Genomic DNA, 139,602 nt, shown 5'->3' with positions numbered 1-139,602 from the left:
AATTTGGCCCAAAGAAGCATTGTGGAGGAGTCTTCAGGTCAGTTTGGATGGTTTCTCACCTCCCCTGGAAAACCAGCTTTAGGACAAGTGGCTGAGGAGTGCCCAGCCATGAAGGTATAAAAGGTACGAAGTGACCAAGTTAGCAGCAGAGGTAGAGGTAGGACTCAGGGGCTCAGGGTTTCCTGGGGCTTTGGGCATGGGCTGCACACCTCACTTGTACCCCTGGCTATTGCATATGCCTTCTGTATGCAACAGCTTTGTCTTCATAGGGACAACCTATGGCTCCTTCTACCACTGCAGAGGGGATGAGGCCGGGGAGGGAGCTCTGAGCTGCCAGCCAGGAGAAGGAGGTTTGGTGAGGGTGCACTGCCCAGCAGAGCACACAGAGAGCCCCTTGCAGGCATGTGTGGACAGAAAAGCACTGAAGCTGCTGCAGGCTCCTACAGGGCTAAATAGGTATTAGAAAAACATCAGTAACCATCTATTAGAAACCATCCAGAGCCTGTTTTCCCCTTTACACCTTGTTCTTAAAATCTGTGGTTATTTTCCAGTTGCAAGAGTTTTATTATGTAATGCTGGAGGGGACAAAAAAACAAGTGCAGCTAGGGAACACATCTGTAATTCAGGCAGTTAAGAAAATCACCTTGTGACTTGTGTATGCGGCACCTTTGATCTGCTACCATCAAATGCTACAATATCAGATTTATAGAGGTATTGTACTCAGGAGATAGCCATATCAGCTCTTCCTTTACTGTGTATTTGATAGCAATAAATAAATAAAAGTTACACCGACGCTAGAGTGAGTTCCTGTGTTCTTGATACACTGTTCCTGAACTGATATTAAATTTTCCCAGCAGGAGTCAAGAGAAATTGTTGTGACAAGCTCGGTTCCTGCCTGTGCACTTGTTTGGCTTCGCTCAGTGGTGGTTGTGTTATGTGCTGAACATCACCTCTGAAAGGACAGTATGGGAAGTGTTTCCACTCTTGCTGCCCGCATCCAATTACTTTGATTTACTATACCAACTCTATTTCTACTTTTAAAATGTGTATAAATGTGTAAATACTTGGAAGGGAATGAGAACTCCCTGTCTGCAGGAGAATTGCCTAAATTGTTCCACTATGTTCCAGGATGACAGATGACAGGATGGTTTGCACCTCTAGGAGATTACTCCTTAGAAATTGCAGAAGGAATAGGTTCTGGAAAGCCTGTGGCCCTTCTCCCAGTGTCTGCATCTTCTGGCTGGCAGCAAGGAGCTTTTGGCTCTCCGGAGACTTTCCTGGTTGTCCTCTTCAGAGATGCCTTAAAACATTGTTTCCTTTGCAAATGCAGCCTAATGTGGATCCTGCTGATTCTCTTCTGTTTTCCTGCCGGCTTTTCCACAGTGTGAACAGTGGCTCCCCTGAGGTTTATTTCAAAGGTTAATTTTGGTCTCAGCACAAGACGCGTGAAGCCCCTGGGCTGCTTCTCCCCACAGTGCAGAAGAGCAGCTCTGGCCTCGTGCGTGCGCTTTGGCAGCTCTGGCGCTGGCTCCCCCAAGGCCTTGCTGTTGCCTGGAAGTAAATGACAGCGAGAAGCAGGCAGCACCATCCCAGCTGCTGCTTCTGAGTGGAGAAAGTGAAGAAATGGAAACTGCCCTCGGGGTCAGAAGTCAGTAATAAAGGATAAATCACTGGTATGTGCTCTGTTGCTGTGCATGACACAAAACGGGCTGGTAGCAATTTTCAGCTCCACAGCATGGCTTTTTTTAGCTCAAGATGGTAGGCAATCAGCCTTTCGGCTTAGGAAGTTAGTGTGTCAGTCTTCAGTGTCAGATAAGATTATAGCTTTTTACAGGAACAGTCTGTTTTAAATGCTTTTCCATGCAGTTGCTTGCTGTAGTTGCTGGAGGGACAGGCGATGGCTCATGTTGTTTTCAGGAGGTAAAAGTTTCCTGGGAAAGTGGTTGTACTCCAAAAGCTTCAGACAGCTACTGCAGCTTACAGGGAAAGTCCATGTCCTGTTGTGCCAGTGTGACAGCCGAGGATGCTGTTCCTTTTAGCATCTTCTAGCCTTGACACAAGGATGATGCTGCAATGTTAGCCCTAGTCCATATTTGTTATCCCTCTAGTTATCTGCCGTCTACAGGCTACAGCCACATCTGTGAGAGTGGCTGTGAATGGGAGAAGTGACTGAGCTAGAGGAACAGGCTGTCCTGGGTTGCCCGAGACCGGCGGTGCAGGGTCAAGCCGAGGTACGGCAGGCCCCGAGGGCCGGGCCAGGCTCGGCGAGCCCGTGGGGTCTGTCCATGCGGCGTTCTGCCAGCTGTTTGCGGGTCGGGGCTTTCCTCGCTAGGTGTTCGAGCAGCCCGCGGTGGCTTTCTGCGACATCTCCTCTTATGTATGAGGTAACTCAGTTACTTCTGGCTTTGGGCTTAACTCTAGAGACAAAACGGGGAAAGGCCCAGCTGAGGGTTCATTCAACTCTGAATCTTTTCTACTCTTTTTGCCTTCGGTTGGAAATATGAGACTTAGAGGTAGTGCTGGAACTGACATTTCTCTTTCAGTAAGGGTAGTTCTGGCACTTCAGAGGGAGAAAAAATAGGAAGGCCATTTTGTGGGAGAAGCAGAGGCCCCCTTTGCTAGGTCAGAGGTGTTGCAGTAAATAGCAGGATTGAGTGTTTTCTGCTATAGTATGAAAAGTATTAAGTTTGAAATGTCTAAAATAAAAAGTAAACTCTGCTTGCCTTGAGTTCTTCCTGAATGCATCCCTGCCTCGAATCTGTCCATGGAAAGCACCAAAGAGCAGAAGAGCCAGCAGCAGGCTCATTCCTAGATCTTTTCCTGCTTGCTATTGGTTTCTATGCTATTAACCCTGGTGTCAGGAGAAAGCCCTGTTTTCTCCATACATCAGCTGCTGCCTGGGGGAGATGCCAAACCTTGTACTTCTGGCATGAGGAAAGCAGGTTCTCTGCTTTGTTTTAAGCTCTGCAAATCAGGAATAAATAGTTTTAACATCTCCACTTTAACAGGAGGGCTTGCAAGCAAACGGTGGTGCCAGGCTTGCACTGGCAGTGCCTGGGAGACGCGGGGGCTTTCTGACGCTTCCTTTAGAGGTGGCAGCGCTTCTGTAGCGACTGCCTGGGGACATGAAATGGGCCCTTCCCTACCGCTGCCTTGAGGTGGCTTCTCTGGGGAAAAGGAGTGAAGCTTGTCCCTATGCTCCTGCTCTCCCCTCGGCTTCCACTCCCAAATTTCTCCCTTGTTGATGTTCCTCCCCACGCACATGTATGGAGCTGGTGCAGTTTAACATGGAATTTATTTTAGATGAGGAGAGACAGCAGGAAAGAGCTCCCTGTGCAAGCAGAGCTGGCTTTGTTCCCTATGCAGGGGTGACATGGGCTCCAAACTGAGGGTAAAAAATCCACAGTCCTTTAAAGGTACCACAGATGGGTAAAATAAGCGTGTTCATCATACATGGCAAGCCTGGTGAGGAGGAGTAGCTGGATACACTGCATTTGGCTTCTGAAGCCAGGTTGCAGTGAGTGAAAATGATTTTACTGAGAGAAAGAGCCAGGATGGAGAATGGCCTGATAATCTTCTTTTAATTGTCTTGTTTGAGGGGAAGGCAAGAACCCCCAAAAGATGTTTCTGGGCTGCAATTCTAGTGTGTTCCCTGCCCTGGAAATTTGGACCCTAACCACACTGTGAGAGGGATCTAAAGCTAGCGAAAAAAAAAATCCCAGCTGAGTCCCTCTAGGAAGCAGGGGTATGTGCGTTGCTCCCTGCCCTGGGGAGAGCAGCTGGCCCCAGCAGCTTTGGGGCGTTTTCAGGACCTCTTTATGAGCACCAGGAAGGAGAAAAAAAAAAAAAAAAACTATTTCCAGTTTTAAAGGCTAGCAAGCATTAAGGTGATGCTGGTGGGATCTTTTGCAGCTCAGCATGTTCAGTACTACTACATATATTCAGTGACATTCACACCAGCTTTCCAACCTGGTTCCTCTAAGGCCATGGCAGTGGAAGTGGAGGGGGAGTTACAGCGGATTTATTCTCTCAGGGAACACACTGAATAATTGCAAAGAGACAAGTTGCTAAGATAGAAAGATAGTGTGTGTTTATTCTTATGGTTGCATGTGAATGATAGCAGCCCATGTCTCTTACACATGCTGCCATGAGGAGCTTTTCATGCAAGCAGATGAGGACTGTGAAAAACATTATTTTCTTGAGAATGTCAGGTATTACAGATGCTTTTTGAATAGCAACTTGAGAGCTTGTATTTATTTTCTTACTCACTCAAGCACATACTCATCTCTGCATAGAATGGAGAGGGCACTTTTCTTTCTAGCTGGAGGCGGTGGATGAGGGAAGAACTGCTAGTGCTGTCTGAACAAGCACAGGGCAGGTTCCCTCTCCTCCTCCTGGGTGAATGGTGATACTGATGAATCCGAGACTTGCTGCTGCAGCAGGACTGAGGTTTGAGAGCCCATCCTCTCTCTCTCCGAGCCCTGCGCACACTGCAACTGATGTGAGGAACAACTAATGGGAGTGGGCATGGTGTCCAAGGGCAGGCTACAGGAAGGTCCAGCCTTCGGTGTCTGGACCCTTCCCATCCAATATTACCAGAAAAAAAAGGCTGTTTTCTGCTCTTGAGTTTGTTTGCACGGAGGCCGTATCATGACTTGCTGCTCTGGGCGTGTTGCTGTCCTCCCCATATAGTAACGTTTGTGTTTCTGTCATGCCTTGTGCTCTCAGACTGTTTCTCCAGGCTCTGAGGGGCAGTGTGCTTATTCCTGCCTGCAATTAAATTGATTGCTACTGCCTAAACCCCTAACAGCTGCAGTCAGTTGGTGAGCAGTCACTGGAGGGCTGGCACTCGCAGGTGTGGTGGTCTTTCCCATCACAGGGAGCACCTGCGACCAGTTCAGCCTCCCAGGAAACCTCTTTGGGGGACAGAGGATTTACCTCTGACAGGGTTAGGGATGTGACTGGACAGGGAGGTAGTGACTTGGAGGGGAATTTAGGGCAAATTCTGCCTGTTTTCCCTCCTCTGGGCACAAGGTCAGATGTTGAGCCCGCTGTGGGGTTAGATCAGTCCATGCCAACTGGCTACACAGGGGCTGCAAAGCCCAAGCTGGCCTCTCTCTGCCTCTCTGCCCTCCCGCCTGAGGGAGAGCTGCCCTCTCCCTCAACTTTGTACTGGCTCTCCCTTTGCTAATTGTGACTATCTCCCTGAGGTTGAAATTAACATCACCTTGGCATGTTTTGCTGCCTATAGGAAATCGCAATGGACGTGAGTGCACAGGGCTATGTTTAGACAGGAGGGGGAAGTCTCTCTGCCTTTTGTAGAGTTCAAGAGCTGCTCGGCCTGCGAGGTGCAAAGGAGGTAAGGCATGGCCTGTAGAAAACTGTACATAGCCGATCACGTGTCTTTTGCAACACTGGATTTCTGTCTGAAAATATTATTCATACAACTCAAAGTCTTTCCATTTTGAGTGTTTCATGCAGAAATACCTAGTGAGCATCCTGGGGTATTAACTGGGCACTATTAACTATCTCGTAGCTCATCTCATATGAGACCTTGCTCAGGTCCTGCTGATGTTTGAATATTGGGAGCTGCCTGGCAGGGGCCCTTTTAGAGGTCTGAATGACAGCTTGGATTCTGAGCATGTTTTGTAGGTTGCCAGGCTAAAGAACAAGTAATTCTTGGAAAACTCCAGGTCTTTGCTCGAGGAGACTCAAAATGGATTGTAGTTTAGTGAGTCAGCAGGCTTCCTGGTTCCCTTTCAAACTGCTAAGAAGCACTGAGTCTGACTCAGCGCTCTGCCTCCCTGCACCATATATATGTGTGCATATATATATTTAGAGAGAGGAAGGCATGTATATGTAGGGAATGGTGTATATTAAATAGTTATATATAGCAATATATATTATCTCTCAAATGAAATAGTTCATTAGGAGTTTATATATTTTTATTGTTTTGCTTTTACTTTTCTACCCCAAAAATAGCTGATTTTTTTTTCCCCAAATGCCAGGCAGAAAGCAGGCTAGAGGGTATCAGTAGTCTCAGGTGAAACCCAGTGTGATATTTACCACCGAAGGTCATCCTGGAGGCTGCAACAGTATTGCAGCTCTTGATGTGCTTGTGACAAATAAAAGGTCAAGCCCAGTTTGAGAGCAGCGCTTGGGCAAAGAGCCCTGGGGATGGCAACGGCCAATTAATTCTGCTTATAGAGTCCTTTTTCTGCTCTTCCTTGCAGCAATCTTTGGCCGTGCCCTCTGTTTTTTTCCAGTCTTTCAGTGACCTGCTTAAAATGCACAGCCAAGTGTCTTTCTGTCGCCGAGGGATGGTGGCGGCAGCTCCCTGGTGGAGTGGTGCTGGTGAGGCCAGGGCAAACTGCAGAGTTCCTGCAGCAGCAATGCAGTGAGGAAGAGGCTGGTCTTGTAAAGGAAGAATGAAGACAGAGTGAACGTGAAGTGTTTTGAAATATAAGTGGCTCGTGTCCATTATTGCTGTAATAAGAGATAGCGAGTGAAGAAGAGGCTGTGGCCCTTTCTGCAGTGGGGGACATCAATTATGGAGGAGGAGAGATGTGCTGTGTAAGTCAGCAGGCTACAGGACCCGCAGGACCGTAGGCTGCTTTTTCTTCTGCCTGTCCAGGTGGTGTTTGCCTCAGTAGACTCAGAGTTCACAAGGTTACCTGTTCCACCTCCTTTTTAAGAATTAGAGTGGTATTTGCCAACCCTACTGTCATCGTTAAATGGGCTGCCACGCTACAGATGCGAGTTATAGTGGTAGGTCGAAGTGTTAGCGCTTGCTCTCATCTGATTCACCTGAAACAAGAGTTATGCAGGTTGGGGGCGAAAGGGCCATTCAGCTCTTTAGAGACAGCGGATTCAAAGTCAAATCACACGTTATTTTATGAAATTCCCTCTCTTAATCTCTTCGGACATTTAGGAAAAAGCTTAAGGTTAGGAAAGACCACTTACACCTCCAATCTGATCACCTGTGTGCCACAGACCAGCACAGTTCACCTGCTTACTGTTCTGTGAACTAAAGGATTGTTCTGATTTAGGGCAATTCAGCCTGGGAAGCGGATCTGGGCCATGTTGCCTCGTTGGGGATCTCCCCCACTTACATGAATGACAAGCAGAGCAGCACACAGCACCACAAGGGCTGGCTGTGTATGGGGAGGCTGCAAGGCCTAGTCCCACGTGGGGAACCTTGCTCTGAGTCGTCAGCTGCAGGGTAATGGGAAAGGAAGAAACTGATGCTGGATGGGGAAGCCCATTTGATACAGCAGGAAAGGTCTGTGGAACACACCAGTTTTTGAGGTGTTATGGAGGAAGGAAGGGAAGTGCTGACTGGACTAGGCTCTTCATCCGTGCTCCGAAAGAATTGTATTTAATTACATAAATTTGCCAAGGGCTCTTTATATCTGAACATACATGGGCGATTTTTTTAGGAAAGAGTATTGTTACCCAGGTTGTTCGCTGAAACTTTTTGGCATTGGGTGAATGCTGAAGCCCCTGAAGGAAACAATCCTAAGGAAGCTGTTTGTGGTGGCTGTGTTGTTATGTGGAGCATAGCAGAGGCATTGAGAGTCATGAGTAAAATCTGCTGGCAGATTTTGTGAAAGGGTTCTTCAGTAGGGCCAAAGTGACTTTGAGGTTTGTCTTGCGGTGGCTGCAGATCCTGCGTCGCAAGGCCGGTGGCCAGGAGGGTTCACTGAGTTGGGGACCTTGGCAGGCTGCAAGGCAGACAGCTGTCTAGCATGAGATTCCCCCCGCTCCGTCTCTGCCTCTGAGGTTCACTTAATGGAGAGAGTGATTTCTTTTTTACCTTAATTAAGAACAATATAGGAGTACACGTAATGTCGGGTTTCCCCGAAGGCAGAGAGAAATGCAGGTGGGACAGGGAGAAGAGCTCAGAGGGACCAGCCAAGTGGAAAATCTGAAGATTTATTAGTGCTCTATTTTCTGCATAGAGCATTTGTCTTCTTTGCCTGAGATAAGAGTGGAAAAAGTACCTTTGTTTGCAACTAGCTCATCCGTGCTGCTTGCAGGATAGGCGGCTCGTCCATCCCGTCAGTGATGCCTGTAATTTGTTTAAATACCTCCATCTCTTTGCCGTACATTAGCTGTTGGGCTGTAGCTGTTGGAGTGTGTATGGAAAAGGCCCCAATTTCTTGTGCCCCCTCAAGGAGGATTAACAGCACAAACAGCCTCACTGGGCCCCTGTTTGGGGGATGATGTGCTCTTTGGACACAATATTGCCAGCCCCAAAAGTTTCAACTTACCTACCTGCTTTTCCTCCAACCCAGGTCATGCCTGGGCTAGGGACTTTTACTCTTGCATTGTTATTGCTCCAAAGCTTTCTGCAGGAATTTGCCAAGGTTTTATAAGTAAAACTGTTAATCACCACATGCTTATAAACTAATTTTGTAAGGACCCTGTTACTTTTTCCAGGAGTTTGGAAGCAACAAAAACACCTTTATTTTCATTAATGTTGAAATTTGTCAAGCAAGCTCTGTGCAAAGCTTGTACCTTGATGTGGGAGCTGCTTCTCCTGAGTCCTATATCAGTGCTGTAGAGAGGTGGAAGCATCTCCTGATAGGAAGATTTGGAGACCGGTGCGTGTGGCTGCAAGGTCACCCTTGCTACTCAAAGGTAGGGCACTAAGTGTTGAGTGGTGTGGGAATTTCACAGACAGACAGGTGACAATAACCATCTTCTTTGGGGAGCAGCTGGACTGAAAAGGGTGAGACATTATGTCTAGTGAGGTATGAAAATGCTCTTTGTTTTAATCTGCTTTAACAGAAAAAATACAAAAGATTTACAATACGTATGATTTCTGCTGGGGAGTCTTAGGGCCTGAGCTCTGGGCTGATATGGAGAGATGGGGAACTCCTCATCTGCTGTTAGTGCCATAAGCGTGGACTTGAATAAAGCTGGGGGGTTGATGCCCCACATTGTTTCTTGGTAAGAACCTGCTTTCCTTGCTGCGCAGGTGCCACCTGCTCTCCTCAGCTGCATCCCAAGTTATTCACTCTGAAATCCCCGAAGAAGGTTTTGTTCTCTGAGCAACCTCTAGGAACCTAGTATGACCTCCCTTGTGTGCCCTGGCCTTCGAGGCTGGCAGGCTGCAGCTCTGCCCAGGCGGTTTGGCTTTCATGGAAGCATGAATTTTCACTTTCTGCTGAGGCTAAAGCATATTTAAGCATAATTCACCTTTGCTCTCTGAAGGTGTTTCTAGAAATATGTGTTTCCCCGAGGCCGTGGTATCGTTTCTTCTCTGACCCAGAAGCTGCACTTGCTTAGTGTTTTGCAGTCTATTAAATGGTCTTCCTGCCTAATGTTCTCTCATATGCAGCTATCAAATCCTCTTGCTATCAGGGGGACAGATTTGGCATGGGGGGTGTTTTGTGGTGGGGAGCATGTATGTGAAAGGCTGAATTTCCTTTTTCTTCAGTGTTTATCTTCCCCTGCCATCAAGAGGGCTCTGAGGGCAGCTGGGGAAAGTCAGAGCGTGCTTCCAGGGCATCTTAGTGACATGATAAGCCCGTTGCTGCGGGCTGACAATGGCAGGCTGGCTTTTCATTGGCCTCCCATGTACTGGCCACGTTCTCCCTTGGGTACGTAATTCCCTGACCTCGCGGTCAGGGGATGAGCGCTTTGCTTAGAGATTAAGCCACTGCACTGGATAACGCCAGGTTTAATCCCTTTGGTAGCCGCTCCCTCTGCGGGGGGGTGGTCACAAAAATACAGCGGCTTGCGACAGGTCTGGAGGCTGCAGAGGCTGCGGGGACGGTACAGAAAGCGCGGCCGTACGTGCCCGTCCTCCCAGGGTAATTTGGTGGCAGGCTGGAAAACAACCAGCATATCTAGGGCAGTGTTTTATCAAGTGAGGTGGCCATATGGTGGACAAAATACAGGCCTCTGAGGGCTTAGACGTGTCAGAAGTCAAGCGTTGCATGCTGACCGTGCCTGTATAAGCTATCTAAGAAAGGTAGCTTCTAATTAATTTTCTACCCTACTGCTGATGTGGGAAGGGACTCCTGAATAATTAATCTTGCCGACTTGAGCCAGGGAGGGATGAACAAAGGCTGCTTTTCCTGAACCCAAATCCTGAGGTATTATCATTCATACACAAGGCCCTGAGGCTCCTTCCATGCCAAACATTCCCAAGGCTGTGCTGTGGGCACAGAACTGCCCCACTGCTGGCAATATCCCACCCCATGCCTGAGCCTGCACATGACTCCAGGACTCCCTGGAACAAAATCCCAGCACTATTCTCCATTTCCATGGCTCCTTTGCACACTGTGCATTACCATGCATACCAGAGCCTTGCGTTGTTCAGCCCGTAAAAAACTACTGCTCTTTCCTCCATTATACCCTGCATTTTTGCTGTTGTGGTCCCCTTCTCTTTACCAGGCTGCCAACAGCTCACGAACCTGAAAAAGCAGCCTTTTCTGCTGCTCCAAGGCTGAGGCTGGGACACCGCTCTGACACATCCAACTGATGTGCTTGAATGCCACAGGAGCCTGTATTAATGTTCAAGAAAGTGCACAAATGCATTAGGGTCAGATGCAAACCCAGGTCTCGAGGTCATGGAAGGCATCTGGGGACCAAACCCTGTTCCCTGGTAACATTCAGTGCCTGTGAGTGAAATCAATGTGAGAGCTTTGACAAGCTCTGATTTAGGATGTTTCAGCTGTCCATCCCTGCTGTCTGCTCAGAGTGTTTCCTTCTCCCTGGAGAAGGAGATGATGGGAGCTGTGCCTGCATCTAGCCTGCCAGCGGTAATACCATGTCTTTTTGCGGAGAGTCCTGGTTTTCTGAGCATCCTCCTCTTCCCATGCTGTTACTGGGTATTGGAGGATTAAAATACCCCTTGGATCTGTATTTTCCCTCTCGCAAGGGCCTTGCTCCCGCTGGAGATAGCCCCGGCCTCAGGGTTCCTCTAGCCATGGCATCTCCTCTGTTTCTGGTACAGAAATGTTGTCACCATGTGCTCATTTTTGGCTGGCTGCCCTTACCAGGAATGACCGCATCTCTGAGGTCTGGAGACTAAATCCAAATGGCTGCTTATTCCAGCCAGTGCTATGGAGCTATTGCCACCACTCCTTCAAAGCATGTTTCTTTGCTGTACTGGTGTGAGAGCTGTGCTCTCTGCAGAAGAATAGCTTCCCCACGTTACTCGCTTTCCAGTTTCCCAGATACTCACAAATCCTATTGGAAAATTTTATCTGTCCTTACCTGTGATTCTTAGGATCTTCCACCTGATCTTTATCCTGTGACTTTATCCAAATTGTTATGTTGAAGGAGCTGTTGCATGAGACTATTAACTGCACCACCTATGATGTGAGGGTTATTCTCCTTAGTGCTCAGCAATTCTTTTCCTTCCTCCTGGGAAACATTTTGTCCTTTTACATTTGCACTTAGAACTCCTGCCATAGGAGTAGCTTGTACAAAACTTATATCTATGCACTGACATAGTGACTCCTTGGAGAGCCATCCCTGCTTACAGGGTGCCTTTTCGTACCAGAGGACATTGCAGCGTGTTGTCATGGAGAGGATTCAAAAAAGTATTGCTACATCAGCAGGTCCTCCACCACATCTGAGCTTATAAAGTGCTGCTGTTGGGATGCGTGGAAAAGGGCCCTGTGGGTTTCAGGAGATTCTGCAGAAAATCTCCTTGTAGCTGCATTACAGTAAAATATCCATGCAGGTGAGAGCTTGCAGTCTATGCTTGAATCACATGGCTTCTGCATCACAGTACAGTGTCTTTGTGGGGAAGGATCTGCAGATTCCCAGGGACTTTGGGAACTACAGGAAATCCATAGAGCATTAGGAGGAAAGGCAGCTCTATGAAGCAGGAAAGTCACTGCATCTGGGAGTCTCTGCTTCCACATTTCTTGCTGAAACCACTGAGAAAATACATTGTAATATCTGCCCTGAGCAGGGGGATGTGCAAATTCTTTGAGGTGTTGCAGGTATCACAGAAAACTTCTGTTCCAAGACAGAGTCCCTTTTGCCTAGAAATTACTGCCACGTGCAGCACCCAAGAGAAGTGAGCTGACGCGACAGCTACCATGCAGAGAGAGAGATGTGGAGTGTATCTGCAGCAAACCCAGCACCTCAGTGCTCGAGCTAGTGTTGCACAAAGCTCTGAAGGTTCCTCCTTTGCTCACCTGCCTAGCATGTCCTGAGAGCAGAGAGGTCAGCTCCGTCTTTTGTGAAATGATCCTCCCTGGCTTTACACCCTCCTGTGCAGCAGTGGGAGTCTGTGCTGAAACTCTGCAGTGTACTAGCAGAAAAGGCAATGTCAGGACTCGGAGCTCTGAAGATATATCTAAAATTCCAATCTATCATGACAGGTCACGTAGACCTATACGAGCTAACTGACAGACTGAGGAGCTGGGCCTGTTCAGCCTGGAGAAGAGAAGGCTGAGAGGGGACCTGATCAGTGTCTGTAAGTACCTCGAGGGAGTGAGGAGGATGGTGCTGGCCTCTTTTCAGTGGGGGCCACTGACAGAACTAGAGGTAATGGCCACAAACTGAAGCACCAAAAGTTCCACATGAACTTAAGGAAAAATATCTTAACAGTGAGGGTGACAGAGCACTGGAACAGGCTGCCCAGAGAGGTTGTGGAGTCTCCTTCTCTGGAGATCTTCAAAACCCGCTTGGATGAGTCCTGTGCCACGTGCTCTAGGTGACCCTGCGTGTGACCTCTAGAGGTCCCTTCCAACTTTAAGCATTCTATGATTCTATGATAACTATAAACTTATTAGCTGAGCTCAGGACAGGTTGCAAAGCCTGTAAGGAGAAGCTGGTGAACACTGGAGCAGTTAGCAAGTCCTAGGCTCTGTGCTGCTGCTATTAAATAGTGATGATTGCTGCTAGTGGTGATTGCAAAAAGGAAATATTCCCTCTTGTGCAAGAAGGGGCACTACTTCCCCTGTGAGGTGCGGTCTAAGCATTCAGGCTACTCTTGAGCTCACTGACTGCCAAAAGAAAAAACTCCTCCTGACTTGAATGGGCTTTTCAGTGTCCCCTTCCTCAGGCCAGTGGACTCTGTGAGGTTGTTCCACTTGCAAAGACTCGCCTTTCCACTGGTTTTTAGCACTATAGCTTCCTGGGTATGTGTTTCGGGAAATGGTTTCTGGTGCTTCCAGTTTTCTCCTTATTTATGATATACTGACTGGGAAAACAGTTAATGCAAAGGAATAAAATTAGCACTGGTGCCGCTGCTTAAAAAGAAAACAGTGTCACTTCACTACTCTGCAGCATCCCAGTTCTTTTGCCAGTTCCCCTTCTATTTCAGGCAAAGGCCCGGAGTTGCTTCCTGGAGCTGCTGGTTCCCAGGCAGGTCTCAGTTTAGGGAAGAGCAGAGCAGTGTGGTTGGCTTGGAGCCCTTGCAGATGGGCAAGGTCGTGGTGAGAGCCCAGTGCCGCCCGTCTGCGGGGCTGGCCGAGCCTTGGGGCCGACGTGGCGGGAGCTCGGCCACGACGGCTGCGCTGTTTTCCCTCCACAGGGGAAATTTTGCCTTTCTGGCCGTGGATCTAATTCTGTGTTTCTTTAGTCTGACTTTTTCCTTGAATTCTGAGGAGATGGCTGGTTCTGTGTGGTGTGTACAGGTTTCAAAGCCTGGGAACAGAGTGGAGCCCCCCTTCTAGAGTCCAACAAAACACATGCAACCTGGAACGTGACAAAATTCCCAGCTGCTGGCTTAATGTTCAGGATTTCTTTAGCAGGGAAAGGAAAATACTTTTCTGTTTTATCTACACATCTGTGTTTTGACCTACCTTCCTCACCCATTTTTCCATCTCTCACAAATCATTACATACAAGAAAAAAATAGCAGAGCTGATTTTGGAGGTGGCTAAAAATGACGAGAAATTACCCCATCACCTTCTCACCAACCAAAACATATATCCCGCAAGGTCTGCCGGAGCCCGAGCCCGGTCTCCTGCTCCCCGCTCTTAGCTCGCTGCCTGCCGAGGCGCTTCCACGCCAGCCCCCTTCCCCTCGGCCGTGCCGCGCTGCGCGGGCAGGTGCAGTTCCCTCCTACCAGCACCCAGGAGCACAGTGCAGGCTACTGACAAACACAGCACTGCGCCTAAAAATACCCGCCACGTGTGACCCTGTCATCCCGCTGCCCGGGCACAGTCTGGGCAGGGGGAAATTTCCACCAGGCTCTTGGAAGCAGAGCCTGTCCCAAGCCGCTGTGATTTACAGCAGTAACGTTAAGGCCAATGTACCTACGCTGGCTCCAGCGTGGCAGCTGAAGGGGAGAACCGATCACCATCACGCTGCTTTGCTGAAAGAAAGAACAGTGTTGCTGTAGGCTGTCACATAGAGAGAAATACCTGTCCCTAGCCCAGCAGAGACTATAAGGATTCTCAGTCCGCACCTGCTCTATCCTTTACCATTTTCCTCTGCGGCCACTGCCCAACTCTGTCAATGCACCTTCCTCCTGCCCCTGCCTGCCTGTGTAGCCTTAGCAGCGGCATTAACCCCTGAGTCCTGTTTGAAAGCCTAAAAATAAATTGTAGAAGTCCTTCATGTGCTTCAAGTTTGGGGGATAAGCAGTGGGGGGTGGCAGCTTTGTTCCCCAGCAAAAGCCAGCAGGACAGCAGGAGTGAGAGGAGCTGCCACAGCGGGGTGCAGGGATATCCTCTCCCTGCAGTCAGGAGAGATTAACTAGAGCTCTGCTCTGGGAACAAGGAGGACGGGAGCGAGCTCCAGCTACACCAGTGAATCTAGCGTGGCCCGGGGCAAGTCACATCAGTTTGTTCTGCTTCAGTTTTCTTGCACTGAAGTTAGGGGCCATAACTAGTTTACCTCACAGTAGGATCCTGAGATTGGATGTAGGGAGCAGTGTAAAGCACAGAAGAGCGAAATAGCACTGGTAGTGTGATTTTATAATGTAGGATATTCCTTATTGAGTGGCAGAGAGGCACAAGAGGAGCGCAAAATTACAGAATGTTGGGTCCTTTTGGACTAGAGAGTTACAATAACACAGTTTGTTTCACAGCAAAGAGCTCTGCTGCAGGGAAGGGTCTCAGGACAGAGAAATCAGACCTAGAACTGCTTTTCTTTTTTTTTTTATATGCCTTAAGAGGCACTTGGGATATAGGGCTTATCCTATTAAAAAGGCTCTAAGCAGGAAGTCCTTACTCAGAGAGTGCTGGTTGCTCTCAAAAATCCATTTCTCAAAATCCATTTCTAAGCATCTTGTACAGAAAAGCTTTGCAATTTTCCTCTTCCCAGTGTGTTTTCCCTTCAAAGCCTCATCTAGTAACACTGTCCTACTCAAGAGGGGCAGAGCTGCTTCTTGCCTCAATGGTAACAGAAGCATTTTGGTTTTCTCACCATGCCCCAGCTTTGCTTCTCCATTTGGGTGGGATTTGCAAAGGGTTCGCAACGGGCTGCGCTCCCACAAGGAGCTGTGTTAGGGCCCTATCAGCATACGTTAAAACCAACATGCCTGTACTATATGGTGCAAAGTAAATGTCATGGGACTCATTGCCAGAGGTACTGAGATAAGCCAGAATCTTCCCATCCCTTTCCTATGACCATCTTCTCTCACAATACTATGACAGCTAAGCCTGTTTCTAACAAACTTAATTCCCTAGGACCTTGACTCAGCAAAGCAGTAAATGAGCTTAAACTTGAATACTCTGAAGGGGGCCTGTGACCTGCGAGCGGGCAGGTCTGTCCCAAGACCTCTCTGCTCCAGGAGGGAAGAGCACCAGCCCAAGACTGCAAAGCAGGACCGCGAGCAGAGCGCCGCAGTTGTCAGCCACCGTGTGCCAGGTCTAAGCAGTTTTGTGTGTTGTCCTTGCACCTCCTTACACCTGCTTTAAGAAAAAAAAGTAAAAAACAGAAAACAAAATTTCAGCAAAATGGCAACCTAACCATTACACTTTGCCTTAACTGACAGGAGTAAGATGACTGAGTCTGAAAGCGAACTTCTTATTTTGGTGGGTAACTGGTGGTGACCCCCTTCCTCAGAAAGCAATCTGTCTGAGGTCAGTAGGGGAGGAAGACATGTCACTCCTCTGAGGCATCCACTTCCCTGCTAACTGCTAGTGGGACATCTTTGAGAACTTTTTTTTTAGAGGAACCTCTGGAAAACTGGTGGTTGACAGACTCTGTATTGCAAATTCCATAATCCCCAAGCCCCCCTATCCAGGCTGGACTTGGCAAAGACATGCACACTGAAAAAGGCATCCTCCTGATGGGTGAGATTCCCCATTTCCTTCTTGCTTGTTATTATGTGCTTGATCATGTTGCCTCTCTATGATGGTTGGAATTACCTAAATATGTATCTTGGGACTTGAACCTGTAATTCTTCTCTGAATATGTAAATGTTCATGGACTCTTCCTACAGAGGGTTTTAATATCTAACTTCAGAAACCCTTTAAACAGAGTGCTTTCTAGAAGGACAAGGCAGGAGCGTTCTAGACAATTAGCAGTAGTAGTCAGTAAAATGCTTTTCAAGGCGGGGTTGCAGGTGTGTCCATATCAAGGTTTGAATTTGAGAGTTTAGTGTCATTTGGATTGACATTTTGGACTGTCTCATTAGATATATAAAGTCAGTGTGAAGTCTGTAACTAGACTTTCCAAATGTTTAGGAAGCAAAAAGTGGGAATTTGATCCCAGGAGTATCTAAGATGTGCTATTGGTCATAGCAACTTCCTGGTAATTGTCCTTTGGTTGTTGGTGCTTTTAAAATTTCAGTTTCAAGTGATTGTTCTGCAGCATGAAAGCGGCCTAGAAGCAAAGTCTTTATTAGACTAGGATTATAGGCCCTGAGACTATACTAGAATATACATTCTATATGTATTTTCCACATACAGGATGTGGAAAAAAGGACAGGCCCCCTGGGAGAAATACAGGACTGTTGTCAGGGAATGCAGAGATGCGACAAGGAAAGCTAAGGCACGTTTGGAACACAATCTGGCAAGGGATGCTACAAATAACAAGAAAAACTTCTTCAAATATATTAACAGCAAAAGGAAGATCAGGGAAAACGTGGGTCCGCTGGCAGACGAGATGGGCACCCTGGTGCACCCTCAGAAAAAACAGAGTTGCTGAATGCCTTCTTTGCTTCGGTGTTTACCAAGGGCAGCCCTTTAGAGCCCCAGGCCCTAGGGACAAGAGAAGAAGCCTGGAGAGAGGAAGACTTGCCCTGGGAAGAAGAAGATTGGGTCAGAGAGCACCTAAGGAACCTCGATACCCACAAATCCATGGGTCCTGATGGGATGCACCCCAGAGTGCTGCGGGAGCTGGTGGATGTCATAGCTAAGCTGCTGTCCATCGTCTTTGAAAGATCCTGGAGAACGGGGGAGCTGCCAGAGGACCGGAAGAAAGTCAATGTCACGCCAGTCTTCAAGAAAGGCAAGAAGGAGGACCCAGGCAACTACAGGCCAGTCAGCCTCACCTCCGTCCCCGGAAAAGTGATGGAACGGCTCATACTGGCTGTTGTCTCCAGGCACGTGGAGGACAAGAAGGTGCTCAAGAGTAGTCAGCATGGATTCACCAAGGGGAAATCTTGCCTGACTAACCTGATAGCCTTCTATGATGGAATGACCAGCTGGATAGATGGGGGGAGAGCGGTGGATGTCGTCTATCTCGACTTCACCAAGGCTTTTGACACCGTCCCTCACAACATCCTCCTGGGCAAGCTCCAGAAATGTGGGATAGATGAGTGGACAGTGAGGTGGATTAGGAACTGGCTGGATGGCAGAGCTCAGAGGGTGGTTGATCAGTGGCACAGAGTCCAGTTGGAGGCCTGTAACTAGCGGTGTCCCCCAGGGGTCAGTCCTCGGTCCAGTCCTCTTCAATTTATTCATCAATGCCCTGCATGAAGACACAGAGCTCCCTCAGCAAGTTTGTTGATGATATGAAACTGGGAGGAGTAGCTGATACCCCAGAGGGCTGCGCTGCCATCCAGAGGGACCTGGACAGACTGGACAACTGGGCAGTGAGAAACCTCATGAAGTTCAACAAGGGCAAGTGCAAGGTCCTGCACCTGGGAAGCAATGACCCCAGACACCAGTACAGGCTGGGGACTGACCTTCTGGGGAGCAGCTCTGTAGAGAAGGGACCTGGGTGTCATGGTGGATGACAAGTTGACCATGAGGCAGCAGTGTGCCCTCGTGGCCAAGAAGGCCAATGGGATCCTGGGGTGCGTTAAGAAGAACGTCTCCAGCAGGTTGAGGGAGGTGATCCTGCCCCTCTACTCAGCCCTGGTGAGGCCGCATCTGGAGTATTGTGTTCAGTTCTGGGCTCCACAGTACAAGAGGGATGTGGAGCTGCTGGAGAGAGTCCAGCGCAGGGCTACAAGGATGATCAGGGGCCTGGAACATCTGCCCTATGAGGAGAGACTGAGGGAGCTGGGCCTGTTCAGCCTGGAGAAGAGAAGGCTGAGAAGGGACCTGATAAGTGTCTATAAGCACCTCAAGGGAGGCAGTGAGGAGGATGGGGCCAGCCTCTTTTCAGTGGTGGCCAGCAACAGGACAAGAGGAAACGGCCACAAACTGAAGCATCAAAAGTTCCACAGGAACTTAAGGAAGAACTTCTTTCCTGTGAGGGTGACGGAGCACTGGAACAGGCTGCCCAGAGAGGTTGTGGAGTCTCCTTCCCTGGAGATCTTCAAAACCCGCTTGGATGCAGTCCTGTGCCACATGCTCTAGGTGACCCTGCGTGTGCAGGGGGGTTGGACTAGATGACCTCTAGAGGTCCCTTCCAACCTTAAGCATTCTATGATTCTATGAACAATAGCCTAAAATGTGTTTTCCAATTTTGAGAGAGAACCAGCAGAAGTCTGCAGGACATTCTCTGCTCTACGTAAGATGTATTTGGGTTCTGAGCAGCACGGTGCTGGCTTTGACTTTTAGCTCTCTGCCCTGCAGCTTGGTAGCAGAAATACCAAATAAGTCTTATCTAAAAAGAGGATACTTTTTACAGGTGTCCGACGGTTTAAGTTCTGCCCCCACCAAAATCCAGAAGTAAAACCTCCTCTCAAGTAAACAGATGTAAAAGCATATCCGAGAAATCCCTCCCATACTTCCACCCAACGTGCTGATTTGGCTTTCGGTGATACAGGTTTAAACAACTTATAAACTCTGATTTTCATAAGCTTTGGATTGGAATGACCACAGAATAAAAAAAAATCCATACGCAGTTAAGCATTTTGAAAAAAAATATTATTTTCTCAGATTGCACATTCAAAACTTGAGCTACACACTGCACAGTATAGGAACAGCACTTAGCCAATCCAATTATCACCACGTAGGTGTGTTTTGATTAGTTTGCCTGTAGTCCCTTTCAAACTCGGTCAGTGGCAAGAGAAGGACTCAAAATTTAACTAGTCAGTGGCCACGATATTATTCTTGGTCTGTAAAATGTCCTCAGTCTGCACAGCACACTCTTTTTGATATCTTTGTGGCTACAAGGACACACGCCCTAACATGGACAACAGGACTGAGTCCAACCTTGGTATCACTGTTCAAAGTGACTTGTTCTGAGGACAAGGGTGAGGGGACAGGCTCCCAGATTAGGAGCCTGAACTCTTTCCACAGGAATGAATATTTCTAGATTTCTTATGTTAATTAGTGCTCTTCTCCAACAGATATGTTTTACTTTAATAATCACTCACCCAAATAAATAAACAAACACACACAACAGTACTTTGCTAGCTTCTTTTGTCCAAAGTCTTTGAAGCATTTTACCAAGTTGGGTGTTGTTATTTCCTGGGCCTCTCAGCAATCTCAAGAGCCCAACTCTGCTTCCTTTTATATCATTGGAAGCAGGCACAGCCCTCAAGGACTTACCAGGTGTCACACAAGGAGCCAATGACTGCCAGTGAGAACATAACTCAGGTGCCCTAATTCCTACTTTCTTGCTGGCTGTTCTCAATAGCACCAATTAGCTAATCTCTAATGCAAAGGAAGTACATTCCATCAAAACTTATTTCTTCATATCCAACACTGATTTTGTAATGTTTTCAGGCTTGCAGGCCGCCAGGGTACTTTGGTCTACAATTACCATCACTGTTAATGTAAGGAATCTTCTTTAAAACCTTCTAAGAGGTTTTAAACCTGCTGTCGCCTCCTGTGAAAATTTGGTAAGCAGTCTGCACAGAAAGGCCCATGTGCCTATGGCCTTATGTCGTCTTCTGGTTTTATCTTCCGTGTTGCATGTTAGAAACATCTGCAAGAAGCAGGATTTTGGCTGCTGCCACTTCTGCCCTGTGCGCTGGGTCCGGTGCCATGGCCACAGTGATGTGTCCCCACGCGGCGTCATGCGTGGAACACAGCAGAAAGGGCCTGCTTGCAGACAGCTGTTCTTTGCTACAACCCAGCAGACAGCAAATGTGGAAAAACGCAGCAGAACACTGTCTTATTTAACTGCTTTCCACAGGGTGTAGGCAGGCGTTTTCACATTTCCAGTGCATTAGCGGTAGAAGGACTCATTTCCCTCTACACAGTATTGAGTTAGAGTTAAAAAATGCTGTGATCCTTGTTAAGAGAATCTATAACATAGCTTATTTTGTGCATCCACTTTCTTGTGCCCTAAAGTGAGAATACAACTGTTAGTACCAGTGGGCAAATAAATCCTGCCCTGCTTCGTAGACAATGATAAGAGCTGGGTGAGCTTGATATGGCAAGCAATTCAAAGAATCACAGAATAATTTACGTTCCAGTCTCCTGCCCAAAGCAGGATTAGGTTGTTCAGGGCCTTGTTATGCCAAGTTGTGAGTATTTCCAAGAGTGGAGACTCCACAGACTCTCTAAGGAGGGAGCAAATAATCTGCAAGTCTGTGACAAAGGCTAGTTTCCGCAAGTGCATTTTCGTAATTTACTGAATAAATGGGTCACATAGATGCCTTTCAGTTTGTGGACTTCTGTTTTCCCTTCTCCAAAAGAAGAGAATTCTGCAGACATTTATAACAGAAACGTGGAAAGGAAGAGTGCTAAGGGCACCAGGGAGAAAAAACTGCCACAAACTGTAGTTTTTGTGAACAATTTTAACAGGTTCTGCCCAGCTCTGATCATAGTATCTACTTGCCTGGTGTTATGAAATCTTGGTCTGTGCTTTTCTCCCCCTACATGTGACCAGCAGTGGGTAAGGTGCACCCAAAGGCCCGAATACAGTGTCCTCATCATTATCATGGAAGAGACAACAGCTTTGAGAATGCAGCCCTGTAACTTAAACCAAGCCGAACTGCGCTCAAATCAGAACGAGGTGAGTTGGTGTTGGTTCTTTTTTTAGGCCTGTCATCTCTACTGCCTGCATTGCCACACTAAAAGAAGAGTGCGGCTGCAGTCAGCCCCAGCTCAGGCAAACAACGGGTAACTCACAGCTTTCAAGCAAATCTCTGCAGTCCTCTCTGAGAAAATGTGTGTGCTTGTGGGGTGGAGGAAAAAAAGGCTCACTTCCCCTCTCTGAAGATGATTGAGGTCAGTCGTTAAAACATGCCCCAAAACAAAAGCATATTTTAAAAAGTACGTGAAATAGCTGCCACGGTTTTTGTGCGGTACCCTGCTCCTCCTGTCAAAATAATAAATTAGGGTGATTGTTGTTTGTTGTTGCTTTTAAATGTTCTAATGCAGAGGAGCTTTCTGATGCTTTATGATGGACATCCTTAGGTGAAGTATCCCCACTTATCCATGAAAAGACCTTTCATTTCTTATCCAGGTTGGCATGCAGTTCTGCTTCCAAAGCCATCTTGTCAAAGGTGCGCATGTTGGTCTCCTCCCGTACCTTTTCCCGGACATGGAAGGATGCGCGAGCGACAGATCTGGCATTTTCTAAGACTGTCTTCTTCTCCTTGAAGATTTGCTCGCTCCTCTCCAGCTTCCTCTCTATAGAGAGGAGGATCTCTCTGCGTCGTAAGTCCTCGTACTGCTCTACCTTTTGCTTGTTCATCTTTTGCACCTTCTCCTTTTCCAGGCGGCTCATGACCACTTTGCGAGCTTTCTCCTGGACCACCTCTTCGGCCACCTGGGCAGCATGCTGGAGCTTTCTCTCTGTCTCTTTAGCCAGGGCTGCAAGGTGCTCCTTTTGCTCTCTTTCCTTCCTTTCCGCTGCCAGTTTTGCCCTCTGAATCTGCATCTCCTCCCGCCTGGCCTTTTCCCTCAGCTCCTGGTTCCTCTTCTCCATTAGCTGCTCGTAGTTCTCTTGAGCTTTTGTTAAACTCATCTCCAGGGAGGCCTTCAGCATCTCCTTCTCTTCTGCCTCTTGCTTGGCCAGTTCCTTGAGCAAGGCCTCGTGCTTCAACTTCTCTGTTTGGTTGAGCAGTTTCTTCTCCTTCTGCAGCTGCACCTCCTTCCTCAGCCTCTTCTGTGCAGCTGTGGACAGCTTCTCTTGGAGAAGCTGCTCCTCTCGCTCTCGGTGCTCCCTTTTGACGTCCTCCTTTGCCTTCAAGTTGTGCTCTTGGTGGAGCTTCTTCTGCTTGTCCTCCTGGATGGCCCTCTCCAGCTTCTCCCTCCGCAGCCGCTCCTGCTTTTCCGCCTGCTCGCGCCACCTCTCCTCGCACACCAGGCGCTGCTTCTGCTTCAGCAGGGCGGCCTCGTGCTGCTCCTGGCTCAGCCTGCCTCGCCGCTTCTCCACCTGGCACTCCCACATGCGCTGGCCCTGCGCGAGCGCCCTCTGCTTCTCCTTCTCCTCCTGCTCCTTCCGCTGCTCCGCCAGGCGCCGCTGGCTGTCCCACTGCAGGTGGGCCGCCTGCCGCTGCTCCCGCAGGAGGCTGGCCTCCTGGTGCTTGGCGAGCATCAGCGCCGCGATCTTCTTGTCCCTCTCGGGCACCTCCTTGAGGCCCTTCTTCCTCTTCACCTCCCTGACGATCCTCTCCACGCGCTGTGCCGTCTGCGGCGAGTGGCTGAGGTCGCCGAGGCTGAAGCTGCGGCCCAGCAGGGAGTTGGCGGCTGCCCGCTCGCGGGGGCGGCCCTTACCGCGCTCCCGCAGGCTCTCCCCGCTGTAGGAGGACGAGGCCCCCGACTCCGAGGATGTCTTGCCCCAGGCGCCTTCCCGCCGCTTCTGCAGCGAGTCCAGCGAGTGGCTCTTGGTCTTGGCCCTGGCTCCTGATGCCGCCCTGGCCTCACCAGTGGGCTGGGGCGCCGTGGCTGCCGGGGTGGCCCTGGGGGCCAGGCGGGTGGCAGGAGAGGGCGGCAGGCTGCCGAGGGGCCCAAGGATCCTCCTCTTCTCCTCGCGGATGATCCTGTCGCGCTCATCGCGGCACTGCTGCAGCTTTCGCCGCCGCTCCCGCTCGTAGGCCTCGTACAGACCAGCGGCCACGCGCATGGAGCGCCCGGGCGCCTCACGCAGCAGCTCCCCGAGGGCGCGCGGCAGCAGCTCCACGGGCCGCACGGCGCAGCGGGCACAGGCCTCCAGCGAGCGCGGGCTCGTCAGCACGTAGCGGCTGCCTTCCGCCTCGGCGCAGTCAAAGTTGTACAGGTCCAGGTGCAGCAGCGGCGACTGCTCGCCGGGACGCGCCGGTTCTCCTGGCACGGCTGCGGCCGCCGCGCCGCCGGGCACCACTGCATTGGGCTGCGGCGGCGGCTCCGCCGACGGCTCCACCATGGCTGGGCCTGCGAGGGAGAGAGCGGCGCTGGAGTGAGTGGGACACCCAGGTGCGCAGCCTTGCTGGGTCTCCGTGCAAAGGCGCTTGGGGCACAGACACCCTGGGGCAGGGCCTGGGGTGTCTGGGCTGCACATAGAATCATGTTAGAGTTTGGGGTGCTGGGGGTGGTGCGGGAGGGGTGCTGGGGTGGTGGGTGCGCTGTGGGGTGCATGTGTTCAGGCTGTTGTGGGGCCCTGCGGCAGCACGTGAGAGCCACTGTGGTGGGGCAGGTCTGCCAGGCTGGGGTGGTGCTTGTGTTGGAGGGGAGTGGGGTTTGGGTAGCGGACACCGCTGTTTCAGTGGAGGAGGGTATTCGTGGTGCTCAGGGTCCAGGGGCTCTGCATGGGGCTGGGATGTAAGGGGGTAGGGGCTATGCATGGGCTGGGGGATGCTCAGGATGCAAGCACTGGTTTTGGGGTGGGAGATTCTCAGGGCGCAGGGATGGGGGAGGGATGGAGGATGGTTGGGATGCAGTGGCAGTGCTTGAAGGGGGATGCTCAGGGTAGGGGCTGTATTTGGCTGGGAGTGTGCAGGTGCAGGGGCAGTGTTTGGGTGCGGGTGCACAAGGTGCAGGGGCACTGTTTGGCAGGGGGAATGCTCAGGGTGCAGGGGCACTGTTTGGATGGGAGGGCGCAGGGGCAGCATTTGGGTGGGGGATGTTTGGGGTGCAGGGGCAGTGTTTGGGGGAGTGCACAGAGCACAGGGGCAGGGTGTGGGTGCTGAGGGGTGCAGGGGCAGTGTGCGGGTGCTCATGATGCAGGGTAGTGTTTGAGTGCGGGTGCTCACAGTGCAGGGCAGTGTTTGGGTGCAGGTGCTGGGGGTGCAGGGCAGTGTGCGAGTAGGAGATGCTCGCGGTGCAGGGCAGTGTTTGGGTGTGGGTGCTGAGGGGTGCAGGGCAGTGTGCAGGTGTGGGGCTGTGTGCGGGTGCTCACGGTGCAGGGCAGTGTTTGGGTGCAGGTGCTGGGGATGCAGGGCAGTGTTTGGGTGGGGGATGCTCGCGGTGCAGGGCAGTGTGTGGGTGGGGGATGCTCGCGGTGCAGGGCAGTGTTTGGGTGGGGGATGCTCGCGGTGCGGGGCTGTGTTTGGGTGCGGGTGCTCGGCGCTGCTCGCGCCGCCCCGCCGCGGTGTCCGGGCTGTCCGCGCACTCACCGGCGGGGGCGGCGCTTTGTCTGCGGCGGCGGCGCGGGGATCAGGCGGGCGGCGGCTCCTCCATGGCTGCCCGGGTGGCCCCTCCACGGCTGCCCGGGGCCCGCGCGGCCCCTCCGGCGGCTGCGGCGCCCGCGCTCCCCGCTGCGGGCGGGAGCGGAGCGGGGCGGAGCGGGGCGGGCCCGGGCAGCGCCGCCCCCAGCGCCGCCGCCGCACGCCGCGCTCCCCGCGCTCCTCGCGTCGCCTCCCGGGCGCTGCCGGGCGCCGCTCCCCGCGCACGCGGCGCTGCGGGCGCATCCCGCTCCCGCTGCGCGGCCCTTCCCAGCGCTTTGCCCCGCGCTGCGCTGGGGTGGCGCGCGGCCCGGCCCGGCCCGGCCCGCCCCGCTGCAGCCCCGCGGGCGGGCAGGCGCCTCCAGGAAAGCGCCGCTGGCCTCGCTCGCTCCCCATCATCAGGGCCTGCGCTACCGCGCTTGGGAACGGACAAGCCCCCAGGCCGGGCAGCAGCTTTGTGCTGCCGCAGAGCCCCCGTCACGGCTGGCAGCGCTGGGGCCGCGTTCCTGCCCCAAGGGAAGCGGGGAGGCAGTCCCGGGAGACGTGTGCGATGCTGTAGCCACGGGACGAGTTTCTGTTTCAGCCTGCAGGGCCGCTCTGTGTGGGCCTTGATCTTCCAGGTTTCCTTGTGGAGCTTTAGGACACCCATAAGTGATCTCCCAGTTGCAGCTGGAAGGGGATTTAGCAGGAGATTTTCAAAGCAGTTGGATATGTTCTTAGGAGCCATTAGCACACATGGAGTTGGATCTTTATCTTACTAAACGAGATTTGGGATGGAGGCAGGTGAGGAGGTCTCTGGAGATGCTAAGGGGCTCATTTGCTTCAGCAAGTCACTTTCCCACCTGTGATTATAAACCTAGTTCTCTGTTGTCATATACTTTCTGTGGAGACATATACACTTGAGCAGAGCGGTACATTAAGGTTGCTCTCCTGCTTTAATACACAGTTTCCAATGTAAAACTTTGTCTTCCTGTCAGCGATAGCATGAAATGCAGTGCAGGGGTCATCGAAGTTACGGGTTTTGGTGGTGGAAATATTTCTATCTTGTCAACAAGTTCATCTGCCTAATCTTAATTGCACACTTGTTAATTAATCGTTTCAAACCCAGCTTTAAAACTGCTCATACCTGGATTTTCCCCCACTCATCTCGAGAGAGCTACTTCACGACCTATCAGACTGCGATGGTAAAACATTATTAGTTACATTCAGCTTCAGGTTTTCCTCGCTCAGTTTTGTCTTCTGTAAGAAGATACCCCCTCTTTTTGCTAACCACCTGCTTGGGTTTACGCCTTACGGGTGTTTGTGAGCTGTTGCCATGCCCCTGAGAGCCAAGCAAAGCATTTCATAGTTATTTCCTGCTGAGGAATGGCTTTGGTTTTCCTCAGTAAGTTCTGTTCTCTTTCTCACGCAGTGGCTGCACCACTGCAGGGAGGACCCAGGCTCTTGCACAGCTCCTGCTGCTCTCACCCTGCTCTCTCCTATTCCCACTTTTCCTGGCCCGGCACATTCCTGCCCCTTCCCAGGCTCCTGGGGGCTGGAGGGAAGGTGACAGCCCTGGGGGGAAGAGCACAGGGAGTCCCCTGCCAGCATTTCCCAAGTGCAGAGCTGCTGGCAGCCCCAGCCACAGGGTCCTTGTCCCTCTGCCTGCCCAAGGTCTCCCCAGGACAGGGCTGGGCAAATCATCGCCAGGCTCCACGTCAGGACCCACCAGCACCTCCAGCCACAGAGTCTAAGTACTAGTTTAAAACAAGGATGAGGTGCTGAGTGCAAGGTCATAGGGATCCCCATGGCACCCGTGATCCCTTGGCTGGGCCAGGCCCTCGCCACGCGCCGCAATCCTTTGTCTGCAGCCGTGCAGCTGAGCGATGCCGCAGCCGAGCTCCACTGGGCACAAACCCCATGAGGCTCCAAACACAGGGCCTGGGCAGCCGCCAAGGGCTGAAACCCAACACGCCGCAAAGGCGGTGTCACCGTTTGACAAAAGCCAAGGTCCTGCTCCGGGAGGTTTCGGTGGTGGCAGATGCAGAGGACAGGGAAGTGGAGGAGAGAGCCGAGCCCGAGGAGTTAGCCCGGGACAGCGACATATGGCGAGGGACAATGCAGAGAGCTACCGCCAGGAGCAAAATACATGACAGCCACTGGGGACAGGCTCACGCTACAAATACTACATCCTTCTCTGTAATGTGAAGCAGGAGTTTTAAGGACAGATATGGCAGTGGCTTCAGTTTACACGAGCTGACATGTGTTATAACTGTTCATCTTACCCCGGCACTCTGCAGCGTGCGCAGACATTTGGCCTTCAGTGAAGAAAAGGGATTTCTGGTCCCTGACTGAAACGCTCACGGAGCCCCTGGCTCTGCCTGCACTGAGGACAACCAGTGTGGCTGCTGCCCTGATGGACCCTCCTTGGGGTCCTGCTGAATGGCCGTCTGCTTTGAGCAAGTCTGGCGCATCTGCAATTCTGTGTTCTGCAGCAGTCTTTGTGTTGGGTCCAAGCTAGACAATTCCCAGGACTGGCTGAAAAATGTGGTGAGATGGCAGAGAAAATTTGAAAATGAAGGAGAAATACCTTGGCATTGCATGTTTCCATGGAAACAGCTAGGGGCGTAAGAGTGTGGTGTATTTACTTTGAGGATATTCTGTTACTGGCGGTTATTTCTTGTAGAAATGAGAATACTGACATATTTTGGCCCCAACCAAACCAGGGATGTTGCTGCTGAGCCTCTTGTCCTCAGTGCATGAGTTTTCCCAGGCACGCTTGGCTCATTACGGAGAGCTCGCAGGACTGCGAGGGTGTTACAGAGCCTCTGGACGTGGTGAGTGGTGGAGGACAGGTATGGCCCCAAGGCTCTAAGGCAAACTTAGAGTAAAGATATGAGGTAAGATATGACAGTAAAGTTAATACATGAAATGGCCAGAATTTAGTATGAGGAAGTCTTACGGTCTTTGCAATAAAGAGAGGTGAGACGGCACCATTGGAGTGGTTCTTCCAGGCTTTATAATTTAGGATTACGAGCTACATCTTCCATGAATGGCATATCTATGCAGTAATAATGTTGTTTGCTTTCTTCATGAAAGAAAAATAAAACTTTTCTGTTCTGTAAAAACACTTTTTACTATTTACAATGATTAGCAAGGCCTAGCTGGGGTGCAGAAGTGTCCCTAATGTGGAGAGGGCTGTAGTCAGGCAGTGTGGCAGGAAATGCCTCTGTGACAGTTGTGTCCAACACCCCACACAATGCAGTTTGGATTCCTTGTCAGGGCCTCAGCCACTGTTCCCCCCCACCATTATTATTAGGATGAGCAGAAACAGTAAATCCTGACCCAAAATCTTCGGTGTAAACTAAGTAGCAAGTGCTATTGAGTGTAAAACTTGGTAAGGCTAACCCGGGCTACATTTGCAAATTGAGCTGAGATGTGATTAAGTACCATTCATTCAACTGAAACTGTTGCTTTTGAGCAAATGACGGGCCTCCCATGCCGTTCTCAGTTTTTGAGCTGCACTATTTATCCTGTTGCAGCCGGGAAATCACAATGGGAGATTTGAAGAACTGTGGAAACTCAAATGACACGTCTGGCAACACTCTTCAAAGTGGGTAAAAAGCAAAATGTAATCAAACGGAATAACCCATCAGACTAGGACTAGAGATTTTAAACTATTTTAGTTTTAGGCAGAATTAACAGAACCGTAAGGAATTCTTCCTGTATGCTTCCTGACCTGATCCGGGATATTATCAGTTAGGTATACGGCACTAATATTTTCAGGGGAATTGCAAAAACCTCCCACCCTCCCTTCTCCCTGTCAGAAACGTAATTTCCCAGCGCGGCGTATTTGATGTTCCCGCCCAAGCAGGAGCTGCTTTAGCATTCCCAGCTCGTAGGCGCGCTTGCCCGGCGCTGCCGCGGCAGCGAGGCGCGCGCGGACGGCGCCCGTCAGCGGCTCGCGCCTGCCCTCCTCGCGGGAGCCCCTCGGGCCGCCCCGGAGATCCACGCTCGCTCCGCGTTCACGCGAGCTGCTACTGAGGAGGCTCTGCCTTGCCCAGGGTCGCCCCTGCTCCTTAACCCCGGTTGGAAATGTCCTGCGGTGCCGGCTCTGCCCTGACGCAGTGCAGCCAACATCCGGGGACAAATGCCATTATGAATAATTCCGCTTAATTACAGGCTAATGTTTGGATGCCTACTATGCATAAGGATAGGATTACAGTTAAATTCCCAAGGCTGCTGCTGGGATTGGCATATCATAATGCTGCTTCTTGGAGGATCATGGAGCAGATGAATTTTCAATGAGTGGTAGGTGCTGGGTAAGTCTGGAGCATGAGTAGCCAAGCTGATCATTAGCAAAGGGCAGGGTGGGGGGAGAAAAACAGATTAAATTCATTTAAAAAGCCGTGTTATATCATCAATTTTAGATGAGTTTAAACTCCACTTAATTGGATGCATTAATTTTCTGAAAATTAAATCTATACCTGTGTGTTTAGACTTTGGAGGGGATCACAAAATCACAGAATGGTTGAGGTTGGAAGGGACCTCTACAGATCATCTAGTCCAACTCCCCTACTCCAGCAGGGACATCTAGAGCACATGGCACAGGGTGGCATCCAGGTGGGTTTTGAAGATCTCCAGAGAAGGAGACTCCACAGCCTCTCTGGTCAGCCTGTTCCAGCGCTCTGTCACCCTCACAGCAAGGAAGTTCTTCCTCATATGGAGGCAGAACTTCGTGTGTTTCAGCTTACACCATTACCCCTCGTCTTGTCACTGGCCACCCCAGAGAAGAGCCTGGCCTCATCCTCCCTACAATCACATTGCTGCCTCCTGGTTAGCTTGTTGTCAACCAAGACTCCCAAATCCCTCTCTGTGGAGCTGCTTTCCACCAGGCCAACCCCTAATCTGTACTGGTGCCTGGGGTTATTCCTCTCCAGGTGCAGGACCCTGCAGGACTTCCCCAGGTGCAGGACCCAATTGCAGGATGAGCTCTGTGATTCATCTGCAGTAAGAACTGGATCCCCCCTCTCCCCGTGCTGTTCTCTGGACATCTCAGCACATCTGTCCTGACCTCTGGAGCTGCGCCAGGCCCAGCGCAACTCGGGCTCTGCCACCCTTTGTGCCGTCCCGACCTCTCTGGGAAGGAAAACTCTTCTACCACCGTGGTGAAAGCTCACAACTGAACATGGTGCCAAATGGGTATTTCTGTTCTTTTGCATTGGTACCAGGGAGCAAAGCCAGCTGGAAGACTGTTGGCAGGAAATCTTCCCAACTCTGATCGTATTTGATCAGAGTGATTTATCTGGCACAAATCAGTGTTTATGCCAGATGTTGCCTCGGAAAATACAAAAGTCAGTGGACAGTTGTTTTAATATTAAGCTTGGCAAAGTGTTGAGTTTTTATTGAAAGAAAAGAAAATCAGGATTTACTGTTTCATCAAGGTGTATGGAGTCGTTGCAGGTAGCCAAGTAATCCAACTTCATCTAGAAAGCACAGATGGGAATCCAAGAAGTTAATGAATGTCCCATAACAAATACCTAATATGTGATTGAAAGGTTTTTACAGCTGTCTTTCATTAGGAAGAAGAGTAAGTCAGATGCCTGACTTCTTAAATTTAATTTTTAAAGTTGATAATTAAAGAAGAAGCTGAGAGTAAATCAGACTGTTTATTCTAGGAGAACCAGGAACACAAAACTGCCATTGGAAAGAAAGACATAGTTTAGGACGGTAGGTGTTAAACAGGAACTAGTTTAGTTCTCTGCTTTGTCACTGTTTACCTAAATAAAGGCTATGACTGAGTGTCTATGGGGATCTGGCCCTTCTCCAGCTGTAAATAGGACTAATAGCTCTTCCCTAAGAGGTGCTTAGCCAGAGTGATAATGAGGCCATATATTAAGTATAATAGATGCATTTGGCTGCAGGAGGATCTCAAGATGGTTGGAAGGTAATTTAAATTAATCACAGGAGTTTATAACGAAGGAGATTTTGTCCTTCAACCTCTTTCAAAGAGAGTCCCCCAGACAAGCAGAAGTAGGGTCATTTATAGCTCTTTATTCTAGTACACAGGCAGTGACAAAGCTAGAAATGAGCTGCCTCCCCTGCTGGAAACAGCAGCATTGTAGGCTAGACAGCAGAATACAGATGGCTCTTTTCCAATGACAGCACTCTCGAACTGGCATTGCATATAGTTGTGTATGTAGTTCTGGTTCTGCAGTGTCCCCAGTTACACTCAGTTTCATTGGACTCAGTAACTGGCGTTTGTCACACCTTTTTTGTCCAACTCTTACACTTTATTAGCAAGGTGTTTTAGCACAGGTGGATGCGGAGGTGCTGAACGAGCTGGGACAGGTCTGTGGCACTGCAGAACGCGATGCCAAGGTGCCAGCGCCCAGTGAAACTGTGCCCAGTGAAACTCTGTGCTCAGGTCTGGGCGCACCTCTCGGAAACGGGTGAGGTGGAGGGAGGTCTGAGTCCTGCGACGAATTGCAGGGCAACACCAAGCTGTCCATGTGATGCAAATGCTCAGAAGGCCAATGTCATCCCGTAGTTTATTTGGCAAAGTGCATCTGGCAGAGAGGAGGGGTAGAAACACCAGTTTGCTAGGTAATGAGACCCTGTCCGGAGGCTGTGTGAGGTTAATTCTAGTGTTAGGAAAGATTAAATGAAGTCTGAGACAGCAGAGCTAGTAATGATGATAGGAGAATCAGAAAACTGATGTCAGGAGAGGACACTAAAAGAGCTTAGATCTTTGAGCCTGTAAAAATGAAATCTGAGTTAGGATGTGGTATATATATAAAAATATCCAATGGAAGAGACAAACTGCTCAGCCAACGCCTTTGATGTGTCCTGCCTCTTGCTGTGCTAGCCCAGAGGCATGTCCCAGGCGGCCTCAGAGATGCAGGCCCTGAAGAAGCTGCTCCTGTGAAACCCAGCGGTGGTTTGGTTGCTGACTTCAACGTGAGCAAGTTGTACGTGAGGCTCCCTTTTTATTGCTCTGAACATTTAGCACTGAAGTGAAGCTGAATTAATACCATTGTGCTGTGCGGCTTGCATCTAGCACAACTGGAGCAGAAGTCAATTTGCTGTATTCGAGAGAAAATTAATTAAGGCTTCATTTGCTTTCCTCAGAGGGAGAAGCTCTGGGTAGTTTCCAGGAGACGGTGAATTCTTCTTTGAGCTCCTTTGGAGCAGGCCTAGCCGCACAAACCAAATGTGGTCCCCCTTCGAGGCTCAAATTCTGTAAGCTCCCACATCACGAGCTGGGCCCTGTGGCACTGCAGCCGTGTGACAGTCCCTCTGGCTGCACCACAACTGGGTGCTGCGTTTTGAACCACAGAAGGGGAAATTATCTCAGCGCAGTGAATGCTGGCTGCAGTCTGCGAGGGAAATGTCATGGCAGGGTGGTTCCGCAAGGTATAAAGAGGGAAGGTGTGCCAAGTTTTTGTTTTGCTGTCGTTTCTCTGTGTTGCTTCATTGGCCATTTAGGAGATGAGTTTTTCTATTTTGAGCCTTCCTGAATATTAATTATGGAATAATAGCCTGCTAAAAATGAAAAACATCTCTAGGTTCCAGTGAACAATCCTGGGGTGTAACAGAGGGCTGAGAGGACCAGAGATGTGTGCAGAAGATAATGGGAGGAAACAGGGCAAAACAGGGGAGGGAAATGGTACAGGTGGCTTATGGGCACAGAAGACTCTGCATTGTCATGGAAGGAAAAGTAAAGAAGGTGCCTGCTTGGCTTGTAGAGGATGGCTAAGGCATCAGAATATGACGTCAAAAACATTGTAAATGATGGACTCTGAAAGGCACCTGCCTGCAAACAGAAGGGCACTACTAGAGGTAACCTTCACTAAGCCAGTGGGCTTACCCAACATGAGATTGAGTCTTGTTGTGCTGTTGGAGTATAAAGGTCTGGTGTTGGACCTAGTGACTCTTCCTCAGCTCTGATGACTTCCAGACAGGTGTTATAAGTAACGACATTGAATGCACAAAAGAAATGGTCAGTTTTCTGGCAGGAAATCAAGCCAGGTTAAAAACATTGACATGCTCAAGTGGAGCTATTCTCACCGAAGAAAAGTCGCACTAAGGTTATAGTAGGTTTTACGCTTTGAACAATTTCTGTGGTGCTCTTGGTTCTGTTGCCCTTTGGTCATTGCTGCCCTATAGAAAGCTCTCTAAAAAAACTGTCAAAACTGCTGTGGAGGTGGGCAATGTTGCAAGGGTCACAGTGTCAAGTAGCAGAGGCAGGTCCTTATCTCTCGCTTAAAAATCAAGTGGGGACTTCTGCGTTTTTGGGAGTTCTTAAGAGACTGGCTTATGGCATTGTATTTTGGGCTAGAATCACAGCTGCCACATGAATCCCATTTCAAACAAGTTGCTAGGGAGTACATCCCATAGATGTCATCCGCAAAGAGGCAACGGAGCAAGAACGTGCATGGCTGTTGCGTATTCCCGAGTGGGCGACGCTGTTTGCTAGAGCATCCTTGGCATGCTCCTGGTCTGGGGAACAACAGGCATCGCCAGTGTGATGCCATCTGCTTGCTTTCCTGCTGCAGTGTGACCTGGAAGGATCCATGGAAGCGGCCAAAGGGGAGTAGCCCTGCCGCCTCTTAATATTAAGAGTTTCACTTTGGCCCTGTCTTGGCCCTGTTCAGTCTTTTGACTCTTTGGGTGGACAGCGCTGCAGAGGAGAGAGCGGAGGGCGTAAGGGAAGGCTTAGCATTCACTGCCTCTCTGCACGAGCACGTGGCACTGGGGAGGAGGATGTAACACAGGACAGTAACATTATCAGGGGCTCAAGGGCAAAGATGGGTTTGTATCACAGCATGAGGTAGCATTATCTCTTAGGCTATTTTTTCTCCTCTGATAGTGCTTAAACTGTCATGAGACCTTTTCCAGCTGAGCACTACCTTCAGGACTCATATTTTATCAATTGCTTCTTCCTCAGGAGGGAGATTAACTTGAAATTGAGGTCATGTTAGACATACAGAGCCTGGACAGACACTGATAATCTGTGTAGTCTAGCTTGGCATGGCAAGGCTGGCAGCAGTGTGTATAATGGCGAAAGGTGTCATTCACAGGGATGTGAAGGGCTCTCAGCAGCTTGAAGGAGACAATAAGAACTCCATGACTGGGATTTGGAAGGGTTTTCTTTCATCAGAATGATCCAGCGGCAGATCTGGAGGGCAGCAGCTCTCCCTGTGGGGCTTCTCGCCGCTCCCAGGACTCCTGCGAGCGGTGCCGCAGGCAGAGGGTGCAGGGAAGGAGCTCGCTGGGCAGCCAGGGTGGCAGGAACGCGGCCGAGCCGGGCCGCGCTGCCCGGGCGCTGCCGGCGGAGGGCACTGCGGGATGAGCGATGTTCGTACGTGCGCCGAGGAACGGCAGGGATCCGCACGCGCTGGGGTAGAAACGGGCCCTTGGGTTCGTTGGGACTGTGCGGGATCGATGAGCTTCGACCGCGCCCCGGTGTTCGGCTGCTTTGAGTTTCAGCTGCTCAAAGGGATGTGTTTCAGCGAGGTGAATCGTTTGAGTCAGAGTGAGCTAGGAGCTTTTGAACAGTTTCACATACTGGGGAAAAAAAAAAAGAGAGAAAAAAGGGGGAAGGGCGGGGGGGAAGGACAAGAAAAATTGCACCAAAATACATGCTTGAGACAAAAAAAAAAAACTTGTTGGTTTTGGAGAGGTATTCTGATACTGCATTGGCAGAGTGTGTCCTTGTCTTTGTCCTACGTCCTGAGAGGGGAAAGGGAGAGTTTTTCCATTCCGTACTTTCCTTCCTGCTCCTCATAAAATCACTAGGCCTTTACAAAAGAGCCTTGCGAAAGAACACGCTTCTGCAAAGAGCAGCCACAGTGATTCAGAGCAGCTGCAGATCTTACTTTATTACCACACTTTTTTTTCGGAGGGAGAGTATTTTACCTTCCTGTTCATAACTGGAAGCCCGGAGAAGAAGAAGGAACCGGGAGGTCATGGCCACTGAGCTGAAGAGGGGAAGCATCGACGTGGCATCATCCGCTGTCTTGCAGCACCCTGTACGTTGTGTTTCTGAGCCTGCTGGGTGACACTGGGGCTGGGTGTATATCTGATGGTACCTTGGCTGCATGGGACAGGGACGGTACTGCCCGAGACGGTCATACCCAGATATCAAGCCGTGGGTATAAACAACGTGCCGGGTAGGAGGGCTGCAAACAGCACATTGGGGTAGGCAGACCGATGGTCCGGCGTCGTGCAGCAAACCCTGCGCATAAAAGGTGCCAGTTGACATCTGTGCGGCACTTTGAACATACCCAGCAAAGCACAAATGCTGACTCCTTTTATTTCATGATAAACAAGGCAAAAAATAAGTACAGCCACGCAACTGTGCCTGAGGCACCGCAGGAAGGGTGTTGCAATTTTTATTATGGCTTAACATGGTTACAGAAAGAAGGACGTATTAATGGGAATTTAGGAAATGAGAAGGTATCCCCACACATTTAAAAATGTTAACTGACTGAATGCTAGTTGAGCTAGTTGAAGGTGAAGCAGAGCAGACGGTGGCCACTTCAGACTCCTTGGAGAGCAGATTTGACAGGAAATGTACTTTTAAGAGAGCAATGTGATAGTCTTCTTACAACTTTTTCCAGCGGGGTGCAGGTTTCTGGCCTTTTTCTCCTGATTTAGGGGAGCTCTTCGAGTAGGAGTTAGGGGAGCTTCTTTCCAGTTTTCAGAATATGAATGTGGAGGGGCCGTGGCTAAAAAAGAAAAAAGAAAAAAGAAAAAAAAAAAAGGTGCAAGATCTCACAACAGAGCAGCTGTGTAAATATACAGGCTTTTTGTGTGTGTCCCGGGCTCCCACTTTCTTCCTTCCTGCCTGAAGGCATGTTTTCCGGACAACCACAGAGCTTTTTCCTGCTTTGGGGTTTTAAAGTGCTTACAAGGGGACTATTATTTATGGGGGATGATTTAGCACGTATGGGATTCCTCAAGTGATGGCAAGCTGTTTCTGTAGCCTATTATGGGCTTTTAGCAGGAAGGAGCTGTATACTGCTGCAGCAAAACAGGAGTAGGGTAATTGCCCTACAGGAAGGCTTTTCCACCGCCAGGTGAGAGAGAGAGAGCTCATTCGAAGAGCTCATTCTGCACGGCAAAGTTAGCAGATTAAAATAATAATAATAAATAAAGTAGCAGATCGCCAGAAGACAGGCGTCAATCCAAGGAAGGGGTACCGGGCCCTCAGCACCAGCGGGAGGGATGGAAGCGGCAGGCAGGGGCTGACCTTCCCTGCGGCCCTGCCCGCCGCGCTCACGCGCTCTCCTCTGCTGCGGCGGGGCCGGCGGCACCCCCAGGCCGTGAGGAGGGAGGGAGGGAGGGAGGGCTGCGGCGCGGCAGTAACGGTCGGTAACGGCCGCCAACGGTGGGTAACGGCCGCGCGGGCGGGCGCGGGGGAGGAGAGACCGGCGCCGCTGGGCGCCTTTAAGGGTCGCCCCGCCCCGCGCGCCGCGTGTCGCGGCGTGGGCCGGGCCGGGACGCGCTGGCGGCGGCGGCGAGGCCGGGGCGTTGGGGCGGCGAGACGCTGGGGCGGCCGGGGCCGCCGCCGACGTGCGAGCCCCCGCGCTGCGGCTCTGCGGCCCCCGCACCGGCCCGGCCTGGCTCCCCGGGCTGCGCTGCAGCGCCCGTCCTGCTCAGAGGCCCGCGGCCGCCGTCGCCCTGCGGACCTGCTGCCGGTGAGTGCGCGGCGGGGGAGGGGAAGGGGGCGGTGTCGGTACCGGTACCGCCGCGGCGGGGAGCGGCACCGGCTTCTGTACGTGCCGAGGGAAGGTGTATAGTTATGGGCATGTCTGTAATGGCAGGCGGCCCTGGAGCTCTGCCCCTGGCTCTCAGAGCCTGCCTCTGGCTTCCTCCCGTGCTCCGTTGCGTAATGCCGGGGTAGCCGCACAGCCGCCTCACCTAAAGGCTGCGAGCGGTAGCGGTAGCTGAGGAGGCTCTTCCTGGGCGGGCGCCCGGCTTGCCCGACCCGCGGGTTTCTGCTGACGCTCCCGCAGCAGCCACCGAGATCTCTCTCTCTCTCTCTCTCTCTCTTTTTTTTTTTTTTTTTTCTCCCCTTTCCTCTTTTCCCTTTTGTAGAGATTATAGGTGCAGATAGAGAGATAGCCATGGAAAAAAGCATCGTGTGATGAAGATATTAGCAAAGACGTTGCTGCGCAGTGATTTCAAACTTATGTGTTTGTTGGGGAGGGTCCTTCGGTTTCTCACTCGTGCTTCTGTGATAGTGCCCAGAGGTCAGGGCTTCTCTGGCCACTGAGCCTGGAACAAGTTGCTCATAAGCCGTGTGACCGAAGATCTTCTGCAGGGACTCGAATAAAACATCCCTGTGCTTCTGAGAACTGAGCAGTCAGAGCTGGGGTAAGCCTGCCTAAGGCTGAGTGGGCAATAACCTGGTAAATAGTTTGCATTTCTGCTAATTTTCTTAATGCAAGTAGTGGCTCTCCTTAAGAAGCTGGTAGTGCTCTTTTAAAGCAGACCTATGCAAATACAGTAGTTCTGAGCGGGCTTGCTCCCAAGGGGTTTGTGTTATTACTGCCCATGTACTGGGTCTCTGTAGCTGCTGGAATGTGGGTTTTGCTGCACGGTGGAAGGATGTGGGAGGAGGTAAACTTGTAAATTAAAAATATCTTCAAGTTGTCTCTAGAATAGTCAACAGCTAAACTGAGCTGACGTGCAGCGAGGATTTGCGCTTGTCTGGTTGCGCTTCCTAGTGGCTTTTTGTGCGCGTTCCCATAAATGCTATTATGTAATGGTGCTCCTCCTGGCAGGAGCCTCTGTCGCTGTAATTCCTGAGGCTTCTGGAGAGGCGCGGTCCGTTCAGGAGAGTCGCAGTAAGAGCAAGGGGAAGAAAAGATCTTGGGAGATTTTAACCTCTTTAATAAGCCTGAAACATCTAAATCTCTTCCAAAATATCTTTATTGTCATCTTCTCAGCCTTTTCCTTCTAGGCTGCACTGTAGCTATTGGATACTGACTTGTCACTTGTATCCTGTGTCAGGTTGCCTCTTATTTAATAATAGTCATTTTTACACTTCTATTTTTTTCCTGCTTTCTCTCTCAAAAAAAGCAGAAGTGAGATAAGTGCTCTGAAAAATAACTAACTTTTGCTCGGAAATCGGAGATAATGAGGAAAGGGGACTCTCCCCAGTCTGCACCTCTAGCTAAGACTTGTCTGCGTACATTAAAGGGAGGCAAAATACCTAAGCAGAGAATTTGCACGTTCCAACATCAGTGCTGTAGTATCAGTGGTGTTTTTTTTTTTTTTTTTTTTTTTTTTTTTTTTGTCTGCAATATATAGTCTGATAAATTGCCTCCCCCCCATGGGTCTGTTTTGAATCTGCTTGCATATTTGTTGCCTTTTCTTCCATTTCCTTCCATGTGCCACTGTGCTTCTCTCTGTATTTCTATACAGAGTTAACACTTTTTACAGTAGTCTGGCTAGTTGTGATACTAGAAGTTTTACTGATCCCACATCTGTCTTTGTATAACTCTCATACTCTTCCTGGTAGTGATCTGGAAACAGAAATTTAAAGAAGTAACTTTTTTTTTTTTTTTAGCTTGGACATTCACTTGTCCTCTTAAATCAGTCTGTCTTGTGTTTTAGATTGGTGTTAAAGGGAGATCAATAGAGAAGAGACCACCATTTGAGTATAGGAAGGTTTGTTTCTTTATGGCAGAACTGCAGTGAGGGAGCATGCCTAGAAGCCCCACAGTCTAATCTAGCTTGCTTTTAGGATTGGAGGGATTGTCACTGCTTGACGGTATTGCACTGAACTGTGGAGCAAAGCAGCACGTGACAAGGAAGCTATAACCTGCTATTGGAAAAGTCACTGCCAAACCCCACAGTCCTGCTTTCAGAAGAAGTGTTCTTATATGCAGATGCTTCAGTGAAGTCTTCTGGGTCTGGGCAAGTACTGAGCTGGAGGTTGAGATTTCCCAAGCATGGTGATGCTACCCAGACCTGGGTTCTGTCACCTTTCTCTGCTCGAGATGCAAAGTGGCCACCTGCGGCCTTTGAGGATAGCCCCATGTCCTTGAGCTGTCGTGTGCACTGTCTCTCTGGAAACTGCTTCAGTTTCCAGGCAGCTATCAGCAGGGTTTATATTTAGTGCAGCATGTGGAGGTGCACTGAAATGGCTGCCTCAGCTCACATGAGTGGCTTGGGGTGCCAGCAAGCAGGAGTTGCTAAAGTGACCAAGTGTGCTGCCTTTGGTGGCTCTGGCAGGATTAGCTCTGTCTTGTGATTGGGCTTGTATTCAGCTGTTTTATTCTTGCCTGCAGAGCTGCTTCAGCCGCTGGAGCATATGCAGTGGTCTTGAAAACCTCAGTTCCCCAGCTGTGCAACCTCTTAGATGCAGACTTGCGTGCGTGTGTCTTCCTGTTGCATCACTTCTCCATTTTATCAGTGCACACATCGCATGTACCTATTGCCGTACCACCCCAGCGTGTTTCTGAGTTGCTGTGTGCCCGTCACAAAACAAATGTAAGCTCTGCCAGAGCAGGAAAGTCTGACACTGCACCCAGTGCCTGTTTCTGTTTTCCCCTTTCACAAGTTGTCCGTCTTCCTGCAAAGCTCTGAGAGAAGCCTGTGAGTGCAGACGTCCATAGAAAAGGTGAGTGCCTTGGAAGTCTTGTCTTGGTATTTGCCAGTCTGCATCCTGTAGCTGGCCCTGGCGCCCCCCTGCCTGCTGAGCCCCTTGCAGGCTGCTCTAGCCAGCTGATCCCGGCTGAGCAGGCTTAGGCAGGGGAGATGATCTTTCACTAGCAGAGCTGGGCTTACTCTCTTTAAAGACCAAGGAGTCAGAGGGGATTGAATCCTATTTTAGGAGTATGTAAATAGAAATATACATAGGTATTTCCTAGAACCAGAAGAGGGAAAACTTAACCAATATGTAGCAAAGTCCTTCGCTTATAATATGGTCCCAATCACAGAACATGCTTTTTCTTACTAGAAATACATTAGTCTAATCATATTTCTCCAGTCATCTTCTCAAGTGCTGTGTCTTTAGAAGTGGCATTATATATCTTAATCTCAGTTGTGAAGCTGTTCTGGGTGTAGGCAGAATTGCTCCAGGTCTCTTGAATTAGTCCTCAACAGGGAGGAACTAGTTAGGGACAGGTAGGCGCCTCTGAAATGCTCTGTATCTCCGAGTCCCTTTGTGTAGTTCACCAGATTTTGCTTTTCATTTCTTACGCAGAATTTTCTGATTCTGGCAGTCTTTTTTGCTGAGGAGCTGAAAGAATTGGTCTTAAGTTTAACCAGTGGAAATGCTTTTTATAAACTTTAGGAAGTGAGCTTTTATACGTACTAAAAAAAAATATATATTTTTACCCAGCATTTGGATGCTGGGTTTTGGTACTGACTAGTAGAAGCCAGTGTTGTTGGTCTCTCAGGAAGTGTGGTGTTCTCTCATGTGGGTTACGTTGTGTTGCAGCCTGCAAATAGGCTGTTTTTTGGATTGAGCCTAATGATCCTAATAAAGGGAATCTCTCATGTAGCAATGCACCAAGCATTCCTTGTGCTTGAGGCTTCCAGGCTGACCCACACATGCATTTTTTGGAAGCACCCTTTTTCCCTCTGCCCAGAGACTAGTGGAAGCCTGTCCTGTTCATCTTTGTTTTTGATTTGTTTTGCTGTTTTATCTGTTTGTCACTCTAACTGATGGTATTTGTGTGTGATAGTTCAGGACCATTTAACGAAGAGGATCACACTATTAAAGAGGTGCAGGACCAGAAGCTAGATATAGAAACGCCTGCCCTGTCCCTTCTGCTTCAGTTGCCCCCTTCCCTCAATTTGTGGCTTTTTTCTGCCTGCGCACTGAGCAGTGGGCTGGCTTTGGGAGCAGAGTGGGCACCGAGTGCTTTCTGCACAGCAAAAAGGATCAATGTGGCTCATGTCACCCTGGTAATTCCCCAAGGGGAACTGCTGTCCTGGCAACCAGCCTGCCCAGCAGGAAATTGGCCTCCCCAATGTCATGGTGGTCATCACCTCTACAGACTAACCTTGTAGATGAGGCAAAATGCAGCTCTTTGCGTCGGGAGAGCCCCAGATGAGCTTCTGGAAGCACTTGTATGCGGGAAACCAATGCTGCATTGTGCTATGTTTCCTGTTCCTAGGAAAGCTCTCAGGCCAGCAATGTAAACTCGCTTTCTATGAGACTAACTTTGATTTGTTCTGGCTACTTGAACTTGCTGGGGTGAAATATGCACCATTTTAACCTTATTTTCAGCAGTGAACCAGTTCCACTATCCCGTGTCTCCATCCCAGTTTAGACTTTAGAAGTTCCAGAAATATCCTGCAAACCTCATAAACATTTTCGCTCAAGTAATTTTGCTCTTGGAATTAAATGTCTGTGTGGTTTGCTGCTGATCCTGGGTTTCTCCTGTATTTGTTTAATGGGTTTTCATACCAGAAGAGAAAGGGAAGTTATTTCTGGTCACAACAAAGCTTTCATCTGGCTCCTTTGGGGACAGGTAGCTGTGCAAAGAAAGTTAAAGTGGAGTATCAGCTCTCTTTCTGCAGAACTGTAAAGAAGCATTAGTTTTAAGAAGGAAATCCTTTTGATATGAGTCTTGGTTTAAAAAAAAAAAAGCTGCACAGATTTCTGTATGTAAGAGTGATGTTCTTACGATGTAAAAACAGATCTTTCAATGGCTAAATTTGCAACTGACTTTCAACAATATCTGTTATGGCAGCTTGCCTTGAAAGGAGTTGTAATTTGTATTTAAAACTCTAAATGTTAATTAAATGCTCGAATGTCCCTCACGTGTTGGGTATGTGTGTGGTTTTTCTTTCCCCCCCCCCCCCCCCCCCCGATCTCTCTTTCCTTGGGGGTAAATAACTCTTCAGAAGAGTTTTCAAGGAAATTTGAAACGGCCTGCACAAATACAATTATAATGTGGAATCTCCATTGGCTTTTGAAGCCTGTTTGTGCCAATCATTCTCAAAAGACATTTTATTTTTCTGACCTGGAAAGGTGCACTAATTAAAATTCCTTCAGATGGAAAAAAAAGTGTGTGGGGGGGGAAGTGACTCCCTAACAAAGCTCCAAAATGCAAAAGAAAATTCATATGCAGTGAAAGACTTACCCTCTGCTGTGTGAGGCTTCAGTCTAAGACAAACTGCCCCAAAATAGCCTGTACAGCTTGTTCCAAGGAGATTCCCTTCCTCACAGTAACCCCAGCCTGGACAGGTGATTGATATCCCTGCTTTTCAGGAAAGTTGTCAAAATTGCAGAACATGGCTGTACAGATATAAAACCTGCCCTTCTCTTAGCTGCTGCTACCTGTGCCATTGATGTCCCACTGGCTGCATGTGGGACACCTGGAAAGGTTTGAACCCAGCTCCACTCAAAGGGCCCCTCAGCGCTTTTTGAAGAGTTTAAAGGACACTCTGCTTGCTTCAGGGCATAAAAGCTCCTGTCTTTGTTTTACAAAAAAACTGGTGGTGGTACCCTTAGGTACCCTGCAAAGGGCTATGTGAACCTGAAATGCCGAAAACTAATTTCTATTTAATATGCAATAAAAATTCTGGAAGCTTATCATAGGCTTTGCCTTGGCTTTCTCAGCAGAAGCTATAAAATCATACAAGCCTCATAAGAGATCCATTATAAGTCTCTCCATGGGTGTGGAAAGCAAGGCTGTATGATCCAGGGTTGTGTGTTTAGGTAGGCATGCAATTGCTTAATTTGAGTAAGAGACTCAAGAGGAGCTTGTTAGTGTGGTGTTTTTAAGTTTTAGTAGCTGTGAAGGCTTCCATCTCAAGTCTGTTTTTGCTGGATGGCTGACTTGCAAGGCTTGCATGCTTTAGTCTCAAAAAATGACATTTAAATATGATAAGGAAAAGTTTAACATGGAGATCTTTAAGTAGGTTAGACAAAAATTTCTTACTTTGGCTGCACAGCTTTTACTTTCATTTTTTGCTGTCCCAATTTGCCTAGTCCTCAATTGATTGACTTGTTTTCAAAAAAAGGTTGCTATTATTGGCAGTCTTATCTTATTTTTAATTCTTTGGACTTTTAGCGTTAATGCTGAATAACGTGGGAAATGGGGTAGGGAAAGAGATTAAAACGTGTGTGGGGGGGTTTTTTTGTTTTGTTTTTGTTTGTTTGTTGTTTGTTTGTTTTTTGTTTTGTTTTTTTTTCCTCTAGTCCCATGGAAATAAATGTGTATTCTCCCTGTGCTTGTTTTGAAAAGCATAAAATGCCTATGCTTTATTTAAAAAAAAAAAAAAAAAAAAAAAAAAAAAAAAAAAACTTTTTTAAAATTTGTAAAAGTGTACCTGCCTGTCTGGTTGCTGGACTTGATGCTTATCTATACTGTTTTTCAAGTGTCTTTTTCAGAAGTCTCTTGAGTACTGCTAGAAAGTTTCCTAGTAATGCTTGAAACTGCAGTTCTTGTGCTTGAGATTTTTAAATGGGATATGTGAGGATAATTCTGAACCCCTTGGGCTCTATGATTAACTTGTGCAGTGGGCTTTGAATGCAGATAAGAGTTCTGCAAGCAAGGCCTGCATGTGAACTGTGTGCGTGTGTCTGCATCCTAACAGCAAAGCAGATAGGCTTCTACCTTCAGAGCAGGAACAGGGACATTTCCCTTGTGTGTTCACAGCTGATACCTGCTTTTTTGTATATACCCAGGTGTGTTAATCAACCTCTTGTCACTGAATCATCACTTCCATCTGACGAACTTGAAAACTTCTGAGTGTCACCTTGTTAGTCTCAATACCAGGTAAGATAAAAACTAAGGTAGTTACCTTGTTTTCCCTGATTCTTGTTTTTTTTTTTAACTTTTTTTTTTTTTTTAACTTTTTTGTCCAAATAGTCTAAAACTTTTTAGTCTTTTTTTTTTGTATTTTCTCCTGAATGTCAGTGACTTTGCTGTAGACTAAAATCAGAATGTGCTGCTTTCTTCTCCAGGAAGAAGATCAGCAGTGACTGTTAGCACTCCTTCCAGTGTCAAAATCTAATACTTTAAAATCTTACTTAAGTTCTGACTGCTCTATAATCCTGCCTCAGCCTTTTTTCCTGATATTTCTCTGAAACTTTTTTTCTTTTGTGGTCTTCAGATAACGCAAGCTATTTTTTTGCATTCTTCAAACTCTTATTACCTCTGTGTTTATTACACAAACTGTTAGAATTCCTCTGCCTTCCAAAGTGGTGTTTTGGCACATCCCTATGCTTCTAAAAACAAGTCTCCCCAGATAGCCGCTCAGTGTATGACAGGAGGCTCTCTGGGTATGAGCTCGTGGCAGCCCTTGGTGGATAATCTGTCCTGAGCTATGCTGAGCTGGCCTTCCTGTGAATTTGGATGAGAGGCTGCAGGGTGGCTTGACCCTCAGTAGTATCTGTCAATGGAGGGACAGGAGGGATTTAGGCTGAAGAGCTTCCCTGTAAGACAGGGTTTGAGTGTACCTACTCAACTAGCTTCTCTGTTTCAGTGTGATCCTCTGCTTATGTTTAGTTTTTGTTGGATAGCGAGGTGTTTTTCCACTAGCAGAACTGCAAAAGCTTGAAGTGGCAGTATCAAACTTTTTTTGAAACTGCACGATTTTTGTCTATGCAGATGTTATATCTATATAAGCTGAGCTCAAAACATATCAAAAGGTATTGTGGAGAGGAGAGAGGCCCCATCAGGTGGGGTAAGTTTGCTTGAGGTAAGGAAACCAGACCTGAAACTTATTTTTCTTGGCTGTATAACACAATTAGTCTTACGAAGACAGTCCAGCAGTCCAGTGTCTTATATGAACCTACATGGAGCACAAGCTGTGGGAAAGGGTTTTATGAGTACTTCTAAAAAAGAGTTTCTTTTGGTAGCTGCTTCTGTGAATCTGTTAACTTATCCTGAAGGGACATCAGTATTAACTGCAGTGTGAAGCATTTTATGGGAGTTAGATTATAGGCTGGGCATAACTACCTATGCCTGCCATCATTAACCCTACAGTTGTTAGATCCCAGAAATTGCTCCTGATTGCGAAACTCTTTTTATGACCTGACAATAAAAACTGAAATACATGAGTGTTGTTGGCTTTTCTTTTTTAAACTCATTGTCAGTTAGAGGGCATTTCCTTAGAACAAGTGTCCTGTGCTTAGAGATGTTCATTCATATACTGTCACGTCTTAGCACTCTGTTTATCTTCTGTTATTTGAAACAGTTATCCTAAAATGGTGTGCGTGTGTGTGTGTGTGTGTATATTTGTGTGTGAGAGAGGGAAATTTCAGAAGTTGCAGAAAATGGGATTCCTCTCCTCCATTAGTTTTATCCTGGGAATAAAAAAGAAGAAGAACAGGAGGACTGCAGAAGTATTTCTGAACAGGTTCAAAGTTTTCCTTTAGACCTTGAATGCTCTCTGAACTGGGCTTTCACCTATAAATATTTACATTTGTTTCCTACTTGTCTGCTTGAGCAGTTTGGAATTTGGAAAGCCTAATAGCTGAGTGTTTGTTACACTGTGTCTGCTCTGGTGTGAGTCAATGCTCACTGGGTCTCTTCATAGATAGCTGGGATTCTCTTGTGGCTGGGGTGTGTGTGGTTTTATTTGTTTATTTATTTATTTGGGTCAGCACACAATTTGAAAGGGAAGAGATAACTATAGCATGGAACTCCAGGGCGTGTGTCTGAAACCAATATGCAGTATTCAAACTGGTCTGTTTATGTCCCCCAATACTTTTTTCTTGCACTAGTGGGAGGCCAAAGGAGACTATTTTGCCTGTTGATACATGAACTGAGGGTTTGGATTCTAGATGGGGTTGGCTTTTTTTTTTTTTTCTTCCAGTATATATTTTTAATCTAACTTTAAGGTAATAGGACTAGCTAATAGGTAAAGGGAACTAGCTAATGACTGTCTCTCTACCTTACTAGGCTCTGATGCAGAGAAAGGCAGATGGGGTTTTAGTGGCTGCCATACCCTGGATAGAGCATACTGTTCAATTTGAAACAGTATGTGATCACTCTGTCTTGTTTCCCTATGATCTCATGGAACAGACTCAATTTAGTTTTTCTTTTTTTAATCACTCATTGTGCCAGAGCTTCAGATTAGTATTGCTTAGTCATTAACTAATAGATTATCGCAGGAGTGCAGTTGGACTTTTCCTGTGACACACAATGTGCAGCATGTTAACATGCCCGTGTTACTGTTTCTGATCACCTTTTGTTCCTTGGCTCATGCTTCCTGCTCTCCTCTGTGAAAGCCAGCTGTGTTTTTCTGTAAAGCTTGGTGTCCCAGGGAGTGCCTCGGTAGGGATATTTAATAACTGGGCATCTTGCCCAACCTTTGGGCTGCAGGTTGGGATTCAGCATCACCTGGAGGGGATACTTCCCCGCTGACTGTAGCTGCAAGTCCATAGCGGGGCAGGCTGCCAGCCCGATGCTCCATGAGTGAAGGTTGCAGCCATGTGAGCAGGGATGCATCCTCTGGACAAGAAGGAAGGCTTGCCTAGGAAAATAGGTATCACTAGCATCCTTGCCATGCCAGCCCAAGGAAATTACCAGTGTAGCTAGCCTGCCCTTGCACATAGCTTGCTTGCATCCTCACTTCTCTGCTTTTCTGGCTGGAAGGGTTCTGCTGCTTTAGAAAGCAGCCTTGGATTTCTGCAGTCTCTAGCACAGCAAAGCTGTCCTAAGAAAAGACAGCTATTTGTTTATTGGCAGAGTAGCTGTTTATGTGCAGCTTAGAGCTTTTGGGGGCAGGGGCTCCTTCTGTGTGGGTAGAATGGCCTGCTTATGGCAGGGTGATTCAGCGATGAGCTCATCAGCAAAAATACTCATCTGAAGAAAACATTTGCTACAGAAATATGTCTTTGTAGATCTTCCACTTGAGAGGTGTGTCACCTGAAGATAAGCTTGCTGCAGAATAGGTTGAAATCTATCAGTGCCTCTGGCTTTGTTTGAAAGGAGTTGCAGGAAACAGCTAGGTTCTCCAGAAGAAGTTGAGATTTGGAGCTCAAAACAGTTTCTTTACCACCTCACACTAGTGGGAACCGCAGGTGGGGAACTTTACAGAATGGATGCTGTAATGAGTTTTTCATCTTTGAAGATGAATATTACCTGTGAAATCAGTACATTTCAGGTAGAAATTTCTCTAGGATTTGGAATTATCTTTGACTTTCTTGTTGTCTTTTGAGTTCTCTGTCTCCTCTTTGAATATGGAGCCAAAGATGATATATGCAATAGTGGTGGAATTTGCTGCAGGTGTTACAGACAGCCTGTCTTTCAAGTTGAAGCAACTTTTTCTACAGATAGGTGAGTCTAAGGAGGAGCTAGCGAGATATTTTAAGTAGGCCTTCTGAAGCTGGCTTAATCCATTAGTTATGCTGGGCTAAGCCCATGCATTCAGAGTTGCTCCACGCTTGGGCTGTGAGGCTGGTCACTGCTAAGCTCTCAGTGCCTGGAGAATTGCTGGGGGGTCATTTATGAGTGTGCGCTCTGGAGTGCTCACGCACCAGCGGCGGTGGTGCTGCAGGATCCCAGGAATCTACCCAGGAATCCGGCACTAACCACAGTGTGTGAGCTGCAGGGCCTGTGAAGATACAGATTGACAGCCCTGGAGGCTGAGGTCACCTGTTAACCTTGCAAAAAGGGGGGAAAAGCATTGGCAGGGGGAGGGATGAGGAGGGAGTTGGGGATAGTGAAGGTGAAGACAGTAGTAATGCAAGCTTTGTACAGCCTCATGGATATTGTGTGGTTGTCGTCTGGCCTTTTCTCCATCCTTCCTGCTTCTTAAAGCTTCTAGCATCTGCAGGAAGTGCACAAGTGGACTAGGCAAGCTTGTTTTGATCAAATACATCAGAATTGCCACAGGTGTTTATCAGAAGACTAGGAGCATAGGGACTTCTGTAAAGCTGTCCCCTTCTGTAAAGCCCTGCATTTGTGAGGTATGAGCTGACTTGGCTTGTCTAGCATAGGCAAGTTTTCAGCAGTCTTCTAAAAGTGATTGAATGGAACGCGAGTATGTGGAGTAGCAAACTCTCATCAAGCAACATTTTTTTGGGTTGTGATAGTTCAACAGGTGAAATAGGAATCTTAGGTGAACCTTGAAGAAATGTATTTTTCGCTCTGTTCTGCACTATTTTTTTTTTCTTTGAAAAAAATACGCATTATCATGCTAGAAATTGAGAGCATCACTGCTGGTGGAGTTTGACCTGGAGTTTGACCCATCAAACGATGGAATCCTCATTGTGAGAGGCAGTAGTTTCAGTCATGAAAAGTCTGAGAAACTTGCACTGGAAGGAGTCTCTGGACATTCTCTTGTCCCTACATCCTGTTCAGAGCAGGTACTTAGCTTAGGTTACACGGGATGCAAGAGGTGAATGTGGGTGACTTGTGTAAAGGTTTGAGTGCTGATAATGGGTGAGTGACCCTAGGAGACCTCCCCTTAGGAGAAATGCCAGGTTTGGTGCCCAACTAGCCAAATTGTTGTTATTGGCTAGAGAGCAGCAGGAGTCCAGGAGGATTGGAGTCATTTCTCTGTTCAAATCCATGTGTTTTGAGGTGAAGAGCAACTATTCCAGGGCACACATGCCTTTTAGCAGTTAAAACATCTCCATTTATATGAATGTGATGTTTCCAAACCCTACTGCAGTCTGTCATCTTTTCAAGTATAAGGCTTGATGTGGAAGTAGGCTTATTGTTTAGCAGTAGGCTTTTGTCTTTAGGATGTGTTCAGCAAAAGAAATTTCAAGTGAGTTCAATAGTACTGCAACTGGGGAAGAGCTTAAATCCATATTCCCCCACACCTAGTATTTCTGTATAGAGATGTTACTGTGGTGAGACTTGCACATGGTTAACCTAGCTGGATTTTACAAGTAATCCTTTTGTAGCACAGGATGAGATTCCTGAATTTCTCTGTCTTCTGGCATGAAAACAGCTGAGAATAACTGGCTCATTTCTTTAGGTATTTATTTTACTGGTAGTGTTAGTACCCATGCCTAGCACAGTAAGGTGTAACGAGTGGCTGCTGCGTGCCTTGCGCTGTGGCATGCAGCTCCGTCTGGGAGCTGCTGTGTCTGGGGCTCAGGCACTGACACTAGTGTAACTGGGCACAGCGCTCTCCTCATCGAGCCTTCCCGCCTTAGCTGAGTGCCAAACCGGGAATGTGGGGTGGCTACCTGACTTGGAAAGAGAAATAAACTTTGCCCACCAGGCATTCAGAAGTCTTAGGGCAGTGACTCCTTCAAGGATTTTGCACATCTGGGAAATGCTGCCTTTGGCTGAAAAACATCTCCACATCTGTTAATATGAGTGTGTGGAAAGTTGGGAAGGTAAAATGCTACTTTTTTCCTTTCAATTCATAGTGTACCCATTGGCCTGGGTACTCTGATATCCCACAGAATAAATCCACTCCGTAGATTTGGATGGAGGCTTGACAGGGCTTCTGTCTGGCTTCTTCACGTTGCATGATGTACGTGAGTAACGGAGTTACCATGGGTCTAAAATGCAGATTGTGGCAGAGCAGCTTGGCTGTGTCCAGTTAAAACCTGAAACTCTTAATCTATGGAAAAAAAAACCTAACTAAACTATCCCTAGCTACATACTGATAGATGACCAAAATGGAAATGGGGATGCAAGTGAGACTGAGGTGAAGTTTAATGTCCTTCAAGCAGGAAATAGTTGTGGCTGTCCATGCCGATAAAGCTTCATGTTGGGTCTGCAGAGTTGAGAAAGAAGGCTTGTGGAGGGGGAAGGTTAAGGCTCATTTTTCAACTCTCTTGTGAAAGACAAGGCCTTTCTTTGTCCCCTTACCTCTGCCAGGGGACCTGTCATGCTTCGGCCCCTGCCACTTTGCGCAGCCGCGTGCGTATGTTTGAAGGTCACCTGTAAAAGTGCCAGTTCGCTCCACCTTTCTTGGTTCTAAGGCTTCCTTTGCTGCACAGCCCGGGAGGGAGATGGGACAGCCTGTGCTGCACTGGATTGAGCTAATACGAGAGCAGCTTGTGTGTCCCAAGTTCCACGTAATATAAAAATGGATTGTTTTTATTTTTCTCTGAAAAATCCTCCTGCTCTGAGGAAAAGCAACAACATTGCTGACATTTGGATCACTGTTTGCTGCGAGCAGAATTAATGATCCTAGATGGGAGAGGGACTGTAGACAAGCTTGTTGTAGACTTCTCTAATCCTTCCTGGTAGTTAAAGCAGAGCTATAGCCATTTTGGTTTCTAAGACTATCAATTTTGCCTCCCTGTGAATTGAAAACTGTTTTAATTGTGTTGCTCTTGCAAGCATAAGTATTCCTGTTCACATGGAAAAAAAATCTAGACAGAGGATGTGAGTGGAAGTTGCCTTTGGACCACCCTCTGGTGCTGTGGAGAAGGTCATATAAGGATAACTTAAGCTCTCTGTGATTCCTTGTTGGGAAAGCCTTAGAGTCAGAAGTCTGCATCCAGTTTGCAGTCCCTATAACAGGTTCCTGCACCTTGCACAGTTAGAGAGCTAATGCTGGGCGAAAGGGGCCTTTCTGCAAATCTGTCCTGAATGGAGGGAGCCTGTATGTGGCCATCAGTGTGGTGAAAGAATATACCTGGCCTCAGCCTGGGCTGTTTGACAGGGAGGTGGAGGAGAGACAGGGCCAGTTGTGACCTGAGTGCTTTGGGGAGCTGTGCTGGCCCTGGCTAACCTGGCCTGTCATCTTCTGTTTTGGTTATTCCCAGCACTCACGTGTCAGAGCGGCGCTTGTGCGGAGCTGCTCCCTTTGGGGCTTAGGCTGTGCAGTAGCAGCCCAACCCAGCTAAGCCTTTGTGCCATCGTCTGCTGCAGGGCAAACTCACTTGACAAATGGCACTTGGATTTCAGGGAGCAACTGGGGATTCAGGTTTGGGAGAATAAAGAACTGGCAAATATGACAGGACCGTGTTAGAGCTGAAGGAGCCTTATAATAGGTGAAATAACTTGCCTGTTATTTCTTGACAGCTATTGAGGGACCCTGCTAGTACCAAGGGCCTTACTGCCTTGCAAGTGACTCGCACATCCAAATGATAACTGCTGACGGGGGCCCAAATGAAAAAGACCTATTTTTGTGTTTTTAAGAGGGAATGAGGATGTGCTGAGATTGCTTTGTTTGACCTCCATGTCCTATTTTAGAGCTTCTCTATGTGGTAGACCTGTATTGGCTAACATGAGTGAAATAGGAACACTCACAGTTGGTATGGCTCTGTTCTACAAGACAGTAGAAAATGTTGCTGCGCTATGTCTAGTATCACCTTTTTTGTGGCAAGTTGGATACTTTGGTGCTCAGATCTGAACCAACAGCCTTGGCTACAGCTCTGGGCAATCCTTTAAGGAATTGAAAATGGACTTGGTTAGCACCAGCTCAGCTGCTGCCCTATCCCTGCTGCTGCCAAATGCCTCACAGCTCCAGAGTATTGCTGTAATCTGCTATGGACAAAACTAGGCTTTCAGTGCTGCTGCTCTGGCTGTGCTGGGAATGAAGCAGGCTTGTGTTAGAGCTAAACAAAAATGCTAAAGGAGTGTTTGTGTCCTGCTTGTTCTGGCATCCTGTCATGAAAAGTGCTCTGAGCCTGACTGCTCAGGTCAGAGCACTGGCAGCACTGGCAACTGGTCTTCAGAAAACCAAAACTGAGCTGGGAATGATAGTGGAACAGTAATCGGCATTTTCCTTATCTTGGAAAGAATGCCCTATTACTCTTGCTTTTAAAAATGAATGAACTCATTCTTTGTACCTCAGATCCAGACCATATGGCTTTCCCGGTAGAAGTAGCAGATGTTCTTCTCTTGCTCTGTTCTGCTGATTGCACAAACTTTTTTTTTTCTTTCTAGCCTGTTTGCCTGTTTGCATACAGCTCCAGTGTATGAGATTATTGCCCTGAAACTGTTAATTTATTTAAAAAAAACAAACAAAAAAACAAAAAAACTAAAAAACAAACCAGCTGAAGTGCCACTTGGATTGTGGACCTAAAGCCCAAGTGGCAAGTGAACCCTGCGTTCTGGGTCAGCATGCTCAGTTGAATAGTTCCTCCCTCTGTTTCATGATTACTTCTGGCCTCTGAACTTTGTTCTTGCACATGAAACAGAATGTTCTGCTCTACCTTTGTGCTGGGGGTTGCTTTTGTGCTGGCTTTGCTGGTGAATGCAATTTCTTTGCAAGTCCCTATTGCTCTGTATTCCAGAGCGGCAGTGTTTTAGTGAGAGAATGGAGACTTTTGTACACGAGTGCTTGGGTTTTTTATGTTCTCCCTGACAGTGTAGTAGTTCTTACATACACATCAGCTGCTCTTCCCATTCAGAAAGGCAGTGTAGGTCTAGGGTGCTGGGCAGCAATGGACAAACACCTGAGTGCCAGCCAGGCTCCAGCATCTCCGGTCTGGTGCAGGAAATAAATGATTGCACCCAGAAAGAGTTGTTCTCCCTGTCCCTGCTTACATGAGGAGGCATTTGGGTAAAGCATTTGACACAACAGTAGGAGAAACTGTGTAGGAGGAGTGCTTACTGAGGAGAACAACTCAGTTCTTCAAAAATCAAATGTTGGGTATTGGCGCCAATAGCCATGCGGAGAGGGGCAGCTTTCTCGGTCCCAGCATGTCGGAGGAGCCAGTGCTGCACGTGCCACTCTGGTGTGTCCTGCCGTGCAGCGGCGATGAGGCAGGGCTGTGAACTGGTGCGGGCTTGTGCTCTGGCTGTGCACAAAGACGGCTCCGTCCTTTTTACATGTAGATCTAGCCCTGGCCAGAGTGTTTCTCTCGCCCTTTCCGGGAGTGCTGCCTGCTCGTCTTGTGTGTAGAGACAAGGGTTTACCACTGCTGAGGTACTGGGGGGGAAGAGTGTCAGACGAAGAAGGATGTGATGGTAGGTTTTTTTTTTTTTTAAAGGTTCCTGGTATTAGATGTGTGTGGGAGCATGTTAATGTCAAAGAGGCTACTGTGACTTGAGAAGAAAAAACTTTCTCATGAGTCAATGAGTTGTAGCATGGTGGCACCGTTTCAAGTGAATCAGGAATTTAATAAGTAGGGTCGTCTTCTTTTTAGGCAGAGAGAGAGGGTGAAAGATGTTGTGCTTTAACCATAGGCCTCTAGAGAAAGGATTCCTTTTGTGCTGCTAGGGAAGGAAATAGGGGCAGGAAGTAGCTGATTATCCTGGGATTTCCGCAGAGCACCTTCCAAAGAAAGCTGCAGTACAAGCAGCCCTTCCTGTCTGTGCTCAAAAGCCATCCTGTAGAGACTAGGTGGTCCTGCCGAACGGCAAAGTAGCGTAATGGGCAGGTAGCCCCAAGCTTGGTGGGGCTGCTTGGCACAGCCAGACAAGTATCTGGTCATGTAGGAGACTGCACATTAGAGGAGTGGTCACGGTAGGGAAGGGAGGTATGTTTGGGGGCATCGGGATTGACAGTATGGAGTGATTCGGTTATCTTAGATTGCTCTAGAACTTTAATGCTCTCCTCAGTAGAGAAGAAAGCCTACTGATAGCTGAGATTTAAAGGAGACTTGGGTTGCCCTGAGGATTCCCCTGGGGACAGTTACAGAAATGTGAGGAAGGAGCATTTCATCCTTGTCCTTGATCCAAACAGGCCCACGCTGCTGGTGATGCAGTGCAAGTGGAGGCCAGAGAAAGGATAGAGATCAAGAAGAGATGCAGAGGTCGCCTATTAATGTTCTTGTTTGCATTACAAAAGTTCTCACAGTCTTTGAGGCGCTGTCAAAATGTACATGAGTAGAAGCTCTTTCCCAAACCAGCTTGAACTCTGACTAAATGATGGAGGAGAGCAGTGTGCAAGATGTCCGGAGGGAGCTGCTGTGCAGTGACCCTGCTCTGCCCAGCTGCTCTCGATAGCTTGCTCCCCACTGCCGCTGCAGTGCCCTGCTGTCCCTGCTGCACAGCCTCTGGCTTCATGCCAAGCCTTGAAAGATACGGTCAGCAGCAGCTCTTCGCAGGATCCCAGGCAAGGAGAAGGGTGCAGGTTTGGGGATGGGTTTTGCCTAAATCGGGGAGCAGATTCCAAAAAAGAAAAATCACTTTTTAGAAAGCACTGGAGGGAAGCCAGTCGGTTCCTTTCCCCCTGGAGCAGGAGATTCGTGTGTTCCCGGTTGTGAAGGTTTTGGAAAACCTCATGCAGAGATCGATACAGTGGTGCTAACCCCTTGCACAAAGGGATTCAGCCTCCGTTCAGAGCATGCTGTTCCCCTCTGCAGGAGGCGTCCAAGGGAAGAGCCTAGATCACACAAACCTCACTAGGTATAACTTCCTAATGCAGCAGCCACAGAACCTGCAAAATGCACAGAGTAACTGCCCTCAAAACCTTCCTACCTCATTGCTACGTGCCCTGGGGCGTTTCAGACATGGGAAGTCTTGGAGAACAATGTTAATAAGTTCAGCTGAGAAAATGGCACAAGGAACTGTGGGACAGGCAAGGTTCATTCCTGTGTGTGAAGCGTGGACTTTGCTTGTGCAGAGAGGCCAAGAAGGAGTGGTAGTTCCTGGAGAAGGGATGCAAGAGAAATGAAAGCAGAAGTTAGGTTGCGTAAGCTTGGAAAATGAGGGAAAAGAATTGGAAACTGCGGTGGGAGAGAGGAAATGGCAAGGGGAGTAATGAATACACAGCCTTCATCTGTGCCACTTTTGTAAATCTAGCTTTAAAAATTTAACAAGTATCAAGTCAATGTCAGTGCAACTATTAAAAAAAGAAAAAAAAAAAAAGAGTTAAATATTTACTGATAAGAATGTGTTTTTCTTAACCTGTTTCCAAACAGTCTAGTCTGATTTTTTTGTTGTTTGTTTCTGAGCCAAATTATTGGTATACTCTGAGTGAAATAGCTCACAAATCTCCAACCTTTTAATTTCCTTTTGAACTCTCTGATTCCACTGTAATGAACAAAGTAAGCGCTAACGCAGGTGTGGTGCAGCTCCTTACAGCATGCTTGCAGTTCATCAAGCAGCTCTGCATTTCACTGAGTGCAAGAACTGGCTGAGAACAAGATCCCAGGGTCGTGGTTCAGACGGAAGAGGCAGTTTCTCCCAGTCCTGATGTTGTGGCACCTTAACGTGCCTTTGTTTGCTCTGTTCCTAGAGCAGCCAGCACAGTGTGGTCTGTTCCTGGCCCCAGCCTGCTACCTCCTGTGGCCCTGCGAGCGCTCACAAAGTGCAAGTCTGGGAGGTTCTGCTTGCCCCGGCATGTGCTTCTCTGATGGAAAAGTTTATCCTCTGGCATGTGCCCCAGGCTGCTGGTGTGCATCTCCTCCATTGCACAGGCTTCCACGGCGAGTCAGAACAATTAGCTCGAATGGATCAAAAATTAAGATGCACGTGCCAGAGAATGGGATAAGAAATGACATTTTGGCCAAAGGCCTTTGTGGAGGGGAGCAAAGAGGGGAGTGTACATGGAGGAAAAAAGGAAAGGCAATGAGAGATCTGTGGGGTTTTTATTGCACAGCAGGAAAAGGTCTTACAGCTAAAGTGCCGCCTTAGCCTCTTTCTTTTCCTATGCTTGACAGCCAGCCAGTGTGCCTTACAATGAGCACGGTCCTTGCAGGATGAAGGAGGAGATCCTGCTTTTAGAAAGCATGTGGGTTTCCCTTTAAGTGAATGTTCCTCAGTATTCAAACATAGGAAAACTGACTTGATAGGACCTGTGATAGCTTAGGTCTTTACTGCTAGTATTTGTGAAATATCAGGCTTGCCTGAAGTCTAATGGCTACTTACAGGTGAGGAGAGCAAGTCTTTTGCTGTTCAGAGGCCACTATGGTGGGAGCCCCTACTGAATACTCCTGTCTAGCTCAAACAACAAAGCAACTTTAGGTGAGCCAGGATGTATATCTTCTAAAGAGGACTTCAGGCCTTTGACAAAATGAAGCTTGCTAAGGTGTCTTTTAGAAGATGCTGACAGTTTCTGCTGCACGTGACATTTGCAATCTTTCCAAGGATGCTAAACTGCACAGAGGCTAAACTAGAGTTATAAAGGGTAGTTCTTGTGCATTTAGTGACGAGATGAGGTTAGCTAAACCAGAAATGTGTGTTAATAGTTCCTATATAGGGGTGCTTTATGGAAACTCTATATAATTTCATTTCTTTCTGTAGAATAATAAAGAAATTGGATAAGTTCTCTTTGTTAGGCTTGCTTTAGCATGGATTAAATGAACATGGAAATGTGCTGCTGTTGCAAGACATTTAAAATCTCTATCTCTAGTTTTGTATATTTTTGCCTGTTAATTTTGCTATTCTGTAGGCTTTTGTAGCTGATCCTCATGTGCCAACCAGGAGCACAGTGTTACAGGCCAAAAAAAAAAAATCCTTTTAAACTAGATTGCTGTATTCTGGTTTTAATAACCTTTATTTAGTCTGTTCACTCCGAGGGAACCTTGACTCCAGAGACAGGAAATTGCTTGAGGATTATTGTCTGTGCTGGGGCCTCCATATTTGTCTGCAAAATTCCGACTGTAGTTATTTCTGTCTCCCTTTAAAAGGGATTGGAGCTACTGCTCGTTTCCCACGGAGCTGAGCAGAGCTGCCACAGACATCCCTGTGTGGAGGGAGGTGGCCAGCATGGGTGAGCCTGCGCGGGTGCTCGGGGACGTGTCCCAGTCCCAGGCGGAGCAGGGGTTCCTGGTCATGGAGCTGCACGGGGTCTGGTGGGGCTCCCCGTGCTGCTCATGGCTCAGCCTACGTGGGCCTGCTCTAAGCTGCTCCTTGGAGGTCTGGGCTTTATGTTATGGTGCACTGGCACTTGGGGTGCCTGTTCTTAACACTGCCACTTTGGAAGTGTCTTGGATCAGGTGGAGAAGTCTGAGTATCAAACTGCCTTCCTATGGAAGTGCAAATTACAGGGTTTGTATATGGCTTTACCCTGCAATCCCTTCCTCCTCTTCTCTTCCTTCTGGCATCTTTCCCCAACTGAGCCCCAACTTAGTGGTGAGAACCTTCAATGTGCACTGGCTGCATCCCAGCTATAGGGTGCAAGAGGCCATTTTGGCACCTTAGTAGAAATTGCCCTCTGTGGGGTATTAGCTTCGGTCGCATGTGCTCATGCGAGATGCAGGGGGTATGTGGAAACATTTGGCTAATCTTCTTAGAGTCTTAGTTACTAGTGGTTTGAATGACAATGCAAAATTGTGTGTGTGTGTTTATTTTTTTTTTTTCCCCACTTTCTAAATTGTATGCTGACAAAACAGTAACTTGGCTGGCTTCTGCAGACTCAAATGTATCCCATATTACTGCAATCCGTCTCTGTCACAGTGAGGGTTTATAGCAATTTCATGTCTACCTGTGACACTAGAACAATGCAGCCTAAATAGGAAAAAAGGAAACTCTTATAGTAGCAGCAAAAGTGTTAAAAAGACACAGTGGACTGATAGAGACAGGAGTGTGAGCTCAGGTCTTTGAAGGTCTGCTTCTTTCCTCATTAAGATGTATTGAAACAGTTTTGCATGTTAAAACCCCAAGTTTAGAACCAGAATTTGAAACTCTTTGACTTTCTCAACTTAGCCAATAGTACTAGAGTGTAGGAAGGTGCCCTTCTCAGAATGCCGAGGCTGTAGTTCTGTTTCTCAGTGTGGTTTGTGTGTGTTTATCCTTGAAAGGAACTTTGTGCTCGCATTTAATTCCCATGGGTTTGTTAGCCTGGGAAGGCCTGGTATTAGAGTGTGTCTAGTGTGAGAACTTTCTACATGAGTTCTGATAGAGATGTTAAGCACTACGCAGAAGTGTCATCACCTCTTAGAAGTGGGTAACTGGGTACTTTCATATCCGGCAATAAATAGCAGCTTGTAAGCTCCTTGTGTGCTGTCTTACAGCTGTGCCTTTAGGAATAGATGCAATAGTGTCTTCATCTTCTTGTATAATTCCTTATTGAAGTGGCAGACCAATTCGCTGAGCTGTATGGAGGGTTTTGCTAGGAAAAAGGCTTCCCTGGGTGTTCCCTTCAGAAGGCTGTGGTGCTCGGAGGAGCTGCAGCTGCGTGTGCAGCTGCCTCCTTCCAGCCACATCAGTCGAAACGGAAGCACAATGAGTGGTAAGGGTGGGCAGAAGCACATTCTGGTAGCAAGGGAATAGAAAATAAGCCTTTGCTCTACATGGGCCTTGTGGTGTACTCCTTGCAGCAGATCAACACAGCTGTATACATTTAAGAAGCATCCTGGATACAAAAGTGATGCTGCCAAGCCAGTGCTGCTTTGAGAATCCTGTTCTTGCTAGAAGCATTGTTTTAAACTTGTATATGTTTTTAAGATGGTTTGCCTTTACACTGCTTTTCATTATTCCACTTCCCCGAAGCCATTTTGGTTTACTGTGAGTTTTCTTTTTTAGGATTTATTATCTTTGGAAACTGTTCTGGAACATTGTGTGCATATGGTCTAACTGTGCTGTTGTACTGATTAAAGCTGAAAATATGAAACCTAGCTCTCTGATGCAGCACAGCAGGAGAAAAGTGCTGAAACGATAGTTTCCAAGGGGAATGCTCTTCCAAATAAAAGCATATAAAAAAATCGGCTGGGAAAGATTATATGGGAACATGTTCTCCATTCCTCCCCAGGGTCTCATTTAACCCATTTCCACACTTGCTTTTCAGATGTGTGTAGTTGCCTGTATGCTTAAAAAAAAAAAATCCAGTAAAGCAGACCCCGTATTCTTTTCTTACTTGCTTCTCTTCATTAAGTAACCTGAGCACTATGATTACATACTTACAATAGCCCTGCAACCTGTGCTGAATATTGGAGGTGCTGAATATATGAACTTGTCCAATTCTCTGCCCCTACCCATCCTTGATACTGCTCTTCCTTTCTGCTGATACTCAGAAGTTGATAGCAACCGAGCTGGCTCAAAGTAGGTTCTCCTTCCTTACTTGGAAGACCTTTATTTCTTGGGAATATGTTAGCCTAATCTCAAGACGACTTCTTGGTGATCAGTCTGAGTGTGATAAGGTGGCAAGTGAGGGAGAGTGTAAAAGCTTCTCTTAAAGAGAAGGAGTTTGGCCTGTGGTAGGAAGGAGTGAAGAGGAAGAGGCTGAGGAATGAGCTGCACAGCCTGATCATGAAAGTCTATTCACTATGAGCAGTAGTGGTGGCGTGAACTTCCCAACTGTAAAGGGCTGGACATCCAACAGTGAAACAAAACATTTGCTTGGCTAGGGCTTGAGTGTGCCTTAATGGGGCTGTGTGTGTTTTTTGTTTGCCCTTTATCAGAGGCAAAGTGGAGTTTCTGAACTTGTCCTGTCTCGAGCTTGCTCGTTGATGTCTCGTTTGAAAAGGGGACTTCCGCAGTGCCATGTGTGTGGGGGGGTGTTTCAGAAGCCACGGTGAGAGAGGAGGTGAAGGCTAAAACGAAGATGCACATAAGAGAAACAGCTGGGTGTGCAGGCCATGGGCCTCCTCTTCTGCCTCTCCTGATGATCCTGTTTAGCTAGGAGGGGACTGGGCTGAGGAATTGAAGCTCCCTCCTGGGAGCTTTGAGCACTCGTGTGCATCTAGTTTAACCGGACAGTTCAAACGAGCTATCACAAAATTTAACAAACAATTCTCTTTCTAAAAGCTTTCAATTAAATTGTTTTAATTACAGAAAGTTAAGTGGAATTAAGGACTCCTTTCCTCTGCCAGCTCCAGGGCTTTTCTGGTGAAGAAGCTGAGGGTAATGACTGCTTCCACCACATCCAGCTTTTGCCTGTTCTCAACGAGTAGCCAAGTTGTAAAAGGGAGGCGCGGGGGGGACGTAACCGTGTGTGAAAGTCGAGCCGTGAGCACGTTGCTGCTGGCACAAGGCTCTCTTGCTGTGTGACCGTGAGACCAGAGCGGTCCTTGTGCTCCCCCGGACCTGGCCCTGCTGCCCCAGCCTCTGCTGTGGAGGGGCAGCTGCAGAGTTAAAGTAGAGGTTCCTGAGATGCTTGAAGGTAACCGCTTTTCTTTGGCGAGTTTGGAGTGTGGTATTTAAAAGCAAGCTAGTAGCATTCCGGGCATGCTTCCCTAAACAAATACTTCCCTAAACAAATGCTAAAGAATGTAGGTTAAAGACCTGCTTCCCAGCAGCAGTGACACAGGATACATCCTTGCCAGGCATCTCAAGCAAAGTGTCTCAGACTGTCTCCCTCCCCATCCCATGATGTCCCCTTGGGACAGCGGAGCTGGTTCTTTCCATATGTCCTGAGCATAGGGCTTTTCAAAGAACACTTTTCCCCAGGCACCTAGCAGTGCTGCTGTGCCAAAATGAGATCGGGAAGTTAATAGTAGTCCCTGGAAAATGCATACTTTCTTACTGAGGAAGATGACCGTTTTGGAGTGAGTAGCAGGAATTGGCAGCTCCCAAAAGCCTAGAAGAGGATTAAAAGGCAGAGGTCGCCAAACAGCCTAGCTTAGGAAAGCTTCTGTCATACATGCGTGCGTCATCTCTGGAAAGGGCCAATTTAGCTGAAGAGTGGGAAGTCTGGCCCACGTGGCTTCCGTGGAAGCTGCTGCCTGCTCCGGGGAGTCCATTTCGGAGTGAACGGCCGCTCTGTCGGAGCGGCCGGGCTGGAGGCGCAGGGGGCTGTGGTGCTGAGGCGCTGCGGGATGCTCTGCGCTGGGCTCACAGCCTCAGGTCCGGTCCTTGCTCCGCGACGTGACGGTAACCGGGAAGCCGAGGGCATTTTCCCCTGTTCGCAGCAGCCTCCGGGAGAGTGTGTTGCTGTTGACTTTGTGGCTGCAGAGGACGGTTTATTTTTCTTGTTCATTTTTAGTAGGCGTTTCTCAGGGAGCATTTAAAAAAAAAAAAAAAAAAGAAAAACTCTTGGTTGACGCACTGTAACCTCTGTTCTTCCCTCTTCTGTGTTTATGGGAACCACTGGCTGTAGCGAGTATTATCTCTCCAAACATCTCTGCTGAAACTTCATTCTCCCATAGCCTCTCCGCCTGGGCTGCGGTATATGAGGTAGGTCTGAAGGCTCCTAGCCCTGTACGCTCACTGATGCCTTGCAGTTGCTGGGATCCATTAAAGAAACCAGCCTGTTCCTTAGTGCTGTGGATAAACAGGGAGAACGTTCTGATTTACATTAATTTTTGATTCATTAAGTTATCTCCCTGAGAGTGTGTCTGTGTTGATATATGCGTGTATTCCACACTGTATGTTGGCAAAGCTAAGAAAAATAAAAATAAAGGCAAACTTTTTTCTTTTTTTCTCCTTATTAGTGTTTGCTTTCTCCCAGAAGCACACCAGGCTGTCCTGAGATAAGGCTCACCAGCCTAGTCAGTTCTAGCTCTTTGTTTCTGCTGCAGTGGTGAGACCAGATAGCAAGATTTCCTCCACGCTGTGGTTCAGACATCCAGGGGTAGGTCGTAGGGGCAAGAGAGGAGATAATTTTCCAGCATGCAGCCTGTATCTGAGTAGCCATGTCTGTGTGAAGTGGGTTGCTACTGTTTTAGGGAGGAAAGTGGCTACCCTGCAGTGCTGCAGATCCTCGGCTAATTATTTGGGTGTTGCAAGTCCTCCTCTGGAGGCAGAGGCTTGAGAAGTTGTTTGGAAAGCTGTTTCTCCCTGAGCTGTAGGTAGAAGGAATGTGCTAAAACAACAGGCAGCTTCCAGGGAAGTGAATGTCTGTCTAAAAAGCTTCCCAACCAGCAGCTCCCCTCTGGGCAGAGAGGAGGATACCTTTCTTATCTAGCCAGAATCTCTTTGATCTGCTCCTTTTGCCAATAGGAAGGCAAGGCTGGAAACTAGTTTTGTAGCTTGGCCACAGCCTGCGGGAGAATCTCCCCGGGGCAGTACCTGGGCCCATTGTACTTTAGCAGTTCTGAAGGGTTCATCAGGGCAATTTTCAGCGTTCCTCTCCTCCCGATCCCTCAGTGAAGCTAATCAGCTTGCTGGGATGTTGCTGTAGCAAAGCAGCATCACCCTGCAGCATTCCTGGAGAGGCAGCCCTGCGTGGGGGCCAAGATGGTTTCCCGTAACCTCCGTGGTAGAAGGGCAACACGGCAGCCCTGCCTGGCCCTGGAAGAGAGCCAGCCAGCCCTGTGCTTTGAAGCAACCCATTAATTGGATCAGAAACGGTCAATAATTGATTTCCCCAGAGGATATCCTTGCCCTGGGTGCCTCTGACATGACTGCAGTTCATATACCAAAATTAGACTACAAACTTCCACGTACAGTCTCTGGGAGAGGAAAATACCTTGAGGGCTACATAGTACACCCCAGTGTGACTGCAAATTCTGCAATACTCACGCTTCATCTTCCCTACCTCTCCTGTCCACTAATGCATTTCATCCAGCAAATGCTGGTCCCAAGGGCAGGGCTGGCCACCTTTAAAATAAACATTTGCAGGACCTGCAGAGTGTGTTATGCTAATAAGGTCCCATTAAAGGGGGATGGGGAGGGCAGGCCTGTCTTTGTACAATCAGAAGGGTCTTTTGCTTCAGATGTATCCTGCCTTGCCTTGGGAGTGTAATTCTGCATAGAGCTGCAGAAAGGGGCTAGCCGTTGGCTCAGAGATGCTGACCTTTTCCAACCGAATATGAACGTGAAATCCATGCAGGAGATCTGACTACAGGAGGCAAATAAGCAGACTGGGTGAGTCTTTATATCTGTGTTCTTCAATGAGAAATAATTTTTGTTCCTGAAGGAATTGTTGCTGAAGAATTTGTGGTGGCATCTTTAATCCTTCCTGCATGGTAGGATCACTGGGTTTGAACAAAGTGTTGTATCCTCATCCCTGGAACACATGAAATCTATCTCCTGTGCTCCAGGTATGGAGCAGGGCAGCCTTGGTTCCCTCCCTACCTCTCCAAATTAAGCAAGAACCGAAAGGGGAAGCCACAGACTGGGTTTCTTCTTGTGTCGGGCTTGTCACGTGTCTATTTAAATGTCATCTTGAACTGCCTGGCTCAAAGTTTGCTGGCTCTGCTAGCAGATTTTTTTTTTAAGTGATAAGAGCTTTGATTTCATTCTCACAGTCTATTTTATTCTTTGTTTCTATGCTATTTCTATAGAAGAAAAAAATAGCCATGACATTCAGTTCCAAGCAAGGTTTCCTGCATTTTTTCTGCACACATTGTAATCTAGTAGATACTACAGACCACAAACTGAGTTACTGGTGTGTCTCTGTGCTCAGGTCACGCGCACACACAAAGACAAAATGATTTTTTTTAACAGAGACTAGTTGAATTGACAGATCTAAATTTTAAATATCAGTGCTCTTTTGAGCTCGATGCTTGAGCTCAAAATGCTGGTGTGCCGACTTATCTCGGGAGTGGCTGCGTGTCTGGATGTTGTGGCCTCTTCTCTCATAGGGGCATCAATGCAGGGCTTAAATCGCATCTCTCGTGCCTGGAAGAGCACGGGACCTGTCTCTGCATCTCCCCCGGATGATTCTGAGACTGTCCCTCGGTTTTGAATTTCCCTAGGAAACCAGCAGAAATATCCGTTTAATTGAAGAAGTAAATTGAACGGGGTTCTCTCAAATTGAAAGTGTTCCTGTGGACAAGTGTAAGAAAACATTTTTCCTCAAATTATTTTTTTCCCTGAAAATTTAACATGTTTGTTTAAGGAAGAGCATGGTAAAAGGAGTGTTGATATGTCTACTCAAATATTTTTTGACTGTATCGCTGAACACTTTTATCTGTTTTCTTCTTTGTAATACAGAAACCCGCAGATCCTTAGTTCTGAATTTCTTTTATTTGCCATTATAGGTCTTGCAGGCTAAAATCGTTCAAAGTCAGGGGGACTTGTATTCTGTCCAGGCTTTTTTCCCCTCAGAAGAAGAGGGGTTCAGCCTGTGCTTTCATGATTTCCCGAGTGCCTTTTGCTGCTAGAGCTGTGTTCATTTACTAATGTGCTTTCAATGTGACCATGCCTGATAGGCTGTGGCTGAATCTCTCAATGCTCAGGTATGAATAGTGTCACATCCTGCAATTTTAATTGCCATGCTCTGCACTGTCAGAACATTATACCTGAGGTTTGCAAGCTGTTTTTGCATTCCTCCTCTTCAGCGTGTGTATGCCTGCTGCCGGCTGCCTGTCAGATTTGCTGTGTCTCTCCGGGTGGCTGAGAAGCGTTTGATTTATTTATCAGAGTTGTCTGGTAGCCTTCTGTGTCTCAGAGACCTTCTGAGAGGTGGTGGGTGAGTAGCAAGACTGGTTCTCTTGAAAATATTTGAAGCGAATTATCCAGACGCCACATTCTCTGAGGTTTTCTAAAAGGAAGATATACAATTAATTGTAAGCTACTCAGTTTTCAAACTTGACATATTAAAGGGCAAGTAAAACATTCTGGTCACTTTTAAGTTTTCCTATGCAGAAAATCACCTTTTCTGCTCCTATTTTCTTTGCAAACTAAGAATACTTGCTTAGTAAGACTTCAGAATTCTTGAACACTGGTTTTGATGATTTCTGGATTTTCCCTTTCCTTCCTCTGGATATAGTAGATTTCTGACTTAATACTTACTATTTTCTTCTATGTCTTTTTTTTTTTTTTTCCTTTTCTTTTTGTAGGCCGAGGTGCTCCTACTTGACCTGATCTTTCTGGGATTTTTTTAAAAGAAACTTTAGTGGGTAAAAGATGTGCCATGGAATGGTAGCACCAAAGAGCAACACAGGATCATCTCGTGTCTCAGCTAGCCATGGATTATTTCTTCTGCTAGCTATCCTTGGTACCTGTATTGTGGAAGCAGAGGCCACAGGTAAGTGACACCCTTGCCTAGGCTGTAGGGAGGGGGAGATGTTTGAGGAAAATGGAAATGGCTGATGTATTTGAACACATCCTCCAGAACCCACAGGAGAGCAGTCTCAATGCTACGGTTTAGTAAATCTTAGAACTAAAATATTCCTTACACTAACAATATAAGAGTGCCTGTTCTTTACCCTGACATTCTGATTCCTGCAGCCTTTTCTTCCCCCGTATATCTTCACTGCAGCTGGGGGCATTGGGACCGTCTCAGGTATATGGACATAAGGACTACACTTTGTTTGAGTTGAGATTCTCGTGTAGAGACACTTATCTGTACACTTTGCAGCAATTGCTCACATGAAGTGCTGTTAGAAGCACTAACTGCCTTCAACTCTTTGCACAGCTGATGAGTCTGTTCAATGTTTCCTTTTGTGCTATCTTGACACCTCAGCACCCACTAACTGTACTCCCCTAAATGCTCTTTGCAGCTTGGGTCTTCCCTTTTGCGTCTCTTTTTTTTTTTTTTCTCCTCTATAATGGACAAGCATGATGAGTAATGTAAACAGTGTAATGGGATGGTGTGTAAAGCATTAAGTTACAGTAGAGGTCAGAAGATCTGCCTGTTAGAAACGAGTGGAAGAACAAAACCTGCCCGATTAGTCCCAAGGGAGTTCATTATGTACATGTTTACCCAGTATACATTGGAAAGTGGTCTCTCCTCTCAACTTGTCATGATGTAGTTCTTGTGTCCACAGAGATGTGTGACATAGCTTTAAAAAGCCCTGTTTATTGAAGCATAGTGGCACCTGAAAATGTGAAGTGGCTGGCACTCCTCTGCTGCAGTGAAGCTTGAATTGGCCTCTCTGTGGTGGAGGAGTATAAATATTAGTTGCCAGATGCCCACTGCTTAAAGTAGAAATGATCATGTATGGAAAAGGCTGATGCTGGAAGCTGCTGGAGGACTTCATTTGCTTTTAGTACTTCTGGTTCTTCGAGCTGGAAGGGAGAGGCTCCTCGAGTCACATGGCCTGGACTTGCATGGCCTGTCTTTGGCCTCGTAAGTATTGCATGGCTGAGGAGCTGCAAGAAGGGCTGACAGATTGGCATGAACAGCTAGTAAGAATGGAAGAAGGAGAAGGTCTCTCTGAATTTGGTCTATCCTTGTGTTTTTCTTCCAGCCTGTGCCTGGCAGTAATGCCCCATTGCTACTTGCGATGCAGGTCTGAGGTCTGTGCCTTGCAGCCTGGTGCTGCAGTGACCCGATGCATGTGCTGCAGCAGCTGCAAGTGCCTGGAGCGGCAGCCGGCCGTGCGCTGCGGGCAGGCAGCCACGCAGCTGGCGGGTCTTCCTGCAGCCTCTCCGAGGCACCCGCTCCCAGTGCCAAAGGCACTAGCTGAGCTTATCAGCAGACCCCAGGGCAGTTCTGCATTGCCTCCCTCTTTGTGCTGCTCCACGCCTTGCCAGCAGCAGTGGTGACCTGGCTGATGGAGACAGCTTGTCACCTAAATAGGATTACAGTGGCTAGGCATGGAATACTTCCTGCAGAGGAAGGGAACCCAAGGGAACTTAAGGGAACCCAAGACTATCACAGACAGCAAGACATCTGGGGAGAAAATCCTGGGTTGGGGGGGACTGGGTGCAGAGTGCTCCCATGGATGGGCTCTCCGAGGCTGCAGGCAGGAGCTGCCGCTTGCTGGGAGGGACGGGGGTGCTTGTGGTGTGACACGGGCCCTGAGAGCTGCACCTGCAGCAGCACGGCAGCCCTGAGTGATGCTCGCAAGCAAGTCGGCCGGGAGCATGGAGCCAGATGGGTAAACAAAGAACATGAGCGAGGCACTTGGAAAATCATCTTTTACTCGCCTTTTTTCGCCTCCCCCCTGCCCCCATCACCCTCCCATCATCATTTTATTAATTTACACAGCAAAAAAAAAAAAAGCCCACATTCAGAGCAGGCAGGACAAAGAGATGTTAACACAAAGCAAGAGATTATATTAAACCTCCCGATGGTAACACTTATGTTGAACGCAGGGCCGATGTGACACATTCACAATCGCTACAAAAGCTAAAGAATGTCCTCATAAAAAGCCAGACAAGCATGGAAACAATAGGCTGGCTCTGCTCAGAGTGAGAAAGCAGAGCGCTTGTGATTCATATGTTAAGACTATATAATATATATTGTATTGCAGTCGTTTTGCTGCTTGGAAATGCTGTTGCCTCAGTTCCTGCAGGTTTAGGTACATATTCACGGTGTGGGCAGGAACATGTTCTGCTTGCCACATGGTAAATGCACAGGGCAGGCTCATTTCCAGTCAGTGAGCATCTGGTCCTGCTGTGTTTTTAAATTTATTTCACTTTTGCATGGATTTTTTTTTAAGAAAAAAAAATCAGCATTTTGTCTCAGCCAGTTTCTCTAAGTATCCTGGAGTGCCACGAAATGAGCATGATAAGTTGCTTGGTCACTAAACATGTTGCAGAGTTTCTGGGAAAACGGCTCCCTCTTCCCAGGAGGGGCAGTCACAAATACAGTTTGGTGATGGGCAAACAATAAATTTGCAGGAGCACGTTGAAGCTATGCTGGAAGAGAAAGATTTAGGGAGATTTCACTCCTGTTCAGTAGTATTTATTGAGCATTAATCACTGTATAGTATACCTGTGTTAAAATTTAAGATGTATTGTCCAAAATATTAGAAAGCTTCCTATCAAATATGTTTTAAGTCATGCAGTCTCTTGCATTCATAATCAGCTCTATAGGAAAGCTATCAAAAGATAGGTTGGACCTTTTGTTATTGATAATACTGTCATTTGATCTTGGGAAATGCAGGCGAAAAGTGTTAGTAAAAGTAGTCTTTTAAACTTTCAGAATTAAGCAAATATCAATATTCATAAAGCAAAGAGTTGAAATATTAAACATAAAAGCTAATAATGCAGGCCTGATGAATCCAAGTCTGCTTTGATTTAAACACGATGTACTTTTTGACTGAACACAGGTAGAATGCTATAAAACTAGCTCTTTAAATTTTAGCATTTCCATTAAAGTGATAGAGTTAAATAAACTAAAACGACTCCATTCCTGTGTGTCATCTCTGACATGCATGTGACCAATCTGCTACTTGCTGTTCTAAGGTTTCTTCGTACCAAGGTTACTGTGCACAGAAGCTCTTGGCTACTGCTCTTTGTTTGCATTACGCAGAGCAGCTTGTAGGAGCGTGCTCTAGCCGCTGAGCAGATGCAGACTTGCTCCTATTCTTTGTGGATCTGTACAAAGCAGTGGTTCTCTTTGTCTCCAATTACGTGGTTGAAAGGAGGGAGTTCTACGGTTAGGAATGAATTCCATGAAAACAAGGACAATAGGCCGCTCAAATATGGGTAGGTGTCATGCATGAACAGACCACCTTGATTATAACCCTCTTGTTTCATATAAGTCTGGATTTGAAGAGATCAGCAAGTCGGTCCAAAGTGTGTAGTTCTCTGTGGACATAAAGAAGCTGTTTGGGTGGTAATTCCTCTTTCTAGTCCCTGTGGAGAGTTTAGTAAAAGCTGGGTGGTTCAGAGGAGCATGCTGGAGAGCAACAGAATAATGGCCAGACAGCAAAGCTGGCTAAGAAGTAGATGCTCAAATAACATAATGTTATTGCTGTTCCAGGCAGCTGGAACAAAGAAAATAATAGAAATCTCAGCCAGCCACACAACTTGTTTAATTTTAACTAGTTTTAGTGGGGAAGAAGGGAAAGATTAAAGCATACCCAATAGTAATCCTAAATTTGCCTTTTGTTTGTCCTTTTAGGTTGGCTCAGCAAATCCAAAGGACCTACATGTAAGTAGATTCATCTTCACTTCAGTACTACGAGAAATGAGTGAGGGGGGTTGCTGGTTAATAAAAGTGGCTGTGAACCAGGATTCCTAGTTTTTAGCTGTGTTTGGGAGGCTTAAACGCATCTCTCTGCTGCATCTTATCTGCATTTTGTCTGCTGTTTGTCCTCCTTCCATTTGAGGGAGAGAGGAAGATCAACTTTTGTTTTACTGTGCTTGAAGGGATTTTTATACCTTTTGTAGTGGTAACCTTCCAAGTGACTCAAGGAAAACCAAACAGAATAAATACTACATTAAAATAGAGAGAAAGGAGCTACTTTTGAAAGTTTTGAGAGACTGCCTGAGAAAAAACAAAAACTTGTTTCCTTTAATCAGGAAAGGCAGAAGAGTGTGATCTCATCAGAAGAGTGTGCTGGGTTAAGTAGCATGACTGGATATATTGTGCTGTATGCTCTGCTTTTCACTTCCTGTGCGCAGAAAGTCTTAAGCCTTTCCTGTCTGTATGTTAGAGGTGTGCAGTCTTGGGAAGTGGGAAGCGTATTTGCCTTTCTGTAGTATATATTAAAAAAAGTTTAAGTCTTTACTGAATGCTGAAATTTGACCTGCTTAATCTGAGCTTTTCTTCCCTTTTTGTGGTGGAGAGGCGCAGGAGCAGTGCTGATGAGGAATGGGTTTGTAATGAAGCGTTTGAAGGGGTGGAGGGCAGAATACTGCCTGCCACATTTGGCCCTACAGAGCGGCAGAGGAAAAGCCTTGATGGAATCCTCTGATTTAGAAATACATCTAAAGTCTGAGTTTTACTCTTAATAAGATTTTAATGACCCAGATGCCTAGTATTAAAATGTATTCCATGCTTGGCTACTGTTGCTAGCAGGAAAATGTGCTGCTCCGTAATTCAGTGGTTTTGTTAGGCTGGAATATGGAAGATGGAAACTGGTAGGAGATTAATTGTAGGAGGGGGAAAAAAAAAAGGCAGGAAGGGAGTAAATAGCACAGTTCAGTCCTCTTTAGCAGGCAGAGTTTATGTGCATCAGTTCAGGTTCTGATACATCACCTCATTGGCATCTCTTGATGCCTGCTGTCCTCTACACTGAAGACAGACTTGTCTGTCTTTGCTTCTCATGCGGCTTACTCCTGTCACTGAGGCCTTTCTTTCTCGCTTGAGCCCATTATTTGGGGAGGCTTTCAACGTTTGGGTTTGTTCCCAGTCTGATGGGAAACGTTCTGCCAGCAAGAGAGATGAAAGCTTGCTCTGTTACTACCTTGTACCACTTGACCATTCCCTCCCTGCTTCTGTTCCCTTTTGTGTCCTAAATTGCTTACCATAGCAGCTGAATCATCCTGCTTTCAGGACGTGTTGAATATTTGAGTTTTTCCCCACTTACTAGATTTATTCCTCTTCATCTGTGTAATTCTTTCCCTGATTGCTTCTCCAAGCTGTTAGTTTAACTGCAGCAGCACAGGCAGTTACCACCTCCTGTCTGTGCTGCCAGCTGTTCGTGACCCTGCAGAACAAGTGTGTTGGCTCCTGAGCCGTGGCAAACTTATCCCTGGGCTGTTACTGCAGTAGTGCTGCAATAGGTGGTGTGCAGTGTGTAAAGCTGTGGAGCTGATTCATCTCCTCAGTGTGATCACATGGCGGATGGGGGTGACCTGGTCTATGGAAAGGTGGGTGATGTAGACAAGTCAAGTTTGCAGCTTTTGCTGTTTGGGTCTCCATGCTCTTCCCAGCTGCAGTCTGTCTAGGTGAGGATTGCTGAAAACACTGCTGATAGTCAGGACTGAGGGTGGGACACAGGGAGGTACCTCAACAAGTTTAGAAGTGCTTATACGTTCAGTAGGAATGTTGGAGGCCCCTATTGGGATTATGGCATTATCTCAAGGTTCCCTGAGGTAAGCAATGTATTCTGTTGGAGCTGGATGACTTGTGAACTGGCTGCTTCCAGGTTCGAAGTCCTTGAAGGGATTTGAAATACTCCCTTAGGTAAGGGACCACTTGGATGAATTGCAAGGTGTGTGCTAGGTGAGTTGGGTTAGAGGGGTTTGTTTTGTTACTAAACTATTGAAAAATAAAATGAGCCTATTGGTCCTGCCTGCTGCAGAGATCCTTTTTTTGAGGGAAGGGACAAGTGAATTTGTGTGGTCCAGTGCTGAGGAAAGACTGCTGCTCCTTAAGAGGTCATAGAGGTGTCTGCTTGCAGCTTGCTAGATGGAGGTGCTTCTGCGTTGGTGTGGCCTTCTTTATGGGGCCAGTGCCTCGGATGTGGAAATAGAAGCACTTACCTGCTAGGTGGGGTAGGAAATACATTCCAGCTGGGAGCAGGCCCCAAGGAATTGATCAGTAAGGTAACAAAAAAAAAATCCTGCAGGCTCAGAATCCCATGTCTACCAGTCATCCTAGTTCATAGGGAGGGTCTTTGTTTCTTATTTGAGAGTAAAACAAAACATTGCTACAATTTTTGATGTATATATTTTCTAATGTATTGAAAAGGAGACGCCATTACTAGTTTGAAGAATGTTGCCTTTCTGCAAAGTGAGATAACCATCTCTGTTGGATGTCTTGGGTTTTCAACCAAAGAACAGTCAAGAAACATAGTAATACATGCAGAGAGCCATAACTAGACAGCCAGGAGCTGCTGCTGCTGCTCTTCTAGCTTATTGGAACATGTCCTGAGGAAAAGATCTACGTGGTGTGTGGCACATCTCATGTCAGACATCTGTAGGCATTCAAAACTATGCACCCAAATAGAAAATTGTGTTTTATGGTTTTGAAGAATTTATTCTTTAAGCAACTTTACATATAGTTCTGTTTCCATTTCCATAGAGAAATGCCTACCAGTCAAGCAACAGATGAAGCTTTCCTGCTTTAGACAGAAGTATTTTGAGGGAGCTAGTGCAGAGCTCTCTAGAGACTCTTCAAGCGTACAAAAGGACTAGGAACAGGTTGGTATGTGTAGAAAAGCAGTAGAGTAGGCTGAGGCTCCATGAGGTGTCTGGGGAGAATAAGACTTTAGAATGGAGAGGAGGGGCAGAGGGGAATGCAGCAAAGCAGGAAGGTGAAGGTTTCCACGGGTGGAGTTGTGAAAAAGATCCCAGTGGTTTAAGAAGCCAATTAGTGGCTTAGTGGTTAAGTAGTGTATGTCCTGAGAGAAGGTGGTGCTTTAGTTATGCAAGCAGATTAGAATGGTTGAGAATAGTATGGCCTTGGGAGGAAGAACTCAGCACAAATATAAGCATGTGTTTATTTTTTAATGATTAGGCAAGAGTGCTTTAATGCAGAGGGATGCAAGATGTGTTTTAAATGTCAGGCTTGTGAGGCTTTTGTATATGCAACAACACTGACTAAACAGACTCTGGCAGAGTATTTTTAAGAACTGGAGGCAAGGGCCTCCGGCTACCAAGTGTGCATCTCCTCCAGGGCCTGAAGCTTTGAGACAGAAACCTCCTCGAGGCAGGAGCAGAGCAGGGTGAAGGTGCTGGTGCCTGGAGCCCTGGCTGTTTGCCCACAAGTGCTCTGATGAGATGGCTGGGGAGCTGGTGGGGAGAGAAACTGGAAGACCAGATAGCAACTGTGTGTGAATGGAGAAACGGAGATAGGGGTTCTGAGTGAAAGTTGATGCCTTATTTAGAGAAATGCCCCTGGCTTTCTGAGAACGTTCTGCTCCTATCCAAAACACAGCTGTGGATTTATCCTTAGGTGAGTGGGAGGCTCCTGGGGAATCTGGCCCACTGGTCATCCACTTTGCCTTGCATGACAAGTTAGTCTCATGGCAAATGTTATTGCCCATAGCCCAAAGCAGAACTGAAACTTGCTGTGATGGGGAGATATGGTATCCGTGAGCTGTCACTGTTGTAACATGCAAGTTTAACCACTTTGGACCTCTTCATTTACATTTACTACTTAAATACTCGGAGATCATTTTTAGGTTGACAGTTTTGTGCTTTGATTTGTTTTTGCTTTTTTTTTTTTTTTTTTTTTCCCCTCTATGGCATTTAGTAAGTTAGACTCCACTTGCCGAAGGAAATGTCCAGTGCAGGGAGAGCTGAGCTGTCCGCAGGATCCTTGTTCCGTTCTTGTGCCATTTAAGTACAGCAAAACAAGTAGCTGAAAGTTTGAACCGAAGCAGAGCCCAGGACTTGGAAATCTCTCAGCAATGCTGTAATAGCCATGCCTTCACCCTTTTCTTGGGTCACTGCTTTTAACCCTACCTGTAGGAGAAAGTAAGCTCTCTCCTGCAGTGGTTTGGCTGCTGGCTGGTCCCTGGGCAGCTGTTTTGTTGTGCAGTTTGCACGTCTTGAGGAGTTTTGCTTAGCTGTCTCTGCACAGTATCTGTACAGGGCATGGGCACCTCTTGTGAAGTGCTGGGAAGTGACCTGTGCAGTTAGAAATTGTCCTCTCAGTCTTCTGTGTGGATTTTTTTGAGGGTGGCTCAAGTGATATGTTGCTCTTTCTATATGATGAAATAAACTTTCTTAATTCTGCTGTGTGCGCCCCTCTACTAAGCCCCAGTTGTTCCTCCTGTGGTTTGTCTGGGTGCAAAGAGCCGAAAGCCAAAGAATCTAGAGATTTGCCCATGGGTAGGTTTATTTCAAGTCAGTACTCAAGTGACAGGGAAGCTGACATTTTGAACTTGGAGTTCTGAGCTGGTGCTTTGCATAGAGTGCCTGGGTCCCTAGGTCACATTTTTCTGAGAAAATGACTATCCCTGTTTCTTGTTTCCTTTTTCCACAGGCTTCAAACATCCTGGCTGGATCTGATTATTACACATTCAGGTAGCATCCCAGCCTACACTACTTCTGATCTTTGAGAAGAAACTAATTAAAAAATTGACCCCAGCTCTGAATGTTGTAACTTGACCGATAGGTTTGTAGGCCTGCTTGTGTCTCTGAGCACTTTCCAGACTCATGACACCTGTTCTTTAGGGCTTGGAGGGCATCGTTGCCCCTCTCGAGGAGATGCCTGACTCTGGTAATCCAGACTATGCAAGGTGCATTAGAGCAGGCCAGGATGTTTCTTTTGACTGAAAGCAGGGAGCAGGGGCTCTCTGAGAAGTTGCTGTAGAGTTGAAGGGCAGAATTGTTGGCTGTGGGCTCTTCCTTCCTGAAACACTGTGTATTTATCAGCTTTCTCGATGGCTTAGGCCCGGGTGCTGAAAAGGTGGATGGAGCTGCTGATTTTGGCTCGTGTGGGGAGCTAGGCAGTAAGGGGCAAACCAGGGATGTTCAGAGGCCCAGAGCTCAGGCTCATGCTCTGTGTGAGTGGGAGCTGATGGCAGCCAGTTCTGCTAGTGCCCTCTGCCATGGGAAAGGGAAGGGCTTCTGGTGTCCAGATCCTTGTTTGCTGCACACAGCAGTTCCCCTGCTGCATGAACACCCTGTGTGGTGCTGAGGGGCTTCCTTCCATTCAGCCAGTGCTTTTGTAGTCATGAGCTGATACAGTGTGAGAACTGAGCTCTCAAGGGGCAGCTGTGTGACTGCCGCAGGAAGAAACGGAGGTAGCATCTTGCCATCTGGTGTGCAAGTGGGGCTGGCATGCTGGGTCCCCAGTGTCATTAAGAGTGAGGCAGCCTGACGGGGGCTGCTGATCGAGGGTGCCCTGGTGAAGTTCATTCTCCGACTACAGTCTGGTGAGCAAAGATCCAAAACTGCTTCAGCGCAGGCCTCTGGCCCCCTGGCACGTGTCTGAGGCAGGTCAGGAGGGTTTCATGGCTGGCTGGGCCAGGCGCCGCAGAGCGATTTGAGAGAGTGATTTGAGCAGATAAAAATGGATGTCTGCCCTGCATCCTCTGCCAGCAGGGAAGCAGCTAGCGCTCCATCTGCTACCCCTGCTGAACTCTTTATTAAATCAGGTATATTAAGTGGAGGGGATTTCCCTCCTGACACTGGTTAGTGCGTTATGCTGAGGCAGGGTGCCTGAAGAACTGGAACTTTTGTAGTTCTCATTTTAAAATGTTTTGGGCTTGGTGACAGCGGTTCAGAGCTGCTTGCCGGTGTGCTGTGTGTGACTCCACCAAACGCACGGCCCTTTCCCAAGCTGTCTGTCACCTTTCCTCTTTCTGCAGGAGTGAAGGTTGGCTGCCTCATTGCAGTGTACACAGCTGCTCTGTAGGTAGCAGCTCAGATACCATATGCACTTTCAGAGGAGAAAAGATTCTTTTCTGGCAGAAAGGTTTGGGACTTCTATTTTCAGAGTATCTATATACTAGCTTCATCTAGTCTCATAGTGTGGTGGGAACCACTGTAAACCCTTTGCAGATGGCAAATGTCTCAGTTCTTCCAGTTAATCTCTATTTCACTTGGTGCAAAACCTTAACTTGATTTGACTTCTCAGCTGTTGTGATGACTGTCCCCCTTTTCCGCTTTGGTGGGAAGCTCTTTGATGTAATGAGAGAGGATGAGCTCTTCTCCCCTGGAGTCATTACATGAAATTCTTACTGCTGATTCTCTTATTGGTATCAGAGAGACAAAAGCTCAACAATAAACTAGAAAAATAAAAGAACCCCAAAAGCCCTCTGGTAATCGCTTGATGCCAGTTGGTACCAGGCAAGGCATTGCCTGGTAGGCATTGGTGCCTTGCCTGGTCTCGGATCTCCCTGTAGCCACTAGTCCACGGTGCTCTGCCATGAACATTGACAGCTCCATGTCCCTGTGGGGACCACTCCATGGGTGGCATTTCCCTGAACCCAGGCTGATTTCTGGAGGTGTGATGACAGATACATTTCTTTGAGCTCTACTCTACCAGATACCTGTTGTAGTGATTATAATGCCCGGCTCCCATGCAACCCTGCAGCAGTGAAAGAGGAATTGGGGAGCCTTTTGTTCTGCTTTTCTCCGTGTTCCCCAGGTTGTCTTTAGAAGCAAGTCCCCAGTGCCGTCACTGCCACTGCCCCCAGGCCCTCACCCCACACGCACAGATTCAGCGTATGGCTCTTCCCACCCCCCCTTGTCAGGGGAGCAGCTGCAGCTCCTGTCATGAGTGATGCTGGGCAAGGAGCTTTGGAGGGGAGAATTACAAAAGACCCAGCTTAAATCATCTGTGTAAGGGCACAGCAGACGCTCTGTCCCCCCAGGCCTCCCCGCTTGTCTTCTGCTGCTATGGTTGTAATGACATTAGCATTTCAAAAAGGGGATTACCACAGCCCGCAACTTCTGAGGGGTGGGTATTTTGGCTATTAATTGAAAAGCTGCTTTGTGGCCATGTCTGCTTGCTTGCTTTTTTTTTTTTTTTTTTTTTTTTTCCCCCTTCTTTCCTTGTGTGTGAACCCTGAAGGGTTGGTGGAGATGGCCACATCGTGTTAAAAGTGGATTGCCGCAGTTGTGAAGAGGCTGGTTAATTATTGGTCTAAATGTGAGCTGCTAGATGTCAAGCTGCTGTTGTTGTTTGCTACCTCTCTTGCTAAATTGGAGTGACTGGCTGAGAATTTCCTATTGGAAAAGTTCAATTAAAGGGACTGTTGGTATCACAACCCTATCCTAGAGAAGCATTCTTACATTCCTCTTGTAAGCACAATTTAACGTAACTGTGCTGCTTTTTGTCTCATAATTCAAACAAAGGACCCAGACAGTACCTATGTGCTATTTATAGTCTGCCTTTCGGGACTCTTGGGATATTGAAATCACATTTTGTGTTCAGACACAGTATTTTGGGACAATTTGTTGAAGAAAAAGCAGCCTTTTGTATTTTATTTGTTTTTGTGTTTGTTCAGTTGGTTTGCATATGCCAGAGAGAGGCAGGATTACTCTGTGCATCCTCTTGAACCAGGCATGGGTCTTAAAATCAGTAGCCGATCCAGCAGTGTCCAAGCAGTGTTTCTGCTGGCACACAGAAAATGCTGGTGTCCCCTGGAGCCTTGTCCTTAGCAGGATTGCTACTGCCACGCATACCAAACTGCTGAACATAGAGGAAAGGGTTTGTTTTGGTTAGGAATACTTCAGCCAGCGTGTGTGATACGGTATCCATGGGTTTTAGTCATAGCTCGTGCCCACATAGCCTTTTCTCCCCGAGCGTTTTCACTTCGGGTGTAGTTCAGATGTCTCCACCAGACAAGTGCAAGAAGTGCCTGGCTCTTCCTGACCAGGCGACCGCGCTGGGGGCGCGGATAAGCTGCCCCTCAGCTCCCCGAGGGGAAGCAGAAGTGTCCTTTCCTCTGCAAACCCAACCCAGGGTATGTGGTGTTTCCAAGGCAGGAAAGCGCTCAGCTTTGCTGTGTGAAAACAGGAACCGTGGCAGGCTTTGCTGCGGGAGCGTGGTGGCTGTGTGCACTTAGGCAGTGTGTTTCTAACTCCAGCAAGCCCCGGGCCTTTTTTTGTGTCCTTTCGGTAGAGCACGAGCCTACCTAATCTTTAACAAGGTTGCAGTACCTTAAATTATTGGGTTGCTCATTGGAACGGCACTGAGCAAAGATGGAGCTTTGGGGAACTAAAGAATGCAAGAAATAGGTTGGTTTCATGAGGAATGGATCAAATTCTGGGTTTATATGAAAAAGGAAAAGAAACTTCTGACTTTTAGCAGTTTCCAGGGCGCTCATTATTTTAAGGCTTGCAAGAGAAAGATAGGACATTAAAAACAGAGAGAATAACTGCTGGTCATAAAGGTTAGTGAAATAAGAACATCTATCTTCATTATGGAGTCAGAGGGAAGGAAAAAAGCATGAAGAAGAAAGTAATTTTATTTCCCTTGCTCCTTGTTTAGATTAATGAATTTAATTACTTGGAGATAGCTGGTAGCAAACTTGTGGGTTTTTTCAAATGTACTTTAATGAGACTGTAAGTTTGAGAAAAGACTCAATTTGGTTAAAAACAACTGTCAATACAAATAAGAACTTAACTGCTGTATCCCTTATTGCTAATGTTTTGTGTCCATAGATGTTAAGAGAACTGAATTAATGACTCTGTCATGGGAAGAGATGGGGAAACCAGGGAAGTAAGGCTGCAATTCTAAACACAGGAAAGCAACCAAGATACCAGCTTTCAAGTAGATTCTGGTAATAAAACTTTAGTTCCTGTCAGTACCATAAAATAGGAAGAAAGAGAAAGGAAACTGCAGAACAGGGTAATGAGATCCCACATAACAAGACACAAGAGTAGATAAAGTGGGAAAGAGAAGATGCAGAACTCAGAAACTAAGATCTTTGTACTATAAACTTTTGCTGGAGTCCTTCTTCTTGATAGTATAATTTCCACTGGCTTATTTTTTTTAAATAAAATGATACAGTAGCTAAATAAATTAAAAAGCAAAATATAGTATATTTAAATTAGGGAAGATAGCTAACAGGGTGGTTATGACATCAGATTCACTTAACATCAAATTATACTTTCTAAAGTGCTTTGTCTTGCTGAAAATTGATGAGAGAGTGTCTCAAGTTCTGCAAACACTACTGAAAAATTGCCTAGGGTGTAATAATTTGAAAGAAGTTAGCATTCTGCTAGTTAAATTTGCTGGCAGTACGGTTCTGAATTGGGAGTTGTAAAGGAAAGTTGTAAAATTGCAAAATTCCCATAAAGACTGAGTAATGTAAAGCAAAGCAATCGGGAGATTAAGAAATGAAATGAAATTATTTTTCTCTGAAATTGTGTTGATTGAGAGTACTGGAAAGAAAATTCTTGGAAGAGCTGAATGAGATGTAACAGCTCAGTAGGGGTTAGAAGTGCCAATTTGTCCAATGTGATGAATCTATAGAAAAGGCTACATCAGTATTGACTTGGAACACACTAGAAGTGCTATATCATGGGAAACACCAACGAAAGAGGAGAAGCTTCTCAAAATGCTTGCTAGGTTCAGAGAACTCCTCATGCCAATGGAAACGGGCCCTCTGTGAGGGGATTTCCCCATCTCCCACATCCTCTTTAGTAGGAAAGGCTTCTGCTCCAAAATCACCAGAAGTTGCTCTTTGGAATAAGCAGTTAAAGCTGAAGGGCAGACTAGAAATGGAGAAGCATCTTCTGCCTCCAGCTAGAATTGCACCTAAAGAGTTAAACTTCATTGCGTGAGCCTGCAGTGCCCAGCCAGTCTGGCAGCCCGTCCGTCCTTATCCTGGCATCGGATGTGCTTTTGGACACCTGAACCTCTCTTGCACTACCGATGATGAACTGTTACTGCTCAGCACTAGCACTGTCTGGGATAGCTGCAGTTATGTGCCATCCTCTCAGAACGGAGCACTTCTGAAAAACTATGTGTGTATTTTTTTCCCCGCAGTGTAGATTGTAAATCTGTTTCCAGTAAATGTGCTAGACTGTGATTAGAAGTTTCCAGGCTGTGGTCTTTAAAACACTTCAGAGACCATGCAGCCTGGTCTGCTGCATGGTCACAGCTTCTTAATTTTAAGCTGTGTTAATTGCATTAAGAGAGCTTTGAATATGCTTTTGCTTTCCAGTGCAAACAATTCCTGTAATTAGCAGATGTTTAATATAGGTGAGACGAGGAGATAAGGGTTGTCCCTTCGTAACCCCAACTAGAAGATGTGATCCCAAGCTCCTTCTCCATTATGGAGGAATGCCATTATTCCAGCTGCATTAATGGTGTGGGTGAGGCCCTTGTTGATTAGGAGTTCAAGGAGGAAAGTATAATTTCAAAAAATACAGCTGCTAAGGGAAAGAGCCTAAGTACAGCGGAGTTACTCGCTCCACTGTGCAGGATGAATGCTCGACCTGGCTGTTGAACCTTTTGCGTGGAACCGCAGGGAATGTTTTTCTGGAGCAGAAGAGGAGATATAATGACTTGGTTTCTATTTACTTTAAGAGCTAAACGGTAAATGTCAGCTACCTGATCACCTCTTCTACCATGAGAAGAGATGGTGATGGCTTTGATGAGCAGCAGCCGGGTTGCAGTGATTGTATTCAAGACTTTGTTCTGCTGCTGTGCGTGTGCAGGGAGGTGAGAAAGCAGCGCATGGCCTTTAATGCAAGGCAAACACCTCTGCCCACCTAGTGAATGAAGAACTTCCCTTTTCTATTCGGCAGTACTGACCAAAAAGGGAAGCAGGGAGGGGGGAAATTTAAGTCCAGTGTCATAATCCAGGTGACACTTCTACTGCTTGAGAGGGCTTTGCCCTCTTCATCCCATGGCAGAAGAAAGGAGGGTAGAGGAGAGCTGTGGGTCTGCCCTTTGAGGAGCAGGTAGGTTTGCCTGCAGATTTTGTTAAAAGCTTAAATATATTGTTTTTCTGTGAAGAGTAAATAGCTTTGCCTTTTTTTTTTTTTTTTTTAATCTAGAATTTGAATGAGAAGGGGAAGGGAAAACAAGCTTATTTGATTAAACTGCATTCTGCTTTCTTGGTTTGTTGCGTGAAAGGATAGAAACTGTTCACTTGTTTTCCCTGAACTAATGTCCCAGGTGTTGTGACAATGGAAAATTAGTTGGCAAGGTGCCATGTAAGTTCTGCTTTTATCCGAGAGACTTGGTAGGGATGCCCCATCCTCTCTTTTAGTTCAGACCCAAAGTTGCCTCTGGGAGGATGCAGCACGTGTGTTAATTCCTGCTTTGGTTTTCTTCTCTGTCCTTTAAAGGATTGCTGCATTGTCAGCAAACTGGGCTCTTTTCCCCTGCAGCTCCTGGCTTGAATTCAGCAATAACAAATCACATCATGCCCCCCAACACACCTTCTTTTTAATGGGTTTTCCAGACATTAAATTCAGCTTCCACTTCTTGACCTCCTCTCCTGTTGGAAGGTGCTGTAGTACAACAGAAGCAGTAGCCACAAAATGGCCCCTCGCAGTCGCAGCACTGGTTTAAGAGCTGAGCACCCTTGTAAGGCTTGTCACAGGCTCACTGTTTGGGAGAATGAAAATGCACTTATTTCTTGGTGATGCTAGGTCTTGAACATGTATTTCGGAAACAATAACTTTGTAATCCCCAGGTAGTTGGTAACAAAAACTAATTCAGGGGTTTTGGCAAAGAGCCTCTTTGTTTTACTTTTTCTTGCATAACATCCCCATGTGAGACCTAAAAAGGTTCCTGCATGTACAGATGGAGGGAATGTGATACTAGCTTGAGGATGAGTGGTCAAAGTGCAGCTGAGTGCCCTAATCAGCAAGCAGTGATTTGTGAGGGGGGGACAAAGTGGGAATTCTGCTGAGTTTAGATTAGCCCACTTTGATATTTTATTAAAAGCTTGATGAGACATCCAAGTTGTTATGAGGAAGCCCAGGTGGGAAACAGATGGCTAACCCTCCTGCCTTCCCTCCCAGGCCTGCGCTGCTTTCCACTCGAGGAGCTGAGGCCAAGTTGTCTCCTGGATGTCTAGTCCTGTCAGGCAGGTCATCTGCCACAAAGCAGCTTGGCCTGTGAAAGGGGTCTTGGATCCAAACTGTTAGTAAGGTAGCCTTTCCTAAATGTGAATGGGAAAGGCAGGCGTGGGCAAGGGGCAGAACAAAAAATAGTTACAGCCCATCTAACGTGATTAGTGCTGAGCACTCTGAAATGAGTGTAACAGGCTTTGGAAAGGCCCCAGTTAGTGTGCTGGCAACAGGCAGAAAGTTGTAGCAAAAGAATCGGAGAAGTTGTAGAAAAGGAATCGGTTACAGAAAAGTGACTGATAGATTCAGTAAATGAGCTCCCAGGCGCTCTCCGGAACTCTTATTTTACTGCCTGGGTGCTAATCCATCATCATCATTATAACTTTCTTCCCTGTTGGATTTTCTTGCTAGGTCTCAAGCATAAGATACCCATCAAGTTTATTTAAATGTTCTCAAGAAATCTGCATTCGCAGTAGGGGGTGTTCCGAAGTGCATCTCTCTAGGGAGCAACATTTATGCTATTTTTAGCTCGATGGCTTTGGGCCTTCCAACTTTTTCTGTGTGAGAAATTACACTAACTGTCAGGAGACTGAGCCCTGCAGTAAGCAGGTCTTAAAGGTAAGGGGAAAGCTTTCCCTCCGCTACCAAGAAACCTGCAAGTGCTGCCTGAGTATCTTCATTAAACTCTCTGGGCTGTGCTGTCCAGAGCAGGTGAAGAGACCTCATGTTGTAGCCTGGTTTGAAGTTACTAATCTTGAAGCTGTTGGGTTGGGAGACACTGGCTGGGTGCTTCTGGCTTAGGCTCTCTGCTTCTGGGAACTTCATTTGTGCCAACTGGTAACCTCCATTTGCCCATTATGTTTGATGATTGGTTTCCTTTCAGAACTAAACCCACAGGATGTTATGGGAGAAATTCAGGTATCTATTTCAGGCCAAAGTTAAGAACACATTAATCTGAATCCTCTATTTAAGCAGGGGGTACAGACTTGGCAGTTTGGGGAGGAAGGAAGAGACCTGGAATGCTCTGGGGGACATGGAGGTAAAATTGAACAATAGTCTAGAAATGGCAGTAGGATGTTATACTACTTAGCATAGGAAGCATACGGGTGTGGATACAGCAGTACGAGTGGGTTGGAGCCAGCAAAGGTGGCTTGGGAACATACGACATGTACGTGCCAGCCTCTGTGGTATGGGCTGCCCTATGTATTGAGGAATCTCAGTGTATTTTTCTTGCAAGTGCCAGTGATGGGTGTGTGAGCTGCCTCGTTACGGAAACAAGGCTGGCTGAGTCTGTGCAGAAGCCCTGAATGAAGCTGCTTGGAGCTAGGCTTGATGGGAAGAGGCGCAGCAAGACCAGAAAGATCATCTTAGTGTGGTCAGGGGTGTTACATGGGAGCACTGATACTGATGGAAAATTTAGGATACTTGGATACTTGCTTCCTACCAAATGATTAAATCCATATTCACTTGAAGATATGGGAGGCAGATCCAGGCCCACCTGTGTGTGTCCGCAGGATGTTTGCAGCGTTTCTCCAGGCTTTAGCCCCAGCTCCCCAGAAGCTGGGGGCTCTCATGACTCTTTCCCTGTTTGGACACAGTGGAGCACTTCCCATGACACTTGGGAACAGCGACTGTTTCCTTTATAGTAGTCTTCCCTGAGGACCATCTGCAAAGCTCTGTGTGTGTGAGAGGAGCTTCTTGAAATTGCTTTGTCCTGACATGGTCTTGGAAAGACCTTTTCCTTTTTCTCCCCGCCCCCTTCCTCCCCCCCCAAGGGCTATAACTTCTCCTACTCTTGGCTGCTCTTGCTTAATGCTTCCCTTTAAAGGTTGAGAGACAGAAGATAGAAAACAACACATTTCACAACTAGTAAATGCAAGGTCAGTGTGTGTGAGAGATGTTATGTGTTCACTAGAGTAGTAAGAAGGGTTTTAATGTTCTAAGGAATTAATGAAACACCAATATGCTGATAACACCTTATGCTGCTTCTCAGAATACCTTAAAGTTGAGCTCTTACACATGACCTTTTGTTCTAAGAGGTTTCCTGTCCCTGCTAGTGGAATTCTACAGCACTTGGAGCTGAGTTTGAAGTGCACTGCTGGACCGAAGGCTTAAGCAACATAGAGCAGGCAGTATGTGGTAGGCACTCTTAGCATGGGCTCACATTTTAAGTAAAGCTGGAGAAAGGTAAAAACTAGTTTTATAGCTAAATGCTTAAAAAAATCAACCCCCCCCGCACACACACACTTTTAAGGATCTAGACTGCTTCAGGCAATGGTTTCTATTGTTTCAGCTAAGGAGTGCTAAGGCTGAGTATGAACACAGATGTATGAACAGTCATGTAGGTCCAGCTGAGGAAATCTGATGGGAATGGCTGCAAGGAGGGGCAGGGGCACTTAGGCAGTTAGAGGCAAAACTGCAGGAAGCTGAGAAGAGACTCAGTGACTCCAAACTGGTGCTGTGAACGCTGTCTGGAAAGAGCTCCCTTACTTGTAACATTCAGGAAAGTGGGGTTTTGTAACAGCATCTGCAGATCAGAGTTACCTTGGAGAAGAAACTAGCCTCCAACAGACCCTTTTCCAGCAGGGCAAAGTCTCAGGCCCAGGTCTGAGGACAGGTCTGGGCAAATGAGGAATGAGAAAAATATGGTGCAGGCCTGACCTGTCAAAGTTGAGAGCAATACAGGCAAAAAGGTAGCACTGAGGCATGATCCTGAATACTTACCCGAAACTCAATTGAGCCTTTCCATGTTGCTGTTACCCTGTTAGCTGTCTGTTGCCATGAGTAATGCTCTTGCTGCTTTAGTGGGAACTGCTCTGCCATGGCTCATGCTATATAGATAAGATGTAGCTGAAGGAAGCCACCTAAGAGAGCTGAGCAAATAACAGCGTTGAAACAGTAAGTGAAGCTTAATGAAATGGTACAAATAACATAAACAGGCTGGTATAAAGGGAGCCTCGTCAAGCTAAAACCAGACGGCAGCACTGTGAGATGGTAATGCAGCATATGTGTCCCTACCCGTGTGTTAGTTCTGTTTGTGGCAATAAGGCTGAAGTAAATTCCTTGCCAGAGAAACTTCAGTAGAAGAGCTACTGAGCGGCAAAATTCTTCATCTGGCTTGGCTTTCTTATAGGAAAGAGAAGAAGAAAAAAAAAAAAAAGTGTCTATTAAAACAATCAAATTATCCATGTCTCCAACTGAAATTAATTGCATTGGTGACAAGAGCACTTAATTCCATGCTTTGGGCTCTTCACCCTAGCTTGAAATCTATCTGCTCACAGGCAGGCAGGAGAGCTTGGTGGAAGCTCTGGGCTACCATCAGTGAATTCTCTATCTAAGCCTAGATCTGCTGTGAGGTGCAGAAAGGTAGAACTGAAGTTTAGCAATGTTTGAAGATTAGCAGTGTTTGAGGATATCTGGTGTCCTCCTTGAGGATTTTGTTTTGAAAATAGTTATGTTGAGGAGCTTGGGGTTGTACTTTGTAATGTCTTCTCCTACCAAATGAAAGGAATGATATACCATTGCTGCATATTCTTTTTTTTTTTTTTTTTTTTTTTTTTGGTCGGCCATCTGGGGCTACAAATAAGTCCTGTTGGGCAGTCAGTGCCTATGACTTTTCGTGTTACGTGCTTTTCCAGATGAGTCTCTTGAGTCAACTGTACTACTGGCTGCAGTAAAAGTGTGAAAGGGCAAGTGGTATTTCAGACGGTGGAAATTCCTTTTGTGCTTCTTTTCTGACCCATTTTCTTGCCAGCTGCGAAAGGAGCTTGTTTTTTTTTCAACAGTCTTCCAAGCCTGGCTTATTTCCATTTGTGTTTGTTTACCCTGTGGGTGTTTGGGATGGAGAGCTAAAAAGACAGAAAGCAACATTTCATGTTTGGTCTTAGGTGTATTTTTGGCAATTTGTTACTATATCCTGTTTAACATAATCAGAACTGAGCTGTTGGTGGGTGCTAGAAAAATAGTTAAAACCAAACAATGTGAAGCTATTTACAGCTCTATAATGAGACAGTCTGCTCCAAAGAGATGGCTGGAAATCTGAATTCTTTCATACCCTGCATTTGTAGGGAATGTACAGAGTGGCCGTTTACTCTTGATGAGCACTTAGATCCCAAGCACAGCCTGCGTGGGAGGAACCTGCCAGAACAGGCAGCTTCTGCCAGAGCTGTTACCATCTTCCGTGACTCATAAATGGAAGCAGCAGCAGCAACGTCCCACCAGCCCTCGCTGCCTTCTGCTAGTCACGCTCAGACACGGAGCAAGCCGGGCAGCCTTGCTGTGATACCCTACGTTGGGTGACCTCCCTGTTCCCAGGATTACTCTCCAACTACTTTGGCTGCTAGTAAGTAGAGGAGCCTAGATACTGAGTGGCTGTTAAATTTCAGTGCAGATGTTAAGGAACTGGCACTGTATTTCTCTTCCCCATGCCAACTCTCAAATTGCCCAACGCTGGTAATGCATTGGGCAATTTAGAAAAGCATGTTCTGACAAACTTTTGTCAGTAGAATAAACGTTTTTGGAGGAAGAAACCTAGCTTTGCAGCCTTTTTGTGCTTTTTAGAGCTTTTGAGTTGCAACATGGTCTGGCCTGAGTCTACATCGCCTTAAATGGCTCCATGAGAATGGTTCAACTTTCAATGCAACTTGGAGGCTGTGGGACTCTATGGTCTCTGGGTAAGCTAAGTGGGTAGAACTGCCTTTTGCCACGTTGAATACCCTTGTTGCTGCAATCTGGGGTGTCTCCAACTCCTGAATGGAGGAACCTCACAAGTTTTCCAGTGGGTGGTTTGTTTTCCTGCCAGACCATGCAGGGAACTTCCTAGCATTGGTGAGCTCTTGCAAAGCCTGTACACAGGACTTTCACCTACTAACCGCTTCTGGAGTGAAAACAGAAGTGTGCTTAAGAGAGGCTCTCCATTGAGACAGGCTTGGCAACCTTTTACAGATCAACCTGGCCAGTGGTAAATGATCTGAGTGCTTGTTCTGACAAGTCCCGTGTTAGAGATGAGTCTGTTAAATTGTGGAATGTGCAGCGGTCCTGAACAGAGCCCAAGCTCAGAAAAGGAACAGCAGGGCAGCATGAAAGAAGTATTTCCTGGTGTTTGCTAACATATCAGGTTGAGGTTTCTAAATTGCTCTCCTGAAATTATTTTCACCTTCCGTAGAAAAGATCCCTGTGGACCTACAGCAAAGAACTACTACGGTAACTTAGGGCTTTAACTTTTTCTAACTTTTGTTTCAACACAGATGAAAATAGAATGACTCTTGAGCCCAAAACAATCCCTGTGTACATGCCATTGCTAGGTCTGCCTTGGCCAAACTTCCAAATTAGTACTTTCTGGATGGGCTGAGTCAGAGGCAACAGCTGCTGCTGCTGCTGAAACGATGAGAAATGAATCGGCTGCAAAAGGTTTATTCGTGAACAGGAGAGGCCTACCAAGATAGAGCTTAAAGAGACTTTAGTAAAGGGATCTTTGCATGCACATGTACAGATACCAGATTCCTTCCTAAACTTTAAAATACTTAGTTTGGAGGTTCCTGTCTCCCTCTGACATTAGAGCTACTTATTGAGCATATTGCTGTCATTAACAGTCAGTGCCAAATGCAGAATAAACCAGAGCAGAACTGGGATCAGAAGCAAGGTGTGAACTGGCCACTTGGGTAAGAAGGACCCAGTGTCATATACTGTAGATTACCAAGTGACCACCTGAATTCAGTCTTGAGGTGAACTCATTCTTCCTGCCATTCATGCTGCCAGCCAGGGCCTATGTGTCATCCAGAGCGTAAGTGACCATGGTACAGCTTGGGACGCAGTTCGGAAAGTGCCAGAGCAAGAACTTTTAAGGCTTCACCATAGAAAGAGACCCAGGTACTACAGGAGATGGAAGTATCATAGAATCAGAGAGTGCTTAAGGTTGGAAGGGATCTCTACAGGTCATCTAGTCCAACCCCCCTGCACACGCAGGGTCACCTAGAGCACGTGGCACAGGACTGCATCCAAGCGTGTTTTGAAGATCTCCAAAGAGAGAAGGAGACTCCACAACCTCTCTGGGCAGCCTGTTCCAGTGCTCTGTCACCCTCACTGTTAAGAAATTTTTCCTTAAGTTCCTGTGGAACTTTTGGTGCTTCAGTTTCTGGCTGTTTCCTCTAGTTCTGTCAGTGGCCACCGGTGAAAAGAGGCCAGCACCATCCTCCTCACTGCCTCCCTTGAGGTACTTATAGACACTGATCAGGTCCCCTCTCAGCCTTCTCTTCTCCAGGCTGAACAGGCCCAGCTCCCTCAGCCTCTCCTCACAGGGCAGATGTTCCAGGCCCTTTATCATCCTTGTAGCCCTGCGCTGGACTCTCTCCAGCAGCTCCACATCCCTCTTGTACTGTGGAGCCCAGAACTGGACACAATACTCCAGATGTGGCCTCACCAGGGCTGAGTAGAGGGGCAGGATCACCTCCCTCGACCTGCTGGAGACACTGCTCTTAACACACCCCAGGATCCCATTGGCCTTCTTGGCCACGAGGGCACACTGCTGCCTCATGGTCAGCTTGTCATCCACCATGACACCCAGGTCCCTCTCTGCAGAGCTGCTCTCCAGAAGGTCAGTCCCCAGCCTGTCCTGGTGTCTGGGGTTATTCCTCCCCAGGTGCAGGACCTTGCACTTGGCCTTGTTGAATTGCATGAGGTTTTTCACTGCCCAGTTGTCCAGTCTGAGCATTGGAAGTCTGAGCATTGGAAATATCTTCTAGTTGTAAGGAAATCTATGAACAAGTTGTGCTTTTAAGGTACTAAATTACATGTCTCTTTTTTTCTCTGGTAAATATGAGTTTTGCCTTGCTGTATAGCGAAGGGATCGTCCCCTCAAAGGACCATACCCTCTAAGTGTAGTAGAGGGACTCTGTATTTCAGCCAGGACTTACAGACCAGTTGGCATAATCTGTTGTTTCTGTCATAACAAAATATGGTGATAGTTGGCATGGATATCTGATAGTTTTGTGTGTTTCCATTTTTTTTTCTAGGTATCAGCTTATTGTTCCTTCTGAAGAGGTATATGTTCAGAGATCAGAGCACTAGTGTATGTCGTGTATGTCAGGTTGTTATATTTAAAATACAGCAGTGTGTTATTGAAAGCCCAGTGGGGGATGGAATGACAAACAGCAAGGGAAATGGGTAGGTTACCTCCTCTAGCTTTTAGTTTCTTAGGTATCTGGAGAGAGATGATCAGGGAAAAGAATGAGGTGGGGGGGGGAAAGCTGGGTGAAAATACAAGTAGGAAGTTTAAAGCTAGCACCAGTAAGTGAGGATGGTGAGTGGTATTTGAGGTCAGACACCACGCTAATGCCTTTTCTACTAGACTGCCTCCAGACAGCAGGTACTGTGAGTTCCTGGGCATTCGACTGTACATTTTTTGGAAAGAATACCAAATTATTTTGACAGGTTTCTTATGCTTTTGAATAATCTCCTCCTTGTTATGATATAAAGCAAGACCTAGAATGTATTAGATGAGCTGTCAGTGAAAAGGAGGCCCCTGATGAGCGTTAGCTACCTGTGCCTGGTGTGGTGAATGCTGTTTTTGGACAATTTACCATTAATCAGAATTTGAAACTTAATACCACGGAAATTTCTTAGGGGGACTCCCTTAGTGAAAACTGCCAGGATGCTACTCTTGACAGTGTGAGGGTTTTGGTTTCAAAAGCAGGATCCTGGATCCTGCAGGTTATGTTGTATAAAGCATTGTTAAAGCACTTAATTTTCTTCTGCCAGCATGTGGAAGTAATTACAGGGTGTTTGGAAGAAGGTGCATGGAGACTGGAGGTGGCCTTGGAAAACAAATGCAAATAAAACAAATGCCACTTGGAAAGCTCCACAGTATGTGCTGGGAGGAGAGAGTAGGTTTCCATATTAAGAGTGCTCTGGATTAGGGCTGCAGCACCGGACCTCAGTAAAGCTCGGGTCCAAATAGCTTTAAACTGTCTTGGCAGAGCAGAACACTGGAAAACACTGGTCAACATGTCTTGGTGCTTGCTGGACCTCAGCAAGCTGTGTGAGTATCCATGGGCACCAGTAACAGTGATGTTTGTGTCTATCAAAAAGACCGCTTTTTCAGAAGATCTTAAAACACTTCTGTAGTTGTTCCCTGTATATTTTTTTACCTTCTTAATAATGTTTCTGGAATGGATTTATTAATCCTGTCTTTGTTTTAACACTTCTGGCTTCTATCTTACGACTTGCCGTTATCCTGGTGCGCGGGATGCCCCGGCTGCCCAAGAGCGCGGTGGCAGTGGCCTTGTGCGAACGGGCCCCAAAGACAGCTCTGAAACCTGGCAGCCTCAGCCGTGGAGCTCGTCACCCACGTCACTTAGGAGCACGTCGGAGGGGAGCGCCTTGCAGCTGGGGCTGCCGCGGCCAGATAGCGCAGCCGTAGTAGCGGCAGTTCCTGCGTGCGAAGGCAGACGCCGTTAGCGTCGCTGCTGGAGCGCAGCTCCGCCGTGCTCGCCGTCCCCACCCCAGAGACCTTCCTCCCGCAAATGCGGTTCTTGTGTCAGCCCTGGATTTTGTGCCTGGATTTGTGCTGCCCAGCACACAGAAAAGTCTCTTCATCCCGGTTTTGAGGGGAATGGAAGTTGAAAGGCATAAAATTATTTATTTTTCTGCTAAAAATTTAATGAGAAAAGGAGTTGTCCAACTGAAGTAAAGCTTTCTAAGGAGCAAGCAAGGAAAAATACATTTTAAGTGGAGGCGGTGCCTAGTGCTCTGGAAGCCTCAGTAGCAGCTGCATACAGCTTAAACATTTTGACTCTTGTAGAATGTAAATACAACTTGTATTTAAGAGCAAGATTTGATGCCAATGGTTTTATTTTCAGGAGAGAGATAAACCACTAGAAAAAATAATATTTCTAATAGTAAGGAAGACAAGCCCCATAATTAATGTGGCACTAGCCGGCTTCCTCCGTGGTTGGTTAATCATGGCTGAGTGCTAATAAGCATACAGATTTTTTTTTTTTTTTGAATACTGTTGTAACATGTTAATTAAGATAATTCAGCTCCATGTGTCTCTTGATTTACCAGATGGTGACTGCACTGGTAGAAGGCTGCAATTAGAGTCTTTTATTTCTTCCCTTTTTCCCCCCTTCTACAAAAAAAAGGGGGAGGAAGGGGGAATCTTTGGCATATATGGGATGGCTGCAAGGGGTGCCTTTCTGTACACAGTGTAAGTACTTGTGCTAATTATATAAATGCACAGCTATATGATTATATATACAAATCTCGTTGCTTTGGTTTCTTCTCTTTTAGCCACATTACAACATGAAGAAAATAAGCCTCCTCTTCGAAGTATGTCCTTGCTATGGAAACTGTAATTTCCCAATAAAGGTTCCAGTCCTGCTCGGTTTGAAATTCTGTCATTGCAGAGCAAGCAGCATCTGGAGCCTGTAAAGACAGAGAGCTGCTTTTTTGGTGGGCTTTGGCCTCTGCTCAATACACCGAGCCCAAAAGAGGGTTATGTTTTGCAGTGTGCTTTTAGAAAGGCTTAAAATATTTAAGGGGAAGGGTCGGCTAGAAATGTGTGCGCTCACAATAGAGGCCTTTTATTGACTTTTGCCTCCTATAAGTTGAAATATAAAGAGCTTCTTTAGCCCCAGCTGTTGTGACTGGGCCCTGGCAGCAGCTGCCGTCTCGGGTTTGTCCCTCTGGGAAATGACCCATCTGCTCATATGCTGGAGAGGCAGAGTGCTCAAGAGGAGGAGGCTCAGTTTTTCTTGTCCTTATTCCAGTCCCCATCTCCTTCTCTCTGCCAAAAATTATAGACTAGTGGAAAATACGGGCATCGGATAATCTCTCTGTTTTGGTGCGAATGCTGTCTCTGGTGAGGAACGCTCGGCGTTGGCAACCATTTCCAGCTGGCAGGGAACAGCTTCAGTCTGGGTGTTTTTTTCACAGAGTGCATCTGCAGCTACTGTATTTGGATAGTTAAAACCTGCAGGTTAACACACTTGTGGGTGATGATCAAAACCACTGAGTCACCTGGAGGGAGAGCAGACTGTGTATCTGTGTTTCCAGGCGCTTTAATGCTCTGTCAGGGGTGGGGGGAAGGAGCTGCCGAGCAGAATATGCTTCATCTCTATTTGGAGGAGCTGCTCCTTCTCTCGGGAAGTCAGACTGCAGGAGATATCTGTCTCCGTGCAAGTGCCTGGGCCTCTAAACGTCCCTGGAACGCTGGGTGTGAGGAGAGGGCAGGATCTCGAGTGCAGTTCCCAGGGGTGCAGCGCGAGCAGGCTGCTGCCGTGCAGCTCGGGGCTGGGCAGCCGAGGGCACGTGGGGACCTCGTTCTGCCCACGCTGGCAGCGATGTCCTGCCTCGTGAGCCCCGCCGAGCCCTTCCCTGCCCTCGCCTTGCTGTTGTCCCAAAGCCTCTGGCTAGGGACACCAGTGCAGGGGGCTGCTGTGCTGAGAGCTTGCACGTGCACCCAGGCAAACCTCGCTGGCTGGGAAACCCAGAGATCTTGAGCACTCAAAAATGAGGCCTGCACTCGGTGGCTAGCCAGAGCCCGTGGGTGGAGGGGCCTGCTTTTGCATCTACCATGGTGTGCTTTCCTAACGCGTGCCCTTGGCACTGCTTTCCCAACAGGAAGGAAGCTGTGGGTGGGGAAGAGGCAGCCCTGCGATCAGCGCCCAGCTAGGTGCTCTGGCTCAGCAGAGCCGCTGCCGGGGAAGCGGCTTTGCTTTGGTTAAAACGTGGTGTTTGTTTGACACAGCTAGTACAAAAGGAGTGTGAAATGAGGCAGACCTGCTTGTTGCTCAAAGCCGAAGTGCTGCTGAAGGAGGGCATTTGGAGAGCTTGGCTCCTGCTGTTTACAGGGTGGAAGGTGCATGCCAGGAAGAGAAAAGCAAGGATGTGGCCCGCCTTGATTCTACCCTGAAGCAAAGCTGCTGGTCCTTTCCCCATCATTTCCCTCTCTGCTAAAGCAGCACCACTCCAGTTGGCTCCTTTGCCTTAAGAAGAAAAATTGTGAGCCCAAAAGGAGCCCTTGTGTGTTTTCTGTTGCTGCAGTGAGACACGGTGACTTTAGAGCACTGGCCTTCCCCCCTAGTCCCCTACCCCAGGGTGACACAGTAGGAGGCTCTGGTTAGAGGAGCCTTATAGATAGCTGTATGCCCTTGGAATCAACCAGGAATATACTTTTTTTTTTCTTTTTTTTTTTTCTTTTTTCTTCTTTTCTCCTCAAGTCAGCAAACTAGATATCTAGGACTCTTTCGCAGGTAGGGGAAAAATCCTTGTGAGAAAGGAGCTAATTTGTGTAGTGTTTTTTTTTTTTCCCCTCATATTTGCCAGCTAGGAAGAGTTTATAAAATAGCTGTCACTTCTGAGAATGACATTGTGTGCATTCGTTTAGCTTTAGTGTCACTTTCCTAGTTTTTGCCTTGGTAGCTACCCAGCGGCTTTGCCCCATGCTGCATTGGTGCTGCAGTCGGCCTGCGGAGCTCGAGGCAGCCGCGTGGCCTCGTCGCTGCCCAGTGAGCTCAGCAGCTCTCCGAGGTGGCCCTGCTGCCATGGCCAAGGACGTGGTGATGCTCCCAGCCGTTGGGTCACGTTCATGCCGCGCCGAGTACCGGAGGCAGAGCTTGTGAGCACACCCAATAACTAGATCCAACGGGTGGGCTGCGGGAGGGGAAAGTTGTTTCCTTGTTGGCGAACAAGCAACCAGGGCGTTAGAGGTCATGAGCACCCGCTGGCAGTGAGTGAGAGTCGGTGGAGCAGAGGCGGCAGTGCCTCTCCTCCTGGTAGCAATGCGTCCCGCACTCCTGTTGGCACGTTCATGGAGTCGCCTCCTACGGCAAAGCTAATGCTTGGATGGGGCTCCTGCCTAGGAGCCCCAGAGAGCCCTCGACCAGGACTGCCAGGCCTTCTAGAAGCTGATGTGAGCCCTACTGCTGGGCTCTGGCTTATGCTTCTGGCCTTCTGGCTGTCTGTGTCAGGCCCTCACAGCTTCCTTGTGAAAAGCACCGTGCAAAAAGGTGAGGGCTTATGAGTGAATCTGCAAACAAATATTTTAACAACAACAAAAATCCCAGCTAGCATGCTGCGGTGCAGTTCCAGAGTCTGGCTGGAGGATGCAGTGTACCTGGCTGTATTGATTAGACCAGAACCTCAGCTCTGATGCTTTAAAAAAAAAAAAAAAAAAAAAAAGGAGTCTCTGCAGAAGACTTCAGATGTAGCTGATGTTTCAGCCTACCAACTTAGCTGTGGCAAGACCCAGGGGAAGAACAGAGCAGAGGAGGGAAAATGATCTCGAGTGCCTTGAACTTGAGGGCTTTGGAATACCCTTGCCAGGGGTCAGTAATGCTTTTGCAGTTCCCTCCATCTTACTGGCGTGATGCAAATGTATGCATTATGCAAGCTGAAAATCAGAGGTCTCCATTGCATTAAAAAAAGTCTTTGCAGCTGTGCTTTTATTGCTAGTGACAAGTCCTTTCTGAGAGTGTTTCACAGAAGCAAAGACTAGTACAGAGAAGTGCTCCTTGCGCTGTAGAATATGCTGGGGGAGAAGCTTTAACGAAGAAATGGGCAAAGGGCAGTGACTGAGACCAAGAGGAAACCCTTCCATGTGTCAGATGATATCAAAAGAGATGAAATGCTGTATTTCAAGGGATGACGGCCTTTTTTTAAGATGATCCTGTAGTACGAGAGTCAAGACAGCACAGGAAAGCAAGGAGGAGGTCTCCAGGAATGCTAATCCCAGCAGGAAGCAAGTAATGTCCTCTAGTACAGAGCCACTTTTGATGGGGTGCTTCCCTGTTCTTCACAAGGATGTTTGCTTGCTGAACTGGACGTGCTGGTATTGTGTTGAGATGTGACTGGTTTAACCAGCTGATCTAGGGGAAGATGCATCTTGTTTGATCAGGAGGATTGGCTTTGGGGTCAGGATGTTTTCCTGCTGTGAGGGGAACACCTTGGCATCACCAGTTAAATAGTGAATCTTGTGAGTGAGAAGAAGGAATAACAGGGCTTAGAATCTTCCACTTGCAAGTCCTTGTATCCCACAAATCCTGTGGTATTTCCAGAAAGCCAGGAGGTGTTAACACATGCAAACAGGGCATGTGTTCAGGGAATCCCAAAAGCAGAGCTACCTTCTACTCCCTGGTAGCAGGGACACCAAGGCTCCAGGGTTGTTGGTGTTGAGGTGGTGGCAACAAGCACATGCACCCAAATGTTTGGCAGCCCTTCCTAGCCTGCTTAGCAGAAGCTTGCTACAGGAGGTGAACCATATTGCAGAAGTCATCTCATTTTCCCTAAATTGTTGGCTGTGAAGCATTTTTAAAGCATTTAAACTGTCTTTGACACTGCTTTGAGGAGGATAATCAAACAGCTAGAGCACTTGTGTTGTTAGTCAGGAATTTACCTGTGGCTCAGTGCAGCTTCCCCTTACAGTCAGAGGGATCTGAGCCTGACTCATGTAAACAGCATCGCAATTTGTCAGAACTATTTCTATCCTAGCAATGACCTTTGTGTCCTGCTGTGAGGAAGTATAAGCAGTGTCACAGTTCCATCCAAAACTTCCTCCTGTTAAATAATGTTATCCCCATCTGTCCACCCACATAAGGGGAGTGATACCGTGATTTAGCCTTGCATAGCTACAAGCCCATGATTATGGACTTTGGCAGATGATTATTGATAGTTGTTTTCTTCCTTTTAAAGTCAGCTCTACGTAGTGAGACTACCCAGGTTGGCAAATTAAGGAGTGACTGAGAAATAGCTTGTGGTTGGGGCAGGGGGAGTGATAAGGAGACCCCTGGTAGAATCTGAGATTCTTTTTCCTTGAAAAGAAGAAATGCACGGAGAAAAGAATCCAAGATTTTAATGAGGTGCCCTTATCACCTCTTGTACAGTGTTGAGAGGGTGTAAAGAAGTTGAATGCTGATAAGCTTTTATAGCTGTGTGAAAAGCTGCTAATACTTTTGTTATCCAGTTAGATTTAAGTATGTTTTATTCTTTCACTGTATGTTTAAATGTATTGTATTGCACTTGTTCCTTGCCCCAGAAGGGAACTGTCCTGCAGTCACTTGTGAAGGCTTTTACTTGCAGAGATCAAGGCTTCAAGTTGTGCAGCTTCTGTGCTCTAGGCCCTTACCTCTCTGGCCTTGCACAAGATTTCCTTCCATCCTTGGTATCTTTTGTGACTATGGCTTTGTTTTGTGTATGTTTTTACACTTACAGCTTCAGGTCACCCAGGACATGGAAGATCTGTCTCATCCTTGGTGATTAAGTTTGCCAGTTTGTCCCGTGATGTCTTTTATGTCTAAAATAAGGCAGTCCTCTTTCAGTCCCTCGGCTATCTGCAGGTTTGGTAGAAGGGAGAGCAACTGAGGACTAGCAGAGCCAAGTAAGAGAAAGGAGGAGACCATGATGGCGCTAGCGGGGTCACACTTCTTGTGTCTAGAAGAGAGCTTCAGATATTCAGTGTTATGCTGCTTGCTGTCAAACTGCTAGCAGTTATTCAGAGAACGTAAGAGCTGTTAACCCTCTTTGAAGGTGAGTGAAATTTTCTGATGTGTGACTTAGACACAGGAAACTGGTGCTTACTGATGACTTGAAAGGGAACTGGTTGGAAGTACATGCTGGCTTTTTATTATTTAAAAAAAATCTTGCATTTTGATTGTCAGGCTACTAAATGCCTAGTATTGCCTAGTATTTTGGAGTGGCATTTGCAGAAGCCCCAGTACATAATATAATTTCTGCCTGTCAGTCTGGAAATGACAATTTCTTCTGAGCGGAGTTCAGCAGTGCTCAAAACGTTTAGATTTCTCATCAGCTGTCTCCATCGTGTTTTCCAGCAGTGTGTGCTGGTGGAAGACCAGCTCCCCGGGGAAACTTCACAAACTTCAGTACCTCTTATAAACTGGGCCTTGGGGAGTAGACCTCTGCCCTCTTTGAGCACAAGGCTGCGATGTTCAAAACTGCTGTTTCTTTGCATCCTAAAGCCTGATAAGTGAAGATGCTGGGAATAGCTTTGCAAAGCCAGGATGTCAGTAACCTCCTTGGAAGTCTATCTTCTGTTTCTTCGCTCTATTTCTTTTCATTGCCAGGCATGAAAGTTTGCTTTAGGATGTCTCTAAGCACCGGGGTGCTTACAAGAACACGTGTTTCGAGAAAGAAGTTGATGAAATTCCTTCATGGTTCTCAGTACTTCACATAAAATCAAATGCTGCTGAGAATCTAGACTGACTATCAGAAAGGGGACAAATGGATGTGGTGTCTGTACCTGAGTAAAAATGTAGGACACTTTTTAATGAAAAGAATGTAGCCTTTTGGGAAGCACGGGTATATCCCTGGGTGCCACAGGCCTTTGGACTTGTAAGGAGCAAATCCCAGGGCTGCTTAAGTGTTTTGCTATGTCCCTTGGAAATCTGCTCAGATTTCTTTGGGGCTGAAATGCTGAAAAACCCTCCCTTTCCATCGTCTGCTGTATATGCCGTAGAAGAGCGCTGGGCAGTGGGCCAAGTAATCTGTGAGCAGCAGCGCTCGAACCGGGGCTTTGGCCGCAGGGCAGCACACGGGCTGCACTGAAGGTCAGAAGCCCCCTCAGCTCGGGAGAAGAGCTGCAGGTGGGTGCCCGCTCCGGCCTGCCCCAGCCACACCAAAGTGCGCAGAACCGGTGCGTGCGGGCAGCTCGTGCCATCCCCGTGGCCCTGCCGTAGAGCGCGGCCGGGAGGCGCCCGCGCAGGGCGCGCGGCCCGGTGGCGACTGGCGCGCAGCCGTTCGCCCCTGCGTGACGGCGGGCTTTCTGCCAGGTGGGAAACGGTCTCCTCCTTCCGACCCCGCTGCCACGGGGGTGGCAGTGCGGGAGACTCGCCCTCTGAGCTCTCGTGCCTGTTTGTGAAAGGAAGGGTTGTGCAGAATCAGACTTTTTTTTCCACCTCTTCTTCTTGAAGGCCTTAGTTTAGGCGGTGCATAGAGAGGCTGTTGAAGGGCCCCCTGCTAGAGCTGGTAAAAGCTGGGGAAGGCTCAGGAAGGGTCACTTCAGGGGAAGCTGGGTCCTCTGTCCCAGGCTTTCGGAGAGCCCGTGCTGCGCTAGGCTGTGGCAGGCAGGCCTTGGGAAAATGCCAGGGGAAGGGAGCTGGCCCGGGGGAGCACAGGTGTTTGACACCCTCAGATTTTCTGGCATTCTTGGTCCCCATCCCCTATCTTGCCACCGCACCCAGACCTTGCCTGTGGTGTCTCCATCAGTCTTTAAAGCCCTCAGCACTGCCTTGTAGCCTTCTCTAAAGCTTCAAGCCCTCAAGAATCTCATTTCACCTGATGAGGAGTGTAAGAGATTGTCAGGATGAGTGTGGGGAGGAGGTTGTGGTTTTGTTTCCCTGATTTGTCTCCTTCTTAGCCATTTCTCCAATACGTAAATAGTGTTCTTCTACCACTGTCATAAAAACCTTATTTTTAATGTCTGTGAGGTTCTTGGATGCTATAGGATGCCCTAAGGAGCAAAAAAAAGTAAAAACCTCGAACGAGGAGGTGATTAACTGCAGCTTCTTCTGCTCACGGAGAGAACAGGCCAGGGATAACTCGCCAAACCCAAGTACTGGGCAGCTGCTTCCTCCCCTTCTGGGCTGAGTGGCCTGTGGAGGTGGGAAAGAAATGCATATGCAGTTACATAGCTGTCCAAGACCCTTGTCCTAGGGCATTGCCACCGGGAGGACAAACAAGGGCTCTGTGGGTAACTTCTGTGCTGGTATTCCCAAGCTTTCAGAGCACTAAAGAATGGAGGAAAGGAGGTGGGTGTTGGTTGTTTGCCAGCTGATTTTTATTTTTTGGTACATAGCTCCCCGTGCTCATGGGTGTAGGTGGTGCTTTACAGCAGAGCGGAGCAGAGCACGTTGCTGCTGCCTGCCCCAGAGGGCTTCTCATGCACGGGCCATGCGTGGGCGCAGTGCGGGCGAACAGAGGGAGCTCTGTTCGCTGGGATGCGTTAGCAGAGGGGCTCTGGAAGCTGGCTAGAAATATGAGGCTCCCCACATCAGGGAGCCTCAGACTGAGCCGGGCAGTTTTCAGCGATCCATTTGAATAGAAGGTCTCTGACCCCGTCTGCTGAAGCTTCAATTGGGAACCTTGTCAGAGGATATTGTTGTGAGCATGACCTTCTGTGGTGACCAGAGGGTTGAGTCTGCTGAAACAAGGGCCTGTGAGCCACACTCTAAAACTTGTCTGACTAATGAAGGCCTTAAATGCAGGGCAGGGGGGAGCTGCCTGATTGGGCTTCTCCGGAAATTGGAAGCTTATGTGCAAGTGTGGGAAAATTCCTGTTGGAGTTGTGTAGTGGGTTGAGGGGTCTGGGAGCAATTGCTCAAATGGCTCCTGATTGATTCCAGATGCCTCCTGTGGTATAGAAAGATGTAGGGGAATTGTCCCAACTGCTCCCGAGTGGCTCCTGTGAGCATGGGAGGTGTTATTTTTGTTTCGTTTTGGGTTTTTTGTTGTTGTTCAGCTCTATATCTTCCATTATTGTCTAGAGGGAAAGTTTCTAAAATGCAGCAAATCTTTCTGATCCCCAAACTGGTCCTTGCTGTTTAGTAGGAAACATCTTTTTCCTGGGATGCAGATGTAGCAGGGCATGCGGTATGTTTGTGTGTAAATATAAAATGTGTCATGAGCCTATCAGTTCAGCTCATCTTAAGTGTTGGGCAAGTTTAAAATGAAAGCAAATTTTAGCTTTATAAGGTAAAAGATTAAAACTTGCATTACAAAACCAGTAAGGAAACAACAATCTTTTCTGATTGCAGAAAGGAAACAGCAAAGGCAGCAGTTAGCGCTCATGAAGGACACAACAGCAGTTTCTCTGGACCCTATTTAGGCTGAATCTCTTTGAGAGCAAAGTGGTCTTGAAGGGTCAATGTTTAGACCATCGTTAACCTTTTCTCTCAATAAGTGAATTGCAGTTACAGTCAGCAGAACTTGTACCATAGGGTTTTGCATTTTGTCTTGACGTGGGCTGGTGTTTACAAGGCTCTACCTAGCAAGTATTTGCACGAGTCAGTTCAAGGGTTGCTTGCTCTACAGCAATGTAGCAATTATTTCCCTAGTGTAGAGAATCTTGTAAGTGTCCTTATTCCTGGGCCCTGCACAAAATCCAATTAGCTGAACTTTGCCCAGTTGGATTTCTCACCGCTTGTCTCACATTAAGTGGGACACGAGCAGAGCCTGGGAACGGGTCCTCCAAAGACAAAGAAAGGAGCTGGATGACCCTGCTGTGATTTGGGGGGTGAGTTGGTTGTCTTCTATGCCCTGTAGCCTTTGTGGAGGGAGCTTTGCTCTATTTTCTTCAGTAACGTTTAAGAAGCAGATCTGGATTTAAAGTGGAAAGTCTAGATTTCCCCATCTTTGAGCAGGGAGGTATGTGGCACCAGAGAGGTGCTCCTCAGTAGGGCTGTTCTGCAAAGTCACCATGAGCTGTCAGAGGAGACAGAGATGGAAGCAATACAAATGGGCTGGTTTGGGGGCAGCTTCCTCATTTGTGGTTTGTTGTTTTATTGAATGACTTTTAAATAATTCTCTAAGAAATTTCTCTGACTTCTGTAGCCTGGCCAAATATTTGAGGGAGGGGTCTGCGTTGGGCTCCTAAAAATGACTTTCTCCTAAAGAAAGCTTAAAAAAATAAACTTGTATAAGGAAAAAATGTAGCTATTTTAAAAACGTTGTCATCAACTATGTCAGGGGAGGGGGAAAAAAAAAAAAAAAGAACACCTAGATACCTAGCTAAACTATTTGCAAGGTGCTGAATGGTCATTATTACAAAACTGAGTCCCTGCTGAAAATGTTGACTGGTGATTTGGTATTTTGTATCCATTTGGCAGGATAGGGAAGAGATGAGGAGGAATGTGAGGGAGCACTTGAGACTTCACAGAGAGAAAACAACAGGGATTTTAGAAATGTTTTTTTAACATAGCTAGTGCCATTTTAAAATATAAAGCGAGAGTACTTGGTTGCAGCAAAGCTGTTTCCCATACTGTTGTGGAGTAGCTATGTAAAACAGCTAAAATCAGTGGTCTAGTGGGTTTCCAGGGTAAGTTATGGGGCAATTCTGTACTTTGGCATTGCACCCATAGTGCATGGGGGTTTGCATCCTTCATTCCTGTAGGAGAAGGTCCCACCCTTCTTCTGTCTTGGACCTAATCAAGAGCTGTTGGGCTATAACCAACCTCTAGTGAAACAGCTGCAGGAAAAAGATAGCCAGCCCTAAGGATGTTCTGGGCCTCTTGTGCAGAAACCCTGTTGTAATGAATGTGCATGTCCCTGAATATAACCATTTGGGTGCCTGCTCTCTTTGCTGTGCTACTGGGATAACAAGTGTCACCAAAAAATGCATCAGATGAAGCTCATCAACGTTCTCTGTCGTGTAACGTTCTCTGTCTTGTTCATGGTAGTTTCTTCTTAATACAGTGGCAGTTGGTAGGTGGAGGTCTAGCTATGTGCTGTCTCTTCAAAACAGCCACTGTGCAAAATACCTCGGAGACATCACTGACGTTACTTTTTTCCTTTTTTTCCAGACTGTCCCCAACCACCGCAGCCCGAGAATGGAGGCTACAAGTGCCACCCAAGTCCCTGCAACGACCCCCTAGTTTCAGGCAGTGTCATTGAGTACCTGTGTGGCGAAGGCTACATGCTGAAGGGAGACTACAAATACCTGACCTGCAAGAATGGGCAGTGGAACCCGGCTATGGAAGTTAGCTGCAGACTCAGCCCGGGTGAGTGCTCAGGGACACCACCGAGGCTGTCAGAACTGCCCTCACCTCTGCTTTCCAGCTTCTCCATAAGCACTGGGGCACTGTTATGCTGAGGTACACCAGATAGGCTGCCTCTGTTGCCCAGTACCCACTTGCTCCAGCAGTTTAATAAATGCAGCTAACAATCACAGAAATCTTTATTAAAAAATGTCTCTTCTGTAACAACCTATCAGCTGCAAGCCAACGATCCTTTACAGGAAGGTATCTCACGGAAAGGAGTGCAAGGGAGGCAGCTTAGAATTATTTGGGATCCTTTCCATTTCTCAGCTCTGGCTTTAGAGTTGGGGGAGGCCCTAACTTAAGCATTTTCTATCCTGTCCATTTTTGCTTCTGCTGGGCTTTGACAGTTCCTCACTGGTGCACCCTTTTGTCAACACATGCAGTTGTGAGGGAGAATATGGAGCTCATCTTCTTACTTGCAAACATATTAAACTGCTGGCCTGCTGGGGTAGGCTGTAGGCTGCAAGAAAAGGATGTTGCTGACAAATGGTTTCTGCTGCTTTCTAAATGGGAGCAAACAGCTTTTGTTTTATGGGTGTCTCCCAGCTGAACAGGAATTCCTCTACCAGGACAAAGTAAAAAAGTTTGAGGGGAAAATGTTTGTCATGCAGCTCTTAATTACCCATGTCTCTTCCGATTTTAAAAGCAAGTGTAATGGATAAGGAGAGAGTTCCTGCACCTCATGTCTTTTGCTTTGACCTGCTGGTATTGTCTATTTGCTCTATCATCCTGAGTCAGCAACATGTACGTTCTGGGATTAAGTCTTGTAAATCAAAATGCAAAATGTGCTAGTTTAATCAGAAGGAAACAAGGAGGAGGGAAGAAAAAAAAAAAAAAAAAAAAAACACACAAAACACACAACCCTCCTCAAGCCCTTCTTTTTGCCCACTGCAGTTCTGTGACCCTGGGACATCCTGTCCTGCTCCAAAGGCACTGTCACAGTCCAGGCTTTGCAGTAACTGATGGGGGTGAGAGAGAGCTGAGGTTTGTAGGTCTCTGCGACAGGGAGAAGGGAGGCCAGAGGGAAAGAGGAGATGGGTTCTGGCTCAGTCATATCACACAGCTGAGGGACAGGAGACTACAGAGGAAGGAGGAATGTGGGCAGGACAGGCGTATGTAACCCTGGAAACTTGACATCCTGGAACAACATCTTGGCATCCCTCTCTGTTGCCTGGGATATATGTTTGTGTGAGAGAAGTGAGTGCTTGTTGGACCTTAGACACACCAAGCCAGGTGGTGATTTCCACCCCTTCCTTTGCAAGATGGTTCCATTAGCCAAGAAAGCCGTTATATAGAACTTTTCCTATTGTTTGGCCTAAAATATCCTGCTTATTGTGCCTTCCTGATGCTATCACAACATTTTTTAGCTGTTGCTCAGCAAGATATATGTATAACATGACCCTTATCACCTTCTCCCCTTTGTGAGCCCCCATGGCCTGGCTGCATTGCCTGTCTTAGTGCTGCTTCTGTGTTTTTCTGAAGAAAAACCTTGTCTTGGTTTCTCTTCATAGCTGTTGGAGAGGAGTTGGATCAATCTCCAGACTGTCCTCTAGAGGAGATTCTCTCTGCCTTGACTATTAGGAAACTTGTCCCTTCAGACGTGCACCCAAGTATAAGTGCCAAGAGCAGATGGTGAATTTTTCTCTTTCCCTATGGAAGTGATTTAAGGGAATAGCTCCGTCTAACTTACATTCCTCTCTGCTTGTAGAAAAGGATTCTCCCCCAGCAATTGGAGTACCCACACTCTCCATAGTGGCCTCCACAGCAAGCTCCGTCGCCCTGATTCTTCTCTTGGTTGTGCTGTTTGTTTTGCTGCAGCCCAAGCTGAAGTCATTCCATCACAGCAGGTGAGTCCAGCTGCAGGTTAGAGGGACTCAGAGGTGGCCCATTTCTCTGCAGCAGAAACCCAGTAAGGTATTTGCTTTAAAAAGCCTTAAAAGGGCCTTGAAAAGACACCTGCCTCTTTACCTGACACTATGAGCTTCTAGTTTTTGTGCATTTCCAAATACAAAGCTGGGAGTTCTCTGGGTTTCACAAATGCTCTGGCCACACCACCTCCCTTTTGACTCCCCAGCTGTAAGGCACCTGTGTGCATGAATGTCCTGTCCAGCATTGCCACGTTGCACATCAGTGACACCTCTCCCCAGGGCCTGGGAGTACTGAGGACTGTGGTCTGCATGCCACAAGGTGGTGGGTGGGTTTTTTTTTTTTTTTCCTCCATGAGTTGGTTTCTTCCCTTTTGCCTTAGCCTCGAATGCATAAAGTTGTTATCCCTGCCAAAGTGTCCCGGTGTTTATGCATCTCTCCCAGGCTGTTTGTTGGATCCTGCAATCATGAATTCTGCTAGAATTGTTAACTAGATGTGCAAACTTGCTGTAGTTCCCCATTGTTGGGAAAATTTCCCCCTGGCCTGGGTTCATAGAAGAGAGGAGGGACTTGGCTCTAACACTGTTGCTGTCTGAGGTGAACAGTGTCACTGGGCTCCCTCTTCAGGACAAGCCACTGGTGCTCCTTAAGCAAGAGAACAAGTTGGTCTGTCCAGCAGCTGGAAGGGTTAAGAAGTGGCAACCTGGGATCTGTCCTTTTCTGCAGAAGTCCAAGCCATTATGGGCAGTAAAAAACTTAATCTTGGGACTCTGATTCATGAGCCTGGGTGGATTCACAGTGGGATGATTTAAGAGCCATCTGCCCCACCTCTGCCAGAGGTCCTCTCTGCAGCAGCAGAGGTGGCAGAGCAGGCAGTGCTGGGTGTTGCAAAGCACAGCAGTGTATCAAACTGAAATCAGTGGTTATGTGAGTGCCCTTCATACATGTGCTGTGGCACCAGAGAGCTCTGACTCATGATCCCTGTCAGATTTAGCTCTGCAGGCGGGTGAGGTGAGATGGCTCCTTATCTGTAAGAGATCAACTCTTGCAGATAAATCCATCAGCCCCTTGGATTACACCCCTTGCTTGTGTTTATGACAACTCACAGCAGGGCTGCAAGGCTGTGCTTGCCTGTAATAGGAGCTTGGTAAAACACCACCCAGGTTCCTTCCTCTGGTATCCCATAAGTAAGTCACTGCTGAGCATTAGAGTGGTGCTGTGGCAGAGGCAGATGGTTACTGGGGTTCCTAATGTGCATGTGTGTATTCTCTTAAACAAGACCCCTCAACGTGACTTTTTCTTTTCCTCTGTGTCTTCAAGGCGAGACCAAGGCGTGTCTGGAGATCAGGTCTCTATCATGGTGGATGGTGTCCAGGTGGCCCTGCCATCCTACGAGGAAGCGGTGTACGGCAGCACGGGCAACTGTGTTCCGCCCTCGGATTCCCGCGTGCAAATCGTGCTCTCGGAGGGAGCTGGGCAGAACGGAGCCAGAGAGATGCAGCAGCAGGACCAGGGGGCTTGCAACAGCTTTGACAGAGAGGATGAAGCCCCAGGACACTCTGGACTGTGTGAAGCCAGTGGCTCTCAACGCTCTGAGACTGTTCTCGTGCATCAGGCCACTACCTCTTCCTGGGTAGCTGGTATGTCTAGTAGTAGACCTATGCAGAAAGAGGCCCAAGACTCAGAAAGCAGTGACATACAGAGCCTTTTATCACTCACCTCCTCGGAGGAGTACACAGACGGTACGTGACCTGCGCCAGGAGGGCTGAAGGAGACTCTTGTGAGAGACACTTAGGCTTGTTGTGCGGGAGCGGTGGCCCCTTGCAGCAGGAATGCTGGGGCTCGTGCTGTTAGCGCAGCCACTAGACTTCCATTTAGTGCAGGAGGGATAAGGCTGCATTTTTCCCAAGTTGGAGACCATCTTTCCTGTCACAGCAAGAAATTTCTTGGCTTGGACACACTGAGAAACTAAAAAGTTGGGGAGGTTTGTGGTAAAGGTGGAAACTATGGTGGTTGTTGGTGGGTTTGGGTTTTTTTGTTGTTGTTGTTGTTTGGTTGTTGTTTGTTTGTTTTTTTGGGGGAAGTTGCTACCTTCCTCCATACAGCACTGGTGAGGATGCAGTGGGAATACTGTGGTGTTGTAGGAGTCCCAGTAGTTCTGGAGGGATATGGAGATGGAGGGGCTTTGCTAGAGTGCTGCCACAATGAGCAGGGACCTGAGGTGATGCTCAGGGAGCTGGGCTGCTCTAATCTGGCAGAGCAGATGCTGAGGGGCAACCCAGTGGCTCACTAGAGCTTGGTGAGGAGTTAGAAAGCGAGCAGAGTCAGCTCAGTCATGCTAAGTGATAAAACATGGAGCAACAGCCTTAAGTTGCAACTTGGCAATTCAGAATGGGCATTAGGAAAATATGTTCTGTTAGGGCGTAGTGCAGGATCAAAGAGGCACCAGGAGAGGGGGCAGAATCTCAGTCCTTACAAAGTATCGAGGCTGGAGCTGGCAATGGTCCCGCTTCCAGGGGTGGATCAGATCACAGCACTCCAGAGGTCCCTTCCCCGTGTTAGCACGAGAAGAAGAGAACGGCATTTTCACGCCGTGGTAGCCTGAGCATCAAGATATGGTAGCCTGTATTGCTTTCAACAGTATTTTTTGTGTGTTGAATTGCATAAAGTTTGACTCTTCCTTTTTTTTTTTTTTTTTCCTCCTCCTATGCAGATATTCCCTTATTGAAGGAAGCATGAGGCCTGCTGCATTTGTGTAGCCTCCTCCTCCTGGGGTTCCTCGCTCTTCCCCTGCCCTCGGGACAGAAGCTCTCCGTGCAGCCTTCCCGTCCTCGCAAGCCGTGCCCTGGATACCTCCGAGCGGAGACCCCCAGCTGCAGATCCAAAGGACGTCGCCAGGTTGCCTGCTGGGAGCGCCAGTGGGGTTGGTGCCGTGCTGGTTCCCCATTCCATCCGCAGAGGGGCTCAAGGGACGTGGTGGATTTGAGCTCTCCTCTCCTCTTCCCTTGGCCAGATGTTTTGCAGCAGTCTCTGGAGAGCTGCTCTTTTCTTGTGCCTTTCTCCTCCCCACACCGGCTTGTCGCAGCTTCTCAGCCTCTCTAGCCCTTTCCCTGCCCAGAGAGCAGGGGCTAAATCTGCTTGCTCATTGGGTGCAGACAGTTTATATATGTATATTATATAGGCCCTTCTTCCAGCATCCTCTTTAGGGCAGGACAAATAGGACTGGACCTGGGCTTGGGAGGGGCTCTGGTTACAGGGCAACTTGTGATGTCTAGAAGTGCCTGGAATGAGGTGAGCTCTGCACTAACCACGTATGGAGGTTTGCTGGAGCTCTGAAGGCAGACAGGCCCCGCGTTTGGGAAGGCCCCTCGGTACCTGCTGGTACAGCAGGGCAGCTGCCTCTCTGCAGGAGAGTTCTTGTGGATGGTGTGTGGCTCACAGAGCTTTCCCAATCGCTGAGGTGTTCTGCTTGGGTTCCTTGTGCTCAGGCCTCCAGGCAGAGGCAACACTTTTTGGAGGGAATCATGTGGTAGCTTGTGCTTGACACTATCTGCATAGAAATGCCCAGGCGTAGTGAACACTGGGTCACATTGGTGCAATCCCAAATTATCTTGCCAGTCATGCCAGGTACCAGAGTACTTGAATCCTGAGTAGCTACCATGAAAATGGTTAGTGCACCCTCCTTGCCTTGTCCAGCCCAAGTCAGCAGGGCCGGTGCGGGAAGGGCTCTTCCTTGTGGCTGGGAATCAGAGGGCTCTGTAAAATCTTTTAAATGGTTACCTGTCGCCATGGAGGAAAGTTGGCTTCGTTTGGATGGTGGTGCCAGAAGACATCACAACTTATTCCAGAACAAGAATATTAAAGACTGTTTTATGGAAGTTCTGTTAGGAAAGAGGAAAAAAAATCCAAGATGTATAGGCCCTCACCCCACGGTCACCTGAGTGTCCTGGCTGCTCTTAACAGGATCTTAATGCAGGAACCTAGTGCCCATGGGATGGGTGAGCCCAACAAAACCACAGTGGTAGCCACAGGGATCAGTGGGATGGTCTGGGAAGGGTGTTCCTGGAACCTGCTCCAGCAGAAGAGGAGGCTTCTTCGGAGATGTGCGGCCCCCCTCAGAGCTGCCCTGAGGGCAGTGCTTGCCCTGGGAGAAGCTGCTAAATCCTCCTTTGGTTTGAAGGAGGGAAATGTCCTGGCTTTGCCTCCCGTGTGGCAGTGCCCCAGAGGACGGGCCCTCAGCTGTGCAGCTCGGGAAGGGGCTGCCACAGCGCTCGCTTCTGTAAGGGCCTTTAGACCGGGGCTTTGATCCGGTCCCTGGAAATAGGGATCTGCCGCAGTGTCCAGCTGTCTGCCTGCTGCTCCTCTTTCTGGCTACTGTTAATTTTAGGAGAGCTGGGAAGCACGTGCCTGCAGATGGAAGTGAGCTCTCTTCCCTGGGCTTGTTTTAGAGGGAGACTAAAATTAAAAATACAGTATTTTAAATTTCCTTCCCCGTTGCTCATAACTTAGGCTAACAAAAGGATTTGATAAGTCTAGTTTGGCTGATTTGGGTTTTTCTGCAGTTTGAAAACTTCATGTCATTTTACCTAGGGCTTTGGTATTTCAACTTCAGGCCATGCAGGGGCAAGTGCTATTTGCCCATCTGCTGTTAATTTTTTTTTGAAGTAACAATATGGAAAAAGTTGTGGCCTTGTGATCGGGCCTACTGCAAACACCCTCGTCCCCTGCAGTAAGCCCTGTAAGAGGCTGTATGTTTTTTGTCTATGTATTTAATAGATGTGGCAACAACTTCCTTACATTTTATCCCACCTGTGCCTAAAAAAAAAAAAAAATCCAAAGGGAGGCATTTTTTTCTTATTTAAAACTCCCAATATAATTTCATGCCGTCATACTTGTTGTCCTATGAGACACTCAAGAGCATTAAAATGATTTAATTACATTGGAAAAATTTAGAGAGAGCACTTTTTAAAAAGATTCTCTTTCGGTTTTGTGGGTTCAAGAATCTGATAGGTTAAGAAACTAAAAGGACGTGGTAGAAATTCACAGAACGCTACGTGCAATAGAGCTCCCCCCTCGCTCCCTCCGAGTTAGGGCTTGTTTTTCCTAAACGAAGCGCAGGCCTCTGCAGTGTTTATAACCGAGCGCCGCAGGGCCGGGGCGCTCTCGGGGAGCCGCAGGGTGAAGCCGGAGCCGCAGCCGCGCGAGCGGGACGCGCTGCTGCCCGGTGCTGCGTCGCGGTGCCGTGTCCGGCTGCGGGCCGGCCCGCGTGGGCTCCCCCAGAGCCCCGCCTGGGCATCTCCCATCATTAACTGTAAGGTGGTTTAAAAAAAACACCAAGCCAGAAAAGGGGACATTTTTTCAGCAATTGAGCCTGTAGAGTTGTCACTAAGGTGTAAAACTCCATTAATTTGGAAAGGAGCAGAGTGTTTATTTAGTATTTCAGTATCTACGGAAGTCAGGTGTGTGAGGAATAAGTATATTCTGCCTACCAGGTAGGGAGCCCACGATGTTGCCAGGGTTGATGATCCCAGTCAGTGCTGAGTGGGATGAGGGAAGAGCAGCAGGTGCTGGAAATAACCTGGGAAGGGAGGTCGCAGGCAGGACAGACGAAGGGCACGAGGGAGAGCCCTGTGGGCCTGCAGCCCCTCTCCCTTCCCGCGTGTTTGCAAAGCCTGGCTTGGCTGTTCTCAAGGCACTTGTTTTAAAATCTGCCTTTTTACTCCATGTGGATACCCAGTCAATTTTCCCTTTGTTTGCCCGTAATTAAATGCAAAAAATCCCATCCTTTCTCGACACACATCCAGCCTCAGCCCAGCCGCTGCAGCACTTGCCAGAGGGCGGCAGATTCGGCTCGCTCTAGGCCAAAACCCTTGTTGCGGAGGAACTTCATCACAGACACCGCCGATGGCGTGTACAAGGCTCTGGAAAGCGCAGAGAGGCTTCTCGGAGCCCGCTTGGTGCTGAGGAGCCAAGGCCTTGTCCAGCGCTCTGACCGTGCCGGCCCAGGAGTCCCTGTCCCGGCTATCCGCATCCCCCCAGCTTCGGCAGGCGGCTTCCCCGCAGGGCCCCGCGCCTGGCGCCGCTTCCGAGCGCGTCCCGCTGCACGGGCCGTGCAGGTGTGCGCGTGTGGATAAAAACGGGCGCCGCCGCCGTGCAAGCCGAGCTGCTGCTCCCGTCCCGCGGGGACGGAGGCCACGGAGCGGCGCTGGGAGCTGCTTTGGTTCGGGTGTATTGTCAGCCTCGCTTAATTCAAAGAGAAGGAAAAGCAGAGCTGTCCACAAAGAGGGAGGCTCGCTGTGTGGGGGCAGGCTGCCGGTGGCTGCTGATGCAAACGCAAGGGGAGCTTGGTTGCCTTCAGTGCATTAATCTTTTTTTTTTTTTTTTTTTTCTCCTCCCCATTTGGTTCTTTCCTTTTGTGTGTTTTCTTTTTTCTTTTCTTTTTAACCTGAATTGCACCACTATGGAATTCTTTGCAGAATGGTACTCCATATATATGTGGGTTTTAAAAACAAAACCATAATTGATGCTGTGCAGGATGTCACTCAATCAGTTTTATTTTGCTTTATTTTATATATATTTTCTGGTATCCTGTACATTGCAGTGGGTGTGAAGATAGTATTTTAATATTTGTACAAAGTTTAATTTAATTGTTCTATGTATATAACTGCATTTCTAAATTAAAAAAAAAATCTTTTGAAGTGAAGCCCTGAACTCCTGCGTATTTGTAACCGCTGGCGCTTCCGAAAGGCCGGGTCCGCATTGGGTGTAGGAAGGGAAAGGCGCTCCGTGTACTGCTGCGCCTCCAGCCCTGGTGCCAGCCTGAGCGATGAGGTGCCGGGGGGACGGGCCAAGCTGCCAACAGGGAGAAGGGTGGCAAAGAGGTGATGCACAAGGTGAGAGGACCTTAGAAAGGAGCAAGGGTTGAATATAGCAAATGGGTAATCAATCTGAGGCCCCTTCCCCCAGCAGGAGACCATCCCAGATATTACCCACATCCCAAACGGCCCATGCTGGTGCCTGAGGGTTTTCCAGGAACACGAGACACAGATGCCCCAGCCCCACTATAACTTCAGGCGTTAACTCTCCACCAGGGTTAAAGGTGCCTGGAGCCCTTCCTCGCCAGCCGGCCCTGCAGCCCCCTCGCCACAGGGCTCTGCGGGGACTCGTGCCATCAAATGGTGCCCATGGGCAGTGCAGGCATCCCGAGCCCTGCCCTGTTCGGGGCTATCACGGGATGTGGGGCCCTCTCCTGAAAGCAGCAGCACTTGGGTGTTGAGGGCGCAGGCGGGATGGGGAGGGGAGAGGGAGCGATGGCCGAGCTGGCACCTGACCCTCCTTGCAGGTAAGTGGGCACCGAGGATGCTGCCCGAGCTTCGCTGGCGGCCGTGCCCGTGGGGCTGCCGCTTTGGGAGGTCCTTCCGTGTGCTCAAGGAGCTGGCGTTGGCTGCTAAGCCCAGGAACCGCGATGAAGAGACCAGGAGCCGGCCTGCGGGTTGTGACACGCTCTTGGACAAGCCTGCTGTGACAGGCCGGGGCACCGCTAACGGCTGCTCCGGGAGACTCACAGTGATGGAGCGGGCAACGTGCTGGAATCTGCACCTGTATCCATAAATGCAGCCTGGCTCCAGACAATTGTCTCTGGGAAGCTCTAAAAGGGGTGGTTTGTTACTAAAGCTGTTTGGTGTCTCTCCTGCGCTCCTCTCGTGTGTTTTCAAAAGCCTCATAGATAACTGAATTTTAATTCTCCAGGGGTGGGAAGGCCCATGTTGTCCCTCTCACAGGTGGGGACATGAGGAGTGGAACCCTGCAGTGACCTCCTTGGTCACCGAGCGAGGCTACAACCACTCCTGGGGACACAGCCAGCCTGTCCCCTCTCAGTCCTGGGCCTCCACAGCGGGGTCGTGTTTCTTGAGCGCATAATGATCCAGCAGCCCTGCACGGGGACGGCCCCTCCATTTCAGCACAGGCTGAGCTCAAAATGACTGCCTAAATGGCCCTTTGGAGATGCTGATTCCCCTCACAGCAGGAGCACAGTCACTCGGGCAGCACCTGCCTGCCGCAGGATTGCTCTCGCTCCCCGGCGCGCGGCTGGCGAGGTAGCGCAGCGCGGGCCCCATCGCTGCACCTGGCAGCAAACAGGTACCAACAGGCCCTGGAGACTCCATCTTTGCAGCCCTTCCCCAGGGTCTGCGTTTGTCTGAGACCACCTTAAACACCTTAACCTGGGAGTGTTTTCTCCCCTGGTCCACCAGGCGTGTGAAGAAGCCGGGGGGAAGCAGCCCTTCCGGAGCTGCCTTGCTTGGAAACCCCTGCTTGTGGCCTGTGGCGAGCTACAAGGCCCAGGCTGCTCGAGCTACAGGCCTTTCCAGGAGGTTGTTTAAGCCTGGCTTAATGACTCTCACTTATTGCCGCGCTAATCGGCATGCTGGAGCTAACGAGCTGCTCTTCCAGGCAGACGTAGTGCTGCTGCACAGCCCTGGCTGCGAATCGCGACGATGCGGTGGTTCAATGCCCCCATCTAGCGTTGGGCGGGAGGGAAAAGAGGCGCCTGAGAGACAGGCAGCAACCGAACCGCCTCGTGAGCGACACGAGCGCCCAGGCGGTTGTGCACCATAGGAGACTATTCACATTTAACATCAAAGTAACTAATTTTGGGGGGGAAATAAACAGTACTTTGGCAGCTTTAACCGTGCTGGCACAAAGACAAATAGGCATGAAGTTGCCGTGAAGAAAATGAGGCCAGAAGCTAGGGGGGCCCCACCGAGAAGCGAGGTGACCGAGCAGCCTGCAGGCGGGGCTGGTGGAGGCTGCTCAGTGAGATGTGGTTGGATCAATTAATAATTTGTCGGATGCTTGCCCAGGAATGGGGCCTTGCAAACGTTGTTTCCAAGTTGGACTTTTCTTCTTACTCAAAACGCTCTCCGTTTTCACTGCAGAATGGCTTAATAGCAGCAGCAGCAGTGACCGAGCAGAGCAGGAGCTGGTAGATGTAACTGCCACAACGTCTGAGCCAGAACAGGCTCCCCCGCTGACACGCTTTGACATCTCGCTGGCTTTGCTCTAAGCCAGCACGTGCTCCGCTGCCGTTGCAAATGACGCTGCAGCAGGGGCAGCCCCACCAGAGCTCTCCGAGAAAAATATCCAGGGAAATGCCAATTCCCTTCCTTATGAAAGGAGAAACAAACTCTTGGGACACAAAGCCCTGCTGGGCAACTGTTGCAGTTTCTCCTGAAGCTGACAAAAACTCCAAATACATTTTTTTTTTTAATTTTGAACCCCAAATATTTTTCTTTTTTCTTTTCTTTCATCCATAATTTCACGTTATTTTAGAGCTGTGCAGTCTAGGAGGGAACACGGGGAGGTAACGCTTGCCTCTCCTCTGCTTCTTAAAGAAAGCCTGCCTTGTTTAAAATATTTTCTTTCTGCCTGTCTCCTTAGAAAACATTAGGGATATGGGGTCTGGTATTCATTATGAGCTCCCAGTGGAGTAAGATCAATGAAACTTTACCTAAAGCAGCTGTGAGCCTATATGTTACTTAGCTGTTGAAGTCAAAATGAATTTATAACAAAAATTGAACTTAAGCAGTGGTGAGGACCTTTATTTCCCTTTGTTTCAGCAGTTTACATGATGGTGTCTTGTTGCTAATGCTTCATGGCCGCATAAGGCAGATCTTGCCTGAATTTCTTGTTCCCTTTATCTTCCTGTCTACTAGAACATGAAATACTCAGATATTACATAGTCGTGATACTCCGGTGTGACATAGTCGTGAATGCTTTTATCTTTACAATGATGATATAACCACATTCTTAACCCATCCTTTCCTTCCTGACCGTGAAAACGCTCAGGTGGAGCATAGAAGGTTACTGAAGTTGCGGGGGGTTTCGTTTCGCTCTGCTGTGCACGCTGCACCCGCGCAGCTCCGTGGCCGGGGAGCGCAGCACGGCAGGACCTTCCCCAGTAGCTGCTCTCCTCCTCCGTGGGCCGCGCGCTCGGCCTGCGGCGCACGGTGAGCCGGGTCACGGGCGCCTCGGTGCTGGCGGCGAGGCCGTTTCCATCCCCTTCCATGGAGCGCTCCAGGCCCATGGGAGCTCCCGCTAACATGAGTCCAGCTCTGCCTGCAGAGCCCCCACCGGCTGGTGGGCGCTTCACTCCTCCGAACGGATGGGAGGAAGGAGTCGGAGGTGGCTGGGGGAGCATCCACATAGTCAAGAAGAGCGATACTGGCTTTTTTGATCAGTATTGCTCTATGAGATCCAGCAAAGCAGAGGAAAGCAGCACACAGGGCTGACAAAACGATCAGAGGCTGCAAGGACTTGCAAGAAAGGATTGAGAGCAGACCATGTATGCCCTGGCTAAGCAGGGCAGCTAGCGAGGGTTTATGTAGACACCCAGAGGCTTACCAGGAAAAACACCTGTGCGGGCTGGTAACCGAAGGGCCTCCAGGTGCCTGAGTCTGACAACGGCAACAGAAGGAGACGTGTCTGCCGAGGGGCTGCACATGTGTGCGGGGAGGGAGCAGCCGCCAAGCCTCTCATGGCCCAGCTCGACTCAACGTGCTACACCCGGCCCCAGCCACCTCGGGGGGTTGTGTGAGAGGCGCCTCGGGGGGTTGTGTGAGAGGCACCTCGGGGGGTTGTGTGAGAGGCGTCCCGGCTATTCCGAGCGGCAGGAACGATGCCCCTGATAGAGCAGATCTGCAAAATCGCGTCTTCCGCCGCTGGCTGAGCACTGGGGGCTCAACGCTTCCCTCCACAGCAACGGAGCTCACAGGTGCCTGCGAAGGCTCGGGCGTGAAGAACGAGCAGAACATGGGCCTTTCCCAAACAATTCGGCCTTCCTAGAGCAATGGAAACGGTAGGTTTTCCGACTACTGTGTTCATGAGCAGAGCTCAAAAAGTATCTGAACAAAGAATTTATTTTCCCCCAAAAGGGACATCCTCAATTCAGTGCTGAAAAAAGGCACGAGAATCGTTGATTTAAAAGCAGAGCTTGGGAAGGCAGCCGCTCCATCTTTACGTCATCTCTTAAACACGTAGGAATTTCCCCATGGGAGATGACACTGATTCCTGCAACAAGCTAAGAGGTGTTTTGGAGCAGGAACGGCGGAAGGAGCAAAGCTAATGCGAATAATTTACTAGCAGGAATTGGAAACCAGCACTTCTGGCCTTGTGCTCTGCAGCTTCCCAACAATCGCAGGATTCCCGACCCTGCGGCTGTTTTCCAAGGCGGAACGGGAGAACCTGCCCCTTTCTGGCACAGCAAGGGGCCCTGGGATGAGGTGGGGGAGAGGGCAGGCAGTACCAGGGGCATTTGTGGCATTGGGCTGTCACAGTCGTGGCGGCTGAAAACACAAACGACTGGGGTAGATGCAACCCAAACTACGCTTTATTGTTCTCTAAGTACATTATTTATACTGAGCTTTTCTCGTTGTGGCTGCTGCTTATTGGTGAGAATTACAAAGGACAGTAACTGGTAATAGAGTTATGATTGAACGATTCTTAGCTTGGCCAGTTTCTGCTCTGTGGCCAAACCTCCTTAAACTTGTTAATAACTTTCTGCTGTCTCTGTGTGAACTCCCTATCTCATAGATACACTCTAATCTCTTCAAGGTTAGCGTTCTCTGCTAAGGCAGTCAGGGATCTCACAGGCCAGCTGCAATCCCTCACACTGGGCTGCTGCTGTTTGGGAGCCTGGCGGGCAGCATCTCGCTGCCCGCCCGTGCTGGGCTCTGAGCTTAAACTCCTGCCCAACTCCTGCTCCCTCCTGCGCAGCTCCTCTGCCCTTCTGGAGCTACTGCCCTGGAATGGGGTTACCCGTGACTTTGCTCTGCCCTGAATCACTAAGAACATCCCTTTAGCTAAACATGTGTTTGCGCACGTGAGGAATGGGGGAGGAGGAATCGTTTTTGTTTAGAAAAGAGAAAAATGGGTACTCAGGCCCTGTGAAAGCTGAGTGGGTAGAAGGGAAGGAGGGAGAATCGGGAGTGTGAGAAGCTGGGAGTGAAAACCTTGCGAGCTGCCTTCCACTGAACTGACTGTAACCTCCAATCATATTTGTAGCAACACCACGTGTTCCTGTACCTTTAATCAGTGTGAAGAGAAAGATTCTTTACTGGCATAAGGTTTGCCAAAGAATTATAATGCTTTAATTGTATCTTTTTCAAAATGAATATAGAGGCATAAAAAGCCTACACATGCTAGGCATAATTCCTGGATGGTTGAACAGTAGATAAAATCAGAGCTTGTGTTGTTTTCCACCAAGCAGAGCAAGCAAAAGTTAGAAGAAAGGCGCTGTGGGTGGTATAAAGACGTAAAGACTTCTGCAGCATCGATACTGCACATCAGCCTTCTGCCAGGGTTTGACCTCTGTTTCTTAAATATCCCCGCAGCTCTGTCTCGCCTGAAGGCTAACTGCAGAATCCACAGCTCTGGATTCGCAGGTTTGTTTTTCTGGGCTTCGTTGTCGCTGTAGGGTTTTAGATAATGGCCCTTTGAGTGCTGTGTGGCAGCCAGATGCGCATGAAGAAAATGGGATCCTTGTCGGACCTCTGCAACCAAGGCCAGTGCTTTGGGCAGCGTCAGCTCTGGTGACAGTCACATCGTTAAGGTAACTTCCATATTTCCTGCTGTCACATCCCAGAATGGGCTTTTCCTGTTTCTGCAATACTTGTTTACGTATCTCTAGATGGTGATGATCCACTTCAGCGCCCAGCCTGCTTCCTGAACAGGTATTTCCCATTTGTGCTGGTGCATTAGACTTCTTCCTAAACACAGTTTGCCTTTTCATGCAGCATCTCATCTTGGTGAATCATCCCTTCCATTTGTCAGAATGGTTTTGAATTCTGTTCTTATCTTCCGAGTATTTGACACTCTTCCCAGGCTGACTCAAGGCCATATTTTAAACACTGTGTGCTCTATTCAGCCACACAATTAATGCAGGCTCGCGAAGAAGATAGATACCTCCAATTCCACAAAGGAATCGTTCCCAATTGTTCCCAAGTTTATCAATGACTCTGAATGCAGATGCTGAAAAGCGGGTGCTTCTGGCTTACAGTCAATTTTATCCTGACGTTTCCTTGTTTGCTTAAGAAAGCACTGCGTGGTGTATCACTAAAACCCCGTTACAAGGCGTATCACTGAAATCCTGCTACAGCCAAGTTTAACACATCTGTACGTCCTCCCCTTGCCCAGTAGCTCGGTTATTCCGTCACAGGAAGGGAGCAGACTCATGTGGAACAACTACTCCCGCCTTGTCCTGCAGACTGGGAACAACCAGGGCCGGCGCCGCTGCGCTGGGTCGGGCTAGGCCAGTGCCTACGGTGCCGTGGTTTTAGGCGGCATGCTTGAATCTGCTCTCTCAGCAGGTAAGGGGTACAGTCCACCTGGATTATCGCATGTGTTGTTGTTGTTTTTTTTTTTTTAATTGCAGAAATTCTTTCTTTTACTACGAACTCTCCTGTGTCAATCCTCACTTTTTTTTTTCCCACAGAACCAGATGTCACATAAAATGGAAGTATGTATTGAGGAAAGCGGGTGACACCACTAGCTGCCCCGCTACATCCCTCTAGCTACATCTTTGTCATCACTGACTCCGTGCCTAGCACAAATGGCATTCCCAGTTTTGATACACTGATACTGTTGCCATTTGAGGAACGGAGGCAGAGGTGCTCACACAATGCTGTCAAGGGTAGCCCATGCAGTGTGAGTCCAGAAAACGTATCAGTGACTAAGTGTGGAAAACAGAAAGCCATTCCCATAGGAATGCTTATATAGACAAGTTATGGGAGAGCAATAGCATCTCAGTCTGCCAGAGCAGTAAGTAGAAAGCAGGACGCAGGGCTACATGTGACTGCAGGTGACATTTCAGGAGAATGCTAATAAAAATATGCTGTCCTCTGGCCAGCTTGACAGAAGTATAGGCTAACGTTTGTGTGTTGACCCAGGTGATGCAGCAGAGCACAAACCTGTCAATGATAATCACAGAACCACAATCTCCGTCTGTATTATAAGACTACTGGATATAATTTTAAGTTCTAATGTCCTTTGGGACAATCTGTTGCGTTTACTGCATTCATCTTGAAACCAGGCTGTGATGTAAGTCCGCATAGTTATGTAAAACAGAAACCAGGCTCAGCTCTTTAGTTGTTTGTTATGTGCTTGCTTCCAAATGAGGAAACAAATAGATCAGGTGCTGCTTGTGCCATCTTTTCCTCCCTTACTCCTTGCTCTTCAGGGCCAAGCCAGAAATGCCTAATCCTGCAAGACTCGGCTCGCTCCTATGCCCGACTGCAACACAAACGTGTTTTTTTAAATCTGTTATGTGTTACAGAAGGTTAAGGGCACGACAGTTGTGTTTGGCTCATCCTCGAGCTGTAATTACAGCCTCGTGCTGCGTGACAGCCCAAGCATGCAGATTTGTGTAGTTATCACAAGCTCAAAATGGCTCCCAGGTGAAGAAGCTCCATCCCGTTTTTATATCCCCTCCTCGCAGTAAGGGCTCTGCCCAGGACTGTCTGTGAACATCCATCCACTCTCTGGGCGCCAACCTTCCCCCAGGCTGGCACCGGCGCTGCCCTCCCGCCCTCCGTGCACGCACAGGGCTAGCGGTGCCGAGCCCGGGCCCGCGGCGCCCCGGCTGCCCCGCGGGGAGTGGGGCGGGCCGCGCTCCCCGCCAATGGCGGCGCCGCGGCGGCGTCACGTGGGGCGCGGGTGACGCGCGCGCCGCCTCCATTTCGCGGCGCAGCAGCGGGGCGAGCGCGGCAGTCGGGAGGGAGCCGCCGCGCAGGGAGCCGTACGAGGAGGCCGTGCCCGCCGCTCCGTACCGACACCGCCGCAGCACAGGTGCGTGACGGGCGCTGCGCGGCCCGGGCGGCGGCGGCGGCGGGGACGGGTGCGGGTCAGGCCCGGGCGGCGGCGGGCGCTACCGGCTGCCCGTGTTTACGTCGCGCGCAGCGGGCGCCGCCGCCATTTTGTGTGAGGGCGATGGCGTTCGCGTCTCTTCCTCGGCTGCCCGCAGGTAGCGCGCAAGCGCAGCCGGGTGTCCCACGAGGGGCGGGGCCGCGGCCCCTTCCCATTGGCGGTGCGAGGGGCGGGCCGCAGCCGCGGGCGCTGCGATTGGTGGCTGGCGGGGGCGGGTCCCGCGGCGCAGTGCGGCGGTGCTGAGTCAGGGCGGCGGGTCCGGGCGCGTCTCCTGCAGCGAGCGCCATGAGCGGCTGCCGCGTCTTCATCGGGAGGCTCAACCCGGCCGCCAGGGAGAAGGACGTGGAGAGGTTCTTCAAGGGCTACGGCCGCATCCGCGACATCGACCTCAAGAGGGGCTTCGGCTTCGTGGTGAGTGGTTTCTGTTGTTGTTTGCTTTCTTAAATAGCGAGTAGCAAATCAGATTTTTTTTCCTCGTTTTGTATATATTTATGCAGTGGTGTTTAAAAGGTGTTTTTTGTTTGTTTGTTTGTTTGTTTTTTCTGTGATGGTTTTGCAGGAATTTGAGGATCCAAGGGATGCAGATGATGCTGTCTATGAACTCGATGGAAAAGAGCTTTGCAGTGAGAGGTAAGTTGTACCTTACTTGTCCTGTTACTTAAATTATAAAATAAGAGTTAAAATAATAAGTAAAATACCCTTATTTTAACCCTATGTAAAATAAGAAAGTCAATTTCAAGTTGCATTTTATCATCACTAGCACTAAGGCTGAGTATGTTCTGAAATGATTATCAAAGGATGTTAAAAGATGCATATAGGTGCATAATTTTCTTTTTCTCTCTCTCTCTTTTTTTTTTTTTTTTCCTCCCCCTGCACAGAGTTACAATTGAGCATGCAAGGGCACGCTCTAGGGGTAGAGGCAGAGGGAGGTACTCTGACCGTTTTAGTAGCCGGAGACCACGTAGTGACAGGAGGTGAGTATAACAGCTGATTTATGGAGGAAATAAATGGTTCCATCTGAATCAAGAGCTTGGATTAGATGGGGATAGGAGGAGGCATTATTAGTGTTTTTTTTATTCTGTCATTTGATACGACAGTAAAATAGTATAGTGAGGATTATGAAACTTCTTCTATTCTTTTGGGATTTTCCCTCTAATTGCACCAGTGTTTAAATATTTTATTATTATTATTTCTTAATCTCTTCAACTGCGTAATGCCTATCGTGCACCACTGAAAGCGTTACATAGTTGATCTGTAATGCTGGGATCAGTTACTAGGGCAGTTTCTGGTGGTACTGAAATGCAATTACATTTTAATTGCAACTGAAAGTATTTTTTTTTTTTTTTCCTCCTCTTCCCCTCTGAGCAGAAATGCTCCACCTCTAAGAACAGAAAATCGCCTCATAGTAGAAAATTTATCTTCCAGAGTCAGCTGGCAGGTTTGTTTACACACGATTACTATTTTGACTTCATTTAAGGGGTATGTAATGTAATAATTTTGTAAATTATTAATTACAGTTAAATTTAATTTATTAAAAATGTTTATGTAATTAATGTAATGTTAAATAATGTAATTTAAATATTTTCAATGAAAACTAGTTAAATTTAAATTAAAGTAATAAATGTATATATTAGAGGAAATATATTTATTTATTTCTTGTTTTTTTAAATCAATTTTAACCACATATTAAACCCTTTATTTGCCAGCCTATCTGTGTCGTTGGCCTTATGACGAGGAGTGCCTGTGGGTTATCCTAATCGTTCTGTCTTGGTCACTCTTGGTTGGGCCTGGTTGACTTTCCAGTCAGCTCCGACAATGTCAGTTGGCCACCTCTAGATCTGTGTTTGCCGGTCTAGACGTTATCGATGCACTCCTTAAAGTGCCACATTGCAGCGATCCCAGAGCGTTAACGAGATCTGATTCCTAAGTTGAGAGCTGTTCTTCCTGTAACGCTTCCGAATAAGAGATCCTGGTCGAAAAGAGTTGAAAGATACGAAATTAGGTGGTCGTTGGAATCCTGATCGCAGTAACGTGGTCCTTGGTAACCTCAAGCATAGAAAATGTCTGGATCCGTCAGTGGCCTCCCGATAGGGAGGGCCGTGCGATTATTGGCTTCCATCGACTGGGTAGTGGTCGTCAAGTGGGTGGCGAAGAGCCAGTCGGGCATAAATCATGACGGTATCTCCGGTCGCTTAATGCAGTTTGCTGCTTGGCTAGCCTAGGGATATGTTAATGCAGGTAAAGTAAACTATATTTTTAATGACCTATGGGGCACAAAATAATTGTTACGTAAATGTAATTTTGCATATGTCTCTCTCTCTATATATATACATATAAAAATAAGCCTTGTAATGTAAATGCAGAGTCACATAGTACAAAAATGTATGGGTGGTGTTTTGCAGTCAGTCCAGTATGTACATAAGAATGTATTTTATATATAGCAGTTAGAATCTTTGTAGACTAATATTTTCCTTAACGTTAAATGACATCTGTTAGCATTTTGCTTAAAGCAATATGCTTTTTTTCCCCATTTATTTCGTGCCCTGATAAATATAATTCACTTTTGATAGAATACAAGTATGGCAATTGCCATGTTTGTAATTTATCTAACATCTTCTCTTTCAGTAGTCATAATCTTATTTAGCTTTTTAAAATCTATTTTTATATAGATAATATGTGTGGGGCTGTGTGTGTGTGTGTGTATATATATATATATATATAAACAATTTCACTTTGCATAACATAACTGGTCTTGTGTTAGGATCTCAAAGACTTCATGAGACAAGCTGGGGAAGTAACCTTTGCAGATGCACACAGACCTAAGTTAAATGAAGGGTAAGCATCTAAAATCCTCTTTCAAGAGCTGTAGAGTAACACTTGTGTGTATTATGTAAATAGTGGAGAAATGCCTAATTTTAGATCTCAGCAGCTACTGATGCAGCAGCTACTAATTTGGCTGTCTCCTGCAAACGTATTATTTGGCACTGGGGAAGGAAATCCTGGAATTCATGGTGCAGGTTATAATATGGGATGGCTGCTCCAACCAGTGTGGTGCGCATGCAGGGAGGGTGGGTCGTAGTCTTCCTCCCCCAGGGTCTGTTTTGCTGTATCGTCAAGACTGTTGTTTGTAACAGTGAGCTATTTATTTTCCTTGTTCAATTTCTCTAGGGTGGTTGAATTCGCCTCTTACAGTGATTTAAAGAATGCTATTGAAAAGCTTTCTGGTAAAGAAATTAATGGAAGGAAAATCAAACTAATTGAAGGCAGCAGCAAAAGATACAGGTATGTATTTCTAGTCTGTGAAATAATGCCGAAATACTTGGGGAAGAAAGCTTTGCAATCAGCGACCCAAGAAGGCACACTGGGGACCAGCGAGTTCTCTGGTTACTGAGGCGGCCCGTGGTGTTTCGCTGCTAACTGGGGTGCTCCTTCTTTCCTCAGTAGGTCCAGGAGCAGGTCACGATCCCGTAGCAGAAGTTCATCCAGGTCTCGTAGCCGCTCCCGTTCCCGAAGCCGCAAGTCTTACAGCAGGTCAAGGAGCAGGAGCCGTAGCAAGTCTCGATCAGTTAGTAGATCTCCAGAAAAGAGCCATAAACGTGGCTCTTCCAGTAGATCTAAATCCCCAGCGTCTGTGGATCGGCAGAGGTCTCGATCGAGGTCCAGATCTGTTGACAGTGGCAACTGAACTATAAGTAACTTGCCCTGGGGGCGCTTTTTTAAACCATACTTGCTAAAACTTGTGGTAAGTATGTGACTTTCTGGGGGGAAGGGTTTGGACAGGGAGGGTGGGAGGGGGAGCTTTGTAGATGTGGACCATGGGGAGGGGGGGGTTATTGAATACTTGTATTAAATGTTTTTTGATAACCTTTTTCTTGCTCACATTTTTGTGAATGTCTGAAGTGTATAGTTTGTGTATATTGGCAGAGCTCTTTATAACTAAAGCAGACAATTTTTTTTGTACTCAAAAACAAAAAGTTACCTAAACACTTAATTCCCAGTATATTCAACTGTGAATAGTAATTCAGGATATTAGTTTAATATCTCAGAAAAAATTAATAGCTTTAGGCATCCAAGAGCTCTACATGTGCTGTACATAAAGCTTTATTTCAGAGGGTATTTTTTTTTTGTGCTTGGAAACCATTGTTTCAGTAAGAGGTCAGCAGATTAAGTGCTGATCAGTACTGATAATAAAACCTTATTTTGAAAGCTTTTCATATAACATGAATTGCACTGCACTAAGAAAACACCCATTTCACTGCCCTGTGGTGATAGTATTCTATAAAGAACCCTACTTGATATTTTAGAATTAAATAGCTCAAATAAAATACAAAGAAGAAAATTGTCTGAATCTGGTGTGTTCTTTATAACTGCGCCTCTTGCATTTAGGCGGTGGTAGAAGGTCTCTCAAAAGCTATGTAAAGTTGTTGAGTGCTGTGGAGGGGGTGGGAGGAAGGATTCCCTTTGAATACAGCATACTTAAAAAGTTGAATTTTATTATCTTTGGAGAACTAAGTAATCTTCAAGTTAATTCTAGGAAGCTGCCTTGGGGAGTCTACTTCGGTATAGTCAAAATAGAACTGTCCTTGGATTACTATCTTAATGAGCATTTATCTTTTGAAATAAAAATGGTAGACAGGGGAAAGGATGAATCATTTCTGCTTTAGTGGGGGGATAAGCCTGAAATGTTAAAAGGTGAATGCAGCTGTCCTGGTGCTTTCTGATCACTGCCCTCTTGACATCTGAGCTTACCCCTGTTTTCCCTCCCAACCTCCATGCAGAGGCACTGCTTGTAATTCTTCCAGCATCTCCTGGATGCCAGTTGCTGCCCCCTGCTGTTTTCCAGATACTTAAAGCCAGAACCCAGATTTGTAAGCACTTGCAGCCGTGTTGGGACAGTCCGGGTAGTATGAGAATTCCAAGGAATAAAGATGGCTTTGCTGTGTCCCTCGCAAGGGCAGTGCTGGTTATTACTGAGGGGAGGAGAAAAGGAGACCTGAGAGCCCTGTGTTACCTGCTTACAGAAGACTGGTGGGTTTTGGCTCAGTCTGATCCCACCCTTTTTTTCCCAGAACAATTTTGGGGTGTGTGTCGTGAACATCATACTTGCATTGACTCATTTCAGTGTTCAAAGCGATTATTCACCTAGGAGGTTGAAATTTGCTCTGTTTTCATCGATGCTGAATGATTTATTAGGTTTAACAGGGCAGGTATGAACACCATTTCCAAGTATAACAAAGGAACCTGAGACATGAGCATCTTGGAAGGCTTCCCTGTGAATGTTCGATGCTGCCATTGACTTAGGTTTTACCAGAATTATCCTGATTACAAGATCAGTTGATTGGAGCTGTGCCTGGGTAGCTGTGTTGTGTAATTCTGTATTCCCTGTAGCTTTGCCAGAAGAAAAGAGGCCCAAATTTCTGAGGAACCCGGTATCTACCAGCAAGATTCTGTAAGAAAATTGTTTACTTGCCCTCCCTCTTACCTGAATCATAAATGGCATTTCAAGTGGTTGTGAGGAAGGCTTGGCTCCAAGTGGAATTCGGATGAAGGCCCCTGATCAATGGAAAACGGTAGTATGCTCATTTTTAGCAAAACAAAAACAATTCTGGGGTGTTTTCTGCTGCAAAAGTGGTTGTTGTGAATCTTGCTTCTAAAGCAACTCTTCGCTGGCAGTCTGAAGAGATTTTTGCATGAGTGCGTTAGCTGCCATGATGTTCAAATTCTGCGTGGGCTGTAACCTGGCTTTGTGCTGCTGAGGGTTGTGTCGGCTTGTCAAAACCCTTGATTCTGCAGGTGATACTGTGGCTCCTATACCTGCACAGCAGGTTATGGCTGTTAGTGACAAGCTTTATTAGGTGCAGATGCTCGTTGCAGTCCTGTTTCTTCTTACGCTCCGTTACTTCAGGCTGCAGTGCATACTTTGTGCACTTGCACTTGCAGTTCTACTGCCAGCCTTCCAAAATAGCCGTCTCTGTAGCGTAATATAAACAGCAAGGCGGTGTCCTGGAAATATGCTGCAGGTAATTGGCTCGTATAAAGCAGGGCCTGTTTAGGGCTCATGTACAGCTTGCTGGGCCCCAGCTCTGCATGCTGGTGCAGGTTATGTTGTTTCTACCCTGTACGCACACAACACTATACCGGGCAGTGCTCAGGCTCTCGGAAGGTGGGAACAGCCAGTGGGCCAGGGGATGCCTGGATGGGACATTGGTCTCTGCGGATGCTGCATTGGGAACTAAACCAGCTCAAATGAAGAGGAGGATCTGCAGCTTGTCATGGATGACCCCGCACCTGATCCTGGAAGTCTCCTTCACGGGAGGGATGGCGTGAGAGGAACAAGGTCTCTGGGGGAGATCAGAGGGCAGGGTGGGAATAGCTGTGTGGAGACCCCTTCCTCTGGTTAAAATGAGCAGTAGCACCAAGTTTTACACGGTGCTGGGGGCGGCTTGTAAGCCTTCTGCAGAAGGCAAAGCTCGAGGGGCTTGTGAGAGCTGCTGGTACACAGAATTTCCGTAATGTTTTCCTGTTTCCTCACTGTTTCTGTGAGGTACTGGTTTTATTTCTTGAGTGATGTCTGTGTCTTGGGTGATAGCTGTGCAGGCCATTTTTGCTGCATCTATAGGAAAAAAAAAATCTAATGAGAATGGGTAGTTCTGAACCTGGGTTATGGAAAGCTTGTAACATAGCTAAGATTTGCTACTGCTGGTGATAAAAAGAACTTGAAGTCCTATCCAAATAAGCCTTTTTGTTTCCCATGACTTTATGAATCTGCCTGGAAAGCCACCCTTTTTGCCACAGGCTTAGGAGCCTCCTCTGTGGCTGTTTCCAGCATCATCTCCTTCGCTCTGAGAATGCGCCTGAGGATCAAAATTGAGCGTCCCTACAGAGCACTGGTTCCTTGGATACCGTTTATACGTACGTATGGCTGGGAATGGAAAACTTTGGAAATACAAAAGTGCACTTGCCACTTGGTTTTGTTATTCTATCGTGGATCCTGAAGACCAGGATAAGCAGAAGGCCCTCTCCAAGCTGGAATATCAAGTAGAGGAGTGGGAAGAAGTACAGGTGACCAATGATGTCTGGGGCAAAGGTGACCTTGAGTATAGCAGAGCAAAGCTGCACGTTCTGGCAGCCAGTCTCCATGCACACCGTCCGCCTGCATCTGCAGCAGGAAGAGGTAAGACAAGACACGTGTTAAGGATTTGACCTGTTTCTAAGTAACTGACCTTGCTGTTCAATATGTCATGTATTTGCCTGTGTAGAAAGCTGCTGTGTCATGAGGTGACGCTAGGGACCCTAGAAAGGAGATTCCCTTTGTGCTTCCTTGGAAGTGTGTGGGGGCAGTACTACCAATGTGGACTTCCTGCCTAACAGTGTTTTTGAAGGCCCTGTGTCTTGTTCCTCTGGGCTTTGCCTCCTCTGGAAGGAATCTCATTCTGAGGAAAAAATGAAGAGTCTAATGACAAAAGGTGAATAGAAAATAGTGGGGAGTTACCTGAATTAGACAGTATAAGAAAGGGAAGGAGTAGGTTTTATATGCCAGGTTCAAGGTTTCCGTTTTGAATTTCTGGAGTGAATGCACTGATTGGTGTGTTGTAATTAGCAGAGGAATTATTGAGGCTCAGTCTGTGTTGTTACTCCCTATTTTTTTTCTCCATTGCTTTTTGTTTGACACTGTTCATTCTCCCTCTCCTACTTCATTGCTGAGAACAGAGGCTGGTAATGCACACTTTTGGGGACACTAGTGTCAAACCCATGCTCAGCTTGTCCAGTGATCTTGTGTAATGGACTTCCCCCCATTTGTGGTGACCAGGTACACACTCCCAGAAATGATTCCTCCAGTTCCTCCCCATCCTGCTGAGCCAAGCAGGGAGCAGAGGTTGAATTCATTTCTCTCCCCGTGCAGGAATACTGCAGCTTGCAGTATATCTGCTTGTGCCTATAGAGCCAATTCTGGGACACTGCAGTCAGTGTCCATTTTATGAAAGTAACTCCATGTTGAAACCAAGGTGTTCACCATTGCCCTGTGCACCAGACCTCCCGTTATTCTGTATTCCTTCTGGCAAGGAGGGAGTGTTAAAACGTACCGGTCATTAAGCTTGAAGGCTGCAGAGAGAACATAGCCCAGCAGGAATCCAATAAAAGGCATCAAGGCAGAAGATCCCAGGAGTGCTGGTGAGAAAGTGGCTGTGATTCTGCTTCCAACATTGACGACTGACAGAGCGATTATTGCAACAGATGACAGGAGAAGCACAGCCATCCCTATCTAAAAGGGAAGTGTTTCAAGACACGGACAAGACAAAAATAATCATCAGAATGTGTCTCAACTGTTGGAAGCAGCTGTGTCCAGTTGCATCTATCATGCAAATAAATTGTGAGAAATCCACAGCTGGGCATAGGTGTCATTTGTGGTCTTCACTGTTAGCAAGTAATCAAGCAGACACTTGCCAAGGCTGTTAGAAGTTTCAGCTTCCTTAGTGATCTGAAAGTATCACTTAGAGAGACCTTAAGAAACAACCTCCCTAGCACATGTGCAGTATAACTGTCTAGTATTTTTTGATGTCTGGTCCACCAGGTACTTGTTTTTCGGAATGACTGTATGTCACACCATGTGTTTGGCATGACCTACCTTTCGCCCAGAGTAGCTGGGGAGGGAACCGTGTTACTCTCAGCAGAACCTGCCCACAGCAGGTATGCAACGGGGTAGCTGCATTTTCCTATGATCTTGCTGGGGCCCAGTGATTCAGCAGATGAAACACGTGGGGGATTTGGGGAGGCAAAATAGGTAACTCACCCCCCCCTCTCTCCGCTTTGGAGTCCAGTTCAGCTGGAGTTCTCCAGCCGTTTATTTACAGCAAAGTCCCCCCACCCTCCCTTTCTGGAGAAGAGAAATACAAAGAAAGTGTTAGCAGAAAGGAAAAAGAGCCGAGGGTTGGCCGGGCTGGTAGAGCTTGTCTTCCCGCTCTAGACTTTTAAGGGTTCTTTTAGAAATCTAGCCGTCACTTCCTTGTGCTTAGTAAAAGAAGTGCTATGCTCCTGCTACATCTGCTCTGGCTTGACTCCTGGGCTCCCATGCTTCTTAGGGCTTGGTTACTCCTAATACCATTTTATCGGGGGTGTGGATTCTGGCACCCAAAGCTTTGTCCCATTTTCTCTGATGAGATGGAGTCTTAGTCAAAAAAGCTATGAAAAACAGGTTTGTAAAGTTGCTAGCAGCTCTCTAGGTACTGCTGTTGAAGCTGTTGGCTTAGGCAGTGTTCTTGTGGCTGTCCAGGTTTCACTTTTGCTGTTTAAATGCTAGGTGTAAAATAGGGTACTAGCACAGGTGACTAGCACAGGATGCTTCTTACCTTGATGACAAAGCCAGTGTACTGTGGTTTCTTCTCATTCAAGATGATGCCAATGGCGCAGGGGATGAGCATAAGGACCAGGGAGATGATTATTCCTTTGTATGGCACCTTGCTCTCCAGATCACCTTCATATAGTCCTCTCGAGTAAAGGTACAGGAGCAGAGGCATGAGTCCTATTGCCAGGACTGTTGAGCATGTGGTCATTACAATGCTGAGAGGAAGAAAGAATCTTTCAGTAAAATAATAACACCTTTTGTGGAATGTGCTCATTTTCTTACTAACCTGGACACAGGATTTTAATCCAATGCTTTACTTGCTCTTTCCAGCCTGGCATTGAGCTTTCCTCAACATCGCTATCAGGCTGTAGAAGAACTTGATACAAACAGAGACGGGGGGAGAAAAGTTCCAATTTAAGTTCAGAAAGGACCTTTGTTACAGGTACAGCTTGTATTTCAGAAATTCACAAGTGTCAAAACCACACTCAAAACTTTTGCCTGCCTATTGCTAGGGTTTGTTGGAATAAGGGCCTCCTATAGCTCTACATTTTTTGCAGCTGCAGCTTCTTCAGACAATGCTCTCAGTCTACATGCAGAGGCAGCTGGTCTCCAGCTGTGCCAATAACTGGCATGATGGAGAAGTGAGGTGACTTGAGGCATGTATACTACTAGATGGAGGTGGAAAAAGTGCTCCAGTACCCATGTCATCAAGAATGACTTATGCTGTATGCTTTATAGAAAGATATAAATTCCATTTTATTGTAAAGCAGGAACTATTGATTTGTTGAGTGTGTGCTTTAAAAATAATCTAGACTTAATATTTCCTCTTTGTTTAGCTTTTTGGGGATTGAGAATTTTTATTAAGCTAGCTTTTGAACCAATCATACAGCTATGCCTGACTGGAAAATGCATATATGCTCAGTTTTCCTTACCTGAGGTTCATATCTCCTTTCAGTGCCAGGCTAAAGATGTTTGAGAGGTTTCCACCCGGACAGCAGCCACAGATGAGAATGGCCAGGGATTCCATAGCACCTAGCTGGAAGAGCTTGCCCAAAGCAAACGCTGTCAAAGGCATTACAACGTATTGAGCCATTACGGCAATTGCTATCCCTTTGGGTTTCCTGAGATGAGTTGTGATCTTGGTTATCTCCATCGTGCAGCCCAAAGATACCATTATGATGAAGAGGACCACAATAAGGATGGCACTCAGGGCTTTGTCTGTGGCCTGCTGGCCAAATGCAGAGGGTGGTGCAGTGCTGGTGTTCAGGGCATCAGCTGGGCTCCAAAGCTCTGGGTTCTCAAAGTCTCCCGTAGTCTTATTCATCCTGCTGAAGAGTTTCGAGGTCCTTTCTTCCATAAGTGACAGATTATGATTCAGAAATCTGAATAAAATTCAGTAAATACAAACAAAACATGAGCTCTCCTCCTGCCCATGGTCTGCACCTTCTCTCCTTCACTCTTATCATCTAGCAGTTGTTGAAGCTGAAGTCTGTTTTGAGGAATTGGATGATTATAATTTATGCTTCTTGGAAACTTCCTGCCTCGGATGTTGGAGTATTTTCATTTTTATAGAATCACAACAGACTATCACTGCTACTCACATTGTCAATCAACAAGTGCCACACATCCTAGTTTCTATCTCTGTTTCATAACAGCGAAACACGAACCCTGCTCACTTCAGTAATACATTTTGTAGCTTCCCTCTGCTCCTACTCCAGTCTCCCACCTCTTCAGTGTCTGTTCTCGGTACGTGCGAATGAGGGCATAGCCAGTGAAAATGAGAGGGAGGCTCATTTAAATTCAGTAGAGAGAGGCACTTCATACAAAGGAAAATGAGCCAGAAGAACTCTTGGCTATGAAATATCTCTAAGGTCAATGCTTAAAAACATGATGCTTCCAGGGTCCTTTATTTTTAAGAAGGATGCGAAATCCTTTTTCTCCTGGCTATAAGTCAATGGCTCAATAGGAAGGCTAGAAAGAAAACTACCTCTATGGGCAAACTTGTTTCTCTGGTGGCAGTTGCTCTGTTCTCTGCATCTTGTTCACCGGAGCGCTGCAGAAGCAGAGGGGATGCCCTCTGCTCCCCCTGCCCTTTCCTGTCACCCGGCTGTACAGCAGGACATGCCCCACTGCGTGCACCGTGCTAGCGACCCGCATGCTGCCCGTCCCGTCCACAGGGGCCGTGTTCCCTGACCCATCTACTGGTTTTGCCTTTATTTAGGGAGCAATTTGGCTGGAGTCCCCCACCAGGGTCAGATGGGTCTCTACAGAAGCACACGAACCCAGGCACATTAAACCAGAGTGAAGTAAATGCTGTTACCTGCGAATGCTATTTTAGGAGGCTTCAATGAGTTTACTGGCTGCTCCCTCTATTCCTGGTTGAACGTGGTGAGCATTAACACTCTTCAGTCCTTTTGATTCAAGAAAATCCTTTTCCCTCCTCAAAATCGTGTCCTCTGCCTGCAGAACATAATAGTCGTGTCTAAGGGAGACAATTCTCACAGTATGACTGCTGTCTTTTCCTCCCTGGCACGGAATTAGGGAAGGATTTTAACCAGAGGAGGGGCAAGGAGTTGCTGCAGGATGGCCGGACTTTAGTCCTTTTCTAATGAACATTATAATTCTGCTTGTTTCAGTGGTGTATTCATCATTTACATTCATCTCAGAGCTCAGCAGGCAGCAACCCCTCCAGCCCAGTTGCTCTGGAAGAGTCACTAGATGCAGGCAGGATTGTCAGAGCTTTTTTTCCTGGTCCTTGCTTGCTCTTATTTTGGTTGGGAACTTTGTCTTCTAGGCTAGGTGCCAAGCAGGAGAAGAAGTGACAGCAGTTCTTGAGCCCTGCACACGCATCCCCACTCGGGCTGGGGCGGAGTGTTCCCAGGAGCAATGTGGGAGAGAGGCAGAAGCAGCAGGACAGAACCACACCAAGAAATCCCCATTTCTCCCCATGTTTGTGCCTGCCAGCTTCTCGTGTTCCCTTTAATTTGGACTGCGCTGCACATGCTGGGAGAGATGCACTCTTCCCAGAAAATGCAGGCAGTGCAAACGGAAATGCAAAGCCTAATTTCTGAAGTCCTGGCTAAGCAAGCAGGAAGAGGTGCCCTGAAGTACAGCAAGTATTTTATTTTTCTTCAGGCAAGTGCAAGATTTCCAGGCACAAATAAATGCCACTGGAGCAGCACATGGTCAAAGCCCCTAAGAGCTGATAGGAGATGCATGAGCAAAATCTGCAGAAATTCCTTCTGCATTTTTCTCTTCAATTTTATTCCCAAAGAGGTTCAGACTTTCTAAGGAAATGTTTGTTTCTACTGTGCTTAACTGGACCTTTTAAGAGTACATTGATTTTTGTCAGAGGATGCAAGAAGAGTCAAGTCAAACAGTGAATTTCCCTATAAAATGTCTCTGCCTCTACAGCCCACGGAATTCCCCTAGCAAGGTCAGTACCGTTCAGGGTTTTACAGCGGCAAGATTTTAATTCTCTCTGCAGCTTGGTAAAAGGTCCTGCACAGCTCTTACCACTTGAGGGCAGTGGTTGTATGCCGAGGGCCAGATTGCTCTTTGAGGATAAAAGACTTCATAAAATAGCACGTCTTCCCGTAGGTGCCATCCCTTAGATCTTTTTTATTAAGTCAGATACTACAAAATTCGAAGATATTGTCTCATCCAGTGGCTACTGCAGGATACTTAGCAAGCCCAGGGCTTTAAAGAAGGTATTGAAAATAATTTGATACAGATTTGTAGACTTGTTGGAGCTCAAAAGTTTTGTGGAGGTTTTGTTCTTGTGTTTTTTTTTTTTTTTTTTTTTTTTTTCCTTTTTTAAAGACACTAAAGTAGTCAATACTTTATGCTTTCATCACACAACTTCATAAATTTACTAGATAATTATGAAGTGGCTCGTGTGCCTCTCTTAATGGTAAGGGCCTGAGTTTTTCTGCTTGCAGCTAAGACTGCAATTTCTTTGGTGTTTTTACAGAATTTGACACAACTGAACTTACCCTTGTGGTTGCCCAAAGGCCATACTTGAGCAGACGTGCATAGCACAATTGGTGGTGACTTGATGTGTGCCAGATTTCACACAGAGTTGACCCACAGTCCGCAACAGGACCTTGACATCTGGTGCCCATACTTGACTCAGGTAAGGTTTTCTTGCTGCATGATTATGCTGGGACAATCAAATTGCTCTTTTTGTGCGTGTGTTTTGAGGCAGCTGGCTCCCTGGTGCTGGCTTCTGCAGCCCTTCCCCAGGTTTCCCTCCTGTTTTGATGGACTGCTCTTCCTCATGAGCCAGTGGCAGCTGTGGCGCGGTGCCTATGTACCCATAGCTGTAAACCTGCCCTGGTTCCTCTTCATCTCTGTGTTGCGCTGCCCTGGATGGTGACAGAAATGTCCTCCATAGCCTTGCTTCTTTTCTCGTATATTCTTCCTGACGTGACCTCCCATGAAGAGGGGGATTTCTGTAGGGACAACGGCTCTTTGTCAAGACTGGCTCCGATTGTGCCTTCCCAAGGCCGCAGTTTTTGTCCTGTTTTCAATTTCTGTCATCATCTGAGGATGCAACCTGTCTGGCTTCACCACCAAACTCTAGGTCTTCAAAACATGAAATTTTGGGCTTGCTGGTCTCCATTTAGGTCTTCAAAACAAGAAGTCACAACTTCAGTCATAACTAAAGCAGAAACTAACCTGGTTTTGTGCCTCCTCCTCAGCCCTTTGAGCTTCTTGAATGACTGAACGTACTGGTTACCCTGGGTTTATTTTTGACCATATACGGGGGTAGGTTTCTGAGTTGTCTGACTAGCAGCTGCCGCCTGTGGTTTGGTGTGGCCTGTCTGAAGTAAAATTGTGCGTTTGGGATGGCATTTAGGTTTGTTTATGTCTGATCCCATTCTGATAGATGGAAAGAAAGGAGAAGAAATAGGAGACTCGCCTTGAGAGGCAAACTGGTCACCACCTGGGTTGAAGTAGTCAAGATTGTGACAGACCCTGGAGCAGACAGCCAGGGTGAGGGCTGAATTTTCTGCTCCTTGTCCCCATGCCGGGTCCTGTCATGTGGCTGTGCGGCTGTGCTGAGCACCGAGGCCCAGCTCACGCGCCGATACCGTCCTGGGGCCTGGCACTGTCGTGGCCACGGCCTGTCTTCCACCGCGGTCTCTCTGTCTCGACGCTGCAAGTCCCCTAGTGTTTCCGCGTGCTGTGAGGAGGCAAAGTTGTTTGTGTTTATTCAAATCCCATTTAGCATCCGTTGGGCTCGAAATTCCGTGGCTCCCCTCTTATACAATTTTGTGTGATAGAAAAATAATTAATTCTGCAATTAAGTTCTGCGCAGAACAAATGATGTAAGAGCACTCCGTATGGGCTAAATTAGTGCCTGCTGAGACCCAGCGCCAGCATCTGTCTGGTTTAGTGACACTTCTTTTAAATAGCCAGGGGAGGGTACAATCCATCCTCCTGCAATTTTACTGATGGCTTAATCTTAAACGGAGGCCCACAGAACATTTGGAAGCTTTAGCTCCTGTGGCTTTCCCTTGGTTAGCAGTGAAAAATGAGCTTATGTCTACGTCTCTTCCCCATTTTAGGGAAGTCATTTTAAATTTGGGCTTCCTGGCCAGGTAGGCTCCACTTATGTCTCAAACAATAAGGGAAACTCTGGGGACAAAATAAAGCCACTCCACAGATTGTGAGGTACAGTAGGCACTGAGATGAAAATGGTTATATACTCACAAGATAATATGCTCAAATTTCAGTACATTGCCTCTTTCTCCTAATTTCTGCAGTGTGTTTTTCCTTCAGTATTATGAAGTGATGAAAGGCCTTGCTTTCAGCGTGCTGTCTCATGGGGAAAGGCCTTTTCCCATCCTTTCTGTGATGTTACTACTCTAAGGGATTTCAAATTGTCCCAACCAGAGAGGTCTGCTTCTGCAGAAGGGCAATTTTTACAGTTAGTAAACACAGGTTGCAATGTATTTCTGGCTGCTGCAATTGCTGCCCATTTTTCTCTGCGATGTTGGTGGCTGTTGCGACATGGGGGTAAGTAGGAAAACTCTGTTTTTCCTTGACTGGATCCAGTGGTCTGGCACAGCTGAGTTACCGTCTTTACAAGGAGATTCTGGCTTTGCACCCACACTCGCGGGAAGGGTGTCAGGAGTTGCCGACGTGGGTTGACTTGCAAGGCAGATGCGTGGGTGGGGAGGGGATTCTGAAGAAGAAGGATGGAGGAAGGATATTCATTTTGGTGATTTTTTTTTCCCCATGGGAAAGGAGATGTGTATTGCCTATGGCAGTTTATCACCTATGGCAATCTCGACTTTGGTTTCCTTAGGGACGAGATGTCAAATGTAGCTCCATAAATATTTGACAGTTTCAGTTGCCTTGAAACTATGATGGCAGGCCATTAGGACCTTCTTTAAGTCTTCATCCGGTCCATATAGCCCTGGCTTTTGCTCTTAGATTCATGGGAGAAGCAAACGCTGCTTGCTGTTTTCCTAACCTAGAGAGGATTGTGTCTCTAAAGGAAATGTTGTATTTCTCTTGGTCAGGTGGCAAGTCTCTGTGGGACAAGCTCAGGAGATCCGATTGGGGTGGCAGAAGGTTCCTTATTCCTTGATGCAGCTTCCAGATATCAGGCCCTTAGATTTTGGGGTGTAACTTCACCTTGTGCTGAGGTAAGTATGTTTAGTCTAAATAAAGCTCATATTTTAAGCGATTTTATTGGGTTAGATTGTGCTAAAGTTCTAACTCTGTAGCTTTAACATGCTCAGTTAGTGATGTGACTTAGCCCTTCTTTCTACTTGATGAATATAAAGATTTAATAAAGCAGACAGTGAGGAAAACAGGAAGCAAGAAACAAGATAATCAAGAGCAGACAAGGATTAATGAAAGAATCTATGGCTCTTACTCAACCCCCAGGGGTGAGCAAGGGCACCTCTGCAAAGGCAGACTCATCACCCACTCTTTGCTGTCCCACTGTTCTCCAAGTGCTCATCCAAAGGGTCGTGAAATTGCCTCGATAAGAGACAGAAATCTCCACGTTGAGGGGAAAGCATGGTCACAACACACAAACTGACTGCATTTAATCTTAGCAGTAAGTTCCCAGTGGCTGTGCTTTTTTGGCATCCTTGCCCTACTGACTGCAATGACTGAAAATGATCTCTCGTGTTTTTCTCTCTTTGTTATAGGTGGTGCTTATTACAAGATGAGCCTTATCTCTTTTGATAGGCATGATAGGTGCTTAGAGGAGAGGACGTGTTAGGTTTCTTTGGAAGATTCCCCTGAAAGGTAGAAATGGCTGCTGTAGTCATGTTTACTTGTTCACAAAGCCCAAGACCAGAAAGTCCCTGAGCAAATGGCCTGGTTAGGTCTAGATCCTGCTCTCTGCTTTATCACAGTCTCCCATGGAGCAGGGAAAGTTGCTGAAGCAATCTGAGGTTAATCAGATGGACAGAACACTTTCTAGCTACAGAAATAAATACAAATACACATTGAAACCTACTTCCATTTCCACGGCAGCCGCCACAAGCCTGGTGTGAAGGCTCTGCTCCCGGCGCAGAGGTGTGCGGTGCTGCAGGAGCACCCGGAGGGCAGAACAGCGGTGCCGCGGGACAGGGCAGCACTGCCACAGCTCAGGGCCGTCAACTGAATCAGCTCCTAGGGGACCTTGGAGGTCCGGCCGTCCCTGGGTCAGACCTGGGCTATGGCCAAGCTGTCACATGAACAGCCATCAAGCAGCGGAGCACTAACAAATATACACTAGATGTGAAGAAAGACGTGGGTTACCTCACCTGTTTGTGTATGGGACAAACCCTTTGAAGGTTCAGTGATATGATTATGTCACTGCTCTTTAGTTTGGATTTTTAGAGGGATTTTGCTCTTTTTTCCCATATCTGCTGTGTTTTTCTTGAACTTACACCCATTATGACAGGATCCTGGTTCACACTAAAGGGACAGGACGTGCAGAGGGTTATGGCTCTTGTTTGCTGATGCAGAGAGCTGGACCTGTTTCCTTGCTTCACCTTTGGTGCAGGACACAGACCAGTAAGTTTCTGGACCATGGCAATTCCTGGATGTCCTGCTGAGTTTCAGACTGTCCAGACTGGCCTTTAATCTTGGAGCATTGCTGGGTGCTTTACAGACTGGTACATTTTTCACTCTTCAGCTGCACCTGTAAGGTAGGTAGCCCTGGAAAGATGTACAGCAACTCTTTCAACAGCTTAGGAAATGAAAAAGAAGTTAGTTGGATGGGACCCAGATGCCTCGTTTTGGCAATAAGTTTGTGTTCTGCAAAGGCAGTGCGGATCAGGCTAAAGACTGGATGGAGGTCAAGTCCGGATTCAACCTCGGATGATATTTCCCAACCTTCTGTGCTCCATAAACTGTAATCCAGAGCACACAATGTGCTCTTGGAAACACTGGGCTCCTCTGTCCCTGCTGATGTGGGACAAGAGCCTCAATTTTAACTTGTTGTGCTCCATGGCTGCAAGCAACGCTGTTCCCAGAAGCCGAATGTTATTGGAGACCTGCTCTTAAATTTGACAAAAATTCACTTCAGCAATTAGATGTTTTTTAAATAGCAAAATAACTTCTAAAAGATTTTTTGCACAACACTAGGGAAAAAAAGTGTAAGAGACATATATATTGCAGGTTTCTCATTCCTAAGATCTCTGATGTTTCCTATTCTCTTGTTTTTTAGCATAAGTCTTTTGATCTTTGGTGTTTGCCCCAAAGCTCTAGACATTAGGTGAGGTTCTCAACTTTATTTTACAATAAAAAATGTAAAAGTTTGTAGCCTTCAGGGATTTGGAGAAAAAGTTTGAAAATGTGATCTAAGTGCATCATAAAGTTCAAGAAGGCAGAGTGCAATTAGGAAAAGTGCAAACATCTATAATTTTCTTTTAAAACCAGAACAAAAACCCTCATGATTTTTAAGCCACGATTCTCTGGAGCCTGACGCTTAATTTTTGAGTGTGCGGGGCTGGCAGTGCTGGAAGGATGCTTTTCTTTGCCCAGATCACACTTTGTTTTTTGTGCTGGGAGCTCTACTGACCAGTGCCTTTAACCCTTTCTGTGCTGCGGACACAGAGCCAGGCACAGAGCTGCTCCCTGTGGTGAGGCTTACCCCTCTCTCTGTGCAATGCAGAGAAGCCAAGGGTCCTCTGGGGAGGGAAGGGGCTCTCTGAGCACCTGACTGGCCACTTGCTGAAGACTTGGGAAGGGATTTGGCAAGGGAAGCAGTGGCAGTGGTCACCCGAAAGATCCAACACCGAGCTGAGAGGCTGTTAAGTGCAGGTGCATCTGGGCATGAGCTTAAGACCTCCAAAGGGCTCGATGCAGCAACATCTTCCCTAGGGCCTCAAAGCCAACTATGCCTTGAGGGAAGAGCGTGGGCAGTTTATGAGCCCTCGTTCTGCTCAGCTGAAATGTGGTTGGGCTATGTGACTCTTATTCTGGAAACCTGCAGCTCTGCTTGGAGAGTTGTCTCCTACCTGTAAGATTTGCTAGAAGGATGTGATTTCCCCTGAGGGCTAATTAGGAGAAATGATCCTCCCCTCCCGAGGCTTCTTGGCATGGTGTGGCCACAGCACGCAGTCAGGTTTTAGCCTCCTGGAGCACCTAGCTTTCCCCAGATCTCACAGTATTTTTCTCAGCTGTGTCACCATGAGTCACGCTGCTTCCTGAGGGGGGAAACTGAGGCAGTGAAAGGCAGAGTGACCTCTTGTAAATCCCGGAAGGATGCAGTGAAAAAGCCAGGCTCTTTCCCGTGCCTCTCCTGCCCTGGGCTGCACCTCTATCTTCTGTGGACTCCTCATTTAAATGCAAGCGAAAGAGAGCAATGTGGCAATCACCACAAAGAAGGTGATTAGGCAGAGCTGTATTTCAGTTTGTCAACACAAAAGGTAGGAAACAGCCATGGATTGTGACGCGATCCTTCAGTTTCTTTTATTTTAGGAGACACTTACTTCAAGAAGGAGCTTTAAGCTGAGTTCTTATTGCTGCTGTTGGCCCCTGGCAGAGGAAGAGCATCTGTCAACTCCATGACGAGTAGGAAATGGGTAAGAAAGAGTCACCACGAAAGACAAACACTCCCCTAAGGCAGCGTGGCTGGAACTGTTGCTGGCTTATAGGACACCAAGTCAAGATGTGAAAGGGTGACACAGAAATTTCTTCCTGTATGTATGTATGTGTGTATATATATATGTATATATATATGTATATATGAAGCTATAGGTCTTCCTTAATCGACCTCTGTGGCCAAGCACGTGGTTTGAGTTTGCTGTAACTTGGTGAGGGGTGTTTGTTTTACAATTCAGTATCTGAGACAGACTTGCATTTTTTGTCCCTCTGGCTACCATTTCAGCCAGGCTAGATTGCTTCATCCTGCCCTGGGACTGGTTTTAATAACTCCTCTCTGTGAGATATTCCTGTAGTGCTTAAGTACCAGCAAGGAAGGAATCATTTGTCATATAGAGACTGATATGTACCGTAGCTACTGAACATGCTGTAAGCAGTCCCTGTCTCTTCCTCCTTCCCCAGAACTTCTGAGGCTTGTCCCAGGTTTAGCTTTTGTCATTTCCTTGCAGAATTGCAGGTTTTGGAGGCTGGCTATGCTTACTACACCTTTCTCCTAGCTTTGTGGGCACAGCCCAGCACAACACTCTTCCTTTGCAGAATGACACCTGCAATTGGGAAATCTTGCTTTGGCCACTCCTCTCCATTCAGAATGCTAGTTTTGATCCAGCTAGGCCAAGTAATTCCAGGAAGGGCTGAATTAAAAGGAAACCAATCCATGGAGATATGCTGGGCAGTGATGAGCAGAGCTTTATGGTGCAGGCGTAGGATTACCGTGGAGAGTGAGGGCACTATTCATCCCCTTTCCTCACCAAATGGGAAAGACTAGTAGAAAAGATGGGGGCTACAACCTCCTCGGGTAAGGCCAGGATCTCCTCCCTTGCTGTGAGGGCTCTGCTCTAGAGTCGCAGAGGCAGATGTCTTTCTCATGCTGACTCTGACAACCCTACATAGAACTGGTTTCACTCTACCTATCACTGTTCCAGCTGTGCACACTGCTGTTAATGTGTCCTATCTTTTCTCCCCACAAATATCTTATTTTAAGGAGCCTGTTTCTGCACTTTCCCACCTACTGTAAACACCTGTAAACCATATGGCCATTGTAAAATAACCCTGACTAACTTGAATGATCTCAAACTAAGCTTTCAGGCCTTTGAATATCTCATCATTCCCTAGGTGGGCTGAGTGTGCTTCCAAATTGTCAGTTTAATGCTACGTATAGATTAATGTTCCCTGAAAAGAAGAATTATAACTATTTCCATCAGGACGGCCCTGAAAAGCCTAAATGACTCAGACATTGTGAAGGATGCCTCCTCCTAGGGCTGTAGCTCACCCAGTTCACTACATGTGCTATAGTGAGAACCGTTATATTTCCCTGAATTTAGCTGTACCCATTGCTTTGGCTAGAACAGTATTTTTACTCACAGCATGTTTGTATGTGCAAGGCAATGATTACACTGACCTGGTGCCCACGCTTTCAGGCTATAGCAGAAAGCCTTTCTACCATTAATGTTTCCTATCACAGCATTTGTGCCCAGGTAAGTGCTGCTTTTGTTCTGTCCTCTTCCTTATTATATTTGCTCATCCATTTTGAAAATGAGATCACCAGAGCCTGGGATATTATTGCTGTTTATTTTGGGTCAGCAGCATGGTCGAGGTTTTATGCGCAAATAGGGCACAATTCCTGCCTGATTCTAGGGACAACGCGCTTTATTTCAGACACAAATGAATAGTAGCTTGCACTTAGCAGATGCAGACCGTTGTGCAACGCTGCGTTCACCTACGGAGGTATATAAAGGGTAATGATAACGTTGCCCAGAAGGCCAACACATCAAAGGCCAAAGGAGCAGTTAAAATGTATTATGAGCTGTTGGCAGTGATTGTGGGGGGTATTGGTGTATTGCTGGTTTGGATAGCCTGAGTAAATGAAAACCCTCTGGATTAATTGGTACACCAAAGAGATTTGGAGGAAAATGGAGGCTGATGGAAAATGACAAACAAGGGTAAATACAGATAGCTCAGTGTGCTGACCTGTGGCAGGTCACTGCTGATTAACTTGTGGCTCCCTACTGTGCCCCTGGAAATTTCAGCAGAGCTGGGGGTTTTGAACAGGCCAATCCTGACCAGCCTGTCCCACTAGCAAAATGCCCAGGGATTCAATGGGAACAGTCTGAGGGCCACGGTCAGGATTTGTAGCGCTGCTGTTCCAGCGCAGCAGACTGGGTAGTTAAAGGTGAGACTTACCAGGTGTCTTCCAACACCTGGACACCATGAGACAAGAGTTTAATTATTTTTAATGATGTGGGGGTTGGGGGGAGTAGAGGGAGTTCATGTTTAATTTTGTGACGCCTGGTATCACAAGGCAACTAAAGATGGGAACTTAAAGTTATCTATTTGCACAGAGACTAACATTTGAACTGGATGATAACCCATGTTGGGAATATTGAATAATATCGTCCTTTATTACATAAAACAATATTCCAGCTAGTGTTTTCTATCCTACTACTAATGCTTTAATTACATTAGCAATCTAATTTAATTTAATTTAATTGCACAGGCTAGTGTTGACTTTGGGCACTTTTGACCATCCAGCCCATGGCAGCGAAGGCAGAAGGTCCTCATCATCTTTCTGATCAGCATTTAGGTCCCCTGATGAGTGTCCTTCAGGATTTTCAGAGGAATTTCCCCAAATGCAACCCACCGTGACTTGAGCCTATATTGGTGATATCCTCTCTGCGCATTATTTAGATACTTCCCCAGTTGTCATCAGTTCCTGGCACACCCAGATATCTACAGTTAGATTTAAGTGGCTACCTACAGCTTGGGTTGTTTCCTATTCTGTTATATCAGTCCCTTTGCAGTTCAGTAGTACCTTTACTCTTGTACCCACCACCTTAAATCCACAGTTGGTGTGTTTCTCTCTTGCAGACTTCAAGTAGGGAAGAAAAGGGAAGAAAAGCACAGGAGAGGATGTGCTTTTGACCATCTGATGACTTAAAAGCTCTGCTTCTATGCTTTGACTGCATAGTGTAGGGGAAGGAAGAGACCAATAAAATTGGCAGGTTCTCCTGATGACTGTGTGGGTGTGATGGGGATAGAAGGTAAAATCGTATGACATAGGGGAAAATTCTAGGGGTGCCTTTCTCATTTCTTTTCTCCAGTATATTTAGGAGAAAAGTATGTAAGGTAGAAAGACAGGAGGAAAGTGCATTAAACGACAGGCACCTGGAACTGACAGAAG

At 47.5% G+C, this 139,602-nt stretch overlaps 4 protein-coding genes across 6 annotated transcripts; 2 read left to right on the top strand and 2 right to left on the bottom strand.

Moving 5' to 3' along the window:
* Positions 1-21,242: 21,242 nt before the first annotated feature.
* CCDC177 (coiled-coil domain containing 177) lies at positions 21,243-23,585 on the bottom strand. Its single transcript, XM_010224990.2, has one exon. The coding sequence runs from the start codon at positions 23,568-23,570 to the stop codon at positions 21,672-21,674; it is 1,899 nt and encodes a 632-aa protein (XP_010223292.2). The 5' UTR covers positions 23,571-23,585; the 3' UTR covers positions 21,243-21,671.
* Positions 23,586-64,201: 40,616 nt separating this feature from the next.
* On the top strand, positions 64,202-105,280 carry SUSD6 (sushi domain containing 6). Its single transcript, XM_010216564.2, has 6 exons — positions 64,202-64,380; positions 68,152-68,181; positions 99,938-100,135; positions 101,883-102,021; positions 103,361-103,782; positions 104,754-105,280. The coding sequence occupies exons 1-6, from the start codon at positions 64,260-64,262 to the stop codon at positions 104,777-104,779; spliced, it is 936 nt and encodes a 311-aa protein (XP_010214866.2). The 5' UTR covers positions 64,202-64,259; the 3' UTR covers positions 104,780-105,280.
* Positions 105,281-116,861: 11,581 nt separating this feature from the next.
* On the top strand, positions 116,862-121,165 carry SRSF5 (serine and arginine rich splicing factor 5). 3 transcript variants are annotated; one of them, XM_088536577.1, is made up of 8 exons: positions 116,862-116,881; positions 117,237-117,370; positions 117,519-117,589; positions 117,838-117,933; positions 118,328-118,397; positions 119,721-119,794; positions 120,128-120,241; positions 120,401-121,165. In XM_088536577.1, exons 2-8 carry the CDS (start codon positions 117,245-117,247, stop codon positions 120,642-120,644), a joined length of 795 nt encoding a protein of 264 aa, XP_088392703.1. In that variant the 5' UTR covers positions 116,862-116,881; positions 117,237-117,244; the 3' UTR covers positions 120,645-121,165. The 3 variants fall into 3 exon arrangements, with proteins under 3 accessions (XP_088392703.1, XP_088392705.1, XP_088392704.1); XM_088536578.1 differs by lacking the exon at positions 116,862-116,881 and having other exon boundaries at positions 117,193-117,370; positions 120,404-121,165; XM_088536579.1 differs by lacking the exons at positions 116,862-116,881; positions 119,721-119,794; positions 120,128-120,241; positions 120,401-121,165 and adding an exon at positions 118,666-118,792 and having other exon boundaries at positions 117,187-117,370.
* A 2,216-nt stretch (positions 121,166-123,381) lies between these two features.
* Positions 123,382-127,659, bottom strand: SLC10A1 (solute carrier family 10 member 1). The gene is made up of 5 exons (XM_088536580.1): positions 127,235-127,659; positions 126,307-126,517; positions 125,044-125,222; positions 123,922-124,118; positions 123,382-123,572 (listed from the first exon to the last, which is right to left on the bottom strand). Exons 1-5 carry the CDS (start codon positions 127,657-127,659, stop codon positions 123,382-123,384), a joined length of 1,203 nt encoding a protein of 400 aa, XP_088392706.1.
* Between the last annotated feature and the right edge of the window lie 11,943 nt (positions 127,660-139,602).

The sequence above is a fragment of the Tinamus guttatus genome, unplaced genomic scaffold, assembly GCF_059628265.1.
Source record: "Tinamus guttatus ecotype Peru unplaced genomic scaffold, ASM5962826v1 Tinamus_guttatus_pri_ptg000676l, whole genome shotgun sequence".
Taxonomy (NCBI): domain Eukaryota; kingdom Metazoa; phylum Chordata; class Aves; order Tinamiformes; family Tinamidae; genus Tinamus; species Tinamus guttatus.
The sequence above is the reverse complement of the archived record's forward strand: the minus strand, read 5'-3'. Positions and strand labels throughout refer to the sequence as shown.

Excerpts from the sequence above, each read along its gene's own strand:
- SUSD6 (XM_010216564.2), top strand. The coding sequence starts at position 64,260 with ATGTGCCATGGAATGGTAGCACCAAAGAGCAACACAGGATCATCTCGT. Across the intron at positions 68,182-99,937 it reads CAAATCCAAAGGACCTACAT|ACTGTCCCCAACCACCGCAG; the intron begins GTAAGTAGATTC and ends CTTTTTTTCCAG. Across the intron at positions 103,783-104,753 it reads CTCGGAGGAGTACACAGACG|ATATTCCCTTATTGAAGGAA; the intron begins GTACGTGACCTG and ends CCTCCTATGCAG.
- CCDC177 (XM_010224990.2), bottom strand. The coding sequence starts at position 23,570 with ATGGTGGAGCCGTCGGCGGAGCCGCCGCCGCAGCCCAATGCAGTGGTG.
- SRSF5 (XM_088536577.1), top strand. The coding sequence starts at position 117,245 with ATGAGCGGCTGCCGCGTCTTCATCGGGAGGCTCAACCCGGCCGCCAGG. Across the intron at positions 118,398-119,720 it reads CTTCCAGAGTCAGCTGGCAG|GATCTCAAAGACTTCATGAG; the intron begins GTTTGTTTACAC and ends GTCTTGTGTTAG. Across the intron at positions 119,795-120,127 it reads AGACCTAAGTTAAATGAAGG|GGTGGTTGAATTCGCCTCTT; the intron begins GTAAGCATCTAA and ends CAATTTCTCTAG.
- SLC10A1 (XM_088536580.1), bottom strand. The coding sequence starts at position 127,659 with ATGGAAGAAAGGACCTCGAAACTCTTCAGCAGGATGAATAAGACTACG. Across the intron at positions 126,518-127,234 it reads AAAGGAGATATGAACCTCAG|CATTGTAATGACCACATGCT; the intron begins GTAAGGAAAACT and ends TCTTCCTCTCAG. Across the intron at positions 123,573-123,921 it reads TAGAATAACAAAACCAAGTG|ATGCAGCAAAAATGGCCTGC; the intron begins GCAAGTGCACTT and ends TTTTTCCTATAG.